This window comes from Anas platyrhynchos, chromosome 3 (assembly GCF_047663525.1).
Source record: "Anas platyrhynchos isolate ZD024472 breed Pekin duck chromosome 3, IASCAAS_PekinDuck_T2T, whole genome shotgun sequence".
Taxonomy (NCBI): domain Eukaryota; kingdom Metazoa; phylum Chordata; class Aves; order Anseriformes; family Anatidae; genus Anas; species Anas platyrhynchos.
Genome location: NC_092589.1, coordinates 78,182,263 through 78,326,441, shown reverse-complemented (window position 1 = coordinate 78,326,441; position 144,179 = coordinate 78,182,263). Strand labels below are relative to the sequence as shown.

At 42.3% G+C, this 144,179-nt stretch overlaps 2 protein-coding genes across 7 annotated transcripts; one reads left to right on the top strand and one right to left on the bottom strand.

The window, feature by feature from the left end:
* Positions 1–25,184: 25,184 nt before the first annotated feature.
* Positions 25,185–30,030, top strand: POU3F2 (POU class 3 homeobox 2). The gene has a single exon (XM_027454816.3). It carries the CDS (start codon positions 25,318–25,320, stop codon positions 26,707–26,709), a length of 1,392 nt encoding a protein of 463 aa, XP_027310617.2. The 5' UTR covers positions 25,185–25,317; the 3' UTR covers positions 26,710–30,030.
* A 14,418-nt stretch (positions 30,031–44,448) lies between these two features.
* On the bottom strand, positions 44,449–100,305 carry FBXL4 (F-box and leucine rich repeat protein 4). 6 transcript variants are annotated; one of them, XR_011808458.1, is made up of 10 exons: positions 100,156–100,305; positions 95,232–95,403; positions 93,833–94,422; positions 85,069–85,414; positions 77,844–78,088; positions 71,250–71,463; positions 58,422–58,493; positions 56,948–57,260; positions 49,082–49,370; positions 44,449–48,589 (listed from the first exon to the last, which is right to left on the bottom strand). XR_011808458.1 is itself a non-coding variant. In XM_072036172.1 (10 exons), exons 4-10 carry the CDS (start codon positions 94,339–94,341, stop codon positions 49,207–49,209), a joined length of 1,863 nt encoding a protein of 620 aa, XP_071892273.1. In that variant the 5' UTR covers positions 94,342–94,422; positions 95,052–95,123; positions 95,232–95,403; positions 100,156–100,305; the 3' UTR covers positions 44,449–49,206. The 6 variants fall into 6 exon arrangements, 4 of the variants coding, with proteins under 4 accessions (XP_071892273.1, XP_038032443.1, XP_071892274.1 ...); XR_011808459.1 differs by having other exon boundaries at positions 49,082–49,281; XM_072036172.1 differs by adding an exon at positions 95,052–95,123 and having other exon boundaries at positions 44,449–49,370.
* Positions 100,306–144,179: the final 43,874 nt, after the last annotated feature.

Sequence of the window (144,179 nt, the reverse complement as noted above, 5' to 3'; positions counted from 1 at the left end):
TCCTTTCCTTTCCGCAAAGGCCACTTTACCCCCTTCTGGCAATAAAATAAGATTGTAAAGAGAGTGCAAATTTAGTGTTTGCCTTTTTAAGGCCCCTGGTGTAAAGTGGCCTCACTGCAAATAAGCATCAGGCCCAGGGAGACTCAGATTATCCACAGTGCCCTGGAACGAAAACCAGAATGGCGTGAGGGTTTATTATTCTCCAGAAGATACACAAAGCCTGCCCTTTGGCTCACACACGCTGCTCTGCTGTTTAGAGATGGCAAGCTGCAGGAATCGAAGCACCTGGAGGTGGCACCGCTGAAGCTGAAGACAACTGTGCACGGCCCTGTGTGCTGAGGCTGGCAGTGGGATCAGATGGAAAATGCCAGGCCCAATTGCCTAAACACAGAGGAATCTGAGAGGCTGTGAAGAAATTTGGTCTCCAACAGTCACTGCCCAAAGGGGCAATGCTCCTCTTTGGGAAGGCAATGAGAGCAACAGGAGGCAGAGGCTGGGCCCGGGCAGGCCTTTGGGAGTGGTGTGGGGCTCCTGGGCTGGCAGGTGGGCAAGGCCTCCCGTCCTTCTCTCTCCTGTCACCCCCACACCCCAAAACTGTAGGTGGAGAAAAAGATGGGATGGGTTGGGAATTTTCAAGCCAGTGACTCTACGGATAAAGAAAAAGGAAAAAAAAAAAAAAAAAAAAAAAAAGAGGCCAAAACACTCAACATAAGCACTCCATTGCAAACCCTTGCAGACATTGCCAGGCCTCAGGCACCATGGGATGTCCTCTCCGATCAGACTGCATCTCTGCTGGCATTTCACAGACTCTAGTCCTGGTCACCATGTGCACCATGCGTCCACAGAGCAGGGAAATAGGGCATACAAAAGGAAATCTAGGATCTACACCCCCAAACTGTGCTTCCCATCAGGCACTAGGATGGCATTTCCAGATCAAATGTGGGGTTTCTTTCAGCCAATTTTTTTCATTTTTGATGAAAATCTTATATATATGCACTTATTATATGTATATATAAGCTCTTCTATTTACACAACAGATTTTTCCAGGAAAAGCATACTTAATTTTGTTTCAAAAAATCTGTTTAGTTAAAAATCCACATTTCTATTGAAAAACAAGTCTCTGAGGACAATCTCTTTGAATTACTCACAGAAAACTGAATAAATCCAAACAGCAAGACATAGTATGAAGAAATATTTAGTTTCTTAGGAAAAAAAAAATATGCCCTTCAACTACTGATGGCTAGAATTTAACAGGACTGGTCCCAGAGAGTGCAAATCAGTTATTGATTTCAATGAATCTATGTCAATTTATCCCAGGTGAAGTTCTGGCCCACTAAGCTCAGGGAAACAAAATGTCACCTCTACTTTCTAAACACTCTTTCTCAAATCACATTCCCTTGTAATAATGTGCAGTGAGTGTTTAGCTCAACATGCCTCTTATAGTTTCTGTTTGGGAGATGATTTTTCTTTTTAATTTCTCTGTCAGGCACACTTACTGAAGCGCACACGCTTCAGACAGATGCAACCTGCAAAAAGGTTTGAAAGACAGTGATTTATTTATGAAATTCCTGGTTGAGAAGATGAGGTAAGCCACACGAAAATCTTAAAGCTGCTCACTACTGTATAGCATACAGGTAATGTATGTAAAACACATGGAGGGAAAGCAGTGAGAATATTGGGCACAGCATCTGTGCATGATAGAAATACAGCAGGAGAAAAGTGTCAGTGGGTGGTGAAAAAAGCTATAAGGACAGTCTCTGCTTTGCCTCTAAACACACTTTGCTGTCTCAGGGCCAGAATCAATGTTTATCACATGGACTTTATAAAATTGCAAGATGATCTGGTTTGGAAAAGATCTTCAAGATCACCTCATCTAACCATCAATCTGACCTACCAAGTTCCATCAGTAAACTATGTCCCTTAGTGCCATGTCCACACATATCTTAAATATGTCCAGGGATGGGGACGTTGGCACTTCCTGGGCAGCCTGATCCAATATTTGACCACCTCCCTGTGAAGAAAGTCTTCCTAGCATCTAATATAAATCTCCCCTGGTGCAGAGACCATTAGACATATGTCTAGTTTTTAATCTTGTGTGTTTCATAGTATGTAGTCAACACAGCAATCAAAACTGAGGATCCATGGTGGGAGCAGAGTATAAATTTACCAAAAGTCCCTGCAATGAAGCATTTTGCCCCTAGGTAAATGCTTGTATATGCCAAACTCATTTGCTCAAAGTAATAGGTGTTTTAACTGAAAGTTTACGCTGAAGGACGATGGCTATCAACATTCCCACTTGAATGCACAGGGGACATGGATATTTGGCTGTGCAGGTTCAAAGGACATTCATGCCACTACCCTCACTCTCTGAGTGGCTCCTGGGCTGGAGAGGCTCCCCATCGGCTCTACCAGGTGGCACTGAATGAGTCAGGGATGTATTTAATAGCATTTGAAAGGCACATCCTAATGAAAGAGATTCATGGATTAGAGTATTCATGGTTCTTGCACCTTGCCATCAGTGGGTGGCAATTTTTGCAGGTTTTTCAGCTGAAATGGCACTAGAATGGATTGTAGAGGCAAGATGGGAACATATGAATGAGCTCATTCAGAAACAAAAGCACAACCACAAGGACAAGACCATGAGACTGCAGATGCTGGCAAAGCAGGAGTTACTGCAGTAAAGGACAACAGTAATCAGCCTGGAGCTGCTCTATATCTTTACAGGGTAGAGAGGAGAGCTGCATTCAACAGGCTGGAGAGCAGGGCTTCAGCAGGTATTCAAGGTGCAAGCAGAAAGGGAGAGACTAGATATGAATGACCAGACAGAAAGATGATCCTAGAAGAGGTATCTGAGCATGTTGCCAAAGGCAGATGCCACCATCATCACACAAGAGGAAAAGCTATTTCCATCTAAAAATGAGGTTCTCCTCCACCATAGTAGCATGGAAAGCAACACCAACACTAAGGGGTACCGGTGCCTGTGAGGGGCCCAGCTCCAGAAATAAACAGAGTTAGGAATGCATTTAAGGAAAAGTAGGGACAAATGACCAAATAAATTGCATAACGCTGGAAGAGATGAGCCCTTGTGACCCTGACCCTCCTCCACTACTGAGGAGCAGAATCCCTTCTGCCCTCCAAAAGAAAGCATAGTGACTTAGGAGGCTGCCATTAGCCCCCCACCAGTGAAATGGGTTAGAAAAGGAATCCTCACCTGCAGTGTAGGAGTTATTCCTGAAAGCTTTCCACTTAGGAAATAAGGTTTTGGGGTAGTTAACCAAATTTGTTTTGTCTTCTCTTTCTTCCTGTGTGGTGGGGATGTTGGGTGGAGAGTAAAGGCAGGAGATGCCAGGAGCTGATAATCACTATGTGGATGTACACAGGAAAAGACAGCATTAGTCGAGATGGGAGATGAGAGGAGTTTTGGCAGTGCTCACAGAGTAAATCTACAGAGGAAGATGTAGCAACCTGTTGGAGAGAGCCCCAAGCTGGGGGGGGGCAGGGGGATGGAAAGAAGCTGAGGGAAGGCATGAAGGGATATCAGGTGTAAGAATAGCATCCCAGTACAGTTTCACTGAGAATAAAGGCTTCAGAGCCATCGCTTTGAACCCACATGTCCACCCTCTACTAGTAAAGCCATTAGATAGACAAGAATTAAGAGGAGAGAAATCACTCGCCTGCAAGCCGCTTGCTGAAGACATGACATTCCTGAAGAAAAACGTACACAAGGGTAAGCAGCTTACAAGAGCAAGCTATCTCGCCCGGCTCACCCCCCACGAACACTATTAAATCCGTGAGAATCAGAACAAGAAAATTGTCAGGGAGAGGCTGCGATTAGCCAGGGTCTCGGCTAGAAAAATAGTTTATGAATTGTCATAAAAATTTAAAGCTCAACTTCATGTTAGCTGCTGCAATGTCTCTGCTCCCACCTACAGTACAGTTCGTTTCCCTCCGTCTTCATCACTGACTGTGCCAGTACAAGGGGGAAATCTTCTGAATGTTTCCCCAAAATTAAATGCTGAAACGGCATATCATTATTTTGATATTCAAATCTATTATTAATAAGCTATACACTACAAAAAGATTCTGAACATGAGTGATATGTCTCGTAATTCTGACCTATTAACAGAAGTACATAAGTCTCTCTGGACCAAAAAAAATAGTTGTTAAAAAAAGATGAATCACTTACTCAAATCAAAATAACATGACAGTTCCGTGAAAGATTTCAAAATAAAAGTTAATAAGTTAATGGATTCATTTTATTGCTCCTAAGACACAAACAGACAATGCAGAACAGTCAGTCATCTTCTTATTAAATAATATGAATCAACTACTCCATCATGTTTGCATTAAGCAAGTGGTAATAATATGCTTCCTGATGGTAGTAGTGCACGAGGAGTGCCAGCAAGCGCTCAGGGCCCTGCTTCAGGGCAAGGCCAGAGCACGTTCTTAATTGGCTTTGGAGTCAATGAGCCCATGCTTACAGTTTGGGATATACTTGAGTATTATTGTGAAGAGAGGGGCAGAAGTATTTCCTCAGCGGAAAGCCACCGTTTAAGCCATCAAAACCTTTCCACTTTACAACTGCTCTCAATCATGGCAGTTTGGGTGGGCCTCATCTCATCACAAGCTGTCATCCAGCACCACAGACCCCACATCACCTCTCCAGAGCCCTTCTCCCAGGAGAGTCTGTGCTGACCTACAGAGATACCAAACAGCTGGTAGGGGAGCCCAGGAGAGCAGCTTAACGCATACCATTTGCTTTTACGTGGTGAAAATGAAGAAAATGAAAGAAACACCACACCTGCCGCGGAGGGAAACGTTCCTGGAAACTTTGATAAAAAAGGCTGGGTTTTGCAGTGTGAGGAGATTAAAAATAAAATGACATTTCCATGATATAAAAATAAGTCTTCTGGCTTCTTTCAAGTTCTGTAGCCCAGGAATTTTCTGGAGGAGAGAGCGGAGACTCAGGAGAAAGATTGCCTTTGGGGAGTGGTGGAGCAGCCTTCCCCAGCCCTGTGGAAATCCCATTCAGTTTGGCTGCATTGTGTGGGCTTGATCATCAAAGCCTTCATGTGCACAGGAGTTTTTAAAAAGAACATGGGGTAACAAAAATCTTCCAGTTGAAAGTGGGCTGCCTTGTACAAGCATGGGTAATTTCCCTACCTACTCAGAATAGATATATGTGTGTTTTTTTAATGTAGAAATCAGGTAGTGAAAGGATAGTAAACAAACTACTTGTGGCTACTGCCATTTAAACATGAAAGAGGCACATGAAAAGGCATTGATTTCAGCCATGCTAGGCTGAAGGGTAAGGACTATTCACACAAGTAAGGGTTTGGAGGACTAAGCTGCCTAAACAAAAGCCTGGGCCACCTTTTTCAAGAGTACCTAAGACTGATTTTCAAAAGGACCTTCCCCTCTTAAGTCACCGGGGATATATCTACCCCTTCCAGCAGGGCAGTCACGCCAGCCTCGGTTACTAGAGGGGCTTTGCCTGTGCTGACAGAGGGAGACATGAGGGAGAAATGTGCTGGTAGGGCTGCAGCCAAAGCAAGACCTCTGCAAACTGCTGGCGCGGATCCGTCTGCACAAGTGTGGGTATATCATCCCACATTTCTCATTCCCTCAGGCTCTTTCAAAACTGTTACCATAAGCCTACAGCAGGCTTTCAGCAGAGGTCTCTGAGGCTTTGAGCAGTTTCTAACTGTATTTATGTGCTTTATCCCTTGAGTAGGATAAACAGGTTAGCAATTAACTCTAGCTTCCTGACCTCTAGCTGGATAACCAGATCTCTAATTATATTTTCAGTGGCAGTGAGTCTCCAGAGTTGTGCGACAGTATCAGAAAGTTTCCACTCCCGAGTAGAACCTGCAGCTCTCTGTGCAAATTGGCAGCTGAGAAGGTATTGGCAAAATGGGAAGCCAATTTTTCCCTAGCCAGGTACTTCTGCCTCCTCAGCACTTCCAGCCATCCTGCTCTGCTGCTTGAAAAATACTTACCCTGATAGGTGGTGGCTGGTACTCCAGCTGGTTCACATTGAGAAGCAAGAGGATTCGGAGAAGCATTTTATTCAAAAATCCCCTTTATTTAATAGGAGACCTGTATCAGGAAATACTCACAGAACTCAAGAAACTGGCTACCAGTGACAAGCCCCATGCCCATCACACATGTAGGTTGTTTTCAAATAGTTTCTCAGTAGAGCATTATGCTGGGAGAAGGCATGGATTTATTTCTTGATATGGTTACAGAATTATTCCTCATGAAAAAGAAAAACAACTTGTAATGTACCACTAGCCATAGGTGCATAACTGACCTTCAGAAAGGTGATATACTTGGAGGGACAACTCTGAAACTGGCAGAACATATCTCAGAACAGAGTATCTGCATGGATGGCCTAATGCCAGAAGCTAACAGTGACAAAGCAGAGCAATTTGGAAAATCAGCTTGCTGTCATCCTGTATGCATGTAACTCTTGAAATAAAACAGTGATCTAATACAAAGGAAGTATATGGATTTAGTCTGACAGCAACACCAAACATCCATTCTAAGTAAGTGCCACACACATCCTCTTTTTAAAAGGCGGGGAAATGCACAGCAAATTATCTGTGTTCACCTATGCAGAATGAGTGGTCTTTGCACTGATTTTTTTGTGTGGTTTCCCACTGTCTGTACAGAAAATGCATGTCTACATTTGACCCCACTTCTTAACTCATTACCCGTATGGATGATGCTTTTTGAAGACAGATGTAGGACTGTTCAAGATTTGCATCAAAGCAGGAGAAAACTAGACTACTTCCTCCTTTCTTCTTCTACGATAAAGATTAGGCTTCTCTGCTTCAAGCAAATTGGTTTGGAGATGGAGAGCTGCACTGAGCATCCCTGCCAGCAGGACAAATGGGTGTTCAGACACTGGTAGACTCCTTCTCAAGAGACCAGAAACTAAAGTGGGATGTGTACACCGTGAGCTAATATCCTACAAAATCAAAGGTCAGGAGAAGAAAATATTGTTCATACTTCACCTAGAAAGTTAATTATACAGGTTTTAGAGAGGACAGTGGCAAAGTAATTTTAGAAGTCTGGCTTTGTTTCCCTCAATGGAAAAGAAATGGTGGCAGAGGTGAGTGGTTTAGTCCTTGCTTAGATCTTTTCTTCTTGGTGGCTTCCTTGCCTCTCACACCTTACCACAAATTCTGTGCATCAGGGGTCAGTGCATTACACACCCAGACAAGTTCTTATTTTACCTGTTGTAATACTGTCACTCCTCCAAACCATGTATAACTAAAAAATTTGTTGTGTTGTTGCAAAGCAGTAAGTGACAGCCCACAGCACATTTCAAATGGCCCATTATGGGCTCCAGATGTCTTTGTATCTCTGGTTATTATACTTTCCAGGTTACCTCTTTGCTGGATGAAGGAGACTACAAAATGCAGCAGCATGTCACGGAGAGAGCAAATATACACCTGAGACTATAAAGGAGCAGGAGACCAAAGAGGAGTGGAAGTGTCATCCCACCTACATAATCATGATATTTCACATTCCCCACTCATTCCTTGCTGGACCTGTTTCATCCACACCATATTAAAGCTGGGAGCCAAGACTCCAAAATTCACAGGTAGCATTTTTCAAAGCAGTCAATCATAACAATATAATTTGTCCACAGAGGCTCCTATCAGGAAGAGTATAAATAAGATTATAGAGAAATCTCATCCAGCTATTATATTTATGAAAAGAAAGGGGAAATAGAAGAGGGAAAAAATGGCTAGCCAAATTTATTAGAAAAGACAAGACAAAAGCCAAACTGAACAGGGCAAAGACAGAACTAAAGCCAAAAGGAAGATACTTATGACAAAGGTTAACCACAAATGGAAGGTAACCTCTGTCCTGGTTAGAGTCCCCACAAAGGTTACTCATGGCTAGGGCTCTGGAGAAGGGATGCCAAGAGAGCCATAGCTGCTAGAAATACAGATTTTCTGTATTCATACAAAAAGATCCCAGTATGATTTAGGTATGGAAAAAAAAAGTGGACCTGTTCAAAGAGAGGTATGCCTGAAGCAATACATAGGAAAAGAGGAAGAGAGAGAAGAAGGTCAGCTGAAATCTTAATTCATCTTATCTTTTAAAGCAGCTGAATAAATTATTTTTCATTGAACATTTTGGGACAATATCTTAAGGAAGGGCCTTAAGGGTCCAAATAAACTGTGTAGAAGATATCCCTGGGAGCCTGCATATGATAGGGCTTAGGAAGGAATGAAATATTCTGGGTGAGGGCAGACTTAGCAGAATGACAAAAGCACTTATGAACTTTATGTCCATTCCTACCTTGAGCATCCAAACAGTGCAATGCCTGCTTGGCTTGCATTGAACAGCTGTAGCCATGCAACTGCACAGCTGGAGCCATGCAATGGCACAGCTGCCATCACATCCATCAAGGAAAAGGGAAACCAGAAAGAGACCATACAGACAGAGACAGTCCATGCAGGGAACAAGAACACAGGAACAAAATTGTTGTAGAGCACTGATTCAGGGCACAAACCACCTTTAAATAAAGGTTTAAAAGAAAAAGTACTATATAAAAGTACTATACTATATAAAAGTATATATAGTATACGGTATAATTTATACCTCAAAGAACAAAAAGATGGGGGTGATTCTGTTCTTCAGATGCCCGAAATGCGCCAGATCAATCAAGAACAAATAAGAAGGTGGGCTATTCTATGCTGAGCTGATGGGTAATGTGCAAAAAGAGCTGTTTTATGATTGAGTCAACCCAGTAAGGGTGTTATCATACTTTCTAACCTACTTCTAGGCTTAAAAAAAAAAAAAAAAAAAGACCAGACGTCTCTCCTGCTTCTGAAATTTCTGCCCCGTTTTCTTGCTTGGCAGGGGTTAGGCAAGCACTTATTCTCCACTGGCTTCTGCCACTCCCCAACCAACAGCAAATACTTTTTCTGTTGTAAAGCGTAGGCAGGGGTTCCAGTGGTTGCCATTGAATAGCCGGCAGTAATAGCATGTGCTCTCTAAGAGGCCTCATCTTTTTCCTGTCCCTAGAAAGGAAAGTAATTGAAAATGGAAGGGTTGGCTTTTTAATGGCAACTGATACATAAAAGCCAATATTCAGATAGTCTGAAAATTAGTACCTACCTGTTGGGCAGTTTTAGAGACTTTTTCTCCCCTTCCAATATGAGCATTAAATGTTTTCACAGTCTCCCCAACAAATCTCCTAGAAAACTAAAAGTGATCTACACCCTGATTAAAGCTAGCAATGAAAAGCAGCACTCGTCTATTGACATGATCCAAAGACACCATCACACATAATCGCACTTTTAATGTATAATAAAACAATACTTCACACATTTATGGAGTGGAATAAAACCAATCTATTACTGGTGCCTTTTAGTTTGGTTTAGTTTTCTCCAGAACTGATGACTTAATAACGGAGCCCTCCTCTCAGAAAGCATGCAGGTCTGAATTAGAAGTGTGAAACTGGATTTATGAAATAACCTTGGCAGTAAATAATAGCACACCTCAAACCAGGATTCATCACACACCTGTGTGGTGGGGAATAGACGTCAGCTTCATCACCCATAGAGTATCAATCACTCCCAGGATGCAAATTCAGTGAGATACAGAAAGATTACTTTGCATAACCTATGGAAAGTAGTTGAATCAATGTAATAAAAGCTTCAGCGCAGCATTGTACAGCCTGTGAGTGTCCTTAAGAACAAGCTTTTTTCATCATTTTACATATGAACAGGAGCATGGCAAGTAGATGGATGTACTAGCTCGTAGCTGTGGACGCGGAAAGCTTTATTCAAAGATTTATTCCAAGGCTTCAGTCATAAGTGTTGACTCTTCTGGTCAGAAGGAGAAGCCTGCCCTTCCTTGAAGTCAGCAGCAACAACCCCAGATCAGCCTCTGCCACTCCTGCATGGCACCTAGGGGTGGCCCAGCCAGCAGGACACCCGTCCTGGCCATGTGTGTCCATGTCCCTGTCTCATGATGATGGTTTAGAAGCAACCCCAAGGGATGGAGAGCCCTTTGTGGTCACTCAGCCTGAACGTCCCCTGCTTTGACATGGTCCATGGGGCTAGCAGAACGATAATCGGGCATTGTGTTGTGTAAGGCAAACCTTGCAGCCAGAGGTAGACAGACTGTATTATTTTTCCTCCACTGGATAATACCACACTTCATTCCTATTTACTGTATGTATAGCCCTCTATTTACTCCTTTATTTACTAAAACTGTGTATCACAGTAAAGACCCCGTATCATGCATATTACAAGTGATTTCTGACACCAGGATGCCTTAGAAAAAGAGATGCATATAAAATGCTTAGGGAAAAAAAAATAAAGATCTCTTTTTCATTCTTATGTATTTTACAGCCATCAAAGAAGTATAAACACATATACATAAAAACATAAATCTTAAAGCTTATTTTATATGCTTTTTATATATTAAACACAACTGTTTACCTTCAGTTTCTTATTTTATTCCTTTTGAAAACAGATTAATGTAAAAAAGTTTTAAAATGAGGCATTTCACTGCCACTTCTTTGCCATTGCACTATTTATTACTGCTCTGAGACTGCAGAAAAGAAAAAGGATGCAAATGGCACTTTATTCCATAAGTCTTTGGGTCAAAGTCAGCTACCTACCATGCTGATCAGATTTCCTTTTTTTAATTTTGGCAAAGGATAGATATAACCCATCCTCATATTAGATTTAGGAATATAATCCTTGTTATCTCAGCACATCTACACCTGTCAGCATACAGCTTTCAATTTTTCTTTTCTTGTCATTTCTTTTTTTTTCTTTTTTTTTTTCAGATTCATGCATACAATCCCCACCCTAACTGATGTATAAAACATCAGGGTAAAAGACTGTAAACTTGTTTTGCCTGCATAAGCATTTTAAAGTGAACTGTTTTTTCTTTCACGGGGTATCTTTTTACTAAAAGAAAAAAAAAATGTCGGGAACAGTTAAAATGTTATGTTTAACACTGACTTACTATTTAGCTTTTTATAGCTCCAAATCCCAAACAGCGTGCTGAGGGATTACTGGAGGGGAACGAGCGCCCTTCCAGTATGCAAGAGAAACCAGAGCCAGGCAGCAGCTCTGCAGAGGGGCGCAAGGCCAGGCAGCCCCGAAGATCTGGGTCCGACAGTCACATCCAGAGCTAATTGAAGTCGCTGCCAGGCACAGTAAAACACACCCCTAGGTCTCAATTCAGCAAAAACTTCCAGGCGTGCTTAATTCAGGGCACATTGGATCACCAGCGTTATGCACCTGCTGGAAATTAAGCACATATCTAAATCTTTACAGGAGCGTCGCTTTCCCTTCTATTACATTTTCATTTGCGCAGGGGGCTGGAGGAGGATGTGCAGGCTGCACTGCAAAGCACAACAGGAACATTCACAAAATTTTTCATTCCTCCACAATAATTCTTTTTTTTTTCTCCTTACATAGAATGGTCATTTAATGTTTGTTTCTAGACAATTCATTTTGGAAGTGCTCTTCATCAAAACTGAAAAGACTGCCACGTGTTCTGTAGGTACTGCAGGAACCCAGGTGGCCTGTGAGTTGTGTTGTGTAAGGATGGAGGTAGAGAGGTTGCAGGTAGTGTGGGCAAAATATGGTTTTGTAAGATTTTTTTTTTAAAGTGAATCCACCAACATACCTAATTTTCCTCAGTGCAGCAATGGCTCATCTCTATTTCAGAGTTAGTAGATGTAGAACAGCCTGATCAATATTCAGTGTGCAACCAGGACTTCTGCCTTTGCTGTGCCCTCACTAGAAATTATTAAGCATATAAGGCAAGGAAAAAAAAGTCTCCATTCCCAAGACTTAGTCTCATTCTAACCACCTCAGATTGTCATTTTGGAGCTTGTTTGAAATGGGATTGAGGAGCAGGAGGGAAAAAACAGTTAAAACTGTTCTGTACCCATGGACTCCTTGGGCCATCAGAAGCTTCTCCAGACTGTTCTGTCAGCCTCATGTCTCGGAGGGCCAGAAAGGTCAGGGTGAGCTCCTGTGGTCATGACAGGGAACAACTGAGCATTAACTGGTGTCTGTGGCTCTCCTATGCTTGGAAGTTTTGGGGCATCCAGTGAGGACAGTTCAACGCTGCATTGCACAGCGCTGTTCTGTCTTCTACTCCAAGAAGAAGTATGAAGGTGATGGTTTCTTTCTCTTCCAGACAAAAAAAAAAATAAAATAAAATTGGACGCTCTATTATTCAACCTTTGTAATGCTCAGACAAATGAAATTCAGGAGAAGGAAAAATTTATTATTTATTTTAAAATAAATGTATTATTGGGTGGGAGAACTAGGTGCTTCACTCACAGTTAGTTATGTTGCACTACTTGCTTGAACTAATGGCACCTAGTGGCAGTAATAGGCTGGTATATTTTAAGTAGTACTTGCCATAGACAAATGGGAGTGCACATGAGGCTAGTGGGTCTATGGTTATTTGCAAGTAAGAACACCAGTGATGAAAGGTGGCACCCGTGGATCCTAGCCTGGATCCTCCACAGGGCCACAAGCCCTTTGGCCTCACTCTATCTCCTTACAGCCTCATACCTGTGTCCTACATCAGGCTTTGATGCTTTTCTTGTCCTCATAACCTCACCCAGTTCCTATTCCACTTTCTCCTCTTTTGCCTCACCTGAAATCTCCCTTCATCTTTCCATATTTTTTGGTAGTTTCCCCCTCCCAATAGAATATGGAGAAAATATCCCATAGAATGAAACATGTAAGACCACAAGAGAGTGATCCTTATGGACAGTTCCCTTCTTAGAAACACAGAAATATAAAGTAAGCACAAACAGTCATTTCGGGGAAAACCTCCCCCAGCCCACTGGCTTGAGATCTCTTTCTCCATCCATGATCTAGTCTTGACCTGCTGAAGGGAGAGGATGAAGCACATTAATTGCATGTCGAGTCTGTGAGGACTGTATCCAAAAAGACTAAACAAGCAACTGTAAACTAACATTTTCAAAAATATTACAATTTTGTTTAGGGAACCTCCCTGCCCTGCAAAATTCTGAGTTTCCAGAAGAGTTCTGAGTTTACCAGAGAATGCAGTGCTAGATCTTCCCTAAGAAATAACCACAGTTTTTAGGACATGCAAATATATCATTTTCCCTTAATTTCATTCACTGAAAGGACTGAACCACCAAACTGAGTCCTTCCATGATAGTTTGCTTTGAGACAGACACTAGCAGAGGAAAAAAAAAAAAAAAAACAAAAAAAACAAAACAAAAACAAAAACAAAACAAAAAAAAAACAACAAAAAAAAAAAACACTGTTTCATTGTTGAAAGTCTGGCACAGCTTTAAACAATACTGCCAGTCCCAATCATTAAGAAACTACAAATCAGTCCATGCACAAAAAGCCTCATAGATTAGCTGTAAAACCATGATTTTTCAAATAACAGTAAAAGCTGGTCCCTGCTTTTGCTTTTTGAGGTGGTTTACATTTCTCATTGCATCTTTCCTTGCAAACTTTGCAAACTTTAGAAGCTTTTCCTTTGAAATGAAAGATGGGCTGCTTATATATTTTTGCTTGTCTCCTGGATCTTGATCTGGATGAAAACATCGAGCACTGAAACAGTCAAATCAAGACAGATGGCAAAACTATATAAGCAGGAGGAAGCAGGATCCTATGATGAAAAACATCAAGGAATTTATCTATAGGTGATAGCGCCAGCGTGTCTTTCATGCTTCTGGTATCTCTTATAATAAAGTTCCAGCCAATGAATCTAGTCTCGGTGGTTAGTTATGTGCACCTTTCCACTGCTTCTGATAAGATTTCATGGCAAGAAGAAGCACGTGATTTAGGAATACCAGTACTCGGGATAGCAAGAATAAAGCTCTGCTTATTACCCTGATCTACCTCCTGCATTGAAGCTTGTCTATTTTCATACCTAAAGCTGCGGTAAGGATCATGGTGGTGGCAGCTGTGGCCGTGGGACACCTGGTGTTATTGCAGCTCAGAAGACGGGAGCTGCAGACAATTCCCCTCCCCATGCCTTCATCCACAGCAAAACTACCCAGGGCAGGAGGGAGCAAGGAGGAACAGAAGAGCGTTTTCCCAGCACCTGCCCATGAAATAATGCTGAATCTGGCTGAGCCTGGATGCTCTTCAGCCAAGCCAGTGCCTGAATTGCCCTCGGTGGAAGAGGGGCTGCAGACAGACGTCTCCTGTGCGCTCCCATCTCTGTTCCCACTCTCCTGCTCGCAGGGGCTGTCACACTAATTGTTACAGGCACTTTTGCCTGCTGACTCTCTCTGCAGAACGCGAACCTCTGCGCAAGATAATATGTGCTGACTTGATATCCAGAGGAGCTGCTGAGAGAAAAAAGAGGCACAAAAGGCAATTAGACGGGCTTGTTCCTTTACCTCTACATTCCAGCAGCTTCCCAAGGAGTTTCCTTAACACTTAGCTTCCAGACCGATTTCTTAATTTCACACCAACTTTGGCAACTGCAATGCAGACATCCTCCTAACAGATCCAAAAGTTCCCAGGGCAAACGTCACGTGGAACTGATAGCACTGCCAGGGAGATACGGGCTGGTGGGCCGATAATAATAAGCCCAGCTATATGGGCAGGGAGATGGAAAGAGAGATGCAAAGCATCCAGGGCAAGAATGCCAAATCTTCTTTTTTAAAAGAGGGGGAAGGTTTCAAAGCAAGTGTCGGGCACCTGTTGTTACGTGCTAAAGGGGAAATCTTTCCACTGGATCCACAGGGCAGGTCTGAGATAAGCAGCTGGAATGATAAGTTATCTCTGTTGCGATTCAGGAAATATAGATGCTTCAGATGCTAATGGTGTGTCAGCAGGGAAACAGACACGCTGCGGACTCGGGTTAAGTAATCCTAGGAAGGTGTTTATTCATGGATAACATTTGCAGAGAAGGTGACTCCCTACCTCGCTTCTGGCTGCCCAGAGGAGCTGCTTATAGCCAAAAATATGCCCAGGGAAGTCAAGCAGCAAGGTGGTGCTGAGTGGGGAGCAAAACCCAGGTGTGACAGCCCCCTGCCCATGCAGGACAGCACCGTGCTCACCCACCTGCACTGACCACAGCACCAGGGCTCAACCTGGCCCCATGCAGCACCCTGCAAATTGGGAGAGAAATTGGGAAGGACGAGGGGTCACCCGTGCACCCCACTGCTCCGGGCTGGGTGGGCTGCAGCTAGAGCATGCCTGGCAGGCACTTGTCCAATCTATTTTCAAAATCCTCCCACTGCCACTCCAGGCAATCTATTCTTGTGCTTTCTAGCTGAAAAGTTAGAAAGCTGTTCTTAATGTCTAATCTAAATCATAAGTCAACTTTAAAAATGACAAGCATGGTTAAAAGTTTCAAGATTTTTCCTAATAATAAATGTGGTTTTCATTTTATTTCTCTGTTGGTTGCTGCACATTTAGGGTACCTTCAAATCACTTTTTAAAGCATCCCTCTAGAATCATGATGTATAGAAACCATATTTTTTATTTCTCACAAGAGCTGAGATTGTCATTTAATTACATAAATCCAGGAGTAGGAGATTTTAGGAGAAAAAAAAATTGTGATAAAGTCCTGTGAGAGATGCCAACACTTAATTTAGCTGTAAAAGGCGCTTTTTTTCTTTCTTTTTTTTTTTTTTTTGATCTGTTTGCCTCACAGACCCATTGCCCAAAAATGTTCTGAAGTGACAGCAATGTCAAGCAGAAAAGACATCTCACCCATAACTAGCAGAGAAAAAATATCTCAGGTGTGGGAGAGACGTATTCCTATGTATATGCATACATATTCCTTCATTTACTTCTCATCAAAACCCACTTTAACTATCCCAGTCGTGTGAACGTTGTCGTTCATTAGACATTTTGCAGGATCCCATTGAAATAAGTTAATGGCAGTGGAGGTAGGTACTTTCTTCCTGCCTCACCAAAGATGAACAGGTAGAAAGCTGCAACTTATTTCTGGTGCTGGGACTCCAAAGTAACCGTGCTCGCTTCTGCTTCCAGCCTTGCAAAGAGCAGAGCATGGGAGAGCCCCTGACGCAAATGCAGAAACACAACGAAAACACAAACAGGAGCTCTGATCTTCTATGCAAACAGAAATAGATACGAAGGAAAACCAACTGCCTCGCATTTCTGCGTACGTGTGGTTAGTGCTGAATTGTCTCTGGAGGGACTGCATTCAAAATTTAGATCCGCAAAGCTTGTTGTTTTTCACAGGCAATGACTGGCTTTTTAACTAGGGCGTCACGTTAATTGAGGGAAGGGAAGGGAAGGGAAGGGAAGGGAAGGGAAGGGAAGGGAAGGGAAGGGAAGGGAAGGGAAGGGAAGGGAAGGGAAGGGAAGGGAAGGGAAGGGAAGGGAAGGGAAGGGAAGGGAAGGGAAGGGAAGGGAAGGGAAGGGAAGGGAAGGGAAGGGAAGGGAAGGGAAGGGAAGGGAAGGGAAGGGAAGGGAAGGGAAGGGAAGGGAAGGGAAGGGAAGGGAAGGGAAGGGAAGGGAAGGGAAGGGAAGGGAAGGGAAGACCTTTGATTAAAATCAAAGAGCACTAGCTACGTTTTTTGTTGGTTTTTTTTTTGTTTTGTAGTCTGGCGAAAGACAATAAGAATGTCCCAATGCAAGGTCCAGGAGAGCTACCTTTCTAGAAGTGGAACAGCCATTCATATTCATTGTGTTGGCAATGTGCTTACAATCCAAAGGCATATAATTTCCAAATTGACTCAATTTACACCCTCGCTGTGTCTACAGGACATACGGTGTCCTGCTGAAGACCCCAGCTATGCCTGGTGAGCTAGTCCTGCTGCTGCACTCAGCCACGCACTGTCACCATGATATCTTCTCAGTCTGAAAGCAGTACCTCTCACTCCATTTTCTACTCCATGGACTCCACCACTCTGCTCTACCATAGATCAAAACTCTGCCCACATCTACTTTCCCACTATTTCCCAGTCCTATCAAATTGGTGTAACAGCTTTTCTTTGAATCAAAGATCTCTGATGCCATGCCCTTTGTTCTCATTGCTGGAATTCTGGTTGGCAGCAGGAAATCTTGGTCTACAATATAACAACATTATAACCAAGATTTTTTAACTGGGAGTATCAGTGTGTATAAGAGGCAGCTCCACCATTCCCACCTAAAATGAACAGGATACATCCAGATAGGAGGCAAGGAAGAGTGATGTCTTCATTTCCTGGCCTTAAAAACCAAAACAAGTGGATTTAAACATTTATTTATTTTTCAGCACCAATGGATATGGACCTCTTACAACATAATATATCAAGAGTGGTTGTTGACCAGTTTTATTTTGTTTTGTTTTTTTTTAATAAATTAATTGGATAAATATGTAAGTTTAGTGTAAGAGATGACTGTAAGAAAAAGGAAGAAATAAAATAACAGGGGAAGAGGACAAGATGCCATGGAGGAAACATCTGGGGGCTGGCAGAACCCAATAAAGCCCTGAGTTACCTCTGAGCAGCCCAGCTTAACTGCAATGCACCAGTCCACAGGGTGAAAACCAGCACTGCCAGGACTCTGGAGCAAACAGCTGGCTCAAGGACCCTCTTGGCTGCATGAAGACCTTCCCATCCTATAGCGAGTTGCTGTGGAGCCAGGGCAGGGAAAGTAGACCAACACAGGGTGCCCTGGGACTGTCTGTACCAAATGCAAAAGCTACTGTCAGCTCAGAAGAGCTGACACGCCGAAGGTAAAAATGGTGCTTTGCCAACCACCCTCACCACACATCCCCAAATGTGCCATATGGCCAAAAGGACTACGAATGAGTCTGCCGCTCCTCGGGTTCTGGTGTGAATTGACAATGAGTCTAACATATAAATTACATCGTCTTTTAACTTTTTGTGATGTATAGCATTGGACAGCTTTGTCTGGGACAATCCATCATGAACTGGTCCTGTTGACATTTTGGATTCTCTCTTATGACCTTGTCCTTTCAGCACAGGCATAATTGCGCTTATGATAATTTTATTCCCAGTTAGGCAGCTATTTTGCACACCTTTGAGTTACAGAATAACTAAGAAGCCAGTCCCCTGCACGGCTGCTGAAGCAAGGCACCTTGAACCAATTTATGCCGAGGCGCAGTCAGTCCAGCGGCGCAGCGGTGAATGGAAGTGGGCAAACTCGCCTCGCGCGGTGCACGTAGGTGGGTTACCTCTGCTTAGCTGTGCTTGCAAATCACTATACCACAGGTGCAATCTCAGCTGGGGGCTCCCTGCTGAGGAAACACCGGCCATATGTTTGCACAGCAGACGACTGGGAGTTCTGCACAACCAAGCCCTCACCATGTGAAGGGGCTAGCAGGCAAAGGAGAGGGGTCCAAGCTTGTTCCCTTGACCCAGCTCACACACAAAGAGCCCCCCATTCCTCTCAGGGAGCTTTAGGTTCAGGAATCATCGCTAATTTGCCCGTACATCGTGGTGTTTAGGGATATTTTTTTTAGATATGTATCACTAGCAATTATCTAGGGTGATGGGCACATCTTTTTTCTTGAAGAATTGACTGTTCAGTGTCACTTTAGCAGGAATATACAATTATTATGGTACATGAATTATTTGAGCTGTTCCCTATGAAGACTGATTGCCTTTCACAGGCTGTGTGTGGGAGAGGCAGAGAAATCCCTGCTATTCCAGAGTCAGCACCCCCAGACAGCCAAGTGCAGCTGCACAAGTGCAACTATCACTTCGTCTGTAGCAGCACTAGAGCCAAAGCCTCTGCCCGTCCTGCTCTCCAAACACGAGAGTGATTTAGCTTATTTAAAACCATTGGGTTAAGAAGAATGGGAGAAAGTGTGCAGGCCTGCAAATATTTAAAGTTACCCTTAAACTCCGAGCTATATATCACAGGAGTGAGGAGAAGAGGGCATCCCGCCACATCCACGTGTGCAATTTCAGGGAAAAAGCAGTTATGTCACCTGTAGCCACCTGTGAATATAAAATTATTAGACTGATTGTTAAGTTATTGTAACAAGTAGGCTATGACACTCACAGTGCAATGACCAGGGGAACGAGACAAGTGCAGGTGTGCTTCAGCTGAGGACCACAGCTTCACAGCATCACTCTGCCCTCATCTATACATTTTCCAGCCCCTTCAGTTTGGCCACTGAAGCCAGTGGGAGGAGATGGCAGAAGGTTTGACCAGGGATGAAAGTGACCTGCTACAGGAGCAGCTACTGCCGACCTGGAAGGAGTGGCAAGCAGGGGGGGAGGCTCCAAAGGCTGAGGGTTTTTTTCTGCTTGCCACAGCACACTTTTGTACTTTTTCTGGCTCTGCTTCCTTTACACGTGTTTTGAAGCTGCTTTCCGGGAGGAGGTGGTTGTTTCTGGAGTGTGGATGCGATGCTGGAGATGCTGCTCAAGCCCACAGACTTCTTGAGTGCTGCTAACTCCTGCTGCCCTCGGCGCTCTTGCCCGCTGTCAGCCAGACTTTATTTGCCATCATATTTAGCATAAAGTGTATCTGCTGTTTACCAGAAAGACTCACTCTCCCAAGAATAGTGCTCGTTTTTAGCCCCGGCCTGGTGAAGGAGGAGGGGTTGGGTGCACGGCCTAGAGCTTCATGCCTGAAGGAGAGAGAGGTGCTTCTGCAGCTCTGGGAACAACACGGGAGCAAGGCCGTGTCCCCTTACCTCCTCCATCACTTCCTCCTCACCTATGTGCTTTCTGGAAGCTGCAACTTAACTTAGCATTGGGTGTTATTTGGTATTTGGTATCAAAACAGTCCAGAGAGTGAGCGAGGGATGCTAACAGACAAGACAGGGGCATTTTAGACAAATGCTGAAGCTCGTGGAGGAGCAGCAACGCAGCGCCAACACCAGCCGAGTTTCAGTTGAGTTGAAAAAGCAACTACCTAGTCCCACAACACGAAGGAGAACGAGGTAACATTTTACAATGCCACGGCTCCCCTTCCTCCCCATTCTCTTCGAGCTGGGGAGGGGGCTGAGGTGCCCCCTGCCTCCACCTGTCACACGGGTGGGCACGGGGAAACCCATGGGCTCCAACAGCCCACCCTTGGCTCTGCCCATCCCCTGCCTCCCCCGGCAGCCCCCCAACAAGGGCTCTCCTCTGTCGGTCACAGAAGCTTTCCTGAAGCCCCCGGTAAAACGCCCCCGGCCCCGGTACAACGCCCTGCTGCCGCCGCCCTCTCCCACGCACCCCCCGCAGCTCCCCCCCCCTCTCTTCTCTCTCTTGCTCTCCCTCCCGTTTATTTATTTATTTCTCTATTTCTCTCCCTGCGGAAGCGGCAGCCACGCCAGGTTAAAGCCCTGAAACCCGAAGCCCTGAAACCGAGCCGCGTGTCCCCGCCGCTCCCACCCGTGTCCGGCCCCGGCCGCCGTCGGGGGGCCCCGACGGACGCCGGCTGCGCTCCGGCCGCCCAGAAGCGACGGTGACGGCCGAGCCCAGGGCGATCAGGAGCAGGGGACGGGGACGAGGAGGGTGTCCCAGGGATTTCCTCCCCTCCCCGGGGAGCCGCTGAGGCTGCCCTTCGCGACAGAGGCACAGAAACGCGGATCCGCCTCGCCCGCGCCGAGGGATGCTCGCCCCGTCCACCCGCGGCAGCTCCGGCGTGGGAGCCTCAACCCGGGTCCGAGCATCCCCTCGGCGCCCCCCCAAATTCCCCTGACCCCCCCCCCCCCCGAGCCCACCCCCCGAGCCCGAGGCAGGGTCGCCCCCAGCCCCGGGGAGCCCCGGGCTCTGGAGCCCAAACGGCCCCGGCCGCCCCGTTCTGCATTTTAATACCGAAATCTGGAAGTGGAAATTGTTTGATGTATGAGGAGACGTTATCTAATTAGGGCGTAAGAAATTTAATCTTTCCAGCAGGCAGGTCATATAATTAATGTTAATTTAACGCTCAAATTCTCAGTCATTAATTTTTATTCTCTTAAATGTAGTTTGGCAGGGCCCCCTGATCCATGGCAATGGATTTTACTGGATGTAAGAGCACACTTGGTCTTTGGAGTGAATTACTGCAGCCCTTCCTATCCCAATAACAAGATCACATCATGTATGCATTATTAAGCCATGTAATTGAATGGTCCATAGTTTGCATATCAGACTATTAAAATAATGTGTTTTGCTTTTCTTCCAACACGTAATGTTAAAGCCTTTGCGAATATTTGGTGATTCTGATAATTATCACCAAATTACTACAAATGTTCTCTTCATTAACGTGATTTCTTTCAAGCATTTTTAAAAATGTGAATAATGCATTAAGTGGTGGCTTGTAAAGTGTTTTTTTTTTTTTTTTAAATAAAACTTGTCAACCGCAATTCGAAAATGAGACCGAAAGAAAAAGGAAAAGAAAAAAAAAAAAAAGAAAAAAGAAACTTAACAATTGAACGGGAAGAGAACAGTTGTGCTATGTGATTGGAAAGGACGACTTTTATTTTTCCCTATTTCAGATAAGTGACTGTACACCTTTAAAGTTTCACTCCATCGGGAGCAAAAGTGCATGCAATCTAAAGAACTGCCGATTGCAGACGATACAGAACAGATGGAGGAACAAAGTTGGAGCTTTTCCTTTTGCAGGGAATAGATGGGGACAGAGGCAGACAGACAGAGAGATTGATTTGAAAAGATACTGACCTCTCTCCTTCAGCTGCAATTTAACTTGTCCTGAAAAAAAAAAAAAAAAAAAAAAAAAAAAAAGGAAAAAAAAACAAGTGAAATCTGCGTCCTCCCCTCCTCCCCGCCCTGCCTGCCTCCTTCCCCCCGCCCCAAGTGCGCGCTGTCAGTTGAACAAACTGCGGCGCCGATCTCGGAAGGTGAATAATTCCCAATTAACTAAGTAACTAACTTTCTTCTTGCCATCTTGAGTCACTCACTTAACTAAATCTTAAGCCTCCGAGAGCCTTCATTATCGCCTTCCCCCCGCCGCACTGTTTTCAAAGTTCAATAGCGAGGCAAAAAAAAAAAAAAAAAAAAAAAAAAAAAACACTGCTGCAAAATAAGAGTCTCTCTCCGAATTTAAGAGCCGTTCATTTGCATCGGGACAAGCCGGCCCCCCTTCTGCAGATTATTTAGGCACCAAAAAAAAAGAAAAAAAAAAAGATAAAAAAAAAAAAAAAGACTGAAAAAAAAAAAAACAAAGCACAAAGGCCCCCCAGCAGCTGGTGGTCAGGAGCGGTGCCACGGATGCTCTGCGGGGCGTGCAGCAGGGCCGGGCTGCGGGAGCCGGGGCGCCCCGCAGCGCTGCGGGACGGCTGCGGGACGGCCGCGGGGCGGGCAGGAGCGGGACCCGCCGGGGCAGCCCCGGCCCCGCTCTTATTTTGGTTGGGAGCGGGCGGCGCGGCCCCGGCTGGAGCGCGGAGGGAGGCGAACTGTGCTCCTCTGTTCGGTTTCGGGTTGGTTGGGCTTTTTTTTTTTTTTCTTCCTTTTTTTTTTTTTTTTTGATTTTTTTTTTCCTCCCCCCCTCCCCGCTCTCTCTCTCTCCTCACTATAGCAACCAACGCCAGGCTGGCAAAAATGCACCCTCTGTGGACAATGGCCCGGCCTTCCTGCTCGCCTCGCTCCTCTTCTTCCTCCCCGAGCCAAAGAAACTTTCCAGACCCCCCCCCGGCCCCTCCTGCATCTCCCCCGGGGCAGGCTCCAAGAGCAGCCCCACCGGCACCGGGCCGGGCCCGGGGAAGGCAGGAGTGGGGTCCCCAGCCGGGCTGCGGGTGCTTTGGGGGGGCTGCCCCCATTGCACCGGGCTGAGGATGCTCTGGGGGGCTGCTGCGGTCCCCGGTCCCCCCAGGGTGTCCCCAGCCATGTCCCGTGCTGGGTGGTGAGGGAAAGCCCGGTGGCACCCCCAGGCTGGGCATCCCCTCGGCCTGGAGGCGAGCAAGGCGCTGGAGAGCCCTGGGGGTGTTTGGGGAGGGAGAGGAGCCACCTTCTTCCTGCCGCCAGCCCAGCTCGACCCCAAAAACTGGAGAGGGCCGGAGGGGGCCAGAGGGCCGTGCCCCCGGGCGCTTCGGCTGAGCCCTTCCCGGGGCGCTGCTCGCCTCCACCGGCCGCGATCGCTGCAGGAAAGAAGAAAACAACCATTAGCTGCATCGCCCAGGGACGGGGAGCTTGCTCTCGCTTTTATTTCTATTTTCTACACGTTGTCCCGCACAGCTCCCCGGTGCGGGCTTTGGGAAGTGCCCGCTGCAATCCCCTTTGCCTGCCGGAGGGGCTCGGCCGCCTCCCCTCGCTCCTCTCCACCTGCTCCTGGGCCAGCCCCAAAAGCCCCGTCGTGGGGCGCTCCTTTAGCGGCCGGGCGCTGGGAAAGTAAAAGGCAAACTCCAATCGCGCCCGGGTCTGGCTCCGAGGATTCAATAAACAAGCCGCATTAACTCCAGCCAGAATTTATCTCGTAGACTGATGGAATTTGTCTTTTTTTTTTTTTCTTTTCCCTCCCCTCCTGCTTCTTCTGCTTCTTTTTCCCCCCAAGGCCTCATATTCTCCACTCAAAATTTCGCAGCCTTCCTTTGATAAATTACTCAAAGTAATCCCTGCACCAGCCAAGTCTGACTGGTTGACGTTGTGTTAGAAGTCTTCATAGCGGTGCCTGTCTATAAAATATTCACTTGCGGACTACAAAGGGTGGATCATTTTTAATGACAAGATTCAGAACTGGAGGATGAAGGGAAAAGATTAATATCCGTGAATTCAAATAATTTAATTTCAAATGCCGAACTTAGAGCATTATACCCTACCAGTTTAAACAGCAATGCAGATAAAATAGAAGAGTCTCGGGTGAATGAAGTGGCCGGAAGAATAGAGTTGCGGGGAATGCTGGAAATGAGCCTTCGTGCAAACTTTGCGGGAACTTTTTTTTTTCTTTTCTTTTTTCTTTTTTTTTTTTTTTTAATTCCACACCTTTCTATCTTCTGGGATAACCGGTATTCTAGCGGGGCAAAAAATACAGCTGATATTCCGTATGTGAGCGTGCAGATACATGTGTGTATATATATATATATATACATTGTACGTGCGGGGAGATTTTCCTCCGTCTCGAGATAGGTGGGGAAATCTATTTGGACGGCGGATTTTAATTTCAATGGGTAATGTGAGCTCGTGCAATCAAAGTTATCAATTTCTGTCCTTTTTGTTTAGATTTCTTAGTTAAATGTGTTTGTTATATCTACCCCGAGGAGAAGCAACTTGAAAGTGTAGCTTTTGAGTCATCTTATAAATACATCCCTGAGGCTGCGGTTCTTGCAGCTTTAAGCAGTTTTCATTAAAGCAGCCAGCTGCCTCTTTGTGTAGATTGGATTTTTTTTTTTTTTTTTAAGAAACAAAAAAAAAAAAAAAAAAAAGCAATCACTTGTGAAGCCCCGGCCTCAGTTTTGTCTCTCCGCAGGCCCTTAAAGTTGAAGTTTCATTCATGCCTCGGGTCTGGCCGCCGAGGCAGCCTTCCTCGGAGGAGCAGCGGGCTGGCGAGAGCCACACGGGGAGTGCGGGCTCGCCTGCTTCACAGGGCAAGGTTAAAAGGGAGGCAGAGATCAAACCGCCCCCGGCTCACAAAAGGTGCATTAAACGCGCCCCGGCGAGGAGCGCGGAGCTGCCGAGCCGCCCCCCGCGGCCAGCGCCGGGAGCCCGGCTCCGGGGGGGCTCGGCCGCTTCCCCCTCACCCCTTTTCCCCTCTCCCGACCCCGGGGGGTGTCCGGGGACCCCCGCGAGGTGCTCGTGGCGGTGGCGGAGGCACCAGGCAGGGCGGGCAGCCCGGAGCGTGCCCGGGGGCCGCAGCGCACCGAGACGCCGCACGGGGATAAAGCCCCGGGGATGGAGCGGGGATGGAGGGGGGCGGCTCACGGCTGCCTCCCTCACACCGCCGGCACCGGGATGGGGACGGGGAGCGGGGCCGGGACCCGCTGCCCCCGCTCCGCCTCGCCAGGCGCTGCCCGCGCAACAGGAGCCGTTACCGGGCGGGCCCGGGGCGGGGCGGGGCGGGGCGGGGGCGCGGAGCTCCTCACCCCTCGCCCCCCCCCCCCCCCTGCCCGCCCGCCCGCCTCTCGCTCCGGGCCCGGCCCCGCCGCCGCCCCCGTTCCCCCTCAGCGCCGGGCGGGCGGGGGGCGGGCGGGGGGCGTGGCGGGGGCGGGCCCCGGCGGCGCGGCGGGGCCAATGGGGCCGCGCGGCGGCGGCGGTTGCCAGGGGCGCCCGCGTCCGTCAGGCGGCGCGCGGCCAATGGGCGGCGGCGGCGGGGCGGGGCGGCCGCGCGTGCCTTCGCAGTGGGCCCCGCCGCCGCGCGGGCCGGGGGGGCGCGGGCGCCGCGCGGCGCCCGAGGCGCAAAAGTAGCTGTCAAATGCGCGGCGCCTGTCCCCGGCGCGCTCAGTGCGGCGCGGCGAGTCATGGCGACCGCAGCCTCCAACCACTACAGCCTGCTCGCCTCCGGCTCGCCCATGGTGCACGCCGAGCCGCCCGGCGGCATGCAGCCCGGCGGCGGCTACCGCGACGCGGGCGCGCTGGTGCAGGCGGACTACGCGCTGCAGAGCAACGGGCACCCGCTGAGCCACGCTCACCAGTGGATCGCCGCGCTGTCCCACGGCGGCCCCGGCGGGCCCGGCGGCGGGGGCGGCGGCGGCGGCGGCCCCGGCGGAGGCGGCGGGGGAGGCGGCGGCGGCGGCGGCGAGGCGCCGTGGGCGGCGGGCGCGCTGGGCCAGCCCGACATCAAGCCGGCCGTGGTGCAGCCGGGCGGGCGCGGCGACGAGCTGCAGCCGCCGCCGCCGCCGCCGCAGCACCCGCCGCCGGGCCGGGCGCCGCACCTGGTGCACCACGGCGGCGGCGGCGGCGGCGGCGCCGGGCACCACGCGGCGGCCGCGGCGGCGGCGGCGGCGGCGGCGGCGGCGGCGGCGTGGCGGGCGGGCGGCGCGGCGCACCTGCCGCCCGGCATGGCCGCGGCCAACGGCGGGCAGGCGGCGGGGCTGCTGTACTCGCAGCCGCCCGGCTTCACCGTCAACGGCATGCTGGGCGCCGCGCAGCCCGCCCTGCACCACCACGGGCTCCGCGACGCGCACGACGAGCCCCCCGGGCCGCCCCCCGGGCCCCCCGGGCCGCCGCACCACGGCGCCGAGCACGGGGGGCCGCCCCCGCCGCCGCCGCCGCCGCCCCACGGCCCGCACCCGGGCGCCGCCGGGCCGCCGCCGCCGCCCGCCGCGCCCCCCGGGGCGCCGCACCACGAGGCGCACTCGGACGAGGACACGCCGACGTCGGACGACCTGGAGCAGTTCGCCAAGCAGTTCAAGCAGCGGCGGATAAAGCTGGGATTTACCCAAGCGGACGTGGGGCTGGCGCTGGGCACGCTGTACGGCAACGTCTTCTCGCAGACCACCATCTGCCGCTTCGAGGCCCTGCAGCTGAGCTTCAAGAACATGTGCAAGCTGAAGCCTTTGTTGAACAAGTGGTTGGAGGAGGCGGACTCCTCCTCGGGCAGCCCCACCAGCATAGACAAGATCGCGGCGCAGGGCCGCAAGCGGAAAAAGCGCACCTCCATCGAGGTGAGCGTCAAGGGCGCGCTGGAGAGCCACTTCCTCAAGTGCCCCAAGCCCTCGGCCCAGGAGATCACCTCGCTGGCGGACAGCCTACAGCTGGAGAAGGAGGTGGTGAGAGTGTGGTTTTGTAACAGGAGACAGAAAGAGAAGCGCATGACGCCCCCGGGAGGGACGCTGCCGGGCGCCGAGGACGTGTACGGGGCCAGCAGGGACACGCCGCCGCACCACGGGGTGCAGACCCCCGTGCAGTGAACTCGCGGCGGGGGCGCCCGGCCCCTCCTGCTCCTCCTCCTCCTCCTCTCCTCCTCCTCGTCCTCCTCCTCCTCTCCTCCTCCTCCTCTTCCTCTCCTCCTCCTCTCCATCCTCCCCCCCAACTTTTGATCGTCCTCCTTATCTTATTATTATTTTTTTTTTAATTTGCTCCCGTCTTTCAAAAAAAAAAAAAAAAACGCGCAAAAAAAAATAAGAAAAAAAAAATAACAAAACGAAACAAAACAAAAAAAAATAAGCGAGAGAGAAAGAGAGAAAGAGAGAGAGAGAGAGAGAGAATCAAAGCAGACAAAGCACCTGCACCGGACTGTCCCTTAGACGGCAGCAGGTGCGGGGCGGTGTTTTGACCTTCCCGTGCGCTGCAGCGCAGTGAGTATCGCGCCCAGGCCGGCAGGGCAGGGGCGAGCAGGGGGCTCCGCTCCACGCCGGCCCAAAATTTGCGCCCTGCCCTGGCCCTGGGGGTGGCCCTGGGGGTGGCGAGGACGGGGGTGGGGGGGGGGGACACGGGGAGGGGGGGTGCGCAGCAACCTCGCGGGTCCCCCGGAGCCCCCCCCCCCCCCCGACACAAAAGGCAGGTGGCATCGCGGACCGTCGCTCGGGGTTGGCACATGCTGCTGTGTTTATTTTCTGTGGATCCCCTGTAGGAATGAGTATGTGAAAAGGAAGAGAAAAGCGAAGCTATCCCTTTTGATGTAGGCAGTATTTAACCGTACCGATTTGCACTGCAAGGAAATCGAAGTTTACATAAACAGATTCATTTTGTTTTCTTCCTTTCCCACCTTAGTTTTGAAAATGACTTGCATTTTCCACGGTGAGCGTTAGTCGACCAGTGACCGGTCCACGATGTGTTACTGTGTTCTAGCCTTTGCTTTATGTGTATAATGTGAACTTTTGTTATAAACCAGTCTTCTTAAATATGTGTAATGCTTATTTTCTCCTTTTGCTGCAGCAGGAAGAGCGCATATATCTGTATGTGTGCCTACGTACGCACGCCTGCCTGTACGTACATGCAGACACATATATGTGCAATATATAATATATATATAAGATGCATATTATATATATATATATCTGCGCACCGCCAGCTCCCTCTCTCCAGGGGCTTGGCTCTCCCAGACGCTCGCTCAGAGGCGACTTGGGAGAAGGGAGAAGGGAGCCGACAAAGTAAACTTCATTTTCAGGCAGTGTTTGCGGGGGTCGAGGCGGGGGGGGAAGAGCTGCTCGGCCCTCCCAGCTTGTTGCGGCAGGGGCGAGCAGGGCCCATTGTGGAGGAGCTCCGGGAGGTGAAACCACACAGTTCATTTCCAGAGTTTTCCCGGAGAAAGTGGCGCTCCCTGGAGAGGGAAGGGGGGGTCCTTTAGGCCTCCCCCGGTGGCAGGGTGCCGCCAGCCCCCCCAGCCTTGCCCCCGCAACGGGGGTGCGGTGCTGGGGGGGCCCACGCAGCGTGTCTGGGTCCCACCCGCGTGGGAACACGGCCCTGTCCCCACGGCCCCTCGCCCGTCTTTTTGCTGCGCTGCCCCTTCTTTATTTTTCTGTTCATCCCCAGCCACCCCCCCCCCCTCCACCTCCACCACCGCCACCTCCTCCGGTCGGGTTGCGGAGTAATTTATTGGACGAAAAGACCAGTTTAACTCGGGCAGCCTCGTGTCTTTCACTGGGGAATGAAGTGAAGTGGAAAGAAATGCCATTTTCAATTCGTCTTCCCCCCCCTCCCTCCCAACCCGCCCCCCTCCCCGATAACAGTTTTAAAGTGCATTTCGTGGCATTACCCTGATGGGAAACGGTTAACTTTCCAGAAAGAAAAAAAAGGAAAAAAGAAAAAAAAAAAAAGAGAGAGAGAGAGGGAGAGAGAGAGAGGGAAACCCACGGGGAAAGCAAAACAAAACAAACAAAACAAAAAGCTCTGAAGAGAAGCATAGGAGTGGGAACTCGGAGCAGCCTATGTATGTGTGCGCGTGTGCCTCTGTGTTTATGTACTTATGCACACGCACAGCCATACATATACATTAGAGGAACTTTAAACTATGATAGTTATAAATTCATAAAGGGATCATTTAGTCAGCACGAATGGGTGCTATATAGGCAAAACATTTTTATAAGCTAAAAGTTTACTTAGGTGAGTGTTGGACAATTATGGAGAAAAAAACACGGAAGCGTTCTCTTGCAGAGAATCATATAAATATTGCATTCAGTAGCTAAGGCTTTAGACTACGTTTCTCATTGTCTTTTAAAGCGCCTGTGACATTTGGTTTTCTTTCTTTCTTTCTTTCTTTCTTTCTTTCTTTCTTTCTTTCTTTCTTTCTTTCTTTCTTTCTTTCTTTCTTTCTTTCTTTCTTTCTTTTCTTCTTGGCAAGACAGATGATGATTTCTAAGAGGCACATGCAGTAGCCTTTTTCCTAGTTTTCCAACAATCGTTACAAAGATACGGGCACCGAGCTTTTCTCTTTTCTTTTTTCTTTCTTTTTTTTTTTTTTTTTTGGGTGTATTGAGCTGCTTGTTATTTAAAGTGTTGAGGACTAGCGCCTAGTGAAGTGAATCAGATCAGGGCAGATCCAGTGGTAAAGGGAGGAAATGAACTTTCAGACGCTTATTAATATGTGTGTAAGGTCAGAAAACGGAGTCTAGAGAAGGTTTGAGAAAAGCCTCAAACTCCAAATAGGTTTACTAAAAAAAAAAAAAAAAAAAAAAAAAAAAAAAAAAAAGTTACCACGCAAACCTTACCACTATGTATATATGTTTAATATTTGTCCTTTGAAATGCAGAAATAGTTTCAATGTTTTCTTTGTCTATTTTTCTTTTCCTTTTTTTTTTCTTTTTTTTTTTTTTTTAAATGCTACCCAGGGAAATATTTTCATATCATTTTTAAGTGGCCTGCCTCAATGTATATTTATTTCTTTCAAAGCAAACAGGTTCTGGAAACTGTTTTTCTGTAGCTTTAAATGAGTAGGTGAACAAAATCTATATGGGATGTAATTTTTTTTGGTTCAGTCTCTTTAAAAAAAATACTTTGTTTTGGTACATTTGGATGTGCTTGTGGGGAAAAATAAAAACGCAGAGATCCTTATATATTTATGTTAAAGTAATATTTTATTATCTACATAAAACAGAAATGCACAATACCTTCATAGTTTGTTCTAATTATTGAAATATCTTTATTTTATTTTTAAAGATAGCACAGATTTGCAAAGCTCTTAAAATTTGGAGGGAGAACGCCCCAGTACTTATACACTGAGCTGAGTTCTGTGTAAAGCGCCGCCGTTCCTTTATATCTCATGGAATTTTGGAATAAATTTTATGCCTATACCGAGAGGTTCCACGTCCCTGACTTGCCGGGCTTTGGCGGAGGGCAGCGGGGGCTGTGCTCGCTGCGTGTCCCCGCGGATGACCGCAGCAGCGGGGCTCCAAGCGTTTGGTTTTTGGGGCGCGCAGGGGGGCCCTGCCCCTGGTGCTGGCACCGAGACCCGCTCCTCGGCTTGGCCGCAGCCCTATGCTCTGCCTGCAGGCTCGGCCCAGGAGAGAGCCGCTCTCCTCTGCTCCTTGCCCTTTGACAATTTAAGATCGGGCTCCTAAAAAATGGAAAAAAAGAAAAAAAAAATTAAAAAGAAGGGAAGAAAAGAGGGGAAAGGCGGAGCTTCCCTACGGGGGAGCACTGTCGAAAGCCGGGGAGCGGGGCCGGCGGCCCAGGCTGCGGCAGGCGGGCGGTGCTGTGGCTGTACCTAGGGATAACTGTGCTGCCGGGCCGAGCCTTGCCGAGCCTTGCAGTGCCTTGCCGAGCCGTGCCGGGCCGGGCCGGGCCGGGCCGTGCAGGGCCGGCTGCGAGCGGCCGGAGCCGGGCGTTGCGCCGCGGGGGTGCCGGCGTCGGGGCGGGCGCGCCGGGGAGCGGAGCGGGGTCCTGAGCGGGGACAGGCGGGGTGCTGAGACCTCCGGGGCTCGCTCGGTGCCAGGAGGACGGAGTCCCGCTGCCCCCACCCCGGCGGTTTCCGCGATAGTTTCGAGGCTTATTAGATTTAATCATCTTTCCTAACTCCTAGTCAATATCACGCTCATCCCGAACAGATTCAGCTAAATGATCTTATCAATAGTTTCGAGGAGAAGTGACAGAAAGAAGAAGTGTTTTGCGACCGCAGACGTGCTGACGGGTAAAATGTTTAAGCTGGCTATGGATTTGAAGCCCTCGGTCAATATCCCGCCGGATTGCCTGCGGAACGCGAGCAGCCTCTGCCCTCTGCAGGACACTTCGGGGGGCCCGGAGGGAGCCTTGCGCCTTTGACAGCAGGGCCCTGCTGGCTGCGAGCAGGGGCTGGCCGGGACGGGAAGAGCCTCTCCCGGCGGGATAGCCCCTTCCAGGAGCCGGGGGCAGGCCCGAGGCCGCGGGGATGGGCGCCGGGGCGGGCTCGGGGCAGCGCCCGCAGGGATGCTCCTGCCCCGGGGAGCGGAGGGCAGCGGCTGGCTCGGGTGTGCTGCCCGGGAGGGTAGGCCGGCCGGGCTGTGTGTGCGGGAGATGCTTTTGTCTCCTCTCTTTGTATTATTTTTTTTTCCCTTCCTTTTTAAGAGAAAGGGGAAAAAAAAAATAAACGGAGCGGCCGCAGGGCGCACTTTCTGCAGGTGGATGTCGGGGTGCGCGGCAGCGAGCTGGGCTCGGGCACGGCCGCTCCTGGCAGAGCCTCCCCTCCCTTCTTGCTGCAGCTCCGCTGCCGACAACAAAAGCCCGGCGCCCTCGGCTCGCTCCCTCCGACGGAGGCCGAAGGCGGGAGGCGGCTGCGTGTCCCCAGGGCCGTGCATCGCGGCTCCGGCTCGGCACAGCAGAGCAGGGACGGGGGGGGCTGTACATAACCAACAACCCCCTCCCACAAGGGCTGCTGCCTCCCCAGGTTAAACTTTGCAGAGCCCCGACGGGGAAAGAAGCGGCCCCGGTCGCCCCCCGCCGCCTTTCCCTCGCCTTCGGGTTTTGCTGGAGGATGCTCGGGGGCTGTGTGACCCCCCCCGGCTCTCGGTCTGGGATGGGGCCTGGCTGCTCCCGCAGCCCCCATCCCCAGCCTGTCGCCGTCCCCATCCCTCCTCCGACCCCCCTGTGGGGCACGAAGCCCCCCGAGGTCTTCCCGAGCCACGTCGGTGGGGCTGCTGCGGCTCTTTGTTCTGGTGCTGGCTGCGCGGGGCTGCTCCTCCTGCGGGAGGGAAGAGAGGAAAGGAGAGGAGGAAGCCCCCCAGGGGGCGAGGAGGTCGGGAGAGGGGTTTTAACCCAGGCTTTTGGTCCCCACGCGTGGGAAAAGGCGGCGGGAGCGAAGGGGGGAAAGTTGTGGGAAAGCTGGGCTTTGCCGTGCCCTCCCCGCCGTCGGGGGCTGCTTGTTTAGCGTGTATTTTAGCGTGTATTTCGGGAGGGGACAGGAGGGTGAGTGCAGGCGTGTTGGTGCCTCTCCGGCCTTAATCCACAAAGGGAATTGGGTTTTGGGGGAGCTGCGGGCGCTCCCCCGGTGCCTTGCGGCGAGGTTTTGCCGTCGGGGCTGCGGTGCTCCGCTGAGGGCGGCTGGAAGCCTGCCCCGGCCGGAGGCTCTCGGCTGCACTGCCAAGGGTACGAACCTTTTGGGGTAAATGCCTTAAAGCCTAAAACAAGCGTGCTTCGGCGGAGCGGCTGAAATAAACCCGAGAACTTCCCCGAGGCGCCTTCCCAGCGGGGTGCGGGACAAGCACCGGGCCGCCCGGCCGTGCGCGGCTTCCCACGCTCCCAGCCTTGTCCCCAGCCCCAAAAAAGGCCCTGTCCGGGGGCAGCCCCGCTCCTCCCCGACACAGTCCCAGCTCGTAGCCGGGCCCGGGTCCCCCGCAGCGCCCCACGGCCGGGGGCCGGATCCTGCCCCCCTGCCCCGCTCTCCGCCGCCCGTCCCAGGGAGCATCTCCCAGCGGGTCGGGGCAGCGTGAACAGGGCCCCGGGCCGCACCGCTCCTCGCCCGGAGTTTCTCTTCCTCCTCCTCCTCTTCCTCCGGGCACGAAGATGCGGGCGGAGGAGCCGCTTCCCCCCCTCTTTACCCCGTCCCGGCCGCCCGGAGCCGTCCCGGGAGCTGTAAGAGGCTCTCGTCTAAAAGTTCGGGGCTGTTTTCAGCCCGCCCGCCTCATTCATTAATTCCCTTTTCCCTCCTTGATTCATTCATGTCTGCAGTCATTCATTGCCAAGTCCATGGAGGCATCAGCTCCTTGGTCAGTAGGGGAGACGCACAAACAAGGATGGTGCTATTTATTTCCCTCTGCCTGTGGATTTCCAAGACATTCAAGCAGGCACAATCATTAAACTAATTTGTATTTGATTGTTTGGGCGGACGGGGGTGAATTTTATTGCACTAAGCATTCAAGCACGCACGCATCGCTGATTACCAGTATACATTAAATAAAGTTGTTTGTACACATTGTCTTACCACATATAGGCAGTCTTATTATTCTAATTACTCTAATTAGTGCATTGAAATGTTTTCTACTTGATTTGAGGAGACAGTGATTAGTTCTATTACTTCTTTTAACTCTTATTTCATGGAAAACTGTTGATGCATGTTCCAATTACCTTATTTTTCTCTTTAATATCGTGCGGGCCAAAAATATGATGAAATAATAGCGTTGGCGGGCAGAAACTTTCATCTATTTTCCCCATTAAAAGAGCTTCCATTTTTTATAGTTTCCCCAGCAGATATGCACATGCATTTTATTTTATTTTATTTTTTATTTTTTTTTCCCAGGCGATGGCGAATAATTATTTCTAGCCAAAGCAGCGCGTTTCTCCTCGCATTTTCTTCTGCTAATGCTCGGACACGTTCTGCTTGGAGCATCCCCTTTTTACTTTCCTTTTTTTTTTTATTTTTTATTTTTTTTTTTTTCCCAAAAAGGGAATCGGAGGTGTATTTCACGCGAGCCCTCTTTGACAAAATTTAAATTAATGCCGCTATTAATTGATAAGATCAGTTCCTCAAACACGTTCCTTCGGTAGGGAATTGTAATTAAAGCCTTAATCCCGTTTGAGACTTCTCCTTTCCCAAACCCTTTCCGGAGGGGTTTTTGTTGCCGTGCCCGGTGCCGGTCCCGGAGCGGCCGGACCCCGGCGGGGCAGGGAGGCCACCCGGTTATCGGGGCAAGCATCGGCACTATTGGGCCAATAGAGGTTTTGTGTCGGGTTTTGGTGTGTGTGTGCGCGCCGTTTTGCCTTTTGTGTCGATGTGCGAGGCACTTAAAACGAGACGGGTACAAAGCCGGCGGTGGGGAGGGAATCTCGCCTCCCTCTCACGTTACAGCCGGGGAGAGCGGCTGCTGCTCGGTCATACAGACACTGCTTTTGTTGTTGCTGCCTCCCCCTCCCCTTCCCGCTGTTTTGTTAAATAAATACGAAGGGGTGGGAAAAAAATACGGAAAAAAAAAAAAAAGGCAAGGGAAAAAAAAAAAAAGTCCCGTAAAATTCTTAGAAGTCCAGGTCTGGAGGGAAATCTATGGAGTTACATAGGTAAATACTCGGCCTAGGCTGCTTATACTTTTAATATTTAACCTGGGATTATCCGGGATCTGAAGACGCGTTCCTAACCTTTGCCAATTGCCTATGCAGAAGAAATCCCGCAAGATGCACAAAGGGGAGAGGCGGCTGCCAATTGCCGCTGCCGAGGGGCTCCGAGCCGTTGCTGCTGCTGCTGCCGGAGCCCCCCCGGCCCTGCGCAGCCCGGCACAGGGACCCAAAACGGGACCGGGACCGATTTTGGGGCCAGGACCGGGGTCGTGCTGGAGCGGCCTCGGGGCCGCCTTTGTCAGGAGCCGGGGCGGGTGGGGGCTCGGCGGGGGCTCCCCCTGCCCCGCAGCTCGCCCCCCCCGGGCCCCGTTTTCCCCGCACTGCCCGGGGGTCCCGGCGGGGGGGTGCCGGTGTTGCGGGGCGGGGGTGCGTGCGGGGTGAAGTCTCCCGGCTCTTCCCCTTGCCGCAGAGCCCCGCCGCACATGGGGCGGGCCGGGCAGGAGCCGTGCATTGCCCCGATCGTGTGCAGCCCCCCGCAGCCCCCCGCAGCCCCCCGCAGCCCCCCGCAGCCCCCCGCAGCCCCCAGCCCCGTCCCGCTCCCGGTCCCGGTCCCCGCGGGGGCAGCGCCCGGAGCCGGGCGTGGAGCTCGGGCTCCCCCCAGCGGCCGCCGGGAGCCCCGGGCCGGGGTCGGGGGTCGGGGGCGGTGGGCGTCCTGTGCCCCCCCCGCTGCCTCTCCCCCTACCCGGCTCGGCCCCGGGTCCCCCCCGTGTGGAGCAGGGGGCAGGGGCCCGCCCGAGGGGTGCTGAGGGCGGGTGAGCGACATGTCGCGACAGCAGAGCGTCCCGATAGCTCGGCAAGCAAACGGAGCTGAGACAAGCCAGACCAACGCCAAGGAAGATTAAGTTTCGGAGGACAGAGGCCGTCACGCCACGGGCAGCAAGCACTGCGGCACCGAGCAGGCGTGGGGAGATCGCCCCTTTCCCTGCTGAGCGCCAGCCGAGGATCCGTCGGGGGGAGAGAAGCAAGGCCCCGTGCCCACGGCTGCTCCAGAGGAGGTAAGAGGCAGCTGCAGCCCCCGACAGCTCGGCCCGAGCCGTCCAGGCCGCAGGGAGCCCAGCTCAGGGCGGGCAGAAAGCCGGAGAAGCTGCCTTTGTTTTGGGGACCCTTCAGAAACTGGAAGATAAGCGAGGCTTGGGTTGCTCGTCCATGGGCTGGGACACTTTGAGTTATGTCCCGTGGCAAGGGGCTGGATCTCACTTCTCTCCCTGCCACGCTTCCCGCCTGCCCCAGCCCCACAACACCTGCACATCTCTGGGGGGTTGTCCCGGGCCAGTACCTGCCAGAAGCCAGAGTCAGAGCACCCAGGGAAAACGTGAAATAATTCTCTTTCACAGAGGTAGTTTGTCAGCTTACACTCCGGCTTAGCAAGGCGTGTATCTGCCTACGTCCTACCAGCTACTTGAGCAATCGCAGTGAGCTAACAAACTGCAAAATTACAGTGAGATTTAGCAAAGCACTTCTCTGCAGCTTCCATGGCTGGAGCCCTGTACAAAGGGCTCGGGCTGCTGTTCCAACAAGTGCCCCCGGTTCGCAGGTGCTCAGCATCAATGTGCGGGTCCCAAACACCCAGCCTGAGCATCCTGCCAGGGACTACCACGTGCAGGGAGAAGTGCTTGCACTGAGGTGTCCCAAATGCTTTCTGTTGGAGATCAGAAGTGTTCAGGTGATGAAGCCGCTTGGTGGAATTGCTAGGAGGCAGTGCAGGCAGCGGCTGGGACAGCAGGGAGCATTGTAAAACACAAGTAACAGTCCCACTCCAGAATCCCAACCTGCCAGCCTATACAGAGTAATATCCCTGGTGGACATGGCCCGTTTTCTCATTTGTGTTAGCAGTTTCAAGACAAAATCTAGCATTTCCCAACTAAAAGGCATGGCCTTTCTGCCTTTGTGATGCATGCTGCTGGGCTGCAAGGGGGAGGCTGCAGCAGGTACTGACCACCTGGGAGACTGAAGGATGCAAGGAGGAGCTGGAGTCCCCTTACTCTCTCACATTTAAATCCACCATGCACAGGAGACCTCTGGGGGGAAAAAAAATGGTTTTTATAAGAGAGTGTTTTTCTGAAGAGAAAAAAATATGCCAAGGAGCGAGGTAGTACACCGGCTTTCTTGCAAAGGGCACAGCGCACATTTTCATTTAGTCTCTTAGAGCGCTTAAGGAAAGAAGTGCTTTTATCAATGACATGTCATTCTGCAATTTTAGATGGTAAATCGGGGTAACACAGGAGGGACAGGATGACATTTGCCACAGGTCAGCATTGTGCTCACGGCCAGGCCGTTACTGGCATGCAGCCCCGCTCTGGAGCCAGGGTTTGATGCTTGCAGCTCCAAGGGCCAGCGCTCAGGCTCAGCTCCTGCCAGCCAAAAGACATAAAAAGTGCCTAAGGGAAACACAAAAAGGTGGGTTGTCATCCCCACCCCCTGCAACCGACCCCTTGTTACCGGTGACAGGCAGCACCTGGTCGTTAGCTGTAGATCATTAATCCTGATCTATGGCTTCTTTCTGAAGATGTGCCATCTTGGGCAGCGGAGATGCAGATGTGAGAGCCTCTGCACCTTCTGGAGAGCAGCAGAACACCAATGGATCAATACCTTAACTTGAAAGCTGCTGTCATTCTCTGAAGAGACTGAATTATTTAGAAGTAAAAAAAAAAATAAAGTAAAATAAAATAATCAGAGCTGCACTGTAGATCTCGAGGTTGGATCAGTACCCACTCTATTTTGCTCTTTGAAATCCCATCTTTTAGCTAATTCAAAGATAAATATTGAGTCTTGCATAGTACTCCAGCTCTAGGTGAATGCCATTAGCATGCAAGGCAGTAAGCGATCACAGAGGTGGAAAGGGAATTGCAAGTTTAGTCACTTGTTCCCAGGTCAGTCGGCAGGCACTGCACGGCCAGCAGCGCAGCCCAGGGCTTCCATCTCACATCTCTGCGTCCACCCACTGGCTTTAACCCTCACCCATTGCCTGGAAATGAGTGCCTCCTGCTCAGCACGAGGTGATGGCTGCAGACCTTAAAGAAAAGGTCTACAGAAAAGAAAAGTTGCTCCGAATCACCCTACCAGGTCCTTTGTATGGGGAAAAAAATACAAATACTGAAATAACGTGCTGTCACCTTCAGAGAACCTCCGTACGGTCAGGTAATTGTGCACGCAAACATCTTGCAATTCCTACACAGAAGTGATTGCAGAAATGCAATGAAAATGTCCAAACAGATATTGTATATATAGGAAGTTCTCCAAAGTTCATCTCAAAACGCTATTGTGTCAGATATTTTCAAAGTGCCCAGTGAAGCCGTTTAGCACTGACTCTTTGCTGCAGTCCCTGCTCAGAAACAGCTGCTTCCAGCAAGAGATCCCCAAGAGCAGGTGTTGGAAAGCGATAGCAGACACCAGACTAAACCATTTTCAACAGCATCTTGAAGCGAGAATGAGAATTGCTTACATCAATCACACCTTCTTAGATGTAACACCACTTTCTTTTTATTCCCATTCCAGTTTTCATTAGCTCAGAGCTGCCTTTGATAATTTTTAGCAACTGTTAATAAGGCTAATTTAGACAAGGTTCCCTCGATTGTTCTATGCAAGGCCTCCCATGTTAAAATAAAGTTATGTTTACTGTTGGGTACAAGTATCAGAAACAAAAATCTAAGTGGTTTAAACCTAAATCACATTTTTCTATTGCATTCAGTGTAATTTTTGGACTATTTAATGTTTATCATCTTTTTTTTTTTTTTTGGTCTGTAGTAGACTTTGGTTGCAGCCAGTGAACGAAGCTAATTCTAAACACGATTTATCCTTCTTACTAAGGAACCATGCAGACCATCAGTGGTCCCAAACAGGTCTCGGAGACCTGGAAGTGTTTAGGTATGCAAGTTCTTCTCCTGGTGGAGAACAACTCCTGATGTCACTTGTGCACACCTAAACACGGGTTCTTCTCTTTCCTCCCAGCACTTCAACACCACGGGTATCTCACACCACATTCCCTCAATATGACTGAAGAAAGGGGTCTGCAAATCCTTGCTATGGCTCCTGAGATTTTTTTAAAGAAAAATAACCTCCCCAGTGAAATATAATAATGTGTGTGAAGGAGAGGGATACGTCCTTGTTGCAAAAATGCGGTTGCACTTTTTTTAGCTCCTACAGAAATCTGGCAGCTCAAAACCGCATGGCCACTGTGTCAGAGCATTTTGATTTCTACCTCTTCAAAGCCACGATGGGAAATGTTACATTAAAATCTGCTTATCATAATAAATGTCTGCCTTGTATGTGACAACACTTGATACTACCAGCAAATAAACATTTGCAGCATGCATGGTATCAGACCTACATTGTTTTACTTATATTCAATTAAGATTGCCAATTGCATCTTAAGGTAACAGAGGCGCAGTGACACTTTTTGAACATTTTCACAGAACATTAAACATTCCTCAGTCCCTGCGGACTGATAACATGTAAAACTATGTAAGTATTGAGAACATGTAATTGCTTTTGCTTCCCCAAATAATAATGCATTTCTGACAAACAACGATGTGATAAAGTGTACTACAGCCTCTCAGGCATTAAAACCTGGAAATCCTGATATATTTTAAAATCTGGATTTACTTTTTTTTTTTTTTAATTTATTTTTTAGCAGTTTTCTTTAACAGAAGTGCCACACAGAGAAATGAAAAGCCACCTGATATCCCCACTTACATGTGTGCGAGCTTTCAAAACTTGCAGAAACAGCACTGAGAAACTGGTATCTGCCAAAAACGGGACAAACAGACACCAGGTCTGAAACTGTGTGTCAGAAGTCAGTTGTGCTTTGTCCATGATGCACAGAACTAGGGTCCAGCCTCATCCTTTCTCTTCTTGGTAATCAGAAGCAACAGCAGCTGAATGCTGGTGCTCAAAGACAGCTTCAGCACGTTTGAGGCGCTGCTGGCCTGAGGCAAAGCTGTGATACAAAAGCACACGAGTGAAGCTGGACGCTTCTGCAGGTGCTGGAGATTAAAAGGAGCCTTAAGTAAAGTTTCCTTAGAGACAAAAGAGCACAACTCAAAGCTACTATTTGTTTTAGCAGTTTTTGCTGGAGAGTTGCCTTGAACAATTAACAGTAGCAGGCAAATTAGCAAATACTCTTAATATAAACTTTGTCTAGAAGAAAATGGTCACTGGTTAGACTAACACCAATTTGGCAGGTAATTCTAGATCAGTAAACAAACTTTCTAGACAAGATGGGGGAAAAAAATCTATCCTAGCAGTTACTTCCAGTTCAGCACTCAGTTGTCCTGGACAAATCAAGTCCAGCTGATAGCCTGTCACCATCTGCTTCCCATTTGAAAACCAACAGAAGTCTGTGAAAGCTTTGCTGAGCTATTATCAACTTTCTGGAGTTCCACAGCACTTATACACAACTATATAACTACCTAACTACCCAACTAAAAGGATTAAAAATACTTTATGGCAACACCATTTGTGTTTGAGTAGGAAATTATTCTTGAAAGAAATTCAACTTTTTTTTCTTGGAGGCTTCTTTTGGTACATTGTAATCTCTTCATTTTGCTTTATATCCCATCTGTCTATATCTGTCTGTTGCCTCTTGCTCTGTACCTAAATCAGAAGCTGTTTCAGGCAGTGAAACATTTGCTGTTTGTTTAATGCACTGAGGTCTATATGCTTTAATAGGGCTACAGTAATCTAAAAATTAAACGATAATACACTTAAAAAAATCTCACAACTTTGTATCTAAACACACTCAGGAATAACATTTCAAAATGAACGGAGATACAAATATGTTCAACCTGTTCTTCTAATACATCATATTTTGTTATTTCGCCATTTTTTCTTTCAAATGAGTGCACAAAAGGACAATGAATGTAGACAAAATTTTATTTTTGTTTTATTTATTCATTATTTTATGTACATTTGGTATTTGGCAACACAGTCAAGGGGATACAAATTAAGTTTGCAAAGCAAGATAAATACTATAGGTTGGCTATATATTCACATTTCTGTCATCTTGGAATTAGCAGACACCGACAACTCAGAGAGGACGTCGATTCCAACTTCTTTACACTGGCAGTAACAGAATAAAGCTGCACAACACTGTTACAACATTTTAAATGATTCAGAGTATCAGAATAAAACAAGCCCAATTTACTAACTAGGACCAATTGGTGTGTAAATATGTAATCTAATTTTTAAAATAAAAATAAAATATATTTGAACAAGTAACATAAGGCATTAGACTTCTCCCTAATAAATCCAATCACAAACACAGAGCTAACTTCTCTGTTTTGTATAGGTGTGTAGGTAAAGTCCCTTCGCCACACGACACCTTATATCACAAATATATGTCAAGTGATATGTGCCAAAGGTATTCAAACAAGGAGGCACCAGGCATCTGTGCCTGCATACGCACAGAGACCCGTGGGTTTTACATAGAGAAGATGCGGTAGTCAAATCTCTACAAAAATTATACATTAATAACATACCTTCAGTTCACCAAGCAGAATACTGAGAAGAGAAAAAACACCATTTTAAAATATAATCAAGTAAAACCAAAAAAGCCTCGGAGGAGAATACGAAGAGGAAATATGGAGATCACTCTGAGGTAAACACCGCTAGTACAAACTAACAGAGGCATAAACCAAAAAATGGGGTGAACGTTGGGTGTGTACAACTTATGGAATGACAGCTCGGAGAACAAATTTGGTATCTAACACCACAAGCAAGTTACTATTTTTTTTTTTCTTTTTTATAAAGAAATATATGGCCGTATAGCAGAACTATTTACAGATACTGTCCAGGACTCTTCCCTATATTGCTGCTCTTCTACCTATTACATAAATTAGTCCCTTTAAAAGATAACATGGTAGCAGGTTGTTGTTTGTCAAAATGCCATTGTGGCAGCAGAAAATGGATAAAAATACTAATAAAAATATTAATAGTATAAGATAAACATATTAAGTCAAACACCATGCAAGTATGTTGTCGCTGGTTACTTGAGGGGCAACGAGGAGAGAGAAATCCTTTTTCAATAAATTCAGGTGTCGTGTTTGGGTATTGAAGTTCGAAGGCCTGGAAATGCCATTCCTTCTCACTCACACAAATAAACGTGGGCAGAAAATGTCCCCAGGCAATTCACACACACCACTTGTGGAGATCAGGCCAGCCTCAACACACCCCAGCTGCACTATAAGCCTGTTGAGAAGACAAACACAAAAAGCCACAAGATGCTAAAGAGCTGTAGTGGTTTTATGCTCACTAGGAAGAGCTAGAATGAGACCATCAAATCAATTTCACTAAGATGGCTCGAGGGACAGGTGGTAATTAGGACTTGTCTGTAAGTGAAAGTTAAATGAGAAAGTGCAAAGTCCCCCTGCAAACACACTAATTCCTGAATATTTAAATTCATTTTTGGTAGCTATTCCAAAATAACTCCAAGCATAGACTAGCCATTAGTTTCCAAACCACAACCAAACAGCTGTTTATTAATTTCCCACTGTTCAATGCAGAGCAGTGTGTATCATGCAGAAGTCTTTGGTACAGCCATGAGGAAAGTAAGTCTGAACAGACCAACGTTCAGTAGAGGGAACCCGTCTCCTGAGAGTGAGCAGATGACCGGACTGACAGTAAAACTGTCCTTAGCCAACAGCTCTTCACCACGGTACAACAATAAATAACCACGCAAGGGATGTTAAGTTCATCACATTATACTCAGTATCTCCCTGAAATATTCTGACAGTTCAGTGTTTCATAAACCGTCCTCTTTTTCATCTGAATTCAAATTTTCACGTTTTGACACTATGAATATTTAACCACCACACTCAGTTTCCAACAGAGTAAGCAGGAAAAAAATGGCACCCAAAGTACAGTAAGCCAAATTTATCCTAAGATCTATGTAAATAAATACTAAAAATAAGAAGACACAAACCAAAGTTCCTAAAGTATTATAGGCTAGCTTCTGTTTAGAAACTAAATTTTGTCAGTACCCCACAACAGAGGCATTTATCTTAGTCCTTGGTGTACCTTCCAGACTTCAGAGTCAGAATAATACTAATAGATAATATACTATAATACTAATAAATACTATAGTAATACTAATAATAAAATACTTGGGTGTGGTTTGTACGTTACAGAACTGTACATTGAAAATGCCACCAAAATTTTTAGTTACATTTTCCCACTAATGTAAACAAAAATAGCACTTCTCTTAAAAAAAAAAAAAAAAAAGGCAAAAGAACGAGATTCTTGTGCCTACTTGTGACATTACATATTTTTTAAGACACTTGTGTGGCCAGCAGGACTAGGGAAGTGATTGTCCCCCTGTACTCAGCTCTGGTGAGGCCACGCCGTGAGTACTGCTTTCAGTTTTCGGCCCTTGTAACAAGAAGGACGTTGAGGTGCTGGAGTGTGTCCAAAGACGGGCAACAAAGCTGGTGAAGGATCTAGAGAACGAGTCTTACAAAGAGCAGCTGAGGGAGCTGGGGTTGTTTAACCTGGAGAAAAGTAGGCTGGGGGTAGGGGGAGCCTTATTGTTCTCTACAACTACATGAAAGGAGGCCGTAGCCTGTAGCAAGGTTAGGATTGGGCTCTTCTCCCAAGCACCGAGGGATAAGAGGAAGCGATCTTGAGTTGCACCAGGGTTGCACTTAGTCTGGATATTAGGAAAAAAATCTTCACTGAAAGGGGTGTGAAACACTAGATCACAGTACTGCCCAGGAAAGTACTGCCCTGCCGCCCAGGGAAGTGGTTGAATCACCATCCCTGGAGGTCTTCAGAAAACGTGTAGATGTAGTGCTTAGTGACACAGTTTAATGGTAGACTTTGCAGTGCTAGATTAAAGGTTGGACTAGATTACTTTAGAGGCCTTTTCCAACCTAAATGAGTCTATGATTCTGTGATTTCTTCCTTTCCCCCCCCTTCCACCACTTTCACCAATCAGTACACTGACAGAAACAGAACAACCATAGTGCAAGTCTCAGATGACAAAGTCACTGAGGGGCTGAGGTAGGAATGGACCTCTGGAGGCCACCAGGTGCAACCCCTGAACCCCTGCTCAAGCAGGGCTATTTACTTGCCCAGGGCCAGGAATCTCAAGATCTTTGAAGAGGGAGACTCCTCAACTGCTTTGTGCCAGCGCTCAGTCAACTGCACGGCAAAGTAGTTCCTGATGCTTCAACAGAACCTCCTGCATGTCAGTTCGTGCCCACTGCCTCTTGTCTTGGCACTGAGAACCCCTGGAAAGAGCCTAGCTCCCTTGACTTATTCCCCTCTATCAGATTCTCCTATCACACAAGCCTTCTCTTCCCCAGAGTCTTCTTTTTATCTTTATTTTTACTTCAAAAGTACAGTTCATGTCCTCAGAAAGGACAAACTGCAAAAAAGTAAACTAAATCTTGCATACATCTGTGTGCACACATACATTTATTTATTCATTTTTAGGAAAAAATGCAGTTGGGCAGTGCTAGGTGAATATTTTTAGGTAGCTAGGTAGACAGTAGGCACTACTGCACAAGCATGTATACAAAACAGTAATATCAGTGTCTTAATGATGAATCTTGACCTAGAAATGTAAGTATGTGAAATTTTAAAGGAAACTAAATTCCTGGGAAAGGTAACTGCTGATCTAGAACAATGAATGCACCTTCTTCATTGTCCATAAATAGGTCTGGTCACGTTTCCACAGATTTCCATACCAACTGCTTCAAAAGTCCCATTTGCTTCTTTTTCTCAACTTTCTTGGCATTTGGCATTTCTTTAGTATCTGAGGAAAAGTGTGGTGGTTTTGTTTGTTTGTTTTTTAATATTTGCACTATTTGCTTGTTTTTCTAAAAACCGAACAAAACACGCAAGAGAAAAACTTCATTCCTCACACAGGATCCTCTCCAACTTAGGATGTTTTATGACAGACATCATTCTTAAATCAAACTAGAGCTACACAAATCAAACAAAAATAATACTTTATCCATTAGCTAAAAAGATAAATACCACCACTGTCTGCTACTACTGAGGCTGAATCTTCTTAAAAAGAGCCACATCTTGCCAAGGCCCTTCTTTGAAGATCATAAGGCCCTTCACACACAAGACTTATGACTCAATCCCTCCTGATGTCAGCTATCACAGCTTGTCCCATGTGTGGTAGTATTTAATTAAAAGCCCTTCTTGGACTTCATTGCCAAGTAAGAAATCTGAAATGACAGAAATTAACATTTCAGTGAAAGCAGTGAAACTTTTATTTTGGAAAAATGTTGACCATGTCTAACATAGCATGTACAAATGCATTAAACCAGGAATCTTTTGCTTAGTAATATCAAAAGCTACAACTTACGGAATCATTGCAAGAGAGTAATAATGAACATGTAAATCAATACATAAAGCCACCCCCAAGCTCCATATAATAAAATGCTACATTTTATCTAGTTTTTGTAAATTTAGTAGTCCTGCAGATGCAATATGGGAAATATATCCCATAAGATGCAATAAGTACACACAGTAAGAACCAGGACCAAACACACAATTTTTTCAAATGCACAGTGGGTGTCATTGCTGATGACAGGAGAACAGTTAAAGTAGTCATAGGTTTAATTATAGCAGTATGAAAGATTATCGAAATAAATGCAATACATTAATTCTGTTTTCCACTTAATTCCATGCATTCATAGAATTATACATATAGCCAGTTAGGTACATGAAATTTTAAAATAGAGAAAGGAGATGCATTTCAATTTAATAAAAATAAAAAAATAAAAAAAAGACACTACAGGCATTGGCAAGGGACTTGGGGCAGAAGCAAATCCTGGAATTAAAAAAGAAAATACTTTTTAAGTTGTCAACATCTGATTTATTTCTTTCTGTATAGATTTTAGAAGGTTTTGACATTCGGGGATGGATGTTGTTCCAGTCTTGTTTTTCACTATTCCAAGGCAGGGAGTACAACACTGGATGGAATTAATCTCCGTTTGGTATTCCAAAGAAAAGTATCTAACCTGAGCTAAAATCACAGCTTCTGCAGTCTCCACTGGGGCTCTCCAGAAAATCACTCATTCTACTTTCCTTAAATATCTATCTTAGAAGAAGATTAATAGCTCTCTTGAGGTGCCCAGATTCCTCCCATAAACCAAACGTCTCTCAGACAGCCAGCACTCAGCGAGATGAATTCCACTCAGTGTACCATGATTGCTGGACATCTTACATTTGGAAAAGTTGGCATGATAGCCGTAAGGAAATGATCAGGCAACAAATAGAATGTTTGTTGTTGTTTGTTTGGTTTTTTCTTTTGTCTGAATTTTGGATATCTAAGTACATGGGTATCATAAGGTTCAAACTCCTATGTGAACTGTTCTTCTAAAGTCAAGCTCAGTAATGTACTTAATTGAGTGCATAATTTAAACAAAAGAAGCCCATCCATATCCAGAGAGATATCTAGACTAGTCAGACAGTTCTGGATTATGTACAATATTGTATTAAATCCTTTAAGAGTTAGGAAGATTCTAACTGCTAAAATTTTTGTATTAACTTTTTAAATGACCAGAATAATGAATGCCGTATCTCCCGATGAGACAGCCCATGCCAACTTCATATATATAGTACAGAAATCCCCCTTAAGTTGAAGAACAGGAGAACTTCAGAACAAGACACTTTTTTTTCCCCAGGCATTTTAGCAATTTTTTATTTTTATTTTTCAACATTCACCAAAGCACATTTTACCATGCTTCAGAAAGATAGATGAGATCAAAGGACAAGATAAGAAAAATGGAATATCCTTAAAAGCAGGATTTAGATAATGTGACAGAGGGATGGTCGACTGTTGGAGAAGATGACCCAATTCCAAAATAATTAAACTCCTCTGACTGATTTGGCATCATTCATTTTGGATTAAGTGAAACTAGAACAAGTTTCCCTCTATATGACAGCTTCACATGGAGAGTCTCCACAGTAGTTATCGGACTTCGCATTCGCACTCCACCATACCCTGTAATATCTTCCATGTGCAGACAAACAAAAGGCACTGTGGCAAAGCAAGACAGGAAATACCGGGTACCTAATGGCCAGGGTTTTCCTGTTGCACAGATGGAGAGGGACTCAGTTTCTGTGTACAGTAAAACAATGTTTTAAAAACACAACTGCTACAAAACACCTTTGCTATTATGATTACTTCACAAAAGTAACTGATACATGAAAACCTTTGAGATTTATACATAGAGTATATATACACACACACAACATGTATATACATACATATATGTATAAATGATATATATGTACATATAAGTATAAAATAACTAAAAATACAGTGACCTATTCTTGCTTCATTGTGACATATAAGGAAGGTCTAAAACTATTTTTTCTTTTATTAGAAATATCAGAAATGTAAAATCTGGTCTTTCCTCACTTTGCTGGAAGACTTTTTGCCAGTATAAAGCCATAGCTAAAAGAGCTTTTAACTCACTGATTGAAGGTTAAGGTGTACAAGTACAGATGAAAGTATTCCCCAATTATTTCTCAACTATATGACTTTATTACATTATCAATAGCTAAGTTTTAAATGGTCCAAATAAAGAACAGACTTCAATTTATCTTTCAAGATAAAATAGAACATTTCTGACAAAACCAACTTCAAAAAGAAGACACAACATAAAGAAAAAAATAGTATGAACAAAATGTCAATTTAAACCTCCTTTATACTACCTAAAAAGCAACAGAGAACAAAATTCTTTACACATACATGATTACAAAAACACTTAACTTGATTCACTGATGCTGAATAGTAGGGACACTCTACTATTTACCTAGTTTACCAGTATGAAGGCACAACGGATATAACTTCATCCACATCCCATTCTATTTACATTGGAAAACAAGGAAGATCTCTAAGAAAAAAGGAGATAAAACAGATGCACCCTGAGAAGTAAAATTTCTCAACAAAAACATTTGTTTTAAAATACTGTTCTTTGTAAACTCCTGTTATCTGAACCTGTGTTTTCCTACAATGCTTAATAATGCTTAATATTCAGTTACAATGAAAAATATTACTTGTAGATAAAAAAAACATCAAAAGTTAAGTTCCCAGAAAAATAAATCAATCCAAACCTGATGGAAACAAATGAAGTCTCAACATAGAATCATGCCAAAGCTGACATATGTCAGTGGGGGAAAAAATATCTGAATTTAAAGATCTCTAATAACGTCCAGTTTAATAAAAATGGAATGGCATAATATATCTGGAAATCCCCTAGTGCCATCTGTATAGAGGAAAAAAATAAAATCAGAAAGCCAACTGTGTATGTCCATCTTCAGATTTGGAATTCCCAAAAGACTCTGTAAAATGAAAAAAAAAATCAGAAGAAAAAGCTCTTCTTATAAAATCAGATAGATGTTTTGTAGCTGTTTCATGACATGGTTTATATAGTATTGGCACCTGCACAAAGAGTTCATAGTGTTCATTCAGGAGTCAGAGATTGTCAAATCTGTAACATTTCGTAGCAGTCCTCTACTAGTGGATGGGTTTTTACCACGTAAATTGAAGTATTCTTTGCCAGGGATCTTCAGTGCAATAACGCATTTCTGCCAGACAAAATATTTTCCCTCTTCTTCCAGTAGGTAATAAGTGCCATCGTGACAGTAATGGTGGAGCCAATATCAAATGACAGGCTGCATGTCATGGTCCATATTCATCAACAATTGCTAGAAAAGGTAAAACACTAAACTCTCTCTGTACATAGCAACATACTCTAGCCATGGTATTAAAGAAGAAAGAGAAAAGCTTCATCCAAGTAAGTACAAAAAGTACAAAAAAATCTTTATGATTTGTCCATCAACACAGTTTTCCTTCTTCAGCAGCTAAACAGCATTAAAGAGAGAGTGCAACAGTACTTGGAGCTATCACCTCTTGGAAAACAAACAAACAAAACAAATACAATACCTTATATTAGTAAGTCACTAAATCACATTTGCCCTTGTTTCAAAACCACTGTATTTTCATTGCTGTTTTACTGAACAAAGATGCTTGTTTTTATACTTGATAGCAGATTTGATTTCAGCGCAAGAGACAGTTGCTAATACATTATCTCAAGTATTAATATATTTTTTAAAATGGTACTTGACATGATAAACAGATGTATCACAAACCAACAGTCTTCACCATGACAGAAATTTGAAAAGAAAATTGCTGTGGAGTTTTCTACACACCATCAGTTATGACACTAAGTACCTGGCTCAAACTTTATATCCAATACCAAGAAGCAGCTCGCAATTTTCTCTCTCGTTTCTGCTATAAGTTCAGGTGGAAGGTTCTTGCTTTTATCTGTTGTGTCGCTTAGGCTGGACTGTAAAACATCACTACATCTATTTCAGATGGAGGAAGGGAGAAAAATGTATCAGATACAGTTCATTGCCAAAAAAAGGAAGAAGACAAAGTGTCTCTTCAATCCATTCTTACAGAAGCTTAAGCAGTTTTTCAAATAAAAAAAATTCTAGGCCTGATCATAAGATCTTATGCTGCAGAACAAACTAAAATGCTACAGTATGTGCGTATGTATACCTGTAAACATTTATATATACATACACACACGTACATATATATACACATAAAAGGAAGCACCCATATTTTTCTTACCGCTAAATATTCAACATTTTCTTTTATCTAGATATTAACACAGTCTACTGTCTATAACGCCCTATAAAGGGATATTTAAGATGTTTTTCATTTTCTTGTCATTAAAACCACACATATGGCAAGTATTTAAAAACATGCAATGCCATAAATTAACAGGATAAACAATTATTAGGTACAATATCAACTCTAAGAAATGCATAATATACTTAAATGTATTTTACCCATTTGTGCAGATATTTAATACTCTCCACTATTTCATAGGGAATTTATACTCTTCTTAAAAAAGTCAGCACAAATTCACAGGAAATAACTGTCAAACGTATTCCATAGCAGCATATGTAGTGAGTCACTGGGTGAAACTCTTTTTTATGAACACGTTAGGAAAGTTGGCATTCAGTTCTAGGACAACTCTATTATCAATCTGTGAACAGAAGGACACATCAAGTAAAGAAAGATCTTTACAAGATTCCAGCAATTTTCTTAAAGATGCAGGGCTTACCATCCTTGTCCCTGTTTGAAAACAGAAAAGAAAGAAAACAAATAGAAAAGTTAATATCTTTTTTTTTTTTTTTTTTAAGGCTGCTAATACTACATCATGAAAAAAAAAAATAAATTAACACTGTGTTACACTAGATTTTTTTTCCAATTAGATTTCAAATTAAAAACTTCTCAGAGCCTGTCTTTGCAAGTTTTTTGTTTGTTTGTTTCATTTGTTTGTTTGTTTTTGTTTTGCTTTTAAAAAGCCTGTTACATTTTCTTAACTCAGCTGCTCAAGTCCACTACTTTCTCCTTAGGAGAGATGTTGCAACTTCAAGAGCAGTTCCTAACTACAGAAGCTGACCAAAAGTATCCAAACCCACAAGATCTAGGATCTAGATGCTAGGCTTTGGCCACAAGCAAAATTGTATGCTACACTCATGTCCTTGATTCATCATCAACCGTTCATGTTCTGGTGACTCCAACGACTGGCACAGTGCACACTATTATGGGCTATTCCCATTATAAATAAATCAGCAAGGCTTTTAGGACTCTGGATTGAGTATTATACCCAGAAGCATGCAAGAGCAATTCAAGTACTATCAGTCTTTCCTGTATATAGGATATGTATAGGATACCTGTAACAGAAAACACACTAAAAACATGATCCCAGTGACTGAACTATTAAGTTTCACATTGGGTCAGGTCAAGCACTGGATTCAGTCAGAAATAAATAAATATATAATAAAGAAAAACACATTCATAAGCCTGGATCCACTGCAGTTGATGGAAATCTAGTCAGTATAGTTAATGCAGCACACAATTCAGTTGACTGGGGTATGACTCAGTTGCCTGTGAAGTGCCTGGTGCCACCTTGGATTCCTTAGACCATGAAGGATGTCCACACACAGCTGGCAGACAGGCCACAGGGCGGACAGGAGATCCATGTCTTACTCAAACAGCTGGCAGCCAGGCAGGTTACTCTGGGCAAGAGAATCTAGTCTAGATGTCTAAAGTGGGCTACATTGCTCATCAAGGTCATCCAACATGACTGTAGACATCTATTGGTAGATAAATCAATCTACACAGCTCTGTCTTGAACTGAATTTCACCCCACAAAGCCGTCCAGTCTAGTATCTTGTCTTTGGCAGGACCAATAATGCTTATAGCAAAACCAACAAAAATAGATGCAACAACAGATTTTTAAAGTAGCTGTTCACTGGTAGATACTCTTAACTGACAAACTATTGATTTAGAGATTTCTGAAGCTACCTTTCATGAATGCTACTACTACTTTTCTGAACTCATGTATATTTATGGCCCCTCCACTAGTTCTACAGTTCAACCGTATTTGGTGTTGGAAAAAAAGGAAATCAGCTTTAAACCCACTGTGTGTGAATTACAATAATTAAGGGGTAATAAAATAAAGAAGCAGAGACAGCATTCACATTTCACTTTTTCTAAATCATTCATAAGCTTGATGGAACTGTTTTCCTCTTCCTTTGTTATTAGTTTACTAAGTATCATAGCCTCATTTTGCAAGCCTTCAGTCTTAAATTCTTCGGCTTTAGATTTTTCTATCCTGTATGCCTGTGTGTTATCAGCAAGCTCTGGTACAGCATTATTCATCCCTTTGCCTGGACTACTCAAACAGATCAGACAGCACCTGTCACAGTACGGACACTGGGTGAACACAGCAGTGACTGAACTTCAATGAGCAAAAAGACAAAGCATTCTTGGCCTCTGCTGTCTCTTCTCTGAAGCACGGACTCTAAGACAAAAGACTGCTAGAGTTATAAAAGCAGAATAAGCTAGGTGAAGGCTTGTGAAAGTCCAGTCCTCTATGGGCTGAATCAGCATTCACCACAACCTCCAAGGAATTCTAGGTTTGAAAGACATAACCATCTTCATATGGATGGAGTTCTCCTTCAAAATACTGTAACATTCCTCATATCCACTGATTCTTTAGTATGGTTGCAACCAGTTTACACAAAAGATAATCCTACTGTTTTGTAGCTTCTAACCTATGCAAAAGATAGTGCCATGTTTGTAAACCTTCACTCCTCTAGTGAAGACTTTAGTGAAGAGGCTGATTAATGTGACAAACCATGCACCATAAGAAAGATCTCAACAGTCTTGTATTTGAGCTCATTTAGAACTGCTGCATAAATACCATCTAGTCCTAACAATTTATTATTGTTCAATGTATTGATTTGTTCAAAAGCCTCCTCTATTGGCATTCCAATTTAAGACGGTTTTCCAGGCTAATCTCCTGGAAGGAAAGAGTTTGATAGCAGCCAACTTGATCCCTCTTGCAGTGACTGGAGGCAACAACAGGAGAAGGCCTTTCCAGGAAAACTATCTAAGTGGCCAGATCAAATCTTGATCATCTACCAGTCTCCGTAATTTTCCCATAAACTTCTTGTAACGCATGTGAAATACATTTTCAGCATTTGCCTTTCGCCATCGGTTCCTTAATATCTCATTTCTGCCTTACTGTGATGTTGTTTTACTTCCTAGAATTCATTTCCCTGTTTTCCTTCTTTGAACAGGTCTCATTTCCAGAAAGATGCCTCATTTTTTAGTGATCTGTACTCCTCTGCATAAGCAAGGGAGTGTCTAATTGTGCTTTTCACTTCTTTTATGATAGGTTCTCAGATTAGAAGTTTTGGGACATCATTTGATGTTATGTGTAAACAGGTTTTGCTATCATGCCCCTGTATTTTACCTTATCTACACAGAGGTATCAAAACTTATCATTATTGTAATTTTTAACTCTCTTGTTATTACACAATCTGCCACCACAATGGTCAACTGTCTGACGTAACAATCCCTATTGCCACACACAAGTTCTGTGATATGCTTCAGTTACATATTTACCTGACCATAATTTTACCATAGTACCACAGCCCTACCAGAAGGGCCAGCTCTACCATTCCAACTGAAACTCTAAGAGCATTATGCTACTCATCTTTCCACCGACCCTTAAAATTGATACTGCAATTATCTGAACTTTGACAGTTGTCCTGTGGTTTCATTTAAGACCAAGACTTTTTAATGTATTTGTAACTGAAATAGGTCATTTAAATTACATGCTTTACTGCACCTCTTCCTTTTCTCCTCCTCAGACTTAAAAAAAAAAAAAAAAAAAAAAAAAAAAAAAAGGAAAATGTGTTAGGAAAGACCTTTTCCAAAGCTAAAAAGGCCAACCCGGTTGGTGTTTGTATATTCACAGCACAGGATTAGCAAACATCATCCACAGTATTACTCTGATTATACAATGTACAATTAGTGATACATACATTTCTCTAAAGCACATCCAAAAGCATGGCAGAAGTGTGAATAATATGACACTTTTTTTTTTTGTCTTTCAGAAATTGACAACATATAATGCTAGTTACCTACATAACACGTTCTGGTTTAGTTTGGAGGCTTTTAGACCTTTGCTATTTACTAAAATATTTCCTACGCGAACTAATTACCTATTTCTCAAAGTAAATACATAATCAGTGTATTAAAATCCACTATTTAATTTTGTTGTTCAGTTTATTCTCAAGAAAAAAGTTCTCTGGTATCCTCTTCATTAAAGGCACCGACTGATGATTTGTTTGCTAGAAGAGTTAAATTATTTAATTTATATCTATCATATATAAAGCTATAGAAGTACCACCTCTGGAAACTGTCAGAGCCCCAGCTTCTAGGGCAAAGGGTACTGCTACACAAATTACAATAAAGATAAATATTTAAGTAAAAAAAGATGTGCCTTGAGTAATTTCATTTAAAAATACACTCATAATAAGCTTTCAACAGGGTACATGTGAAAAAACTTCCAACTGTTATTGAAAAAGAATACATATATGTTTCCTGGCTAAAGAAGTAGAGATCATGGAAATAACTAGCAGTATTCCCCCCCCCAAAAAATCTTATTTTCTCCCCTAGACCAGCCAGATTAGCCTTTTATTCTTTATGTTTTATTCAATTTATTGCACACCCTTTGAATTCTAAACTTCAACATGCCGCACATTTTCATGTTTGAATTGACTAACTATGTGTTGATGCTCTCAAGAGAAAGCTGAAGATTTTGACAGCTGGCAAGGGGGCAGTTGGGTTTTCTGTTGCTCAGGAAGGTGTGGGAGGTGTTGGTATGTAGACAGGAGTACATGAATTCTGCAGTAACAAGGGTGTCTACTTTTTATTACTCTTTTTGTGCAGGACAGACAGTTAAGATTGCTGGGGAGCAAGGTTAGCATGACATTCTCCATCCTTGACAGCAGCCGGTAGCCCCACGGCAACATAACTAACTGAGCAGCTAACACAGCATACAATAAAGGCTTTCAGCATTGCCAGGTCAGGTTGTCTCCTGTCTTGTCATGAGGTTCCCACTTCAAGATCCATAGCACTGGACAACATACTGCATCACTACAAAGCAGTCAGATGATCACAGATGGAACATTCTACTGCTGGGTGGACATCCTCAAGCAAACAAAAAATAGGGGAATAGTTCCTGTATAACCCACTGTGTCAGTCCATGGAAAAGATACGGGCATAGAATATTTGTAAGCAGGCAGCTCAGTACGTAATGGGTAAAAAAAAAAAAGACAACCTCAGAACTTAAAAACTGAAGAAGGCACACCCTCATGTACTTAGTGACACACTTAATATCATACTTGCTCTTCCAAGCTGTACTATAAATACTGCAGATATGGATCTAAACCATGATTTTTAACAGAAGTTTACTTTCTCAAGTATGATTTACACACCATTACACCATTTAAACACAACTACCCATCAAATAACACTTCATACAGGCCAATAACTTTATGCAGCCCTTAGAAACTGGCAATTTCCATCTTCAATGAAGTCCACTGATTTAGGAACAAGAGAATTACCAAGCAATAATGGAAAGACTAAAGACAGATAGTTAGCAAGCTGCAGGACCTGCCACCTGAAAACAGCATCCAGTGCACATGCAACATTGATTTTGTAATACTAAAATGTAAGATATACAATTCAACAAGCTTTCTTTCAGAGCCTTAGATTTCCTTCAGTCCTGAAAATATTGTGGTTGTAAATATTGTGTAACTGAAACAAGAAATTTTCCCTGCCAAGTTTGTAAGTTCTACCAACTGCAGAGAAATACCAACAAAGTATCGTCTGTGATGGTGACTATACTATAAGTAAGGATCAAAATGTCTTACCTTATCTAAGTCCCTGTTTTACACAGTGTTACTGAGAAAAAAAATAAGCTCCCTCACCACATGCACTGCTAACCTAGCAGCAAGAGTTCTATGCCCTTCACAATGCAGGTATAAGCCAGCCATTTCTTTACTTGGGAATGACAAAGGATATAAAAGAGTACCTCACGTTCTTTCACATCACAGAGAAGACCTGCTGTTCAAGGTTAGTCTTGCAAAGTTGAGAACTGACCTCAGGCCTCTAACGGCTTAAGACCTGTTGTCATGCTTCTTTAAAAGGACAAAGTCATATGAAGCATTTATATAGCTTATAATAGAGGGCTTGTCTGACATCAGCAGCCAAAAGTTAGAGTACAGAGATTTATTTTCTCAGTACTCTTGCGCTCTAAGAGGCTAGGTCTTTGGTTCAGACAGAGATTTCTGCATTTGTATTTGAACATCTGGCAATTCTACTTCCAGATGACCCAAGCAAGGTTGTGATTCTACGTGGCAACTCCTTTGAACCACAGACTGTAATGGGTCCCATATTCAAAGACGTAAAGATGGTTTCCTTACTGTTGCCAAAATAGCTGGGTCACTCCACATATACTGTATCACCTTGTAATGACTTATTTATAGCAGAAGAGTCTTTCTTCTCTACTAAGTATTGCTCTAAAGGAAGAAAGTGTTCTGGGAATGGATATTGAGGTTTTTGGTAACATCACAGATGATTCAACTGGATGTCCTTTGCAGAGCACCCTTCTTAACCCAACATGCAGTCTCACCAGGAAAAGTGGATTTGTAGTTAACCTGACTCAGTAAATGCTGGTAAACACTCAGGGAATGGAACAAAATTCCTTTTCCATGTTCACACATTTTTCTACAAAAACATCAACGAGGCATTAAACTGAATTCAAATGTGAATCCAAATGTTAAAGGAGAAGCGTGGCAACAAACCTTCAGTACTGGCAGAGAAGCAGCAGAACCAGCAGACTATCTGCAGGCTTAACACAACTGAGCTATTCATTCGGCAGCCTCTGGTGTAGTGAAAAGGTCAGACCGATTTGTGGGCAGACAACACCATTGTAACAGAAATGCATGTAAGTGGGTGGTCAGGAGAACATACATGTTTATGAAAGACCGTATTCACTATGCCTTCTGGAAACTTTTCATGTCTCACTAGGGAAAGGTACCCTTGATAATCTAGCTACAAACTAGATCCCCTTAAATACAAGCAAAACCACATTGCCACCTGCAAACCTATGCATTAAGCCAGAACAGTATGTAGCACCAGGTGGAGATATATTTTTATCTGTTCATTCTCCTTTGCCTTCTCCTTTTCTGTTGTTCAGAAGGTGAGTCTCATTTAGAGATAAGTAAAATTGCATTTCATAGTAAGTGTTTACTATCTATATTGTGGGGACAATATGAAGCCTTTTTTTTTTTTAAATGAGAAATAGTGATAGCCCTAAACTTGCTTGGAACATTGAGTTGAGGGCTCTGTTTCTCCACAGCATCACCTCAACTTAAACATAATACTTCCACATTACAACTATTATTAAAAATATGCAGTGTGGTTACTTTCTTCCCGTTAATATTTTACATCTTTGTTTTTCAACTAACCCTGTGAAAGTAAGTCAGTAAAAGGATGAATAAATTTTCTACCACTGCTGTCCTACACTACTTTAAAATTCCACCACAGACAGAATAAATTCAGTATCATGAAAAAATATAATTCTCAAAGTCCTTACTCAGGAATCCCAATAATATTTGGATTTACCAGAATATTTTTAGCTATAGAATCTGCAGAAAATTAGAAAATTACGATTCACTGTGTTTTTTGCCCCTCATCACTTCTTTCCCACTTCTTTCTTTACAGAAAAGTCCATTTTAAGTTTTGTTATTAACTATTTCTTTTCCTCTTCAGTAAGACAAACTCCTTCCCTGGTAAAAAAGTGACAAACACTCTTAACGCTGCTCAGTATATCTGTCTTATGCAAAAGCAGAAATCTGTTTATTAGTCACAGACTCCCACTATAAATATACTTTGTCACACTTCACAGGAATCAAATAAAACAACAAAAGCAGAAACAAGAAGAAATTGAATCTTCTGAGAGTCAAAAGTCAAAAGATCTCAGTTAAATATACTGGTGAACGTGAAACTAGAAGTTGTTGAAAGAAGTCCACAGAATTTTCAGTGTAAGCAATTAATGCTAAACAATCAAATTACACAGTTGGTATAAATCTGTTGGATTTTGTGTCAGAAGCTCACTGCAGTAATACTTCCATCCCTTTATTTTCATATGATAAGCCAAATTTTTAAGAAAGATTTATTTTAAAATGTCTAGAAGGCAATTTTATCATATGGACTCCTTTTTAACTCTAAGGCTTTTGAGAGACAGTGAAACGTATACCAATATTCCTACATTTTCTTACCCAATATATCTAGCTGCCGTAAATGAGTACAGTTAGCTGCAAGCTCTTCAATGTCTGTGTCACACACAGACCTGTTGGCCGTAAGAAAGAGCTTTTGTAAGTTCGGGAGTTTACGTGCAAGGTTTGCAAAACAGCCTGTACTGCTCTGTAATGTAGGGCACCAGCCAAGATCAAGTTCTTCCAAAAGCTGGCAGCCTGAAGCCAGTTCTGCTATTCCATTTTCAGTTATGTTTTTACATCTCCACAGATCCAGACTGCGAAGTTTTTTACATTTTGCTCCCATCATGCTTGCTATAAGATCATAGTCTTCAATCTGCAAGGAAAACAAACACTTTGTCATATATACCATCCTTCCAGACATACATAGGTGTTTCAAGACTTGCTTGCTAACACACCTACAGATCTGTCTTAAGCATTTGACATTTCTAAAGAGCTCAGAAAATTATTCATTGTGTAGTGAGGTCTACTTTTATAAAAGACAAAAATAAATTTTCTATCAACCCCCAGACATACATGCTTTTAAATTCACTTGATACTAAGGAACAGTGAAAATGCAGTTACAAGTTCATTTCCTTTGAAGACACCTTTTTTTTTTCCTTCAAAAATGATTAAAATTGTCTTTATGATCATAGGCATTGCAACCATAAGGACACATGCATTAAAGTACTCTATTTCCATTCTAAGTTGATCATTTGCTGCAGCTCCTTATGGAAGCAAAGTTCTACATGCAGAAGGAATGAAATCTACTATCAGAAAACACAGTAAGACTAGGACTGTTGGAAAAATTTAGTCATGCTGCCTTATTCCTCTGTCCACAAGTCAAAGCTTGGAAGGTTTGCCAATTCTGCTTTGTCATTTGCTTTTCAACTACAAGGAAGGTCCACAAAGTTTCCCTGATGAGTTATCAGATGTGCTTATCACAGAGACAGCAGCAAGTTAAATTCCACTGCATACAGTTCTGGCATGCACATGTGATACAGCTCAGATGATTCCCCTACAGTAATTGCTATGTTCTTTCTTAAAAGAAAAACGTGCACCTAGCCAAGTCTATAACTCAAATAACTTCTGTTGAAATCATTTCTTGTGTTTACAACTGTAGTATCACACACCAGAGTTGACCTGTCAGGAATGATGATTTAGTCTGAATGTAAAAGATAACTTAATTATTGTTTTTTGGAAAGGAAAAGTATATGTAAATGTATATAAACATATATAAAAAATGCCCCAAAGTTTATAAAGAGGATAAAGAACAATGGAAAAAAACCTACAAGCTAGACTTTAGGCCTACTAAACTGACACACAATCTTTAGATATACAACTAAGTCATGTTCATCTTGGACCTTTCAAAAGTTTGAAAACTGACATAACATCAGCCCAGCATTTAACCTGTCTTTGTGAGGCATATATCCAGGCCAAGTTTCAAAGCCAGTGTGCACACACACACACACGCCCACAGAGAGGTCTAACTACTCACCATGACGCAGCTGCCCAGGCTGAGGTGCTGAAGCTCCGAGCAGAAGTTCAGGATACTAAGCAGGGCTGTTTGCTGCCACAGGGGAACACATCAGAAGGAAATATGGAAAGCGAAACAAAGAGAAGAGGTCAATTAGGCATTAAAGGCTGTCACTGCATTTCCTGAAATACAGCTCAAAACTCCGTTACAGACACCACAAATGCCACTTAATGAGTCCCTAGGTACTCTACCCATTGATTGGCTTAAAGTAATGGTAATCATTACAAACCTTTACGCGAGTCATTTTGGATGTGGTTTTGCATTGCCCTAAAGATATCTACACACCCCTGACCTATCCATTTATTTCCCACAGGGAAGCTGCTGAAGAAGTGTGGCAAGTTCAAATAACAGGCGAGGCCAGACCCAAACCAGAGAGGGCTGGTGACGTGCCAGCAGAACAGCAGAGCCTCTGACATTCGCTGATGGGCCGCAGCCTGATGGAACTGCCAATAGAGCTGTGCAGCATCAGGACGGAGCTGGTGACATTAATGTCAAAGGAGTCTCCGTGCTGACAAGGATGCTGACAACCATTGAGCACCTGTCACTACCAGCATGCAGGCTGAAACAGATATAATGTGTACTTTATAGTCATGTTTCTGCCATTTAACGTGGCCATTCTTTTCAGAAAGTATTGCACATTACTCAGCCTGAAATTATACTGGAATGCCAGATGCATCTTACAAGATGTTAAATATGTGGCTATTCTGTTCCATGACAAGAGAAACTTCACAGGTTTTTTTATTTGTGTTTCTAAGAGAAAAGATTCCTCTGCGTTGTCTGTAGCCATATTTTGTTTTGTAGTGTGAAACATACTCCAGTGCAAAAAAGAACACAGCCTGGGATTCATACTACAAATAACTGTGCATCATAAGGTTTCGTGAGCTTGAAAACTGCAACAAGTTTCACAACACATCAATGATTAAAGTCTGTGGATACTTTCATGATACGCAGCAGTTCCTCACAGGAAAAAAAAACAGAATACATGGGACAAAATAACTGCTAATAAGCAGAATTCCTACAGGAACACTAGTCAACAATACTTGTACGCATGTGTAGCATAGCTTATATTTATGTTTAAGCTTGCTTGTTTTCAGAAATTTTAAGTAAAATACTTAGTTCTGAGTTATATTCTAACGAAACTCATCAAGAATGGGACCTTTTGTCGTGGCACCATAAGGAGCTATCTGATGTCTTGCACTGAAAGGCTGGCAGACAGGGACACGGTGTGGAGTACTCCTGGAGATCATTTCAGACATCTAATTTAGGCACCTCCAGGGACCAATTAGAAACACCCAACACTTAACTTGTATGGAACCTCAGCTTCCAGCTTGGCCTTCTGAGATTTGATTTCCCAAAGGCAGCCTAAAAGTAGAGGGTATGAATAAGCCTTCCTCACAAACATCTTTGCAGAGGTCTTACAAACCATTATCTGCCTGCTCGCTCAACTTTCATTTGTTTTTTAAAGAAAAAGGTAGACTAGGGAATTAAACATAAAAGCATTTAAAAGTCATTATAAAAGAGATAACACTTTAAAGCTAGAAAATGTGTAAATATCCAAAACACTTTAAGTACTTATTAAGCAAGTGCTTTATTTGGAGCATTAAACCTGAGTAAATGAGTGACTCCAATAGGAGGAGACATACCCTTTACCTCAGTGAAAGCTATCAGCTTCAGAACCGACTCACATGCTCAAATTGAAAATGAAATCCCCACGCCCATCTCTACAGACCTGAAATATCAGAGCTAGATAAATCAGTCCAACTGCACACCCAATTCTAAACAGGACTTCTGCAGGAATTCTGGTGACTCCACAGGAAAACTGAACACCTTGATGGTTTTCCACATTTTCCAGCAATGGTTTCCAGAGTGGAATTTAAACATTGGCCTGAAAGGATAGGAAGCAGCAACACCTTTCCTTAACTGACACAAACAGCTCAGAAGTGAATAGACACTCTGAGTAGTCTGTAGTATGTAAGATCAACTCCATAATTCCTCTCCTTCAGAGAAGGGTGAAAAAAATAGGAAGACTAATATTCATAGTTTTCTTGATCAGACAACTGAGCTAATGTGTTAATTTGAACAGGAATTTGGTGTCTCTTGGAATAGCTTTTTTAGTCCCTCTGAGAGGGTTCTTTTGGTACACACCGAGTTCACATTTGCAAAAGTCTTTTCACAACTTATACCTAAAAGCATTATTTTTTGAACAGTCATTTAAAACAAACAAAGAGACCAGTATTTAAACAAGCACTAGGAATATGGGCAAGAAGAAGAAAGCTTGGTGGAATACCAAGGCATACTGCCACACAGCATGCCAAGTCTAGCCTAAGAGTAAACAACTATTTACTCCACATTAGCTATACTGGGTACATTAATTCCTCTTCTGGGATGCATACATGCCCCCCCACAAGAAATCAGACTTCCTTTAGAAGCCATGTCTATTCTTTTGTAACTGAGGTGTTTTTTTTGCATATGTCAAGAAAAAAAAACACCTTTCTTTGAGTACACCTAGCCGAGATGCAATCGAGAATCCAGATGGTAAAGGACATCAAAACAACAGGAGAGGATGGCAACTCACAGAATCCACATGCACTGCGTATGAGACAACTATACCATGGTAATAACCTGTGCCTGTTTCAAGCCACCTGCCATAAAATTAATCTATCCAATTTTCCTTCAGTACAAGCTGAGTGGTAACACTCGTATGTACGCAAAGGAGAAGAGCAAAGCAATCTGACCTTGAAGCTGCAATGCAGGCCAAACCCCAGATGTCAGAGTGCTTTCTAAGAGGAGCAAGGAGGTACCTAAACTGTAGATCAGCAAGTTTCAACTGGAGAAAATCCAATTTCACTTTCTCAGCCAAGCACTGGCAGTCAAATCAAAGAGTCCCCACGTAACACTTCATACTCAAGCCTAGTAGCCAAGACACGTATAGTTGGGAGACTTAAGTTTTCCCTGGAGATAAGGTAAGGCTTGCCTTTGTGCCTGCTCCACTTCATGCACGCTCAAACTATGGAAAGAAAACCATGGACTTGTACAAAAAGCTAAGAATTACTTTTTATTTTTGGAGTAATTTTCATCCTACCCTCAGCGGTAGGAATTTCTTCTACCTCTTCTACCACACAGGCCAAAGCAGTAACTACTGAATCAATGAGATGACGGTGCAAACAGCAGGAAAAGGGGCTCAAAGCAGATGCAGTACGATGCCCTATCCTATCATCCATTCCCAGGAATGGAGGTGCTTTCAGATGATAGAAACATACACAGCTGAGACTGCACAATTTGCTTTATGAGAGACAACTGACATCAAGCTGCACAGAAGGATATGATACTGCTGCTAAACACAGACTTACAGAACAGATTACAGAAATATTTTAGGGCCTGGCAGTTGGTTCTAAACCCCAGAAAATGGAAGCAGACTGCCTGAAGAGTCTCTAAACTCTTTAAGAACAAACATCTGTCAGAAAGGACATCAACAGAGCTCGTAATGCCTTGGACGGGGAGAGAGGAGATTACCTTTTGAAATCCTAACTTATTCCATGTGAGAAAGGTGAGAGTTCTGCCCAAACATGAAGTCTTCCACTTTGTAATACAGGCTAGCCTGGAAGACGTTTATGTGCTACGTATACATCAATTGGATAGCTGACAATGGATTAACTTGCATCCTACTTGTCTTTGTAAAGACCTCAGACATCACATGTACGTTCTGACCTGCAAGTTGGTTTGAACAAACAACCCATCAATGGAGAAAGTGAATACCGGTGTCAGAGTAATACACTTGGCAAGACTGAATCCTGAGTGAACTTTTTCAGCATTTTCTGCATTCATGAGCCTGCCAGAAGTGAAAATTATTTCTGATGTCAGTATGATAAGGAAAGCATCCAACAGAGAGCTTGAATTTAATATCCTTCCAAACTGAACCCTTCCCCTGTCCCCCCTTCTGTCTGTGGTAGCTTGGCTCAGCTGTGAAAGACACATCAAGTATCGGACCATTTCTTCGTTGCAATTTCATTGACAAGTAGTCCAAGACAAATTACATAAGATTTTTAAAAATACAAGCGATGGGTATCATAGAATGGCCGTACTATAACAAAAAGTCTGAAGACAAGTATAATACAATGTGCTTCTGGAAGGTTAATATAAGAACTATAGAAAAACAACCAACTTTTACTTTTAGTAAAGCCTGCACCTTTTTATAAACTATGGAAAAGAAGTCTTAGGCTACTTTAAAAAAAATATTTTTTTTTGTTATGGGAATAAAAAAAATAGACTTTTTTACCACAGCCTGCTCAAAAGAACTGTGTCTGACATAGGTTGGGAACACTTGCAGTCCAGTCCCTCAATGGAGGGACCCCAACTATTTGAAAGCTTAAATCTTTCACAGGAATTTCATTCTCCTGCCATTTTTTCCTTTTTTTTTTTTTTTCCCTCAGTGAAGTGAATAATGACAGAAATCCCAAGCTCTGATTGAAGACTGCATCCTCCATTCTTTAAACTAGGCTTCCCTTGCTTCCTATGTTTTTAATCACAGAATTACTGATTCTCCAGCTAACTACCTGTCCTAGAAAAACTTCAAATTAGGCAAGACATTTTTAACATTCAAAATGCAGCTTGGGGTAGAAAAAGACTAATTCCACCCCTCCATAATTGCATTGTATGAAAGGACAAAGTTGTATTATTTTTTCCTTATTGTTCCCAAGTGATGATCTCATCTCTAGCACTCCCCAGCCCCATGCCCCCAACCCTGATGCCCTCACTTACGTTCCAGTAGTTATATAACATTAGTTGCAGGCAGGCATCAGATAACATGCCTATATTTGCAAGTTCACCACAACGAGAATATTGCATTTTTCCACAGCAGCATAGAATTAATATAACAGCATTCCTAAAGACCACGATTTCGTCTCTCATATTTCAGTTACTTATCTCTCTTTTAAAAATGGATCTTGAAGAGCCCTTGCAGTGAGTTGCCTTTGCATATAAATTTATGAGGTTGTTATATTTAATAATAGGTTCTATCACGGTGTTTTCCCATGTTTCTAGGTAGCATTTTAACATAGATGAGTAGAGGATGAGGAAAGTACTGTTCAAAACATTTGCTTTTAGGGTAAAATCAGGGTATTTAGGACTGCATTAGCCAGTTGTACCTGCTAACATTTAGACAACTTTATCCCGCAGTCACCTTTCCATAAGGCAAACAGAAAATCATCAAAAGATTTCTTCAGGTAACTAGGAAAGAATTATGGAACCTCAAATACCCAATACCCAAGCAACAGCTGTCACATGCTGTTTGTGTACAGTTCAAATTCACATTTCTCAACACATTTAGCTGAGAAAGTTGATACAGCAATTAGATGTTTTCTATAGGACATCAAACAGACATCATACATGGGATACTAAGCAGTTATATTTTGAAGGCTATTTATCTGAGAACACCTGACAACATTATTCTATTTAATAAGAATTTTAATAACCTGAGTCAAACTATTCAGAGGTGAAGGACAGAAAAACAGAATAAGGAAGATGGCTGTTAGAGCAAAGCATCAGACCTCAAGCAATGGCTAGAAACACGATGCATGGTGCAGCATCTGGAAGGCCTCTCTCCTCCCATGGGACCAGTGCTCTGGCACGTGGCTGGCAGGCAGAGCTTTCCTGCCATCAGGGGCTGTCCTCAGAAAGCCAAAGGCTTCAGGTTTTGGTGCCTGATGTTTTAAAATTTCAAAGTTCTGAGAGTAAAAACCTCAAAGCTAAGGAAATGAAGAAAATCCTTTGTAAGTTCTGCTGGGAGGGCAGTCCTGTCATGCACCCTGTGCAGAGCCCAAAGGCAGAGAAGGAGCACGCTTTACCTGGGGGCAGCCCAAAGGCCAGGCTGGCAGCACATATCTCCTGCATCCAGTGCTGGGGAAATGAACAGCTCCTGCCACTGAGATAACAACCTGACACGGACAGGACTGGTAACTCTCTTCCTAAAAGGAACGTCCTGAACTGTCCTCCTTCATATGGCAGCTTTCTCTCCTTACAACAAGCTGTCATATGTAACTCTTGCCAAAACGTTTCAGAAAATGAACGTAATTACTTCTAACTGCAGTGAAAACTAATCAAGACACTTAATGAAATGTTAACTCAGTTTTGGGACTTCTAGAAACATCTTAGTGAATAGTAACTGCTGTGTGTTCCTGGGTAAAATGGAGAAAAATACTCGATGGCAGCGTATTGCTGAGTTCACATTTTAAACTACTGCTACTACTACAGATGACTACAGTATCTTTGGAATAGCAATTTATTTCTGTATGTGAAACTGGATTAGAGGCAATTCTAATAAGACTCCTCACAAGACAAACAAAAACAAAAGATCCTGCAAGAAGGAATGAAAGGTTTAGAGAGACAGCATGTGTGTGTGTGTGTGTGTGTGTGTGTGTTCATAACCACAGGTCAGGCATTGGTTTAACCTGTTAGGAAAAGAAAAAGAGTAATTAGACAGTTATATAGTGTTAGCTTTGGTTTTCAGGAAGTTTTTACACCTGCTGGATTCCCAGAAAGCACTCGTTTTCAGACTACATCTATGATTTTGTGTTCTATCAATAACCCTCAGCATCTTCTTTTTGACAAAAAGGAAGAATCTTGGGTCAGTACATGAACAGTCAAGAGCACGCTAAAGACAACGTACTGTTTCTCTAAATAAAACTGGATCTAGAAGCCTAGTGAAACTATTCAAGTTGTTCGCTTTCTTTTGGTTTCATTTATTTTCACTTTCCTAAATGTTGCTTTTCAGTTACTCATGCTACAAGCTGAAAACAGCAAGGAGTCATAGCCAAATCAGAATGAAATGATGGCCAGATTTGTTTTAGGGAACTGAATGGCTTAAGCATAAGCTAACTTGTCCCATTTCATAACCAAACAAGTAAAAGAGGTCACCTCCTCCTTTCCAAGGTAGTTCCTCTGGCCTTTGGGAAGAACAAGATTCTTATATGGTCCCAAACAGAGATAGTACACTGAAAATCTCTAGTCATTTAGCTCACAAAAACACTTGAAACTCTTAAACAACCTTTTCTTGGCAATCCTTTTTTCCCAGATAAAAAGGTTGAACTTTATAACTAACTGACCTTCCTGAAGCACAGAAAAGTTTGTATTAAGTTACAGTACTGCAAGTAGACTGCCTGTGTAGAGTGCCCCATGTGTACCATACATACCAGAGAATCTCAGTCTTCAGTATGTGTATCTCCTTACCACAGGCAAAGCACTATTACACAAATTTTAAAGATGGGAATTGTGTGGCATACAGAAACTGTGCATCTTGCAACGGGCCGTTACCTCAGTCACGGATCAGGAGACCAAGCTCACGTATTAAGTCCTCAGCTAGACCCAACAGCACCAAGTCACCAAACCACAGTATGGTGAACACTGGAAGGGATTTCTGGTGACCCAGATCAGATAGCCTCTCCAAACAGACTGAAAGAATTGGCTTCTACACTTGCTGACAGTCCCTTCAGGGCCTTAACTGATGTCTGCAGAAGGAGATAACCATCCAGCCCACCGCTTATTATCACCATCACTGGTGTACTAATATCTTCCGGATAGAAACACCAACAGACAATTTCCATTTACAGATTCTTTCCATTTACAGATTCAAAAACATTTTCCTCTACAATATAAGCTGGCATTAGAACTGAAAGCCTCAAGCATCCATCAGCTATCTTCTTGGAAGATACAGCATGGAGAAGAACATAAGAGTGAGAACAGGAAAACATTTGTTAAAAATCAGCTTAGGGTAGCTGCCCTACCTCCCCCCCATCTTTTTTTTAAGCCTACTCTGTACTTTGAACTACTGGACTGTTTTTGAGATCATGAAGTAACTGATCAGCAATACAACTTGTCTCCAAAATTTTGACGGTTTTATACAGACATAATATGAACACCATATGAGCATCAGTTAAGAGAAGAGAGGGAGTACATGGAAATGAAATTGGAATTAATTTTATTGTTGAGTGCAGATAAAGCCTTTCAAAAGTCAAACCACTTGCCTCCTCAGAAATAGGCATAGTATTATTTGTGAGATAGGATTCAGGATGTACAGGGGCATCTTTCTGTTCTCTGCAGCTATTTGGGAGTGCCAGGGACACAGTAACACTGCAATTACTGAATTAGGTCAGGGAAAGTAATAGTCTCTGTAGCTGATTCAATTACCGTATTTTGATTTTGCTTCATTTGGTCAAATTATGCCTCACTTGTCTGCAGATCTGTTTTACACCTTCATCCTTCCCTCTCGCCCTTCACTTTACAAACTCCAATAAATGAATTCAGCCCTCTGAGTTTGACATGGGATCAGCAGGCATCATTAAGGCCCTGCATTGCCTAACCATTTGTCACTGGCTCAACCTCCTTCTGAGAACTTACTTGTTAGATAAGGGCTTTCACTATTTTTCACCACGTGTTTGTAACTCTTAATCCTAAAGATCTGTCCCCAAGCCAATGAAATTTTATCCATGCTGAAAAGCCTCAAACAATAGCTCTAAGAAGTATATCATTACCCTTAACAGGTTACTTCTGAAAAGTCTGTAGAATGTATTTATGGCAACATGAACTCTCTCATTGCTCATGGCATAAGAAAATAAGGGCTGTTACATCTACCTCTAAGATTCTTACTTATCTTCTTGGTATCTAAAATCCTCCAGTGCTGAGTTTCCAAACAGATGATCAAGTTCCAAATTTTCTCTTGGTCAGAGATATCTGTGATATAACTTGTAAATAAAACACGTGCTTTAAAATGTGTACAAAAAAAGTTTTGTCCAATATAATTTGATTTTAATTCAGTTCATTTCTTACTTCAATTATATTTATAATAAAAACTTTGATTTTTCTTCACACATTATAAAGAATGCACAATAAGATTGTATATTACACATGTATTAGATTAAAATTTACGATCAGCAATAAGGAGACTCAAGTTTTTCTACAGTAATTGTGGTTTTGGTCTCTTAAAACACAATTTTGGGAGCATTGTCTATATGGATGGAATACTTCAAGCATTAAATCAAGATAACAATCATACTTAAACCATGAAGACGTGCATTGCCCATTACTATATACAATAATAGCATCTTTGTTCATTGTGTTTGTTAAATATATCAATGCCAACAAATGCTTAAATTATGCTGTGAGTACGCTCTCAATGAATAAACATTAAGGAGTCATGTATCAGCAAATACCAAAACCACCAGCACAAAAATCTCACAAGGATAATAGCGGTCTTGAGCTAGCAGGACTTGCATTTACAAAGCATTGGGTTTAGTTTCTCAAAGCAAGTTACAAGTTATTTCAAGCAGATACAGAATTGAATTAGAAGCACTGAAAGCATCAGCTGTTTTAGTAGGGAGGAGCACGGTGATGTAAGATTTTTTTTTCTTGTAAGGCCTAAACAAGTTACTGAAAGTCACCGGACACTTGTTGCAACAGAGAGGGTAGAATACTTCAAGGGTGCTGGAAGCTTCACACTTCAGAAGTTTGAAACTAACTTTATACACAGAAGCTTGCACCCGCTAACTCAGGAAATAACGTTGTACATGGGCTTAATCAAGAATCAGCAGGGCTAGGACCAAAGATCATAAACTCTTCAAGACGGTACAGCTGTCTTCCAAAACATTACCAGTATTTTTCAGGCTAGAGAGAGAAGGTAGACCACAATTGACCATTTTGCTGGAAGCATACAGTTAACATTTGGAGCTTTGATTACAGAGACAATGGGAATGTGCTTTTAAAAGACAAAAATCTATTCAAAGGAAACAGCTAAGACCACAAGAAACTGTCATAAGAATTGTTCAGGTGATTATGTAACACTGTCAATATTATATTGTTTTCCTCAAAATCTGCTTTTCTATTCCTGATATGTAAAAATCAATCATTAATTTTTCTGCAGAGTATCTTCTGAGAACTTATACAATAGTGTCACAATCATAAACAGAAAAGTACGACAAATACCTTAAGTATCAATGTTCAAATAAATTACTTTTTTTCCCCTTCATTTAAAAAGTAAAAGGAAAGAGAAAGCAAGATGTAGTTTGATTAAGGAGATCCTAAACCTGGACAGGAACATAGGAGTTTGTCTATATTTGAAAAAAAATACCATTTATGTTAATGTTCATGTTGTACTTTGTATAAAGCATCACACAGGAATACAAACAGCTTTATGACTATACTGACAAGGATGAAATATCCATTCCGTATCTTATGTTACTTAATCACACACCCAAATTCACAACTAGAAGAACAAGTTGTACTATTTATGCAGATGTGCTCTAGCACAGTACTGCATTTTACACCGAGACTGATGACTACAGAGAATGCCCCTTTTTCACTGGCATCACAAATAACATGCAGAAAGGGGTTCTTCATTAAAAATCAATTAAAGCTTTAATTCCTATTTTTCCTTTTCTTTTTCTCTTTATTATTGCCATTTTGGCACACAAAAATACAATCATTTCCATTAAATAATTCAACTTATGTGTTGATCAGCTATGACAATAAATTCATCAGACTGATAACCATAAAAGGTATTCCTCTTCCCATTTCACCTCATTTCACCATGTTTCAATTTCAGTGACTGACTTTTTGTGTATCTTAATGCACAATTAAAGAAAATTATGATCCCTCATTGCACATCTCATTTCAGTCAACCTTTTACCTACTTTTTTCTCTCTCCATATTAATTCCCTCTTCACATTGTCAAACATACCTCAGAATCTCTGGAAACACATCACCCCAATTCTGTATCAAGGAGATTAATTACAAGATTACAATCCCTTCAGATTAACAAGTATCACAAAAGCATCCTATCCAAGTTCTCTACCTATCTCTCTAAAATTTATTTTACATGGTTGGCTTTTTATATTTACATTAAAAAAAATAATCAAAGCACTACCCTGAATAAGTTTCATTATGAATGAGTTTTCTTGTCAACTACAAGAAGATTCGTGTCCATACACACATGAAAGACAAATGAATCTTCACAATTTAAAGTTTTCAAAGTCAGGAAATCATTACCATCTACATCCAATCCAATTTCAAGTTCTGCTCAGCAAAGCAGTACCTGAGAAATGAGAGTTACCAAGCATTTTCAGAATATAGTGCAGCTGTTGCACTATTACAAATGTGATTTTTTTTTTTTAACATTACCTGAGTAAAATCAAGAAGATGGTATAATTTTGTTTCTACTGTTGATTGAATAATCTTTACTTTTAATACAATAATCTCAGATCATTGAAGATGCTCTCTTTTCTCTGATAAAGTACTTCTCAAACTCGCAGATCTGAAAAGGCTGTGTGAATTATCTCTATTACAGAGCTCCCACACAAAGTGCCATAAGGAGATTTACTAAAGATTGACAGAGAGACTAGAGAGTTAGAAACAGAATAGATACCCAGAGTACAGCAATTCAGAGTTTTATTCAAGGCACTTCAAAGTAGGGCTTACCAATTTTTTAGGTTGAATTGAACAATAATTATTAAGTATGTATGATTTCAATACATGGAACAAATATTAAAGTAATGTGTTATTGAGGGACATTGGCTTCATGGTAATCACCTACATACCCCACAGCAAATGTCAACAATTCAAGGTAGCTGACCCTTTAACTACTTTGCTTTAACCATATCACCACTACAGACAGTTATCTAGACTTCGGATGTAGAAGTACATCCGGTTTCCCCAAAAAAGACAACATAAAACAACTAACCTTGTAACTTGTGTTAACTGTTAACCACTTATAAGTGAAGCAAGATGAATTGTAACTTCAGACACCCCCTTAGAGATCCTGAAAATGAGGCATGACCTTTAGTTCAGCTGCTCTAATTTGAACACCCCAACACAATCCACTGTCAAAACCTCACTTTTGTGTAATGAAAACAAACTGAAGTAGTAAACACAAGTTAACCCTTCTGAAAATCTTAAACCTAGAACCTTCAGAGATGTGTTTTGTGTTTTTTTTTCCCTTCATGTTGGAGCTAAGCAGTAGCTTTTGCAGCAAAAAAAAAAAAAAAGCACAATGAGTATGAGAGCTTCCATGTAGTAGTAAGGTTATAGGATATGAGTAATGCTGCTAGTGAGAAGCAACGGAATTGCTTTGGATCCCAATTGCTGAATTTAGTAGGTTACAATGTTCATTGAATTGAGTGAACTACAACAGTGTTTACAATTAACATGTACAACATTCCATCCTAGACAGGAAACGCTGCAAATGAGTATAATGCTGATTTAGGAAGTTAAGTAATTATGTAAGGAAGTAATTTTTAAACTGTACTTGGAAAGTATTTTCCAAGTACAAAAAAGTGTGTTCCATGTCACAAATACTGCTAATACACAAAGAGAGTAGCAATCTAGCAATCCACTACCTGTTCTAAAGCACAGGATGTTGATAATTACCCAAAGTTACATTACAACATAATGTAAGTTACATGACAATTTCCCCGATTACATTGCCAAATACAGTCTGTGTGGAGTACACTTCAAAGAACCAGAAAAAAACTCATAATTATTTTATGATTTTCTTCAGACAGCCAGTGAGAAGTCACTCATGCTGCACGCAAGCTAAAACAGGCTGATTTTTTGGTTTGTTAAATTCAGAAGTTTTTTTAAAAAAAAATACTTAGATCTTTGAGTCTACCTTTTTTTTTTTTTTTTTTTAAATTTACCTGTGAATTCACATACAAAATTCTAATTCACTTCTTCAGCAATGAAAAAGTAATAATTTTATCAGGACTAAAAAGGCTTATCGAAAAGTTAAAAAATACTTGTTCCTACCTCCACTTTTGTTCGGTAAAGAATGAGACGCTTTAGGCTGCCCACTTTGGCTATGTGGTTGAAAGCCTGAGGTGGTATTTTATCACATGATGCAAGATTTAATTCCTGAAGATTTGGACACGTTTCAGTAATGACCTCCAAACATGTTTCATTCAGGAAATGGCCACAAGACAACTCAAGACGAACGAGTTCAGAGCCACAAACTTTTAAGAACCTGCAATAAATCACATTAAGTGAAAAATAAATGTGCTTTCTAATGAAAATCTTTGAATACTGTCACAACTTTAACCATGAAAAACGAGAAATACTTTTTTCAGCAATAAGAATCCTACAGACCACAGTAATTATGCCACATCAATTAATTAACAGAAAACGTGATTAGGTTAAAGTAAATTATTCGTAACCACTCTGAAGAAATTACTTGTGAATCAAATTTGTACAAACTCAGAAGACCAAATTAATGAACTGAGAGATCAATATTCAAAAATGGAAGGTGGTCTGACAGTTAAGGCTGTTTCATCAACGTTTACTTATGCATCCTAGATATTATACTTTTTGACCATAAAAATCTTAAGAAACAGAAAGCTACATAATGCTATGCATGACAGAAGGACACTGATGTCACTAAAGCAGCCTTAAAGAAGCAATTGTACCTTGAAACCAAGTTGCAAAAGCATCATCTCAAGGGGAAAAAATAAAGGTTTGTTTAGGGAGGTATTTGTCAGTGACACTAAAGAATAATGGAGGACTTGATATCTCTTTGAAGATCCAAGCTTTCAAACCTTCCCTTTTCCTTATTTTTCACTACTCACTCAAATCTTACTTGCCATTTGTCATCACCCTTCCTGATTCCTTTCATCTTGCACATTACCCAGCTCCTGGGCCTTACTTTCATTATGCAAATCCTCTGCAACAGGGAAAGGAAAGTAGGTTCCAGGGGGAAACCTCCACCCCGAAGGTTTCCGAGAGTCTCCCGAGACCTCGACTGACCTGACCTAGCACAGGGAACAGCAGCACTTCAAGTGGGAGCTTGGAGAAGACAACCTTCAGAAGCCCCTAATACTCATGAGCTTTCACAAGGAGAAACAAAGACACTGAGGAAAGTCAGAAGCCCCATACCCATAGGGGTTTTCCTAAGCATGGCCTTCAAATCAATTCTTCAGTATTTTTAGTGCAACTCCGCTGTCTTCAGAATCTATTTTAGCTTGTAAGAATCAGAGCTTATCAAACACCAAGCACCTGTTTGTTGTTTTCATACCAGATACAGCGAATTCACCTGTAAGCTAGACTGGTGAGCTCTTACAGGAATGTCACAGCTAAAATGACATGACAGTTCATGACAATTAACACCAGAAATCTAAACATCAGACTGCTATTTTAGACCAGCAACAGAGTTCAACACTGTTGTGGAAAAACACAGGATGGAAATTCCCTGGAAATCAGAGTGCAGACATATGGATTCATTGCTGATTGCCAATTAGCCGATTCCTCTCTTTAATGAGTGCTTTAACAACACATTCACACAGCTTCTTTCATCAACAAATTATCAGGTTTGTTTGAATGGTGATATTTTCCATAAAACCTTGTCAATTGCCATTTATTATACCTCTAGCTTCTAATTTGCTAACAGATAAATATTTTATGAACTATTCCATTGCAATAATAGATGTAAGGTTAACTGCCACATAATTTGACAGGGCTTGGCCATTATAAATATTGGTACAGATCAACACTTCTCCTGTCACTATAAGAAGTTAACATTACCAGGTCAGAGAAACACAATATTAACCTCCTACACTTGGAAAAGAACTCAAAGCTCACCAGCTAGGAGAGTTATTATCCTTGTAACATTTTATTTAATTTCATTACACTTAAAACACACAGACAGCACAAACAGAGCAATAGCAATGAGCACACCACTTGTTCTTCACGGCTTTACTGTCTTCCTGGAAAAGGTTCTTCAGGAGATATTACATAGAAAGAAAGGCAAGGGCGATAAGGGACACACAGCAGGGTACATGAACTGACAGGCACGAAATGAAGAAATGAACAAAAATGGGAGGAGAAATTTGAGGAAGTCACCAACCAGAACAGGGCAGAGCACATTAGTACAAACTGCAGAGTTCTCCCATTGTTTGCACTTCATAGGCTGCTCAGGGCAGAGGTTTTTGCAAACTTCTTTCCATGCAGATCTCCAAAGCCATAAGGCAAGGTAGAACATGGGGTCTCAGGCTTCCCAACAGAAGTGTCATTGCCTTCATACTTCTCAGACTTAACAGATACTGGATGTCTGGCTGTGACTGGGCTCATTTGAAAACAGTCAACCCCTTCCATCCAAAGCAGTATTTCTCTTCTTCACACACCTCTCCCTTTACTCACTGAAGATTGACTGGATCCTATTTACAGTATCTCTTCCTTTCTGCATAGTCATCCATCCCTTTAGTCTTTCTTTTACAAACAGTGCTTTATACGTGTAATTTCCAAAGTGATTTCCCTTTCACTCCCTTCATGATTGTTATGATCAGTTAAACAACCTACTGGAATCTGAACACTTACTTTAGTTTTGCTAGGCACTGGAACAGACCTCTCTACCTTTTAGTTCATCCTCATTCTAGACTACAGTATTTCAGTCTTTTGTTTGTTTTAAATAAGAAATCTCTTTTCATCATTCTGCTTACTCTCAAGAACCGTTGTTTGTCGTCTCCCAAGGCCAAGACTTTTTTGTTTTTCTTTTAAATGAAGTCCCATTGCCTCCCTCTAAACTATTCTAATCGTTAAAATGTTGTTTTCAAATCCAACATGTATTGAACTTTGTCATCAGATCTTAAAGCACTGCATTCAAGTATGGAGCTGAAGTATCTGATCTTGTGCTTTTCTGAACACAAATTAAGCAACTTCAATAAAAACATGCAAAATAAACAGTATTTAGTCTTTGCTTCAGTTACAGCAACCCCAGGGTTTACTAAAACTGTCAAAATTAAAAAACAGGTAGGAGTTTTAAAATGAGAATCCCTGTCAAATTGTACAATACTCATATTTTCCGTGACTATTAAATGCATGTTGCAGTAGCTACCTAACCTTCCTGCTAGTTTGATTCATAGCAAGCCATCACCAAGTCAAATGCTGTCAAAGCACACCTGTAATAAACATCAACTAAAGATTTCAAATTGTAATGACAACAATTGTTAAAGAAATGTTTCTGGATGTGCTTGAAATGTAAACATTGCATCATAACAGGGAAATTCTGCGAATTCATTCTCTCAGTACAAAATGTTAAAAGCAAATAAAAATCCTATCACCTTAGGTTTTTCAAGCAAAACAGCTTAAATAAGCCACATTACAAAAGATAAAGAAACCTGCATGCAGAACTCTGTTTTTAAAGCTGCCATCACCATTTAGGTGTTTAAACGCCTGAGCATCTATTCAGCATCTTGGTATTTACTACCTCCAATTAACTCGCTCCACTTCTCCTATACAGGTCTTATCCTCTCATGCTGATATTCCCATTGCATTGACAAATTCACCACACCTCTACTGCCACGAGAAACAGTGTTGATTATGTAATATGTAATGCTTTCTGTGAAATCTTTGTTTATTCCCCGTCACTTTGCATTCCTGACATTTGATATTGCTCAAATATTTCATTGCATTTGTCTTTTACTTCTCTGCATACTTTTAGTTCACTCTAAATCATAAAGTTCAGGTAATTTATATTATACGTTGATCTGAAAAATTTATGATAGTCATTTTTAGCCCTAAGGAATAGATGTTATCAATAAGTAAAAATACCTTCAGCTTTGCCTCAGGATGTTCATGCGCCTGAAGCATTCTATCTTCTCATGATAACACAGTATTTGCTTCAGTCACTTCTTAAATTACTCTTTAAAAAGTTTCTACTTTAATATATTTTTGCAAGAAAAAAATGATTTTTCTTTTTACAGTTATTTGTGTGTCACTTTAAAAGATGTAAGTACAAGTTACCTCTTTTAGGTGTCAGAAGAAAACAAATATAAACATTTTGGAAGATATTTTCCAAAATAAATCTCAAGCAAGAGTATCATTTAAACAAGCATCTACTAGCAGGAATTATAAGCTAAACAGTATAGTTGTGAGAATTAATCTAACTCCACTGGTTTTCAATTCAACAGTGACAATTTTAACACTAAGTGCTGAGAAAAATGTGCAAAAATATATAAAACAAAATAAAAAGAGGTTCTGCAAAAGTCAAATGCCTGTTATCTATTGAAGATAAGTTGCTCTGGTTTTAGCATTTTCCTGATTTCATACTGCAGCAATTTATAGTGTTTATGAAGTATTTATAAATTTAATTTAGAAAATAACTTTTTCCCCCCGCTTCTCCTCAAATGGAGAAATATAGGCTAGCCTTAAAAATAACATAATGGAGCTCTTCAAAACAACTTCTGCATTTCTATTTAAATGACTTGACAGCCATTCATGGTTGTTTATACAGCAGCTTACCACAAAATGGATCAATCTGAAGTATCGGAACAAGCAATTTAGGCCAGTTTGAACTCAACCTAAAGTCACAAAACAACTTTTTATCAAGTAAATCCAAACTAAAAGACACAGCTTGTTACTCCACAGGACACCTCGCTGCCTTACTGAAAATTTGCTTTGCAGAAAGAGAGATGAACAACAATGCCAGGTTCAATACCAGGTAAGAGCCAAAAAGAAGGATGAAGAGAAACCATCCAACTGATTCAGAAGCATTCATGCAGTAGGCAGCAAGAGAAGATTTTACACTAATAAATGTAGTCATATATGTCCTCTACTATTACACATAGAGAGAGAAATATATAAGTATTTCATATCTTCAAAGGACAATTACAATCTGAAAGTGTAAGCAAGTTTTTTGGAAGATGTAAGCAATTAACTGATAAAACAAGCAATACAATCTCCCCAAACAACCGGTAACTTCTACAATGCTCATATTCTGAAGAGTACGTTAAAAAGAAAATTTAATTGTAAGACAGAATTCCTAGGAAAGTCAAAGTACCCCCAGTCTTTCGAAACTCTTGTTTAGCTAATAACTCTCCAAACTCAGGCCAGATGAGAAATATCTAAAAGTTCAAAAGGAGAAACTGTGGGAAGTCATGACTCACATTTCCTGGATTTTTCAATACCCGCATAATGGTGATATAATTATTTTAGAACAGCTGACTTCAAGTCAGTGCTGCTACTACGTCAGTAGTGAAGTTAAAACACACACACAATTTAGTTAAGAGATAACTGTTTAAACTAACAGGAAGCCAGATATGCCAGAATTGCAAAATTTGTAGTTCTCTGAGCTTAGACATTCGTTTCTTTTAATACTGCACAAAATTTTTAGCAGCACTGCACATTTAAAAAAAGAGTCATGAAAATGAAAAAAGGTCACACTAAGTTTTCAAAAACACATTTAATAGCTACACATCAGAAAACAAACTTCATGACATCAAATTCTCAGTTAAGCTTACATATTAGATACATTATGTGGAAAACAAATAAGAAATCCAGATTTAGGAAAATTAGGAGGAACATTTGTATCCCATTCAATTAATTGATGTTTATCTCCTTTTTCTACCAACAAGCACAAAAGACCACAGCATAGCGCTCTTGGATTATACTGTAAGCTCTGGAAAAAGGAAGTAAAAGTATTTCTTCAAATCATTTTACTACCCCAGGGAAGGCACCCAGGCACCAAAAGAAAGACAACATTTGAATACTTTTCAGCCTTTTCATTCAAAAACAAATGAAAGCTAAGACAATTTATGTTTTAGATATATTAAACATTTCTGTTTTTTTATCAGTCAAGTTCACCTGCCACTGCTGATTATCTTAGTTGGAGCAGCAATTTTTGTATAAATGAAGTGCACTGGTAGATGCTGTTTAACTGATGCAAACAGCCAAAAAAGCAAGAAATTATACGTTAAGGAAGCAGAGAACATGGCTATTATACAGAGAAGAATCTCTGCATATTTGCTGCTTTAATAACCTACAGCATAGTCATATTTTCAACTCAGTGTGAAGATGCACACACAAACCTCCCATTTCCCAATGGGACAAATGTTTTAAATCATTTTTATGAAAATATTTGCATTTACATTGCACTCCAGTGATTACTTAGGACCCATACCTTGTAAGCATACACTGTAATCTGTTTATTACTGTAGTCCTACTGATGACTCAATCCGTGCATGGAACAACTGCAAAGATTTTCTTTGTAAGATGGACTTTCTGCAGCTTAGCTCTCAAGGAGTCTTTCAGAATTCCAGAAGAAAGCAGAGCACCGCTCACCACTGGAAGATGCCTCTCAGTCACTGGCAGTTTGAGGCATGCAAACTATATGCTGAAACAACAACTGCTTCCATATCTAGCTAAAACTTCTTGCTGTGTTAGCTGTTTGGTGTTTTTTGTTTTTTTTTTTGGTTTTGTCTTACTCTACATAAGAACAGTTACAAACTTTACAGTAAATCAAAGACATTTCTTGTCTTTTAATAAGGTTTCAATCACTTTTCAATCACTTAGTGACAAACCTGTGCAGCAACTCCACAAAGAGAGCTTGTCAAAATAGTTTGTACATTTCCCACTGACCTGCTAAATCCAGAAACAGAAATGGCTCCCCTGTTTCCAGTCCAAGATAAATTCAGCCACTGGATGAGAGTGCAGCGAGACTGTAGGTATTCCAGAGACGTGTCATTAATTCTCGCCCAGTAAGGTTGTAAACTGAGATGAATGTACTGCAGAGGATCGCAGCAATGTTGATACAGTAGCTTACAAGTTTGTGCTAGTCTACACAGGTCTGGTACTGTAAGGTGACTCAAAATCAACTGGATGAGCTATATTAAAAACAGAGAAAAAAAAGGTAGATGGTCATACAGCACTTGAAATGCTAAGGCAAAACTGCAACAGAATAAAATGTGTTCTAACTTCAAAGTTGTTTTTTTTTTTTTTTTTAAGTTAAAAGTAACTTCTCAAATAAATCACTGATTAGCTATTAAATAGGATTGCACTGCCTTCTCAATTTGACAACATATTAAACAAGAAAGGAAAAAGCAGATCAGCATATAAAAGTGACAGGAAGCTTTCAAATTAGAAGTTTGTTTTTTTTTTTTTACCCATGCTAATTTAAACAGCGATATATATGTAAACACTATGTTTACATATTTCCCTTCACAATGTCTGCACTTCCATTGATCAGAACACTGAATTGGCATCCTCTTTCTTCTCTGGATTCAGTTAAGATGGTAGCATATCTGCAGAGTACATGAAAATCATACCACGTCCCAGTTTCCCCACAGCTTGAACTAATTTAGGATTTATTCCTCTGCTCTAAAAAAAAAAAAAGTGTTTTGATTTCCACCTTATATTTCCTCCCCATTCGTGCTGGACTATGCAACTAGATAAAAATTTCAACACATTCAGATCTTCCTTTATCAAGTAATCTCTTGCTGTAATATTTTGAGAGCATTTTTGTTCTATGCCAGACTCGAATTTGAAATGCAAAACCCCTTTTTACCTTTATCAAATTGAATCACCTCAGCTTCAGAATAACCACCAGCCCTTCTCACTAGCACCACTATATACATTTTTTAACGAGTTATCTCACACTAAGAAGAAATATCCCGTCTTCTATCATGCTCTGGTTTTCCTTCTAGAGCAAGATTAACAAATACAGAAATACACACAAATACTCACTTTTGAAAATAGCAAAAACCTTCAACAAAAAACCCACCCTGCCCTAACTTAGATACCTGAGAGAAAACACACCTGAAAAATTAAATATGAAAAGTAATGCTTACTTTACTGTGGCTGCCTTTAACAGCTGTAAGCACCTGCACTCAGGTTATGTAATTAGAAGTGAACAATCACTTTCAAGCAGAGTGGGGGAAAAAAACCCTCTACATTGATTAACTGATTTCATTCAAACAAAAAAAAAAAATAGCTTAAACCAGGGAGAGTCCTGTGGCCCTTTCAAAATACCATGTTTCATTTTAATTTAAAGACTCATAAGACAAAACCATCAAAAATTGTAATAAAATGCCTGACATAAAACCAAAGTGAAGCCTTTTTCCAAGCAGACTGTACATCTACAGTAACAATTTATGCAGCTAGCTTCCACCTTCCCTCTTCCCCTCTACTTTTGGGAGAGGAAAAAAAATAAGTAAACAATTCAATTTCCTGAAAAGTGAAAAGTGTTACTTCCTACTCAGCTCCAGATTTAGTATTTGGATATCAAACACTCCACATATCTACATACTTTTCAGAAACTTAACATAAAATCCAATGCCAAAACATTGTGCTTGCATATACTCAAGTTTCTCTCAAGCTTGATTTCATGACTTTCCTCTTCCCTTCTCCTCCATTTTCCTTGCCCCTAAAAATACTCCTGTTTTGTTTTTTTTTACCTCTGCGTCAGCTTGATACTGTGGATCAGAGCAGACATTTCAATGTAATAGCAATGAACTGCATATACACAGCACAGTTAATAAATTATAATCAAAGTCTGCTCCCAGCTGACATTTAGGTTGTTAGCATTTCAGTAGGAGACACATCAAACTAGGAGCTAATGTAGATATGATCCTAAGTTAATATTTTGATTTTTCCTTTGCTCAGACTTCTGTTTTGCCTCATCTTAAAAGACTAACACCATTTTGGCTTTGCAGTAGGATATACCTAAACACATAAACATTTTTCTTAGACCACCTTTAAACAATTTTTCAATATTCTGAAAGACACTTTCCAACTGCTTTGCAACCTTCAGATATCCTGCATTCTGTAAACCAACTAAATATCTTGCATTTTCTCCCTCAGATTTGTCCAATATTTATTAGGTTTTCTAAAACAAACAGCTCAGCAATGAAGGCTGCACAGTTAGCTAGATTTATGCCTACAATTAATGTGGTGTAATAAATGTCTCATAGAAAGCAACACAAATTCTGTTCAGTGGAAAAAAGTTACTTTGTGATTTCTGAGCAGTAAAGATAATGGTGAATGGAACTATAAATGCCTCACCAATGTTCCTTTATGCTAACTGATGACTGCAATGGGTCTTTTGTAACATAGAGGACATTGCAACCCTACTCGACCCAAGATGAAATATCTAGAATGAAAAAAAAAGAAGTATCACTGAAAATAAAGTTTTCTTGATTTTGATTAAACAAATATAACAGGTCCCAAATCTACAGGCTAATAACCAGTAATCACTGTTAGTATGGACTGTCAGAAATTTATGTAGGTGTATCCTAGCATAACTTAAAATTTGATAACATTAAGTATGCGACATGATGTGCTGCACTGCGCTATGCTGTGGTCACAGTGATTCTATGAACATCACAGAATTATGTGCTTTGAAAATAGATCTTATAACACTGCTTCCTGCAAACAACTGCTTTTATTCTGCATTTATGAAAAATTACTGCAACTATTGTTTCACTTTCTTATAAATCAGTCAAAACAATGATCACTGCAAAACAGAGGAAAACAAAATATAGCTAATTCAACACTGATTGATCTATCAACAGCAAAAATCAAATAAAAAGTACTTTCTCCCATTTCCAGGTAAAACACTGCACATACCCAGTTTTAGAGATACGAGGAGATCAATAGATGTTGGAGATAATATCTAAAAACTGGAGGCTTCCAAATCGCCATTTGCTGAGTTGTAGGGAATTACAATATACAAATTCACTGCACTATCTACACACCAAAAGGATCCTGAGTCTTATCTGCCTTTTTTTTTTTTTTATCATCATAGTCTTTCATTGTAGCACCTTAAACATTTCCATATATTTTGAATTATAGATTCAAAAACACAACATCTTTGAAAAACCAAATAAATCTCACCTATTGCATCCAAGTTTGCTTGTAAGCTCAGGCAAAATCCCAATCACACACTTCAATGCACAGGATAAAAATTAACCAGGGGTGCAGCTTCTAGTAGTGCTTACCAACCAAGAAGTTTTTATTAAGAATCGTAGCAAGCAATCACTTATATCCAATAATATTCTTTCTTTGGTTATAGTATGATAATGCAGAACTTGACATGGTCAGAAGACAGCCCTTAAATACTAGTCAAAACTAACACTTCCACACTTCCTAAAAATTTCCTCCATCAATCCTTCTATTTGAGCTCTTCCAATATGAAAACACATTGGCCTAAACTATAATTCAGAAAGACTTAAATTATTTGTAATTTTTTGTTCTGCAACTAGATCTGCCACAGCTTAGGCTCTAAATAATTAGAACTGCTATTATGACATGCTTAGATAAAGGATGAAGGGTACATGTACAAAAAGGAAAAGAAAGAAGGCAGGAGTAGGTAATAAACATTCTGTGGCTTTTGATATTCCTCAGCATGGTTTAAAAAAAATGTAGTCCCTAGTTTCATGATCCCATAGCTTGCACCAGCAAACACATACACACTTAATAGCTTATGTGAATACATGAAAAGTGGACCTTGCAACTATTTTGCAACATTCCTTTTAAGTCTTCCTTTTCTTCATTCTGCCCACATAAAATGCTTCGGTGTTGCATAAAATGCAACACAAAAGCACAGGCTCTGATCTCCTCAGCAATGAAAGGCTGTGAAGGTTTTAACCCCCCTTCTTGATTCCAAGAACAGGAAAGCATCACACTGACAGCCTGCACAAATCATCAAGTCTCCAGAAGACCAGGGCTGTAGAGCTGTCTTCTCCGTGTGCCGTTGCTCAGAGCCTAGTCTGCTACGGCAACTGGCAGTGCATTAACCATTGACTGAAGGGAATCTTGTGCCATATGGTTATCAGCTGTTAAAGCAGCTTTTAAGACCCTTCTGCGATTCTCAATTCAAAGAGAGGCATAAAATCTTACCAATTAGCTGAAAGCCCACAAATATTTGTTCTGGAAAGATGCAAGAATTTTGTGATAAAATGCTCCTTCTTATTGCTTCAGTTCTTTTAAGTATCACTTCAGGGATGTATGTTTTACATTTAAGACCAATTTTCCCGGAATGTAAGTGCCAAATCCATATCTAGTGACAAAATTCACTTCCCAGTAGACAAAAACAGCTCATAAATCTTTTAGGCAGATTCAGGAAAAACTGGCTTCAAGGAATGATGAAAACGTCGTTCATACCTTTTTGTATTGAAAATTTATATCAAAAATGTATTTTGGACTGCAGCATGCAAGATTTCTCCTGCCCTTCCTCCAGAGGAAGGAAGTTCTTGGTACCTGGAGCATCTAAGTGAGTCTCACACTGCACAACAGGTATGCTGTGGCAGGTATTTCTCCAATTTCTTGGAGCCCTGCTTCAGGACTTCAGGTCTCAAGCATGTCTACAAAGATGACTAAGACTAAGGCCTTACTCATTCCACTTTACAAGCAATGCAAGTTGATCAAAGATAATGGGGAGAAAGAGACATGAAGAGGCTCCTAGAAAATCCTTACTCAAATTTAAGCTAATTTTGGAGAACAGATGATGAAAGCACAAGTACTCTACAGCTACTAAGGATCTGTCAACACTGCCCATGAGCAGGGAAGGAATATTCTCTCATCCAGTTCATCACCTTCTTCTAAGGAATTCTACACCCCGGGAGCTGAGCATTATTCTCTTGTTGGCAGAAGCTAACTGTACTATGACAACGTTTTTAGAGCACACACTGCAGCAATCAATCCCGAAGAGCAACATAGATTATGCTTTCATAGACTACAGAAGTTTCAGAAAGACACTGAAGGCAAAACAAAGACTGGAAGAACTGTCGTCTACTTCATGATTAGCATAGAAGACCATTCGGCTTACATATTTTGTGAATTATGTTGGGTAGAATGAAGAAGCCTGAAACAGCTCAAATAAGAAACAGCCATGTATGAAGACTAAAGACAGTTGCACATTCATAATCAGCATGAGCCTACAAGAAGAAAAATTTTTCATGTAACATGTCATAATCAAAATTGGAAGGAGTCGGTGGTTTCCTTACTTCATTGCAGAATTCAAACACTTCCAGAAAAATCTGACACTTGTCATTCTTGAAGACAGCATGCAGAGTACTGCTCCCATATCAGATGGGATAAAACACTGTCATACTACAAAGCACAACATTTTTGTTGCTTCAATACCCAAGCATTCCAGCTGGATCAAGAAAGCAGAAAACTGGTACTGCTGCTGTCACAAAACCAGTCCAGAAATACCTCTTTGTAGTTTTCTGATAACTATTCTAGCCATTCAGGTTCTTTAAATCAAAGCAAAATAAAAAAAAATGTGCTTGTATTGATAGACCATATAAATGCATTCATGAAACCAAACGTTAAAAAATTGATTAAAAAGGTAGCTGGTACACAAAAAGGAAAGCAGAAAAGCACAATAACACACATGGAGGCAGGAGTTCGAAGGAGTAACAGGACTACACATTATAATTACTTACACTATAATCTTGATAATCTGTAGAATTATGCAGAACAAAAATGAGATTAATCTCAGATAGGCAACTATTATAAAGCAGTTTATCCAGTCTTTTCAAACAAGACTGCCCAGATTTAAATCAAGTTTTCCCTACAATTAATATTGTTGGAATGACAAAGATTTCAAACACATTTACACATTTTAAGATGTTCTAGACTCAACTACGCCCTTGCACATGCAGAAAACTACTTTCTTTACTCCAGTACAGATATACAAGCAGCAACAGTGAAATATATTGACTGCTATATGGATTCTGTGGAGGAAGAAAACAGTAGTGCTAACTCACGATGAGGATAGTATCCTCATCTGTTATTCCACTGTAGCAACAACAAATAAGCCCTCAAGAACTGAAATAAGCTTTTAAAAGAAGATAAATACACAGGAGAAAGACAGAGAATCGTCATATTCTTGTCCTGTTTCGTCTTTACAAGCAGAACAGAAGTCCTGAAGATTACTAGAGCACACAGGCATCCAACATGGCCTTCAGCTGCTGAACTAGGGAGCTTAGAAACAAAAGACATAATAAAAACAAAATACTGTTTTGTTAGATCACACATTTCTGAAAATGCCCTGCAATCAGTGACAGTATCTCTCACCACCCTCCTTCACTTTCACAACTGAAACTGATTCAAGACAGAAGCACCCTGAGCATTTGATATGTTACCTCAGAAAACAAAACCTGGCTTCTTTTGCCAGCCTGCAGCAGCCTAAAGGGTAGGAACAGGACCCGAGGTCTGACCAGCAAGTAAAGACTCCTCTCCCCTACATGCAAACCCAGTTTGTTTCTGAGGAGGTGAAGGTGACCATCTCTCTCTTCCTGCTCTATGATACCAGTCTCTGTGAATGGCTACACTCCAGTAAGAGCTTCCAGGTCAGCACACAATATTCAGCAATCATATTTCCAGCAGTTCCAGGTTTTTGTAAGAAATCAGGAAAAGAAACTAAGCCAATAAAATATTTGGAAGCAAAAAAAAATACACATTCTTTTTCCATTTTTTTCCTGTATCATCTTTGTCAAATATAAGGACTAAAAATTATGTGTCTGTACTACTGGAAAACTGGTGGAAGATTCTAAATTCAAGAGCTAGAAGTTTAAGGCTAGAATAACTGGCAAAAAAAGTACATCAGTGGAGGGATTCCTGAGAAATAAGTGTTGCAACAATGTAAGCACCAGCAAACTGACTTGTTAATATCCACCCACTGAAGCAGACAGACTATCATAACTCAGGCGTAACTATTCTATAACTGCAGGAGACTCACAAAAGAATGCAAGGAACTATAACTGGAAAAAACAACAGTCTTGGTCAGTACCTTATATAGAGCACTTTCGCACTCAATTATTAAAACAACTGTATTGGAGCATAAACATGCTTTTCTTACCTCATAAGGCAGTTTGTCAAAATACCCATTAGTCGGCCATTCCCTGAGGGTAACAACGCTGAACTGTTTGTTAAGAGCGTCCATTCCACAGCCATACTTCTCTTCATCCTCATCTTCATCAATATCAGTCATATCAATCATTGAAGTCTTCAGTGAAAGCACGGGTTTCTCTTTCACACCATGTAGTACTACTGCATCTAATTCAGTGTAATAATCTAGAAGAGAACTGTTCACTTCCAGTCGAATTAAGTTCGTGGGGAAGTTTATTTGTTTGATACAAGGTGTGAACTGCCGAGCCTGGGGACCACTCACTTTTGTAGGTGCCTCAGACCAAAGGATTTCCCATCTGTGAAAAAAATAATAATAATGGGCACAAGTAAGGGATTGAGATAAATGTAACTAAACCAATTTCAGAACACAGAAGAGTGATTTTGTCAGAAGCATTCAGAAAGCAAGAAACATGGTTGAAAGGCAAATGAAAATTGTTACATTTTTCCCTAGCCTTGGTAAACATCCAAAGAATGAATTTACCAGGTCACACTAGTTCATAACCGTAGCCTATTTTCTCTGTATTGCTAATTAACAAAATGAATGGTACATTCATTGCCATGCATTTGTGTTAGACTACTGCTATACACGTTCCAACATCTCACAAGTGAGGTTATTGCAACAAATGGACTGAAGATGTCTTGACAATGATCGTATGTTAGTACGCAGGGAACAGTCTCGTCAAGCAACTCAACTACAGTCAGCCAACCTCACAAGGTTTTCACAAAAACACAAAAGGGGAAAAAAAAAAAAACAAACAAACCACACAGCTCTCACTCATTCACATCACGGTGGTCCAAACTGCAGCATTAACAAATCCTTTTTTTTTTAAAAAAAAAAAAAAAACACCTGTACTTTATCTAACCAGGTAAGCAAAATACCATTTTTAGAAGCATTTCATTGTCAAATTATCTCATTAGTACAATGTTATGGTTAAATATCAGAGAAAATAGGATCTTCAGGTCATCTTTAAAAGGGCCTTTTGCAAAGAATATTAAAATTTCAAAACTGATCAACTAAAACATTTTAATGCTCTCTGTTCTGGTGACAGAAGGCGGCTCAGGGCATGCACAGAGCTTCCAAACATACATCCTCACTTGTACACACAGACCTCAAATCTCTTCCAGTAAATGACAGTGAACCCTGCTGCCAACTGAGTAATCTGGAGAATCAAGTCTTATATTCATTAGGTCTTGAGTGCTCCCAAGCTTCTCAAAAGGCCTGAAAACAGAAACACGCTCTTTATATGTGCATGGGTCCTCATCCAGTGAGAGGATTTTGGAGGTCCTTCGGTCACTGATGCCCATCTTCTCCTCCCCTCTTCCTCATCCTTAAGTCTAGCTGATTAGTAAAAAAGGAAGCCTCCAGCAGCCACTCGCCCTTTGACGTTACACTTACATCAATCTCCGTACACTCCCCATGCAAAACCCAGACACTTCCTTATCTCTTCCACCTTTCGTATCAGCCTGGTCCCAGCTTCAAAGACGTGTCTCAGACTGTCTTATCCCACAGGTCTCAGAGACACTGGGTCTGCTTCCTAGTACCTCTGCTCCCCCTAACAGAGACCACTACTCTGAGCTCACAAGTGCTGTTCAACACTGACATGTACTGCAGAACACACAGGAAAAAAATCAAACATGCTTTGCTTTCCAGGTCCAAATGCCTAAACTCTGGCCATCATAAAGTAAAACATGTAAAAGGACTTCCATTAAACATAACACAGTATAAATAAGCCTTAGAAGCTTGATATTTGCTCACATTTCAAGGATAGGAAAATTATTCCATAATGGCTGAAACTTCCATTTCACAATGGACATTTTCAGGTATGCACAGATAAATTTTCCTATCCTACATCATGCCACTCTCCATGAATACCTTAAAGAATAGGAGGCCTGAAGAAGTCTTCTGTCAAAGGAAAAAAAAATAATGAACTAAAACCAAACATGCAGGATTGGAGAACATATGGAACATCAGCAAGTACCAACACACTAGAGTGGACACCTCTGCCATAAAATTAAGAGGTTTGGTGGTTTTTTTGTTTGTTTTTTTCTGAAACTTATACTATGAATGAAAATGTCTTTAGTTTAGGAGATGAATGTCAACTCATGGAAAAATACAACAGACAGTCCCACTGTCACACCCTCTTCCACAGGTCGATGCCCTAAGCAAATACCTAATGTTGGCGTTGCACATGACCTTTCTTGAACATACCCAGATGACCACCTGATATTTTTCTTAGACACTCTCTTATACCCGCTCAAACTATCCTGAGGGAAACTCAAGACTGTATTTTCATTAACACACACTGTACTACCAACTTTTAACTGAACATGTCTTAGTTACTGACTTCTCCTTTGGTGCCCTTAAGAAAGGATTAACTAGCAGTAGCACTGGAAAAAAAAATGCATCTGCAGGCCTACATTCAGATTGCAAAGCAACAACCTCCTTCAGCAAGTACTGCCTTCAGCTCCCAGCCTTTGTAATAAACTAGAGAACAGTAAATGAAAGACACATAGCAGAACTTTTTACAGTCTTGTGAAACTCCACATTACAAACCTGGTGAACAAGGCCAGTGACTATTTTTCCACTGTCCTTATCACACTGCTGTCTTTTTCATCAGCAGCCTACTAACCCATCTTTAAAGGAGTCAGCTGCTGGTTTAACTAGAAAACCTCAAGTCCGCAAGGTTGCTTTTGACATTATTCTCTCCCTTGGTGGCATCACACAGAAAAACAGGCCATAGCAATTGCTCTGAGTCAGGGTTGGTATATTCTTCCCTAGCGTAAGCAATCTCTTAATACATCCGTTGCTGCAACTGGAAGTGGTCTCTTCCTCTAGGATCTATGTATCAATGAACCTTGACACTTCAACAGGCTATGTGCAACAGGCTTCATTAAGAACCGCATTTCTGCTGTTCCGGAGCATTTTTCATTAAAATCATCTGCTTCAAAACCCTTTGGAAGAAAGGCATTTTGACAGTCAAGTTCTGGTCTGAGGATGTATATCTTATTAGCTTCACTAATCAGGCTGCCTGCATTTGTTCTAAACTTAAGATCCTCCAGAATCTATTTAACCCTAGACAAAAAGAAATTGAATCCCAACAAACACCTGAATAGAAGTCAAAGGAAATTTCCTATTTCTCCCTCTTTGAGTTAATTAGGTTCTCTGAGCTCTCAAAACTCAAGCTGAATCAAATGACTGAAGATAGGACATTGTTTGTCCTCAAGTCTTGCAGATGTACAGTAATGGCTGATCAAAAGAAGTTGCAATGAGAGTGCTTTGATAATAAGCTTTTAACCGGCAACGTGCTGAAGACTCAGCCTTTACACTGCCATGCAAAGTCTGAGAGGCAGTCAGATCTGTACTGTTTTCTCTACTGAGTAAAGGAAATGAGGACTTTAGCCAAGTTTTTCCATTCAGCTTTAATGAAGTCCATTATAGGTTTTTCTCTACTTCATGAGAATATGTAGGAACTTGTCCTGCTCAAATTTCTGAAGCCAAAGACTCCATATGCTTCCATGGGGGATGAGACATGACAAAAAAAATCTCTCTCCTTCCTTTCATGAAGGAAAAATACAGCCTAATGATTGTCAAGTTGAGAAACAGACTGGCAAGGTTTGTGTCAAGCGACAGCACACATTTACTGCTGGTTTTTTTTTCCTGTTTGAAAGCTTTTATGCAGAAAGGGAATAGCTATGATTATGTCTGAGTAGACCTGGTTACTTCCTTAGAAAATACATAAGAAAGATCTTTTGGAAAAGTGGCTCCTAGGACAAGTAAATCATGAGACAAGATTAAACTTTGCCTGCAATCTACTGGGAAGATTTCTTGCATAGTAAAATTTAGATTAGGGTAGAAAGTGAAGGAAGCAGTGGGTGACCCTCAAGCACAAAAAGTGCCCTTTCCCAAGAAATTCACAACTCAGAAGGCTACTGACTGTCACTTACCTGTGATGGTCATCTGGACAAGAGAAAGGTCTGTTTTCCCTGAAGATGTCAGAACAAGAATAAGGATTCAAATGGCTAAAAGTTAAGTTGTGTGTTAGACATAGATGAGATACAGCCCTGAAGGTCCCTTACCACCCTCTAATGTGTTCATAGTATTAGTAGTGCTTTGGGTGCATTCCTCCAGGATTCACAAGGAACAAAAGGCAGAGCAGGAAGAAGCATCTGAATGCTGCTGTCTACAAGCAAAACACCCATAAGACAACGCTACATTTCCAGTTTTACTCCCTTTATCAGAATGTGAGACTTATTTATTTGTTAAATCAAAGACATCTGCCAGCAAAGAAACCTGCAACATTCGTATCTGGATTTGGCTTCCAGAGACAGAGCCCATTGCCTATATACAATGAAATTCCTAAAGGATGGAGAGGAAGCCCATCTCTCTTCCTTAGTCTGCTCTTCTGGTTGCAGCAGCTTTACAAGCTTCAGCACCTTCAGAAAGAGACCTCACACACAGCTAACACAGCTAAGCCTGAAAATACTGAGCCAGGCTGTTCATCTACGAAATCAATCTTGAAATTTTGTTCAAAAGAACATCTAGCAATATTCTAAACAACATGAAAAAAAATAAGTCAAAGACGTAAATGGCAAGACTACAGCAGACAAAATGGTGCCACTGGTCGTTCTGGAACTGCTCCCAGCCAGTAAAATAATTACCATCTCACCTTTGAGAAACAACCTATTTCATATCTGTGGAAAACAAGCCGGGGAAGGGGAGGTGGTTCAAAACAAGCAACAACAACAAAAAAATCCCAATCTACTAAAGAAGCAATCATTGCATAACAGTAAAGACATACTGTGAAACATCACCCCAAGTACTGCCACACATCCCAGATGAGTTAAGAAACTGTTTTCGGAGCTTCTATAAAAACACGTGAATGTGGTATCACTATAAAGGTACACAAGATAAGAGAAACTGTCAAATTAAGTTAGAAAGAGACCATGACAAAAGAATGGGGACCATTTTTTCTTTTATATTCCAAATTTAAAAATCAAAGTTATTTTCGTAAAAGGAAAAAGTTGAAAAACTTCAGAAAAAATTACTTCTGACTTGAAAGCTCCTGTTTAAACACACAAAAGCTCTTACTGTTTGACAGCAGCTAACAAAGTATTAGGAGCATCAGAGTGTTTCAAAAGGGTTGATACTGAAGAAGCCGTTAGGGAATTGTCACGAATAAACCTTCTGGGTAGATGAAGAAAAAGGAACAAAAAAAGCAGACACTGCCCTCGTCACAGAAGCTAGTTATATCCTATCCATCAACCTAATACACAATGAGAAACAAAACATGAGGTCTCCTCCTTGCTTGGGCTCGGCTCACACCTCTATCAGCTGCAGTGCCCCCAGTACAGCTGTGTGGAGCTGCCTCTTCTTCAGACTGAAGAGGGAACCACCTTTGTCACCAAGCCCAGACCAAACACTTGCATGTATCACAGGACAAAACCTACATGCTCACCATTGAGCGAGTATAACCATTGCAGTGTCAAAAAAAAAAAAAAAAGGGGGGGGGGTACTTCTTCACTATAATAGTCCCTTAATCTCACTTTGGTAATTTTTGCTTGGATTTTCTGCACTCAGCTAATTCATTTAAGAAATCTGCACATGGATACTACCATATGGTTGTACAGTTTAACAAGTTACCAAAATTAAGAATACTTCTCACCAGCAGAAGTATGAGTAGCACTAATGAAAAGCACAAAAACGTCTCCATGTGTAAAGACGCATGCTTCTCTGACATTTATGATTTTCAGAAGTTGTTTTATGCAGAGGTGAGTGATATAATGTTTTCTGTTTTTAAAGCAGCACAAGATGAGATGACAATACTCAATTCGCTGGAAACTGTGGTTAAACTGAGTTTAAGCATTAGTTAGGCAGAATTACATTCAAACCTGAAAAATAATTCAATGCTTTCTCCTACTCAATGAAGAGTTGATCCTACCCATAAAAAGACTTAAAAAATAAAAAAGCTGTGATTGACAGAAATATCCAATTTACCACCACCACAGGAACACCACTAAAGACCCTTTTCTGAACACATGCATAAGTCATTCTTTGGTGTCACTGAAGTACAGATCAAGCAACAGAGCAACCTATGAGCCAACTATATGGGCTATAGGCATTTTCCTACAAGGATATGTAAACCACCTCTTAAGCAAGAACTGCGGTACACCAAGCCTTCACAGAGCCTCTTGTGGTTTAGGAGCTTTTGCACACAGCAAAGTCTTGCATGTGCTGATGTTTTAAATACTGAGCAAATAAAAAAATATTATCCAGCTGGCTTAGGATAATCCACTAAGCAGAACATTTCCACTAAGCATAACATTTAAACAAGTCTCAGACTTCTTACTCTCACAACAGGTTTGATTCCAGAATTTGGCCTCCTTTCTATTTCAAAGCAGAAGCTGCTGAAAAGAACCTTTTCGAATAACCTGCCCTTTCTGCAGCGGTGTTCAGAAGAAACAAACCAATAGCCAGCAAATAAAAACCTGTAAGTGCTGGTTTGTTTTTAAATCAGGTGATTTAAAAGCATTACAACAGTCAGAAAGAAGAACACAAAGCTCTGAAAGCCCTCTGAGTAACTGAGGCATAGCCTCCTAAGGAAAAAAAACGCTGTGGTAGTTCAAGTTCAACACGTCTGTCAAGCACTGAATCACCTGAGATTATCAACAGCATTCCTACTTCCAGAATGTTATTCTTAGTTGGCATCTCAATTTTTGAAAGGGAAAACAAGGGAAATTAAGCAGAAGACATGTTCTTGTAACTCTTCATATTCCCCTCCCACAGGTGCAGGAAAGGAAGGAGAAAAAATCCTGCATACATCACGTGGAAAAAGGGTTCCTTCACATTATGCATAAGACATTTGTATCTTTCAGAAGTAGGAGACAAACCAAAGGTACTTTTCTGAACAGCCAACTCCTACTGAGGAAAAGTACAAATCCCTCTAGCGCTGCTCTAGCATCAAGACCAGAAGTTACTGAAAACGTAGAACGGACAACTGGTCCCAAGGCTCGCTGAGACTGCTAGTCTTCTAAACAAAAATAACACTAACCTAAGTAAGCAGAACAGGAAATACTTCTGCCTACAAAGAAAGACAGGGTCCTACAAAAATTCCATCCGTTCTTATGAAAAAAGGGTAAGTCCGGACTCGTAGTCTAACCACATTTCAAGGGGATAACGAACATCCCAAAGTTTTTAACGAGTATTTTCTCTTCTATTTTCTTCTAGCTCTCTGAACATTTTTTTAGTGCACCTTACTAACAGCTCCTTCATTTAACATTTCTTAAGCTTTATTTTTTTTTTTTTTAATTTATTGGTCTTTACACAGAATTGGGAAGAGTTGTGTTTTATGAACCAACAACTAGTTAAGCATTTTTAAGACAGCATTTTTCAGAATTATATCCTTGCATTGCACTGCAGCATACTATCTTCTTATATTATGAAGTTAGAGGAATAATTGCTACATTATTAAACACGTAAAATTAAAGTTCACAGAACAACTGACCAGAAGTCATTTCACATTAGGTTCTAAGTTCAAGAGTCTTAAATCTATCCGCCCCCACACAACCCTATAAATAACTTCTGTATTAGTGCCAAACACATTCCTACTTCCTAACATACGCCTGTCCTTACTAGCTTGACCTATCACTGCTCCTCCAATTCAGATGTTTACTTTAGAGCTACACAGTATCTATTCATTAGAGAGCTGGAAAACAAACTTACTAAACAGTAGATGACACAAACACACAGAACAGATTCATTGAGAGTTCTTATTACATATACAACACCTGATTTTCTAAGGTTTACAAAAAAAACATCAGTTGCCTAGTATGCTGAAACATGTTTTAGGTATACTTTTATTGCATATACCAATAGTTTTCCTAGTGTTTTTTCCCCAACTCTGTGCTTTCACGTGTTCTCTTTTTATTTCCATACTTCCTCACCATGAGCTTCCCACCTTGCTTACAGCATTTTTCTTCATCTTTTTACTACTCTCCAGGCCCCCCTCTTCCTGATCCCTCACCCCCTACCCAAAATGTAATCAGGAGTTCTCACTATCAGAAAAAAACAACAGGACCAAGGGGGCTGCTTTTCACACCTGTGGAGCAAATAAAAAAATCAAGTGCTACTTACACTCTTTGATTCAACCAAAAATAAAGATCAGACAAATGGCATCACCTTTTGTCTGACCATTCTATACTTCTGGTTTTGGCCTCATTTCCAAATGAACAGGTATAGTTCCCAATTCTAATATACATATACACATACACAACCTAGGGCATTCAGAGAGAAGTTCATGGCTACTTGAAGCAGGCCAATAGTGCAGCCACAAATCCTCAGTCTTCTGGACAATTTTCCTTTCTTACTACAGAAAGGACTCAGAACTGCCACTTCACAAATGATTTTGGATATACATAATTACTGCTCGTAAGAATTCCAACAACAACAACAAAAAAACCTCTCCTTACTCAAATTAAATCTGATATAAGGATCTGGATTAACTCATGCTACAAAAGAAAAATCCAGATCTCTTCAAGTTGCTACCAAAACATGTCACCAGTCTTAAACTTACACGGAAATAAAGAAAATCTCAGTGGGTCAGAAATGAAATAGAGAAATACTAATAAGCAAAGTTTGCTAAACAGCATTATTTGTAGTATTTAACATTTTAGAGAATAGAGCAGTGCTCTAAAGTACAGAGAAAAGGAAAATTTACCTTACTTCAGCTGGTGGGTTTTGTGAGTAAGGATTTGCAGAGCATGCCAAAATCCGAACTACAGCTCCGGGATGATATGTTTCCAGAATGTGCACTGCGGTAGGATAAACTTGCTCCTCAAAAGCGAGTTCCACATAGTCTTGGCTGCAGAAGGAGGTGGGCGTCCTCTTGAAGGGCAGTCGAGCACTAGGACAGTGATCCCACCAGGTCCCGTAAGTTCGAAACACAGCCGTCTGAGTAAAGTCACCGGAGCTAGGGTACACGTTTGGTATACCTGCTAAATTCCACATGGTATATGACATGCTGTTTTCACTACCATAATGGGAGCTGAAATCCAACACTTCTTTGGCATACTGAACTATTTCAACATTGATAGGTAAGGCCCGGGTGTTCGATTCAATAGCCCTTCGGCTATTCATCTCTCCTCTCGTAGCTGTCCTAGCTCGGCGCCGAAGGCACATATAGTAAAACATGCTCAGCACTGTTAACATGGGAAACACTGGTGACATCTAGATACGACTTACGAAGCTGCAAAAGGTCAGGAGTCCTTTATAAGGTGCATTAACTGCTTGTGGTGTTTTGCAAAACAGCTGACAAAACAGAATGAATAAGCAGAGTGAGCAGATGAAATATATCTTAAAACATGACTTTACTCTTTTGAATATCCTCTTAAACAATGTACTGCTACTAAAACATTAATAAACTATCACATTTTATGACAATTATTTCTTTGTAGGCTACTAAGCATGGCTTCCCATTTATTGCATTTAAAAGAGAACGCTGTGAAGAAACATTAACTAAAACCAACACTCAAGTAACAGTAACACTAATAGTTAAAATAAGTATTGTTTTACCGGGACTTATTGAGAACAAAAAACATCCTGTACTGACTCATGAAAATGAAGTCAAGTATAAAATGACATCTGGCCCTTGCAGTAAACAACTGCTGTAGAGTTTGTGATTAACTATAGATAATTTTAATGATGATAATCTGCAGCATAGTTTTAAAACAATTAAAAGAAAAGTTCTTAAGAAAGTACTCGGGTACATGGGCAGGCTGCAGCCATACACAGCTCAACAAAACCTAATTTACTTCACTGCTTGTATTCTGCAGCAAGACTGCTCCCAGCAACCAAATCATTTCATTTAAAGTTAGCCCAACTATATCTAGATTATAATGTCATCTGGAGAGTAAATACACTCTTCAAAGACAACTTACATAGGAAGTTGGACAGCTACTCCTGTGAACTGTTTCCTCTAATTTGTTCCCATACTTTGAATGGCTTTTAGACTGAAACAAAAGAGCTTTGGGCATTAATCTAAACCAAAAAAAAAAACCCACAGTCTTTCCCATACCAGTGCAATAGCGTGAATGGTTTCACAAAAATATCGTCATTACCCTTTGAAGTTGTCCATGACAGCATTAACCAATGACTGAAGGGTCACCAGCCTCCTGAAGGATGCTCACAGTTCATTAACAGTATCATCTTCCTTTAAGCCACACAACAAAGTAAGTCTTCTGAAGAGTTCTGGTATCGGAAGCAGAAGTCCCCATAGAAAGCATTTTAATTCTGGTAAGAGAAAATGATTTATGTAACAATTCAGTTATACACAAGATGTACTAGATCTGCACAGACATGCACCCTGAAAAAAAGTCAGCACAAAATGTACTAATAATTAAAGACATCAACCTGTTTTACATGGCCTAGACTGAATCACAAGTAAAAGACAAACAAGCAGGTTTAACTACTAGAAAAAGGCTAATTATATATGAGCCTCTTTGGTAAAGTTTTCTGTTTACAGTGGTAAAGAAATATTTATAGCTGAACATTTTTTTCAGGACAGAGAAGTGCTGTATCATATTCCCTACTAATAGAGATCCTCTTACATATGCTTGTCCCATATTTAGCAGCCACTCCATACCTGCATGATGCAAACAGTCGGATTTACCCACGCACAGCAGAACCGGGACCGCGTTCCCCGATTCCTGCTAGCGGTACACAAGGCACCCGGGCAGTAACACAGCCCTCCAGGATCATCCTCTCCAGTACGCAGACTGTTTCTCTGCTGGCCTTCAGATTAGCTTGTTTGCCAGCTCTACCAGGAAAAACAAGGAGCAGCGCCTGTAACCTGTTACAGGCCAGACCAGGGATGACGAAGCATATCTCAGAATAGAATAAACACGTCTCCAGCAGCCCTTATGGAGCTGCCGGTTAGTTTACACTAACCAGCATACACTTACATACCACAGCGCGTATCCTGTGGTAACCGCTGAGCCATCAGCAATGACTCTCTAATAGCAGAAGATGCATCACACAGCAATTAACACGATGCCTCTCATTGCCCGGGAGACAAACCACCTTATTTACCATTCAAAATGGGTACACGTGGGGCTGTACCTTGCAGATATTTTGAAAGGATAAGTTGAAATTATGGTAAATAAATAAGCAAGATGGAGAGGAATCAAAGTGGCATTGGTATGCTTCAATGCAAGTCTACTGTGCATATTTCTTGGGTAACTTGCTTGTCTCCCATAGTCACAAAATGCACATACAAACCGCTCTCGCCGTTTGAACGCTGTCAACACAGCGCATGCAGTAACAGATAAGGCAGGCTGCACTCTGCCGTCCTCTTACGCATGACAGCAAGAAAGTTTCCTAATGAAGTGTTCACTTCTCACTTTCTTGCCTCCTCTATTATTAGCTTTTTGTTTAGTTCCTGCCCTTCATTCAGTTTCACATGTTGACATAGCTGTCAGCAACATGAATTGCTCCTGACATTCAGTGCAGGAGGAAATGCGTAGAGATGGTATTCGGGATTCATTTTAAGCTCTGCTGGAATGCCAAAACCAAATAATGTCACATTTCCCCCAAGCATCCTGTTGAACCATCTTTTAGAAAAAGCACTGGAAAAAATAGCAGCAAACTCTCCAACCTTTTTCCCCTTTTGGCAGAGGGGTCCCAACTCAGATAATTCTATAATGACAAAAACCAGATAGCTTTTCAGCACGGAACTGCCATAAGATGTACGTGAAGATTACAAATACCTTCCTCTTCTGGCTTTTTCCCCTCTTAAATGAAATCTCTTTATCAAGTGTGCCAGCAGACATCAAGCTTCCTGTCATCAAGCCCTGGCATCACGCGTAGCCCAGCGCAGCCACAAGCCCCAAACTCAAACTTGCACCGATTCAGACAGCTTGGAGCCCACTCCACACGACTCGGGGCTTCACAGAGCTCAGCTTGCAGAGCCACTTGGCTGGGCTGCATGAGTGGGCATGAATCGCCGACCTCATACCACATGTGCCCTGCATAACTTCACACCTGCACTGAAGACTCAGAACTTGCTCCAACCCCTGCCCAGCGCCCTCAGAGCCCAGCTTACAATTAAGCCACATTCCCATCACCCCAGCTCAGAGCAGGGTCACCTCCTACTGCTTCAAGCCAACTGAGGAGCCAGATGCCAGGTCTGACACAATGGGTAAATGGCAACCACGCACCAAGTTCTCCATGATCAGGAGCACCACTTCGGTTGGGTTATTCTTCCCCACCAACCTGAATGATTTCCATCAAGCTCTTATCGGACTTACAACCTTGAGATGGACATGGCTTTGTCAATCTTGGCTGTCATCAGCCAACAGGCTCGAGTTGAGAAGTGGGAACTAACAGGGAAGAGCATACAGCTGTCATAAAACCATGTTAGTCTGAACAATACAAGCGGAGGAAAATTATTTTTAAAGAGTTAAAAGTAACATAGGATTTAGTAGCTTATAAAAGCAGGAAAGAAGGATAAACATTAGGACTGCAATACAAATAGAACCCCTTTTTTCTAGCATTTTGAAAGAAAAATTAACACTTGTATGGAGTTAAAAGACCAATGAAAAAACACTGAAGAGTTTGAAAGACAACAAGCTGGTGAAAGAATTACACTAAATATAGATCAGTAGGGCCAGGTGATGGAGAGATTTGTTCAAATCTGCCACAGGTAAATGTGACTTCCAGTTAAAGGGACCCACCTTTGCAAATGTAAAGATGCAGGCTCAGGCCTATGCAAAGCATCAAGATAAACACCTCCAGAGCAGTGCAAAGCTTACATAGAAAACTTTTTCTTTCTTCCTTCAAACTGATTGATTATTTTTAAGAAACCCATTTGGGCCTATGCAGCTATACCTTCCAATCTGTAGCACTCCTGTTGCATATTGTTCTTTTCTATGGGCATAATTATGCCAAACTGAAGCTTAATAAAGGTTTCTTTTAAATGCACCTTTTTATCCTTCTCCCAGACAGCAGCATTCTACTTTTATTTGCTCTTTTTCACATCATATTCTTTTTCAAGATACCATTAAACAGGCTGGCACGGTGCTACTGCGTACCAGGACCACCAGCAGCCACCGCAGAAGCCACTGCAGCCAGATGAGCAGCTCAGCGCCCTGAACCAGCTCAGCTTGGCTCGGCTCGCTGCCGCTTTGGGTGAGGCCAGAGCTGGCTCAGAGCTACCTTCTTTCAAAACACATCACAATCCACATGTTTTATTGGCACTTACAGCCTCTCTTACCCAATCGTTACTTAATTGACAACCATTTCAACGATGTGAGGAAATTCCCTTCTTCTACATGATGAACTCTTCCTCCCTTCTTGCTACACATGCAGAAAGCCTTCTGAGACTGTAATTCATTACTTCCTTTCTTCAAACACTCCTTGATAAAGGAACATATCTTATGGCTTCTCTACGTATTTAATTGGAACAGGAAGTAACTAAACAAAAGTATTCAAGGGCACTAGATCTCTTTGTACCACTTTGCTCCTTTTTACAGGGTGTTTATGTACACAAATCCATTGTCCAGCTTCCAAGTAACCCATCCTGCTCATGATTATTGTACCCATTCAGTTTGGTTATTTTTGCAAATTCAAGTCCCCAGCATTCAGTTTTCTCCCATAAGTGCAGAAACATGAGCAATACGTAGTTACTCGCCAATCAGAATGCTACAAAGATGTGGGAAATACACAGAAAAATAGTGGGGGGGTCAAGGGGCTGTTGAGTGAAGGATGTGTGTAAGAGACATAAGTAACATATTATACATAGGAAAAAAAATGAAAGACGGCATATTTCATCCCTGAGCCATCCCTGACAATACATGTGTTAGAGAAAAGTTCGTACTATTTCAAGAGAAGTAAATGCTGTATCTAAAAGTCACTCATGCAACAGGTTTGAGTTTTAAAGCCAGAGGGGTAGCAGTTCCTCTTTACAGCAGTTTTGCTAATCCCATGCTTGGGAGTACCACGTAGAGTTCCCTTTCATTTGACTGTAGAAGAAACAGCAACATTGATAAGTTGCAAAAAGCAAAACTAATAGATCATATTACCTCTGAAGAAAGATTAATGCAATTAATAACTACGTCTCATGTAAAAGATGGTCAAGGGGAAATGTTGATTATCTTTGCACGTCAATGCACAGAGGGAATATTGGAATCTTACATTAGAGGCTAAAACAGTATTTTTACCACGTGTTAGCATCTCTCGCTGTTAATTTTGTACATTGTGCCAATGCCTACATTCAGCTTGTTGAAGTGAGGAGCTAACGTCAGGTAAAAGTGAATAAGCTCTTGCAACACTTAGGCCCTGCTTGTCGTGCTGCTTTGTGGAAGATGTCCTGGCTGTGACACTGAGACATTTTACACAGGGGGAACTTCTAAACTCACACCTTGGGACACAACTGGATGCTAAGCAATCTGAACTATTTAAAGCCTTGTTTGCCTTGTTGTCATGAGCATCAGAACATCCCAAATCCATGCTTTCCAAATTGCTCCAGTGACCGCCTCCGCCTTCTGGCAAGGACCAGACCTCAGGTTGCAGCTTGGCACCCCGGTGCCCGTGAGCCAAACCCCACCTGTGCGGGCAGCTCAGGGCGACCACCGAGGCACCGTGCCCCGCGGGGTGCCGCCCACCAGGCAGCCCCTCATCAGCACAGCCCCCACACACGGCGCAGAGCCGCTTCCTTACCGACTGCCCTCCCAGCCACGCCGCAGAAATAAGCAATAAAAACAACCCTGGGCCAGCCCCGTGGCCTCCCTCAGGTGTAACCGGGCACAAGCCCGGCACAAGCCCGGGCAGCGCCCCGCGGGCAGGCGCTCAGGGAGCGCCCCGTGGAGCCCCCCTCCTGCCCCTGCCTCCCTCCAGCCACCCCCCGGAGCCCCGCGGGACCCCAGCGGGACCCCAGCCCACCCCTCCCGGCCCTGCCGGCCGCAGACGCGAGGCGCCCGCCCGGAGCCCACGGAGCCCCCGAGCCCCGGCAGCCGCCCCCGGCCCAGCCCGGCCCCTGCCCCGTACCGATCGCAGGGCGAAGCCGCCGCCGCCGCCGGAAGCCCCGCACGGCCGCGGAGGGCGGGCCGGAGGGAGGGGCGGGGCCGCCGGCTGCGCCTGCCCGCGCCGCTATGGCCGCTAACGGGAGGGGCGCTGAGGGGAGCGGTGTGAGCACCCCCCCCCCCGCCATAAGGGTGTGCTGAGGCAGCCTGAGAGCACAGGTCCGGCTCGGTCGGACGCCCCGGCTTTAATTGATAATTGTTAACTGTTAATGAGCGTCACGGTCGGCTTCCGCGCTGCCTCGCCCGGCACGCATGCCCGGCTGCTCGTGCCTCCTGCCCCAAAAGCTGCTTCCTCTCCAGGTCCTGTGGCGGTCGCCCAAGCCGCTGTCAGTCCCTCCAGGCTCCTCAGTCCCCAGCGCCACTCCGCTTCAAGTGGTACCGGGGAAAACGTGGCGAGCTGTGGTAAGGGTGTGCCTCGCCACAAGGCACCCCTTGTTTAATCTTTGACAAACAGTGACTAACAGAAACCTGCAAAACCCTGGAAGCACGTTTTCTTCATTTACTACTACTCCTTCAGCAGCACTACTTTAAACTACAGAAGCATTAACAGTATGACATCAAACTTACACAAATATCACCCGAAGTCATGTCAGTGTACGCGCTGCCCTGATCCATTTCACTTACGACAGAAAATATTGATGCTGACTTTGACCAGGTGTTCAGAAACCTCTAAATATACAAAAATAAATAAATAAATAAATGTTTGCTATCTAGGGTACTTTATATATAATGCTTTAACACAAATTCTATAACCTTACAAAAATTTCCACATCTAGAAATTTAGGATAGGAAGCTTCCCTACTGCTAAGTGGCAAACAGGCCACCACATAACCCTGCTTTCCACAGACAGACCTGCCAGGGTGACTTGTGTATAGGCCTCTCATATACCCTCATATATGTGTGCACTTGCAGATACATAAAAGGTGTTTAGATTTAGAGCTTAGTGATACGGTTTAATGGAGGACTTGTTAGTGTTAGGCCAGAGGTTGTATTAGATGATCTTGGAGGTCTCTTCCAACCTGGATGATTCTGTATCCTGTATTCTGCATAAATATGTTGTATGCATAAGATGCTGCTGTACCGTATACGGTCATTTTAAAATAACATCTTAACTTTTAGGGCATTTCTTCTATGAAAGAGACGGGCACGCTGTTCAGGTTCAAGGGCGCAATTTATCTGATCCATTCGAGACTTCTACTTTGGCACTAAATGTATCACCAAGGAACAGGAACCTAAAAGTCTCAATTCCTGGCTATAATGAAAAAGCACACAACTAGTTTGAATATCTGGTCAAAGGTCTGTGTTTGACCAAATTGTTCATATCCAGTTATTATTTTAAGGCTGTATTGATACCGAGCTTTCTGTTACTGCAGAAGATAGAAGAATATGAAAAGTTTTTTTCTCTCAGTCCACTCATCATCCTCCAGCTCACATCCTCACAACTGAAAGATTCATCTTGTTTATCCTAAATAAGATACATCTTATTTAAATTTAGCTTTCTAAAAGTCACGTGTTTGATCTGGTCTGCTAGGCACATTTTCTGTGATCCATGGGGAGACAGCGAAACCTCCAAGTGTTTCAGCCTGTTCATTCACTCCTACAATAGATGCCTAGGAGGTAGGGAAGATACCACCACTGCTGGGAGCTGCATGCACTTAGCACAGACCATCCCCAGGCTTTCCAACAGCAAATATGATGTGCTGTTTGTGAACACACACTTACCAGGAAAGACCGATTACAGAACCAACTTCACTGATTCACAAAGGTTGCCCAAGGGCAGGTGATGTTTTGAAACTAAAGAGAGGCTGGTGTTTTTTAGAGGGAACAAGCAACATTGGGTGACAGGGTCCTTTTTGTCTATGTTGCTGTCTCAAATTCTAGCTATCACCCAAGACAAGCGACTAGGTCTTGGATCACAGTCGGATACTTCAACTAAGTTGTCACTGCAAGCCACCATTGTGATGACTGCTGAATATCCAGGGTAAAAATCTCCGTAGGACAGTAGGTGGAGATCCCATGAGGTCAGCAGCGTGCGGCAGTTGAAGCTACAAGGTTACAGCTTCACCCACAGAAGATGTGCAGATCCACTCTTATAGGTTATCAAGCAATGAAGCTTACCTAAGTGTGGGGTAAAGAGTCACAATACAGGTCTTCCTGAAAGCAGGCTAACACAGGTAACACTGAGGTTTGCCAAAAAGGAGGCCTGTGTTGCGATTTCTAACACGCCAGTTGAGAAAACATTTGTAAACAAATTGTGAAAAAAATACTTGACTCATAAATCACCAGTTTCTGCTTTCAGCTGGAAACTGATCTGAATTTTATTATCCCATTTTAAAGCTTGTATTTTAAGTGTTAAACTGAACCCTGAAAATAATGAAATCATTTTAATCAGTGGGTTATTTTTAATAGAACAGACTTAGCCAAGCGTTAACTGCTAAGCTGCACTGAGCGCATACGCACAGCACTGTTACCATTGGTGTGAGTTGTTCTCTCTGGCTTCCTCTGCATCCCAGGATATTAACCCACCATGGGAAACAACTTGCTGTCTCTTGGGCCAGCATTACTGCTTTTTGATTTGTGAAATTACATATATTCTCTGAAGTGGAAGAGAAAGTACGCTAAGTCAATGAGACTTTTCACTCAGTAAATTTAAACATTTGTAGGTGTTCTCATGAACCAGGACTAACAAGGCCTTGCTTTCAGTGTCAGTTTAAACTGAAGAAAGAAAATATTCTCTTCAATTCCTCTGGAAATTTTTTATTCCCTGTGTTTTGCTTTTTCCCATGTCACAATATTTTGCATAGCATCCTCTGCTATGCTCTCTGACAACAGCAAATTGTATAGTTAATCATATTGGCTGCATTTTATCTTCCTTTTTTTCATGTATTTTTATTAAATGATAAAGAGAAGAAAATGCCACAGTACAAGTATGTGCTTAATTGTTATGCACAATTAAACTGCTGCAGTATTTCATCTAACTGTGTCTCTGCTGCTTGGCACTGGTTCCTGGTAGATCACAGACTGTAGACTATGTACTCACTGGGGCAAGGGCAATGCCTTGCTATGTCTTCTGTGAAGTATGTGAATACATATTGTCAAATTATTTAATAAAAACAGTTTTAGCTTTTGAATAGCTAAAGACTGCAGTTCTTATGGAAGCACTCTGCATGCTATGTAATTAAACTTTAAGGGAAAAGCAAAAAGAATGAGAAGAAAATAATTTATCAAAATACAGTATTACTTGGGCTTATCATGGTTAAAAATCTTTCCTTTTTATCTTTTTGCAGAAATACACTCGTGAGCAGTAATCCTAAAGCTTGGAAACGATGTGTTAACTAAAATCTTCATGAGGTTTTTAATGAGGATTAGGGAATCTGAGATGATAAAAACTACTGTGTACAAGGAGGTTGTTGTGTGAGAATCTTCAGACAAGTTTTAAATCAGAATCCTTTGTCAGCAGCAGTGGGATCCAGTAAGGATAATATGCTAATTTTTAACCAGCAATAGGCTTCATATAGGGATCTAAAGAGACAGAGATAGATACAATCTTATTAAGCTTTTGTGTTGACACTGCACAGCTTGTTACTGCATTCAACTGAAATTTAAGAGTGGGAATGGAAAACCTGTATAACATTTTAGTAAGATATACAGTAACACTGAAACCTGCATAACAATTGGAAGAATAAGTAGGAAATTCCCTTAGCCCTTGGGCTACCTCCGTTTTTCTGTTCCAGCAGACAAGTAAATGCTCTAGGTGTCTATGCCATAAAAACTTTCCCAGAGGCAATTCTGGCAAAGCACCTACATTCTTCAAACCGGACCCGTTGCTTTAACCTTCTGAATGTCACATTTCTAAAGCAAAGTGCCTCTGCTGCACCGCCGGCTGCTTCTAGTCTCCAGGCTTTCCTTACAGCCTGCTAGGAGTGCAGGAGAGTATCACAGAAATGTATGCTCAAGGAACAGGGACAATTGATTCTCTCTTCATTACAACTGGAGAGCTGCAAGGTACATATGAACAAGGTCTTGCTGTAATTTCATGATGAAAGGAATGTTCTTATAATTAGCGGGACTCTGTATTTTATCGAGCTTATGATATTGATCGGTAGTGATTGTTAATCAGCTCAAGTCTCCTTTGTCACTCCAGTACTTTTTCTTTGTAAATACATGTATATCAGCCATTTCATATTTTCTTGCATAATGGCTGCATGAGCCTGACTGGCATCAAGGAGCAGATGACTGGTAGTTTTGAAATAGAAGTACGTAATGGCCATACTGTGCGTGTTTTTAGAACAAAAGCCAAGGGAATATATATACAGCTGCAGTGCAGTACTTCAGTGCTTGCAGATCTGAGCCATATTGATTTCAGTAGAGATATGTCATTTAGCTTCACAAAAAGACATTGTTAGCCTCTCACCAAGCATCACATAACTATTTTAAACCCTTTTAAATATGTTCATGTGACCAGAGACATTTTTATAGGTCAGTTGTGTTCCATAGCTACAGAGCTGTCTGTGGCTCATCCAACTGCTGCCACATTTCACAATGGCATGATCAGTCAAAGCAGAACTCAGCAGAGATGAAGACTTACAGAAGCTAAACAGTAAGCTGATTCCACCCAAGGGTTAGAAACCTGGAAAACTATGAAAAGTACTGTGAAGTTCATATCACTGCTCCAGCCCGATCAATGGGAGCATTGTTACCAATGTCAATGAATGGAGAATTGTTGGTGCTTTGCAACCAATGTCTTAGGCTTCCAAGACGAAGGATCAGATGTGCTAAAGTTTTCTTTCAGAAATAATGTGTGCATCCACTACATGCAGAAAAGCTGCTTTCAGCCATGTAAATACACTAATAGTAAAGCCATATGCTTATCTAGGACCATTCTCCACGGCTAAAGATGTCACACAAGTATAAAACCAAAAGTAATATATTAAAAGACAGTATAAGAAAATTTATTCACAAAAATTTAAGGAAGCTTTACTGATTGCTCAGTTATAATAATAGCAATAAAAAAAGGAGGGGAAATATACAAAACATATTGCAAAGCTTATTTTGTGATGGAACTGCTCAGAATATGTAATAGAATTCAGCATCTTATTATATTGCCTTGTTCTAAAGCAAAATGATTCCTAAGTTTCAGCAAAGGAAAGTCTGGGAGCTCTAGTCTAAACATGGTTTACCAGCCTTGAGAAGTTATGGGAAATCTACCACAATGTGGGCAGTTAATGACCTAATGACCTCGTGGTTAATCTAATGAGTCCTCTAATGAGTCCTCTTCAGTAAGCAAGGGCACAAAAAAAAAAAAAAAAAAAAAAAAGAAAAAAAAAAAAGGAACATATCTTCTCAAAGAGATAAGGTCTATTCATCAGCAGAAGTTCAGTCCTCCCAGAATTGAGGATAAATGGCTTCAGGTCATCCGGCCCAGTCAGAATATAGAGCAAACTAGAGGAATGAATTGAGAAAGAGGACTCATATTGCTAGGGTGTGTGCGTATAACTGGCAAGAAGTCACTAGTTTTGTTCTTTCTGCTTTTTGTTTCCAGCAGATAACGTGTAAGAAAAGAGGCTGACACTTCCCTAAATATATAAGCTTGTAGCAGACAATTTCAGGAAAGATTTAATGAGCTTCTGCTTCTAACGAGAAGCTTGTAGCCACATCCCCTTTCCTTCAGTGGCAACAGCTACAAGTCGCACTGTGCAAGCATGCTTGTAATGTGCATATGCACACGCACACACGGTTGCAGGAAATACTTTTGATTTGTTTAATTTGTGAATGCCACACAAGTTACTGATGTGGTGCAAATACAAAATAATACAGCTAGTTGTCTGACCCAAACACTCTCTGTTTAGGAATGAATTTACTACAGCAATAGAAACAACTGGACTGTCATTTGTGCGTTAAGCATGGATACCGCTTCGGTATTCAAACAGGCAGAACACAGAAGGCAATAATTTGATTTTTTCATTCTTATCTACTGATTACATGGGAATTTTCTACCTTAATGAACTAAATTCTCTATTTCCATCTTACGGCTAGTCATAAACAAGGTAGCTGATGGTTAAAAGTAGTTCTCCAGCCCTTGTGTCTTAGTTTATTTAGCTAGCTGCCTTCTATTATGTATATTTAGAGCTTTTTAAATCATCACATTTTCTTGCAGGAATTTGGCTAGTTTCCATAGCTGATGAAGTAGGTTTGTCATCCAGGTAATATTTATAGAGAGAGGGTGAATAAGCAGCAATATCGAGCAACATAATGTCCTATTTGTACATCGGGAAATCATATAGGCCAGGACATCTACGTGTAAGTTCTTTGTGCAGCATTGCTAGGGAGAAATTCAGGGAAGTGGAAGGAAATGTTAGCTGATCCCAAACAAGAAAAAATAGGCATCATTTTAAATTAATTCCTTTTCCAGCTCCGCACATCATTGTCACTTTGGAAAGAGGGCTCATAGCATAATGGGTGGCAGCAGTTCCAAGCTATAATGTTATCGGTGCTGTGAAACTTTAAACACGCAGATGTGTTCAGAGTTAAGTATGACAGAGTCGCACACTGCTAAGCCAGCATGGTCTGTGATTTTATCAGCTGTGGATTGATTCCTGGTATGTTAATGAAGACCTACGTATAGTTTTCTTGATTAATTTAAGGCTTAGAACTTGTTACTTTAGTACTAAACAAGATTTAGGCTTTTGAGCTGTTGCATCCGATACCTCAATTATTCATCCTGGGAATTAATGTACAATTAGCATGAATTCCTGCTCACATGGAAATAGATGGTTATGTTAATTTGGATGCAGTTGCAGAAAGAGTTCTGAATAATGAAAAGATGCATTAATATCTTTGTATTGGATACAGATCAGGCTGAGCAAGAAACCATTTTTTTTCATGTAAAACTGTCTTCACAGCTTGTTTTATTTGTTCCTTTCTCCCTTTGGGCTCAGGCTATTCAGCACATCTGCAATGATTTCCCATAATTATGACAGTTAAATATTTTTTGACTACAAATGTATATAAATGTTTGGCCTACTTCCGTACTGATTTATACACTTCTGACTGAGGGTAAGTCCTTTGAAGTGACTGGAATTACCCCATTATGAAGTCACTTAAGGACGATTGTAGGTAGGTCAGTTCTTACTGGAGCTTTTTCCTCCAACATGTCATGCCTGAGATTTGCCAGTGAGTAACTGGTGCTGTAATTAATTAGTTCATCCAAAAACAAGGTAACAAGGTGCAGTTGCTAAGAGCACTGGAATGCCTTTTCATGGCAGAGCTGTTTCGTTCTTAGCTTTTAAATGCAGCAAATTCACCAAAAGTGCAGGCTTTGGTTCAGTTCTGTTTGTTTTTTTTTGTCTATTGATTTCTCTGCTTCCTGGCACCAAACACTTTTCTTGATGTTTGGAGGACATAGCTAGGGATCATCAGTCCAAGCCTGAAGCTGCAGTGACATCTGCAGTTCCTGTGTGAGTTAGGGAGGCTTGGGATGCACAGAAAGATGCTTCTGTCTGTGCAGCCCTCTCACCTCCACACAGGGGACACCGAGTTACTGAGAATAACTGCTGAAACGAACCAGTGTTTTGCTGCCTGCTGATAGCTTCCAGCGTGCATTCATGAAAGATATTCAGCATTGCTAGTGACATTTTTCCCTCTCCTCATATAATCCTTTGGACTGCTGTCCCGTCCCTGGCTTTCTGACAATCACTTATTCTGGGCACATACTTAGTCCTGAAGGTGGCATTGTTATTGACTGAATGTACTAACTGCTTGAGAAAATGTTGATTACTTCACATTCTTGAAAATTAATCCTGAAACCTTCCTGAACTATATTAGTCAACTCCTTTAACTTGTCCTGCACCGGAGAAGGTGGAGGCCAGCAATGTCACCGAAGAGCAGGTGCTCCTCCCTGCCTCATTAGCACCTTGCCTTTCTTCTTCGGTAGCAAAATCACAGAACCAAGAACACTATTTATAGCTTTTACAGGGCTGCAGTGGCCTGTCCCATCTCTGCAGCTAACCATTTGTCTGCTCACCATGGTGAATCAGCCCGTGGTGACAGCACCTTCAAGACGTGCAGAGGCGACAGCTCTGGAATGAGGCAGCAGGTCTGAAGGAGGTTGGTGGCCACCAGAGTGGTGGAAGAGCTTAAACACGCCAGCTTCTGGGAGACAGAGGAAGGAGTTAGGAGCGTGAGGGTGATAAAAGGGGAATTCAGGGGTGACAGAGGGAGGAGAAGCCAGAACTCCCATAAATAAAGAGCTGGCTGGATCCCAGGCCAGAAGGGTAATCTCAAAATGCCTATAAAGAGGATGCTGGTAACAAATGACTTTTTATAGGTGTATTCAGACTACATTAGGAACAGAATGCAAGGGGGTGATTAAATGCAATAATAGAAGCTAAGCTAGAAAAAAAATGGGATATTTTCTGCCCTGTATTTGCAATAATTACCTTTTGACAGTCACCTTTGGGTGAAGTAACAAAATCAAATACTAGTGTTGCATTATTTTGTGATCATCAAGGATGTCTGTAGTCTTCTGTCTTAATGTATATTTCACCAGATGTCTTTGTGATTCTGGGATATCTGTAGAGATTTTTCCTTCCATATACAAGGCAGAACAGCACAGCTGGCTGAGGATATTGCTCTGAAGTGCTATGCCGGCCTGCCTCCACATACTGAATACTGGAATTAGGAATCATTAATTCAGGTTGAAATGGAAAATCCTGTACTTCTAATGACAATAGCAATAGTTACAATGACGAGAAGTGCTTTTCTTATTACATTAACAGGTAGGGATCTGTAAGTGCTGCTAGCAGAGGTGTGCAGTGCAAGTGCTGTGGTGATCCATTTTCAGCACGTAGGAAATGTCTCTGTAGAGAGTTCTAGCATGCTGTAGTGGCCATACACACAAGTGGCAATCAGATGCTCTAGGTAGTAACACCTGGCTCTGCTGCAGCCAGCTAAGTGACCTTAAGTATCTATCACTTATATATGTATGCAGATGTTCTCCCATCACAAAGGAGGATTAATAGTGCTACTTCACAGAGCTAATGAGAAAATGGATCAGTTAATGTTTGATTCACAAGAGCCATAAAGCATTATATAGACAGTGTTTGCTTTTAATTTGTTGCTCTATCATGCTAGCTAATAAGCAGTATTATTCATATTCATACCATTATTAAAATCACATTATATTTCTGAGCTAACCCAAAGCATCTTTCTGGTATGTTTTTTCATGCTTCTTTTCCACTTAGTATTTCTCTGCCAGGCTACCTGATGTGCAGAATCTCAGTTCTGCAGTATGCTTGTGTTAGAAGATATGGGCAGGTAGGATCTGGTTTTGTTTGTTTGTTTGTCTGTTTCCTCCAGAAAGTCACGATCAAAGAGGTTTATTCTCCTCTTACAATATCTAATGATCTCTAATTTTTTCCTCAGCTTTAGGATTTCATTGTTGAGAATGTTTACTGTTCTGGATGAAAAAGTCTTAAAGGACCTGACTCAAAGTTTGTCCTCCCACTGCTATAAAGCTGAAAGAGATAATTCCCAAATAATAAAACCGTACACTCAGATTTCAATAGAGCACGCATGCTTTTTCCATCTGGTCCTTGTACCAACTAACAGGGGTGAAAAGCCATCATCAGCAAATGATGTGAAACACATCATTTAGTCACACATAATTTCTTTTCTGTTTAATACCAGAGGACATATGATTTTGTAAATATTTCTATGGGGTCTTAGAGCCACCTATATAAAAATAGAATCATATTCAATAATGGCAGATCACCAACACAAAAGCGTGTTCATGTTAAAATGGAATGTAGCAACAAATGTACACTACTAATGCAAATAAACATTCTGTTTTGTGTACTTATTTGCTTCTTCTTGTTGTTTTTACTTTTGTCACTAAGATTTCTATTCATCAAAGCTCACACATTCCTCAAACAAGGTGGGCTATAGCCTGTCCTGGTACAAGCATAAACGTCCTGGCAATGTAGTTTGAGGATGAGACAGATCCTCTTTAGAGCTCTTCAAACTCTAAACTCTATTTCCTTTAGGAAAAAAAAAAAAAAAAAAAAAGCCACTCTTTTATTTCCTTCTGTTGTATGCCACTTAGCCTTCCCGATGTGAGCTACTTTCTTATGACAGCAGTTCATCTGAAGCCTCCATTAAAAGCATCTTTCTACAGCACTGTGTGAGTCTTCCCAGTCCACCCAGTCAGAGAGTTTCTTTTCACTTGTAACTTCCCATCTGGAAGTGGAGCCTTCTGAAAAATCAGTTCTCACTCTTTCAAGGGTTAAATTTCTGCTAACAAATATGGACTATTTGATATGAAAACCATTATTGTTTGATATGTCAAATAAAACATTTGTCAATCAAAAGTCTTTAAGCACTGGGCTATGTGACATTTACTCTTTTATAAACCGACAAAGTCCCTGGCGGCATGCCTTTCTTCCTCTCATTTAAATAGTGGTAGGAGAACAAATCACACTTCAGGGCAAGTTGATAACTGCCAGTCACGATTTCTGCCTTGTTTACTATAATGAGGAGGGTAATAAATGCATCTGACCATTTCAGCTGGCATTTGCATAGATGAATGATTTGTCCAGTCAGTCGCTCTCCAGTGATTTGGGCCTTTTTGTCAGCACAAAGAGCATTCAGTCTCCCTGGAATTTACAGCAGCCAAGCTCTCATTAGCAAACATCCTTTACCATGAATGATTCAAATAATTACCACTGAAATAATAAACTGTTTCACAAAAACATTTTATTTGATGGCTCCAAACATCAACTTTTCTGAATTGTTGACATTCAAATAAGCCAGAGAGCTTTATTGTTAGGCAACAATGATCCCCTTGTAAAAGGGTGGGCATTGTTTTACCTCCAGTAGACCTTTAAACTTGGCCAGATATCAAATGTGTCCCTCAAGCAGCTAGCCAACGTGCTGGGTAATCGGAGGGCACGTACCAGATGGAGCTATAGTAAAACTGTATGTTCAGACTTCCAACTAATTTTCACTACATTTACTTACGATATTGCAAGCATAAAACTCCAGACTAATTAGCAGCAAGATATCTATTTGCATCTACAGGAGTTGTATAATTATTAAATGCTTCTGCTTACACTGAACTCTCAGTTCTGAGTTCTCTTCTGTAATGATATTCTATGTGTATAATTAAGTGTTATTTGATATAGTTTTGGAGTTCAATCAAATGAGCAAGCAACAATTATATCCTATTATGATCTCCTCTAGTGCCTGGCAGTAGGAATGATGTCACTGTGTTTCCAAACCCATAGCACGAGGCAAAAGGTATTTCCTGCCATCACTCTCCTTTAGCCTTTCTACCATGCCTAATTAGAAAAGTTTTATTATTTAATTTAGAGCAGGGCTATTTACTCTGAGTGTTCATAGGCTGCAGGAATGTATTCAGTTTTCATTGCAGCATTGTTTGTATGGGTATGTGTGTGAAATTATTATCTTAATATCAACCGAACAGGATTCAATGGCACATTTTATGCTGCTTTTAACTGCAAGGAGACAAAACACAACCACAGAAAGGGGAAATATTTCACTCATCCTAGCACATCCTTCACTGCATGATTTCACTTTCATATTGAGGTAGGGTAGGTAACAATAATCTCGAACAGCCTAATACCTAAACAACCTAATACCGAAAACCTTGATGTCTGGAAATAGAATAACTGAGCCCTGATTTTCATTTATAGACCCTTTATACCCCTCTGGCAAGATGAATTCCTTACGCTGCCAATGCAAGGTAGAGAGCTCTTAAAATATATGAAAGGCAAGCCAGTGAAATTAAATACATTAAAACACATGACTGTTGTTTACAAGCTATAAAGTATACTCCTTAAAATATAATGCCTGATAATTGTTCTGAGCCAGGAAAGCAAATATTTAGAACTCAGCTTTTCATACCTAGGTATTGGCAATAGGAGGCACAAATTCTGCCTCATTTTTATTCAACCAGAGATAATTGCCCATTACAACACCCAAATTTGGGACTATATATCCTATTTAAGTGCCAAGCTTTGTGAACTGAGTCCAAGTGAACAAAGTTCCTTAGATAAATTCCACACTTTCTTTCAGCTTTCCAAGTTTGTCCACTGGCATTTCTTCCTCACCCAGCTAACACTTTTCAAGTCTGGCCTAGTCCAATGTTATTTTTATTTCCTCCTGCTGTTTCTTTAAAGTGTAGTCAGTACCTAGATGAAATAGACTATTTCTCATTTTTATTTTTGCCTTCTCAAGGAAGGAAATTAAGAAATCCATTGTTATTCATTTTTGGCAGATACATTTTGAAATTTTCTAATCTGATTTGGTGCTGACAGAGCTAAGGAACAAACAGAATTATTTGGATCCATGTACAGCTGACCAGGTGCAAAGAACTTTTTCTACATGGTAGCCCCATGTTCTGGCAGACTGAAAGAAGCTGGTTATCTTGCAAAGAAGAGCAATAAAAGCTCAGTTAAAAGAAATACTGCTTCCCAGAGCAGACCATTTTATGTGTCAGCAGGTGAACCTGTACACCAACACTAAATTCACAGTTTCTCTCTGTAGTCTTCTGCACTAAGTAGATCATACTGTTGCCATGTAGCCAGCATGCTACAGATGAATGTGCTGTTTCTGCCACCAGCAAGATAGATTTTAGAGCTGACTTCCTTAACAAATTATTGAATCTCAAACTGTATGCAACTTATACATCACCTCGATTTCGACAAAGTTTAAAAATGGCCTGTTACAATGGAAACAAAACAAATCAGCATATAAACCAGGATTTGGAATGGTATTTGGCTCCAGATACAGATGCATGTGTTTAGATGTCTCCACAGCAGGCACGTAAGCTCTTGTCTCAGTAAATAAACACCCTGTCAATGCTGTTGGTGGACCATGGAGAAGGAACTCGGGTCCCCACTAGAGAGTAGATCTCCACAGGTTACAAAGGAAGCTTATATAAATTGATCACCTGAAGACATCTCCAGAGACTCAGTTTTGTTATCTAAATATAGACACTTGGTGTTATTTGGGATGTTCTGTGGTACATAAGATGTTATCACTTGTGGCAGATGTGTCCTGGCACCTATGAGCAACTTACATTCCTCCGGTCCAGCAGATGGAGGCTTAGTGCAAGCAAGATGCCACTTAGCTTTGTGAGCTGAGTGCCAAACCTAAATGAAGGTATTTTGCTATGGATCTAGATCCTTCCTCAGGTGTCCAAACCCAAACATGTTGAAAATCCCAGCTCCACCAAAACCTGAGGCCCCTGGGCAGAGCTGGCTTTAGATGTAGGCAGAGTAGGTGTCTGCCTAATGCAGCTCACTGCTTGTTGGCTAGAACAGAGCGTGATAATGACCTTGCACATATAGCTCAGCCTCTTGGGCATCTAGCACCTTCCTTGCATCTCCCCACTCATCCTTTTCTCCTGCTGGGGCAAGGAGCAGGAAAACAGTAGCATTTTTGTGTGCTGATCAGGATGACATTGCTGACACTCCCTTTCCTACCCAGCTGTAGTGGCTGTGAAGATGAGGGCTCCAACCAAGGAGACAGGATCCCTGGAGGACCCATCATTCAGGAAAGAGGAAACCCATGGTGTTTTGGAGGGAGGAATTTGCAGAGCCCCATGTTGGGATCCACCCAGCTGGGCACCACACCACTGCAGTCCTTCCGCTTGTTCCTTTCCTAGCAGCAAACACAGCCAACAGTTTCAGATCACATTTTGTTTGTGATCAGCTGCTGAACACCAGGATGAAACCTTAAAAATATTTTTATTTTCCTGGATGTGTTTTCCAGAAGTAGGGAGATAAAACTTCTTACTCATATAGCAATTTTGCTTTCTTTTGATCTGACTGGGTAGGTGCAAAAAGGCAGGTATTTGTGATACTACCTCTACCTTGCAACAGAATGTGAGTTGTGGTCCCAGAACAAGAGCTAGTTACAGAAAGAAGTTTTATTCTATTCATCCATCTCATTTTGTTGTGCTTAGTCAAACTACATTATTTAGTTCATCAAACCATTATATTTTCTTGTGATTTTAAAATACAGCAGTAGTCCATTTATTAATATTTTTTAAATTCCTTAGGTATGTTTTTCTTTATAGTTAGAAGACTTCAAGCATTATTTGTGACTGTTCTTCACTACTACAACAGATAAATTTGGAAATACTATGTAAACCTCGTCAAATGAGTAAATCGGGCCAGTGGTAGTAGTAAAAGTGCCATCTGCAAGTACTAGTATGTTGGATAAGAAGTTACTTCAGATCACCTTCTGCTCCTTACTCTTCATAGTGACAAGAAAAGCCCAATTAACACTCATAGAACAGAAAACTGCAACTTTTTTTTTTCCTTAGCCAATGCCCTGGCAAGGTTTTTACAGTAGATTTAAAATTCTAAACTCGGATGTTTTGTTTTCAGTTATAGTATCTATAACAAAACAGTTAATTAAAAATAGACTTGCAAAGTACCCCAAAACTGCCATGCTGGAACTGCTGTTTTCAGAGTTTAATTCAGACTCTTTCAAGTCACATTGCAGTGAAGCAGCAATGATGTGCAGCCTGTAATTTTATCACAAGCAGATATCAAATCAGTCTCTGTCCCATGTGGAAGGGGTTTTGGGGAAGCTGTGACATGTTATAGAACAAACTACCCCAAAATTCTTTTGTATGACTTCCTGAAGGGAAGAAATATCAATATATGTTAAGCAATTTTCAATCCTCTTAATTCAGTGGGGTGGTTTTTCCTGAAGACCATATAATATAATTACTTCTGGTTTTTATGACAAAAGTAAACACTTGAGGATTACCACATAGGTTAATATCCCTGATTTCTGGCCAACACCCCATTTAATTTTCAGTGATATCCAGAGTAAGTTGTGGATTTATTCTGACATATGTAGTTTATACTGCAGCAAACACTTGAAGGACTTAAGGTATAAGCTGTTGCAGAGAATGTGAAGAATTTTTAGGTAATGCAACTCGAATTATGCTTAAAGTAATCCGTTGTATTACATCTTGTTATGTGATGGTTGGACTTGATGATCTTACAGGTCTTTTCCAACCTAAATGATTCTGTAATTCTGTGACCTTACTTTGTGTCTAGCTATTTCTAATGAATGTTCAAATTAGTTTAGCCTCTTCCTGACCACTCTGGTTTTACTCTAGCAATATATTTAGTAACAGTCAGAGTTATGAGTACATGAGGTGACTCTCAGTTTTGTGAGGCCACTGTCTCCATGACCTCTTTGGAAAACCTTCAGCTGAAGAACAGAGGGAAAAGAAACACAAATGACTTCACAAATGATGTGTTCACAACCAGAGGCAAATGCTGAGTTTGCCATCTTCAGAGAAGCAAAAATCAGGATTTTAAGGTCTGGGAAACAATATGATTTTAAAAACTTGCTTTTTCTTCTACCATGAGTACATCACAAGTGACCATTTATGAAGTCTCTCTTAAAATGACGAGTCTGAAGTCTATGTTCTTTCTGTATGCTGATTTACTGTTTCAGAACTAAAAAAAAAAAAAAAAAAAAAAAAAAAAGCAGAAAAAAAAGCTCAACAAGCCCTGAAAAATAAATAAATCCCAGCTATTGAATTCTCTTGTAAGTCATGTCCTCTGAAGAGCTCTGTCTGACTCCTCCAGAAGTGAGTCATTTGGCTTGAAACCTTTTTGTCGGTGAGCCAGATACTGGTTCCTGCCTCCTCTTCTTTTATATTCCTCTCACAGAGTGAAAAAGCCTGTAACGATCTCTGGCAATTCCCCAGGTACAGAGGGTCGATCAGCCCCGTGCCACGGGGCAGGTGCCCTCAGGGGCCCCGTACAGCATGCTGTATCTCCCTGCCTCCTTGCAGCCCACTCCTGGGACTGATGCTAAGCCAGGTCAGGAGCTGGCGAGCACCCTTCAGTGCTGCAGTCTCGACATTTCCTACGTTTACACTGCTCTTATGCCTATTCCATACAGCCTCATTTACACCAATGTAGCCAAGGGAGGGAGATGGTGGATCATGGGTGGGAGAAAAGGTATTTGATGTGCAAAGTGTGCACAGTGGTATAGACCAGAAACGGTGTGCGAGGTTGTCAAAGCAGAACAGCAGGGAGTGGAGGAGCCCTGGTGAGCCACAGATCATCCAGAATTAAGAAGGTGACAAAATCAAAATGCTGTTTATTTTCTTTCCAGTTTCCACTTGATAGTTTCTGATCAACTTCCACAACTTTTAACCTGACTCTGGAGTCAGAACTGCACTGGAAATCAAGAGATATTATGCCTGATCCTTAACAAAAACAAGCTTTCTCTTGAAGCCTTTTCTTCTCCTCCCTCTGAGCACCTACACTGCAACATCCATAAGCCTGGCCTCATTGTACAGGAGACAGCAAGGAGTTAAACTGTGCTAGATGAAACTGCACAGAAAGGATACAACTCCTACATATCCCAAACTTTCAGATGCCGGGCATATTTTCTCGAATGAAAGGCCTTTTGGTTACTTCTCACTGGAGGGAAAAATGCTTTTCAGGAGAATCAAAATCAACAAAGAGATTACAGATAGCAAATGTAACACAGCACATATTATAAGGGACAAGTACAGTAAACATGGATGGCTAATTAAGGAAATCATTGAGAATGCCTTGAAACAGGATTCCTATACACATTTCCAACGAGTCCTCCATTGCATCTTTCAAAAGCATCACATTCAGGATGGGTACAGGAAAATCTTATTTCCTACTAAAACTGGCTACATTTTTGTTATTTAGTAAGCTTGGAGCAGTGCTTAGAGTTTCTAGCTGGGATCATGTCATTGTTAATCTAGATGCTTAAAAGCTGTTGTTAAAGACAGCTCCTGACTCAGATCTCAGAGAGGACAGCAGAAGGAGCTATTTCTTCCATTTTGCAGACATTAAGAAGACACAGCTGTGCCAGGAATGGGTCCAAGTAGCACTGCTCAGCTCAGGGTCTGCAGTGGCCAGGGCCAGTGCTCTCCAGTTCATCCACACTACACCAGCCTCAGTCCTGGGTCTCTTCTAGGCCAAGTGGTGCCTTTGGAGACTTTAAATGTAGTTATGAATCCCTCCTTCAGTCTGATCTGCTGGTATAATAGGAAACACGTGCTGCGACATCCCAGAGCAGTGTTTTTATGAAACTCGTGGCTGCACGTTGCATGTTGTGGGAGGTGAGAAGTGGGTGAGATAGTGCTGGGGAGTGGTGCAGGGCAGAGGAAGCCAACCTAATGCCATCTCTTCCACACTGCCCTTCAGGGAATGAGATCAACGTGGAAGGTACCTGTGTCTTGTCTTTGAATGAGCTGTCTGCTGGGATCCAAACCCAAGCCAGCAGTGAAAAAGCAACTGCAAGGATGATAACTGGGATCCAGAGTGGAAGCTTCTTCTTTGGTCTTTGTTCCTTTAGTAATATAAATGTGCATGAGTTGCTGGGGTAAGGCAGAAACTTGAATCCATTATATATAATACATAAATATTATTTTTATATTAATTATAAATATATTTATATATTTAATATATAAATACATTATATTTATGTATCATATAAATATACTGGCTGTATTGACTGTTTCAATTTCTTGTTTAGTGTTTAATGCTCACAGAGGAGTAAACTTTTCCCTCCTTGCTGCTCTCACCACTTTCAACTGCCCATTTCTGTCTTCCAGAGTTTCAGTAGAAAGTCCATGCATGGAACATCAAATCCCATTTGCCATATGCCAGGTGTGATTTAACCACAAAAAAAGCAACATGCTAGGCCTTTCCCAGACAAAAGAGACAGGAACAAGGGGCCTTGTGAGGATATTCCAAGTAGATGACTGATTATTCATCATAAATTCTGAGAAATGCAAACATATGCTCCTGAGGAGTATGTGCTGTAGAAAAGAGCAAAATGCTATTATCAGAATCTAATGCACTCTGAGTATCAGTTAACATTTCTACTTACAGAATAACTTTGAGAATGGAAACTGGTGTGGGCTTACACCTGCTCCTAGCTTTTTTGATTCTAAAGAATGTAAGGGCCATCTAGCCCAATACCTTGTTTTCAGCAGCATCCAAGGGCAGATGTCTACAGAAAAGTAAGAGAATAGGGAAAGCACATAGTGATATTTCCCCCAAACACTCTCCTAGCAACCACAGATTTGCATCTCGGGGTCTTTCTGAACCAGAGATGGTGTTTTGTTTTTAACAGCCCTTGGTGGATTTCTCCTCCATGGGTGACTCCAAAGTAGAAGCAAGACACAGTCACAGACACCACGTGTACCTGTCTGAATGCTGGATGGAAGCAATAGTGTGAAAATGTCAAGAAAAAAAGCAAAGCTGTTTTTTTTTCTTGTGTATGTATAATGCACTTTTTTCATGCTGACAGTTTCACAGTTCATACTCACCTGAAATGTTAAGTGCATGTTTTGTTGATCTCCATAATCTGGACACCCCAGAGAAGTCAGACTCTACTGGTCTGAATTGCCAGAGCCTTCATGAGGTCAACGAGCTTCCCCACTTACACCACCAGAAGATTTGGCTCACCCAGCTTCCTCTGCTTGAGAGTCTCTTGATAAACAAGGCTGTAAAGAAATATTGCATGTATTCTTGGGTTGCAGATATAGATGATGGAGGTTTCTGAAGAGAACTTGATCAAAAAAATGTCAAAGGAAAAGAACTACATGCTCAGTGTTGCATTTAAAGTTAAAGAGTATCTTGGATAGCCTTGGATGATATTAGTACAATTTCATCCTGTTTAAAAGTTTGCTATCCAGCTTTATCAGTCTACATGAAATTTCAGTATGGTATTTTAAAATCTATCTAAACCAGCAAAAGCACAGATATGTACAGCACCATGAATATAAATAAAAGCCATTTAAAATATATCTAAGTGAGCCATCCAGGAACAGTCTGATCATGGGGGAGAAAAACAGATAATCTGAATTTGTCTATATTCGTGTCCCTCTGTGCAAATATCTATCTGTGCATACTCATAAATATTTCATCTGTATCTAGTTTGAATTTGGATTCAGCTCCTAACCTAGATAGGCAGGGTTCACAAATTGCCTGTTCAGTGATCTTGCTTTGTTTTGTAAGTATGTAAGGGTATGACTATCACAACCAATACAGGAGCAAAAAAATCTCAAAGAAAAAGAAAAACAAAACCAAAAACTGAATGACAATAATTTCAGTTGTGAATAGTCAAACACCCAAGCTTCTTGCTGCAAGGTACATTACGAAAGGTAGTCAATTCACTGCTCAATTTTATATTAGAAGGACTGAAGTGAGGGCCTGGTTTCTAAATAGCTATTTCTATTGACATTTGCAGAAGACCATTTAGGGCATTTGGTTATAATGCTGCCAAGCACCTCCCATAGCATGTTTGTTCTGTGCTTGGGAAGACTTTTCCTAAATCAGGAGCAGTATTCACAAGGTATTTTTACCCCAAATAAGTGTGCTACTTTAAATACCTACAAATTAAGGACACCACTGATGCTTTTATATTTGGTTATCTAAAACAAGTTTTCATCAGTGTGAAATAAGAGAGAAAGAACTCTGATCACATATCCTTAGCTCATCTTTTCTGTAAGTTTTCTCTTTAGAAGATTACCTGGTTCAACATGCGTGTTCAAGGACCAGGATCCAGGAAATGCGAAGTTTTTGCACATGAAAATAATTCTATGTAGATTCCTTTTTGTTAACTTAAAGGGAAATCCTGATAATTTTGATCCTCATTGAACAGCTTTTCCTGAAGACTTCAACAGATGTTTTATTTATGTATCACCTGGAAGTATAACAGTAAGGAAAAATATCCATATCTGAAAAAAACACTTAATTTTGTCCTCTTAGAGCTTCACTCAGAAAAGTACTCCAAAAAATTAAGCAGCTGTCTTTTTTATAGAACAATTTTTAATGAACTTTTTTTTTTCCCACCCCTTACACTTCAAAAGAGTCAAAAACAGACTGTGTGAAATATACCTCGTGTTACACAGTACTACCAAACCCTGAGTAGATGGAACAGCAGCATGCATGGGTAGCCTCAGCACAGAGAAAGCCAGGCAAATGTACCTACAACACAAATTTCACATTTAGGTCCCGAATCGGCAAAGTCCCTAAAACATGAGCATAATATTAGGGATATGAATGGTCCCACTGAAGCCAGCGGAATTATGTTCTCTCCAGTTACGCGCCTTATTCCGAGGCACATGTGCACAAACAAAGCTATATAACCCCCCATCGATCTTCCAAATAGCTCCAGATGACAGATGCTGAATGTGGCCAAGCACGCCCGATGCCGTTCTGGCTTCTGCTGGTGTTATTGCCCCTGTCACCCCCGCACAAGGCCAGGGGAGCACTGGCAGCTGCTCTGAGGGGCCAAAGGAGACGATAATGAACAGGATGGAAGCAGGCAGAGGGGCCATGTGGAGCTGTAAGGAGCAAGGGAGGGAGATGTGTTGGCTGCAATAAATCCCTCACTGGAGCCATAAAACTTGAATTTTCCCTTTAATAGGGCTCTCAGTTCCTCTGTAATGTGATCTGGAAAAAAAAAATATATGTAGCATTAGAGATGAAGGATAAACAGCTTCTTGAAAATCTAAGCTGATTAAAACTAATTTGACTAGACTGTTTCTTCATTAAGACAAAGCTCTCTTAAACCCACGAGAGAATATTGACTCCAGTATTCTGTTCCTTTTAAACATCTATGCTCTCTGCTTGAGCTCACATGTGTACACCAGGAGAGGAGGACTGGAACAAAGATCTATCATGTTAATCTGTGAGGAGATTCTTGCTGTAGGGTTGTAATTCACCACAGCATGGAGCGCTTATGCAGGTACCTCTAGCATCCCTGTCCCCTTAGGGAAGAGTTAGATAGGGCTGCCAGGGCCTCTGTACTCTGACTAAATTTACTTTAAGCTAATATATGTATCTCTTGAAAGTATGGAGTAAAGAAACTCTAGCTTTGCCATATTAGCCTTGTTTTCAAGGAAATTAGGTCTATGCTGTTATGCTCTGTTGTTATGTGTGCATCCACATCCTCTCCCCAACCTGCAGCATCATCTTAAGTTCTTAAACCTTAGTCCAATTTCAACCAAATTTGACAGAGGTGTTATAGGCCCAAAGTTCCTACAAGTTTTGCGAAAACAGGCCCTGAGAGGAGAAATTTCAGGTTAATATCCACCTGAAATAAAAGCAAGCATGTGTGTTCACCCCTTCCTCGACACGGGAGAATCCACATAACAAAGGAAGGTGCAGGGTGCCCAGCTGCAGCCGAGGCTCACTTGGAGCAGGCCCCTTAGCAGATGGTGGAGAGTCCAGCCAGGAGACACCAACCTGTCCGTGGGAAGCCAGGATGCCTTGTGACACCCATCACAGAGCATCGTGCTTCCAAAAAGAAGAGCAGATCACCAGTCAGGAGGTAATTATACTTGTTAATTGTTTATTTTCATGCTCAGACTGTAGAGTCTTAGCACTCGTTACAGCTGTAATTCTCTAATGTAGGTCCTGGGATCCAGTGCTTGTTGCAAAGAGCCTGACGGTGTTATTCCGCCTGCCCACCGCACATCCAGGGGGAAGATAAAAGCAAGCACATTCTGCAAATCAGGCTGGTTCAGTTCCAGTGCCGAATGTGGACCTGCCTGAGTGCAAGTGGAGCTGTCAGCTTGTACAGGCTTCACTGTCAAGGGCTGTGTCATCTGTCAGTGTCGGTTCCAGCTCAGTGTACCACATAGAGGCGATGCACTGGTGCCTCCCAATTGATAACACGCTGCCAGAAGCATGTTACTTTCTCATCTGTCTTCTTGTAGCTGTCAAAACTGGAATCCATTAATTAGTTTGTTCTTGTGAATTTTAGTTGTTCTGAAGACATGTAAATTTCTAAGACAAAAAAAAAAAAAACACACACACAACAACAACAACAAAAAACACCATGAAAGTGCCAATAGGGGTTCACAAATCCTAAGTGGCAGTTATTACGAGCAGTAAGTGCTGCCTACAAGAGCTCAGTCTAAGTGAGTATAATGATGTGGCTAGTTTCACCACATTGCTTTTAATGAGACTGAGCTGCTTACAGGAGGCGAGATGCGGTGACAGCTAAGGAAAGGGGAGAAAACACGGCACCAACTAGCGAAGTCAGCTGGGTCAAGAGGGCTGTGCTTCTTGTTGTTTGGCTGTGCTTATTGTTTGTTTGTTTGTTTTCTACTTTACATTTTACTTACCAAGAGTGGAAAAAAAGTTCAGCTGGGCTTTATTTCCCTATGTTTTGCATCTCATGAAAGAAATATTATGATTTCAAAATGAGTTTTTGTCATCTTTGTGGGTTTAAGGTGAGATTCTTCTCACTCTAGCACTTGAATGGACTGTGCTATCTTTAAGCAGAACAGTAGTTCCATTGAAATTTCAAATATTAAATAGGGATATTTATTTCATATCACATCCACTCCCTCACTTTCTGAGGGTGCCAGCAAGAAGACTTAGGGTAAAAGTTTCAGAAGCATCCCAAGTGATCCTTCAAAAGTGAGTAAGGGATTTAAGAGGCTGGACTGAATTGAGAATCAGTGGGACCTTGGTACAAATAAGTTAGTGCAGAAATCCCTGAAATGACACATCCTGTGCACTGTCTTGAAAACAATACCAGGAATCAGGTATCGCATGTGATTTTTAGCTCCTCTACAGCCCTGCAGTCAGAACAAGGAACAGGCAGCCTGATGTGGATCATGGAATCATAGATCTGTAGAATCATAGAATCATGGAATGGTTTGGGTCGGAAGGGACGTTACAGACCATCCAGTCCCAACCCCCTGCCATGGGCAGGGACACCTCCCACCAGCCCAGGTTGCTCACAGCCCCGTCTAGCCTGGCCTTGAACACCTCCAGGGATGGAGTATCCACAGCTTCTCTGGGCAACTTCTCTGTGCCAGTGCCTCACCACCTCTGAGTGAAGACTTTCTTCCGAATATCTATTCTAAATCTCCCCTCTTTTAGTTTAAAATTGTTACCCCTTGTCCTATACCTAACAAAGAGTCCCTCCCCAGCTTTCCTGTAGCCCTCTTTAGGTACTGGAAGGCCACTATAAGGTCTCCCTGGAGCCTTCTCTTCTTCAGGCTGAACAATCCCAGCTCCCTCAGCCTATGCCCACCCCACAGGTGCTCCAATCCTCTGATCATTCTTGTGGTTTTCCTCTGGACTCAATCCAACTGGTCCATGTCCATATATCAGGAGACCCAGAGCTGAACGCAGTGCTCTAGGAGAGGGCAGCCACATCAGAACTGGTTCAGCTGTCAGGATCCTCAGCGCCATCACCAGCCTGTGCTCTTGTGCACTCTAAGCTCAGCCTTGGCCCAAGTTCCTCATTCACTTTCAAAAACAGAAATTAAGCTCATGTATCACTCACTATGTCTGAAATTCCCATCCTAAGGAATCTGATACACAATTTTAACTAACTTGAACATGGCTGCCTCACTTCCTACAAAACCTTATACGACAGTATATATTCCCCTGTAGGAAGCCGTGTACTAAAAGCTTTGGTACAGTAATTCTGTCTACTGGAAGGGCAATTTCCTAATGCCCTGGCTAGACATGATTTGTTTACACATTTTCTTTAAAGAAATGTTAGAATATTTCCCTAGAATTCATTCTTGTAATAGCTGCTTCTGACTGGAAAATCAAGATATCTCCTCCTTTTTGTCCTGAGTTATGCCAAGCAAGGACATATAAATATATTAATCCAATGTAAAAGGTGGGACTATATATTAACAGATAAGACAAACCTGCTTCCAGGAAATCAGATCCTTTCTTTGCTTTTGCACTGGCTACAGAAAAGGAAATGAAGCCAAAATTTGCAATTCAACAAGGTGACTTCAGTGTCAATAATGTACCTTTCATCAACGTTTTACGGCCATTGTGCTTGGATATCTTCATTTGCATGCATTTACCTCATGTGGCAATGCACAGTTTTGTAGGTATGCCTTTTTTTTTTTTTTAATATCCATTGAAAATTTGGCTCAGAATCAGCTGTTTAGTCATTTAAGTTCATTCACTCACATGGGTAATCCATGGAAGAACAAGCATTTTAAATGTTCCTCAGAGAAATAAATAGCTGTTTTATGTGTGTTTTGGGTATTTTAGGCACTCACATAAAGTAAAATAAATAAATTTTATGATCACTGGTTATATGCTTGTAATAACCCATTCCTAAAGTCCTGAAATCTCTAAGCCCAGCTTCAGTATTTCAATGCAGGAGTGGAACTCAATGCTTTTACACTGTTTGAGCCTTCTCAGCTCAAACCATCTGCTTTCTGGGGTTTCAAAACCACCCAAATCCTGCCAGAACAGCAGTTTACACACACAGTCAGAGCTGGGGATCAAAGAAGGGTGCTAAAATACAAATATTCACACAAAACAGTACCAGGAGGGAAAGATTGGCCAGCTGCAACCTCTCCTTGGTCCAGACCTTGGGTTGTGCACTCAGGCTGTCACTGCTGGTCTTCTCCTCACCAGTAGCCCAGGAAGACAAGGGAAATGCCCACCTGCCTGTTCCCAGCATCTCAGCCCTTCCCCAGGCTATTCATATGCTTAACATGGGACCCTTAGAGGCAGCAGGCACCAGGCAGTGGGCAGAAGACCCTTAAATGGAGCTTCATCTACATTTTTATGCACTGCAGTGAAGATGTGAGGCCTCCATGTTGTATATGCTTGTAAAAATATGCAACATGATATCCTTGATATCCTTGACATCCTTGACATCCCATGATAGCCTTGCCTTTAAATTGGCAAGACATGGATTTGATGGATGGGCCACTCATTGGGTAAGGAATTGTCTGGATGGTTGCACTCAAAGAGTTGTGGTCAATGGCTTAAAGTCCAAGTGGAGATGAGTAACGACTGGTGTTCCTCAGGGATTGGTATTGGGACTGGTGCTGTTCAACATCTTTGTCAGTGACATGGACTGTGGGATCAAGTGCATTCTTAGCACGTTTGCTGATGACACCAAGCTGCATGGTATAGTCGACACTTCTGGATGCCATCCAGAAGGACATGCTTGAGAGGTGGGGCTGTGTGAACCTCATGACATTCAACGAGGCCAAGTGCAAGGTTCTGTATCTGGGCCAGAGGAATCCCAAGCATAAATACAGGCTGGGTGGAGAATGGATTGAGAACATCCCTGAGGAGAAGGACTTTGGGGTGCTGGTTAATGAGAAGCTCAACATGAGCTGGCAATGTGTGCCTGCAGCTCAGAAAGCAAACCATGTCCTGGGCTGCACCAAAAGAAGTGTGGCTGGCGGGGTGAGTCAGGTGATTCTCCCCCTATGCTCTGCTCTTGTGAGACCCCACCTGGAGCACTGCGTTCACCTCTGGGTCCCCCAGCACTAAAAGGACATGGACACATTAAAGCAAGTCCAGGGGAGGGCCATGAGGATGATCAGAAGGCTGGAGCACCTCTCCTATGAAGACAGGCTGAGGGAGTTGGGGATGTTCAGCCTGGAGAAGAGAAGGCTCCGGGGAGACCTTACAGTGGCTGTCCAGTGCCTAAAGGGGGCCTACAGGAAAGCTGGAGAGGGACTCTGTCAGGGAGTGTAGGGATAGGACAAGGGAGAATGGCTTTAAACAAAAAGAGTGGAGGTTTAGACTAGATATAACCCTCAGAGAGTGGTGAGGCCCTGGCATAGGCTGCCCAGAGGAACTGTGGATACCCCATCCCTGGAGGTGTTCAAGGCCAGGTTGGATGGGGCCTTGGGAAACCTGGTCTGGTGGGAGGTGTCCCTGCCCATGGTAGGGGAGCTGGAATTAGATGGTCTTTAAGGTCCTTTTCTAACCCAACCCATTCTATGATTCTATGAACATTTACTGTGTATACTTGCCTTATTTTGGCAATCTTCTCTCTCAATTAGTAGCAAACAAAGCCATGTGAATACATTTGCTGATGGTGATGCACTTTAAATCAGAAGTGATTCATGGACAGGCTTTTCCTAATGTTAATAGCACAACAGGATATTCTGGAGAGGGAAGGGGCACAGGTGCTCATGAGGAGTGGCTGGATGGCCTTTGGTGAGCAGCAGCTATCTAACTGGTCACTCCAGTGAGAGCCCCTGGTGCCAGCAGGGACTGAGCCATGAGGTTGTCTTCGCATCCCTCAAGCACAAGGTGGTTATGAGAACAGGCTGTCCTACCATGCCCCTGAAGGGTGAGTCATATTTGGAGTGACTTTGGTTCTCATCTAGACATCATTCTCTTGATATCTAGAATTTTCTTGATGTCTCTTGGATTTTGTGGGCTGGGCAGGCATTATTTACAACATAAAGCATCATTTCATCCCATTAGTGGCCACTCACATCTTCACCTATATCAGTCTGTGGGAAGAGAGGAGGACCAAGTAGCACACCCCCAGCATGGAGAGCAAACATTTGGGTTTGGTTTTCTTTTCCAAGGTGTCTTGTTTTAGCTCAAGATACTTAGGCAATGCAACTTTACTGACCATGCTGACCTAGCACTAGGCTACAGGCTGCCACAGCCAAAAAAGTGACACAAAAGCTGTGTCCCCATGGACATCCTAGAGCTCCCAATAGGTGTTGTGAGCATCCTGGAGTCTTCTTTGTCCAGAGTGAGTGTCAAATTTTACCTCCCTGTGCAGTGGCAGATTGTAGAGAAAAACATGCTGGAAAAGTTCTCCTCAGCTGGATTTGTCCCCAGGCCAGTCCACGCTGAAAGGGCAATGCATACAGAAAGATTAGAGATGATCCCTTCATGGTCAAGTAGTGTTGCATAGGACAATAACATAACAATGTGTTTTATTGTAGGAGAAAACTTGATAGCTCTAAAACAGCTCACTTTGCTCCCCCAAGGATATTCTGTTAGTTGCTAGTTTATAATAAAGTCCTTCAGGAGAAGATTTGCCTATGAATACGTAAAGAAAGCTTTTGCTTTCTTCAGTGGATGGAATTCATACTTTTATTCATGCTTTTTTCTTAATGACCTTCTGCCATAAGAGCAATTTGCTTAGTCCACTCCAGGTGATTTTGCATGATTTGCAAATCTAATTTTTATCTCCATGTCTCACATTTGAAAATCTTTTGCCACCATATTAATTTAACATTTTTATCTTTTACCCACCAAGACAGCTCATTGTGACCTTTAAATTCACTTACAAAGGATAACCCATTGGTTAATCTGGACCAATTGGCCTCAGCTACACACTTGGTGACAAACCATTATTTCTACCCCAGTTCTTTAATTGGCCAAAATGCTTTTTTATCAGATATATTAGCTGTCAGAAGTGCCGGCTAGCCTTTGCATACTTCCTGGATACTGTCCAGGTCATTAAAGCAACATCTTCTGTTGAAGTCTGGAATATTTATCCTGCGCCAAAACCCTAACTTTCTCCCTGCTTTTATTTAATTAAAGCCTGAAGAATGCTGGGTGGGTCACTCTACAGGTGAGTCTGTTTGAATGGAAAAACTGATATGAAATCTTTCATGCTTCTTTTTCTTTTACTCATTCAGCAGTTTTGCTTCACAAATCACAATTTTGTACTCTAACTATACTATTTACAACTTCATGGGCAGGGAGGAAGAGCAGTAGCTGAAAGGGCTGTAACTCCAGCATACGATGGAGGGAACAGCCAGACCTCTCTCTCCCTCAGCCTCACCAGGACTGCACCCTCTGAGGATCAGGACCAGCTTTAGAGAAAAATAACCTCTCACAACTGTGGCTAGAGCTCCCATGAACTTCTGCAGATCTGTCTGCAGAGAACATCCAGATAGTTAAATCCCACCTCACTTGCTGTGGTGTAACAACTGGTACACATCTTCAGGGTGCTTACACAGCACCTGTACTATTGCATGTATGACCCACATCCCTTTCTGTATTTAATATCTGACAGAAATGCTGGTAACATCAACAGCCCTTCATCCCTTGCACTTGCAGAGTAGTAACATCAAGATTTTGACTGCCTTGGTGCATAAATATTCTATTCACCAGCCAAGACCTGGCTAAATATGTTTTTACAATGAAAAATGTATTTATTATTTTACATCACTGTGTTTATTGCCATTCATACCCTGTATTCTCCATCAGTGACGCAGAACATAATCAAAAGGGATTTCTTGAAAGGGTACGTGGTAAGAGTGTTGATTTCTTTATATCTATGTAGTAAAGTATTGTTCATTAAAGGCATGTTTGTGTAATATCTCTTGATATCTCCTTTATGCCACTCTTCAGCATAAAATTCCAAAGTCATCCTACGGTAAAAATAGATTGACAGTCTTTGAAATGTATCTTCAATTTACTACAGCTTTGTCGGTATTATGTGAATTTGAAAACAGGCTTATCTCAGTGAAAATATACAACGTTACAAATATTTTTTGCAGCTTTATGTTTTCCAGCTTTAATATTGAGTCTATGAAGTTTAAGACTAATGTGTAAAGGTATGCCAAATTATGTTACTTGAATGGCAAACAATGCAAAATTAAAGTAACACTTCTGTCCTTGTTACTTTTTTTTTTTGGGGGGGGGGGGCGGAGCTATGAAGCAGAATCAACATATTTTTAAAGTAACTCTTTGTTGGATTTCTGTTACCTGCATGTTCCTTTTCATATATGGTCTATTTGCTATCTAGGAGATTTGAAGGATCTTTGAATAGTTTAAGAACTTTTCTGGGAAAGCAATGTTCCTGCTTTATTGAGATCAGGGATCAAAATTCATTATTGTCTGGATTTTACCCACAAAAAAAAAATACATCTGTTTTTCATACATCCAAACACTACCCTGTATCTCTTTGTGATCTGAGCGAATTGAAATGCAAACCAAAAACTCTTAGGAGAAGTCATAGGAGCGGCATGACCTGAATGAGGCAGCAGGGCTCTGCTGAACGTGCTCCCTGTCGAAGCCTCTAGTATCACCTCTCAGCAAGCCCTTAAATCTTCAGTATACGGTATGTTTAAAAGCTGTGTAAATATGGCTTTCACACCTCCATTTATCTTTGTCATGATGCTGCCAAACGGCACTGGGAGCCGCGGCAGGACTGAGCAGGCAGCACGCACGCGAGCACATCTGCCAGCAGCCTGATTGAAACGTTCACAAGGTGAGCATCAGCCTCCCCAATGAAAAGCCACTCCTTTGGCTTAAAAATTCAGTTTCAGCCCAATTACCATGGGCTGCTCAAACTTTTAAGCCTGATGTATTTTCACAGACCAAGGTGTCACGTTTGCAAGAGGTCAGAAGTCGGATAGATCCCATTTGGGACGGGGCCCTTTACTTGCGTTTGTTCCCAGAGAACAATTTTGCAGCAGCTCCAAAGACACCATAGCCTAGCCATGTGTGTTTTATTTTTCTTTCCCATATGCTATGGCAATTATAAGTCTCTCAAAATTGCCTTCCATTTTGGCAGCTCCTTGTCCAAAGCTGGTGCAGACATTTTTTCCTGAAGATGTGGATTATGATGTCTGTTATATTTTCTTATTTTTTTTTTGATGGATAGACAAACTATTTGTTACATAGCCATTGAATAAGAATATTGCAAAAGTGGGGAAATCAGACCTTAAAAAATAGTCTGTGGAACAGCTGAGCTGGTATGAAAAACCTTAACGTTGAACTCCTTGTAATTATCTGCATTAGGCATTACTTACATACCTGTATTTTTTACTACAAGAATGAGGCCTGCAACCAGTGAGAAGATTTTGGGAAAAAAAGAAAAAAAGTGTTCAGCAACCTGTGGACAGCAACCTCCAGTCTCTGGAGGCCTCTTCTGCCATAGGGGTAGTAGGTAATGATGAGTCAATGAATCTCCAGAAGAAAGGAGATGGTTTTCAGGCTGTGGTAGTCAGTCCTCTCTGGTGTCAATAGTGTTTCAGAACATAAGACTGTGTTTAGAACATTAAGATATTCCCATAGGGAGCACCTTGCAAGCCATGAGAAAATCTGAAAATCTGCTTTTGGACCAGAATTTGGACAACATATAAAAAAAAAGAGCATACAAAACAAGGAAAATAAAACTGCACATAGTTGATGAAATAGTTGTTCTTCTCACAATTTGGTATGTACACTGAGTGGGCAAGGGAAAATCAAGTTTGTCTGGGTATTAGCTAAGATTTAAATTTGTAACTTAATGTTCCCTCATATATTCTCTATGGAAGTAAAATACGTACAACACACTAGCTCAGTGGCACATATGATCCAAATAGGGAATGAATAAAAAAGATAATGAAGAAGTCACAAAAAGAAATTCCCAATGTACTTCAACATACTTAATCATTCAGTTTAAGAAAACCACCTCTTACATCAGAGGCCACGTATTAATTGCAGCTTTAACAAACTGATACATAAGAATATTCAGAATAGCTGAAAAAAATAAAACTAAAAATCTCATAGGGAAGTCATGCATCCTGCCAAGTACGAAGGCACTACTCCAGAGCATCTCTGTGAGAGAGCTCCTCAGATAGATGAATTTTTTAACATAGGAAAACATCCATTCTATTAACCTTCTCTCAGAATTAGCCGAGCCATTTCTAACTGGATTCCTTCAAGTCACCCATCCTGAAATAAGCTGCCGAATGAAAAATTTCAGCTCACACCCTCTGTCAGCTGAACCCCCTGGGGATCAGCCTTCCCCACGTACAGCCGGAGGTGCTCCTACAGCCGGGGGTGCTCTGCTCAGGGCTGGCCTCGGCAGCAGCAGCACGCACACCCCAGGTCAGTGCCGGGGGGAACGCTCAAAATGACAATTTTAGCCCCAAATATGGAATTCAAGTTTTGGCTCAGAACTCATTATTCATTATTTCCACTACAGACGCTGATCAGAAATTGAATTGAGGAGACTCTCATAGGCAATTATAAACTATCTTCTAAATTATCTGCTTGCAAAGGAGGGGAATAAATCTCCTTCAGTGAAAGCGAGATAAAACCAGGGTTAATTTTATGCCAGCTGGGTCCACAATCGTTTACTCTTCCTCTTGTCAGCTGAACAGCCGTGCTATTTGTAATGCCCATACCTCAGGACGTGGATGTGAGGTATGGGTGCTCTAGCACCGTGATTGATACAGAACTGGCTCTGGTGAAACCAGCATCAGGGGCAGGAGTGACGGCAGTGTCCATCAGTCCACAGTCTCCCCTTGGCTTGTTTGCATGCTTTTGGAACTCTTTTGGACATCGGACTGCAGCCAATCATCTGCCACTTGGACCTGGGAACAGTCGGTGGGATTTTACTGATACCTGCCATAAGTACCACAGAAATCAGGTGCAAAACATTGGCTTTGCCAAGAAAACAGCTTTAAAAGCTAGCGTGAGGTTTGGGGGGATGCAACTTGGGGACAATCTTTGTCCATTCCTCTGTTTGTCATTTCTGATCTTTATTAATATTCATTCTAACCCAGCCCAGGGGGAAATTACTATGCGTTTGCTCTAAATCGGTCAAAACTCCCGAACCAGCCATATGGTGCAAATCCCTGTTTGTCTGGTAGCACGGAGTACATCTTTCGCAGCCCTGATGCACACACAAAACTGTCTGCTTTCACTGATTCATAGCAGTGTTGTAAATATAACTGAACTTGTGAACGAAACAAGGTGTTAATTGATGGTGTACATATTCGCCCTCATAAACGTCTGCTCCTAAACTACATTCCCCGGTTTCTAAGGAAACCCTTATTCCTCAAAACTGCAGGGATCCTTACTCACAAAGCAGTTTAAGTTCTTAATCATCTAAAGCACTTTTTGCTGCGAGGGGAAAGGTGTAGATACAGCCCATCTGCATGTTCAACAGTTGCCTTGAACTCGGAGGACGGAAAGATTTCTGTCAGCGCTGACTGTAGGAAACCATCAATTCGCACATTACGTGCAATGTGATACTGCAGTTCCAACTCCAGCTCCCGACTTCCTTAATTAAGGCTGTGCTAGACGTGCCAGGAGAATGGGTCTGTGTGTCTGATCACGTGCAGGGAGTCAGAAACGTTTCCCTGTGACTGCCTCTGTCGTCATGCCGGTTTGTTTGATCGTGCTACCCAGGAAGGAGAGGCCATCACCTTGTGCCTTGTCTCCAGCTTTGCTCCCCCATCACATCTCATCAGCCAGGCCCCAGCAGAGCTACCAAACCATGGCCAAGGAGCCAAGGGATGTGCGTCAATGGACAGCGGGTCTTCATAGGATCGCTGACTGCTTGTGGTTGGAAAGCACTGCATCAAAAAGGCCTGACCTGGACAAATTTTGTGGGATACCTCAGCTGATAAGCATGCAAGCCGTGTGCCTGCTGCCTTGTGCTCCTGCAGCATGGTTATCTACCCCTCCCTGTGCTCTTCATGTCCTTCCAGCTGCTTGCATATGTGCTGATCCCTTCCTGTAGCAGGAATTTTCTTTCATTACTGAAACGGCAGACTTACGGGGCCAAATTCTGGGCTTGTCAATGCCCTTACCCTTAAGCCCCCACAATGTGAGCAGAGCCCGCTGGCCCTTGCAGTGCTCTGAAGCTCCATGGCCTGAACCCCTGGGCCCCGTGTTTCCAAACCTCAGACTCCAGCTGGCATTGCTTCATCATTCACATCCATTGCTACTCCTGCCCAGTGCACTTTTAGATTAAGAAGGCAATAGGTGGCACGCTATTTTTTCTGGGATTATGTTTTTTCCCCCCTGAGGGAAAAGAGAATTGCCCAGACTCTATCATAAAGTCTGAGTCACTGCCGAGAGGGCTGCAATGCCTTGTGGATAAACCTGCCCGATTGCAGGTGGCCAACTTGTTGTTGCTGCTATCGAATAACTCTCCATCAACCCTGTCTTTCAGCCTCCCCACTCAACAACTGCCTTGGTAGAAATTACTGAACACATTTTCGCTGCCATAAAAATTGGCCAGAGCTATATTTCTGGATTCCAAGAAAGCTTTTGACAGCCAACCATGATACTTTATGTAATAAGTTGTCAGCATACTGTGTATCACCTAACGCTGTCACTTGGCTTAGGTCAAAGCTGTCAAATTGCCAACAAAATATTGTTACTAGGAGCACTAAATCTTCTTTTCAGACTAGTTCTGTTGGGGTCCGTCAGACATAGTCCTTGGTCTGTTATTGTTTATGCTGTGTATAAATGACCTACCACGTGAATATGCATGAAAAACAGAACTTACATATATGTTCACAATATTGCCAGCAGATGCTGCAGTCGGATTTAAGAAAGATCTGTAAGCTGGTAGTGGAGGACTGCTCACAGTCTGCTCATGGTTTTAAAAGTACGTATAAAAAATGTTTCAGATCCAAGTCCAAACTTTTGAACCTCTCTTTGTACATTAAATTCACATCTGCATTATAGGTTTGACCCTGATGTTCAGGCTGTAGAAGTCCCAGGTGCACCATCAAACACTGATGTGGCCCCAGGGTGGGGGCCACAAAATAAGAGGTGAGAGAGATGCCTGAGTGTGGGAGGTGGGAGCTCCCCTACCCAGGGGCAAGCTACCGGTGGAGCCCGTCTCTGGGGACTTCTTCCCCTTCCCTTCCTTCTTTCTCAGCTGTGGTGTAACTCTTGCTCAGATCACCCTAGATCTGGGAATGGAGGAGAGGAGAAGGGAGACCCCATCAAGAGGAAGAGATCACAGTGGACGGGGTGAGACCACAAAGCCTGAGCCATGGGTGCCATGCTCACAGTGCAAAACTGGCCTTGGTATGCAGAAACAACATTGTCCCCGTTGTATAAAAAGACTAAAAGGAACAAAAGCAATGCGTCCTGTTCTCTTTTTGCAAATATCTCTAACCAGCCTTTTAAAAACAGAGCCTTCCTGCAGCACTCCACACAAACAAGTAGCCTCAGAAGCACTGAGGTGTTTTAAGGATGCACACACGTCCATCATAGCCAGTACACCCCGCAAGGAGTGCAAAACAGCACGGCGCTGCCATGTCATCAGCCTGACAGCTGGTGCAGGGAGGTTACTACTGGCACCCATGTGATTTCTGCTTGACCTCTGAAACTCTGACTGTCCGCTTCTCATCTCATGTGCACTGGCACTGAAGCTTTATATTGATCAAACTTATTTACTCTTAATTCATGTAATTCTCCTCTAAACCGGAGCGAGCTGAGTCAGGCTGTTGGATAAAGTCCAGCAGTGAGAAATTCTTACGTATGATAATGATGTGTCCTACAGGAACAGGAGACAGCAAGCCAGACAGGAATTCAGGCTGGGAGTTTCCAAAGTGACCAATGAGTTGAGGCTCCTTAGGTTCTGGATGCCTGGCATAAGGTTCTAAAAAGGCTCTCAGTTTTCATAAAGCTGAGCATTAACACTGTCTGAAAATAGTATTCAAGACACCGACGTTCAGGCTGATCTGAAAAAAAAAAAAAAAAAAAAAAGCTCATGTCCCTCTTTGCCCTTTAGAATAAAGCAACTATTAGGGCCATTTACAGGGCTGTGCATTTAGGCTTTTGTTGCTTTCTTTGATGACTTGGTTGAGCTAGCAGCAAAGGCTCTACCAATTCTGCACTATTGATTACGTGGTCAATAAGTGGATACAATTATTATGCCAAAATACACTTTTGTATTAACACTGATGTAAATGCGTTTCAAAATATGAAAAAGCAGTGGATGCGTTGTGACTCAGAGCAGAGAATCAAAGTCACAGCATGGGACGGCAATAAAGAAAAGAACACAGTAATGAGGAGAAAAGCCTAAGAGAGAAAAAGAGGCAGCACTTGACAGACTCCTTGCAAGTTGGAAAACAAGCAGTTCTGAGAGCCGCATCATTAGCGAAGCCTAGTTTACTATGAAACTGTGTCCTATATTCCCATTCCCCTCCTCCTCTGCCTGCCTGCGACAACCCCAGATCCTCACTGTGTTCCCTACAGCCTCAGTACCCTCCCACAGCAACCTCTGGCCCCTTCATCCCCTCGCCCTCCACCCCGGTGCTGTCACCTCCCTGCCATTCGGGGGTAGCTGTGTCCCCAGCGTGGTCAGCAAGCAGCCCCAGCTGGGCCAGCTGGTGACCAGATACCACATGCAATGGCTGCTGCTGGGCAATCTTCATTGGATTAAAAATACATATATTAGGGATGGGGTGGGTGAAAGCTCAGATAGTGCAGGTTTGAGTCTTTTTTTCTGGGAAAACTAGAGATCTGACTCCTGTCCTATACCTCCTTTCCAAAGAAGAGCTGCAACAAACAGCTCTGACAAAAGGTCTGAGCTACAGCCTCTTTCAGATGCCTGTTTTCCCTTGAAAGAAGTTTTCAGGTTAGCCCATTCTGGCACAAATAGGTTGCTTTTGCCTGTGCATAAATCAACTTCAACTGAAGCCCATCCTCAGTTTCCTTCAGGCGTTGATAATGCAGTGGAAGAAGTAATGCTGCCCTCTGTGAAAACTTCAGTGTTGTGCATCGCTCTGCCCAAGCCCTGGGTAGCAGCAGGACTCCCTGCTTCAGCTGTGACCTGTGGAGCCCTGCGGGGTTTGAGGACAGCAGACACCTTGCAATAACCCATCAGCACAGTTCAGAGCAACCCGGGATTGCTCTGAACTGCTTCACGCTGGAATGAAAAGCCTAGTTTGGGGACCAGAATTAAATTTCATCTGCCTTCCTTACCCCTTTTGCTCAACCTTTGAACCTTTGATTTTGCAACATTAATAATCTAAGAGAATTCCTATGGATTATTTTTTATTATTTTTATTCCTTTAAAATGGCAGAAATAGACCTATTCTGCCACGTGAGTACAAGGACATCTTGGGGTGTTCAAGAGGTACAACCCGCGATTGAAATTTCTGCTTCGTTTTGTGTAAAATTTCCTGAGTTATGCGGATCAGACTTTGACACTGGCAGTGACAAGCTTCCTTCTGGCAGCGTAGTGGAAAGCTTTCCATACAACTCCAGTGATCACTGAGAAAGGCATAGTATGATTTACACGCTTCTACACTAGACATTCCCTCAGGACCACTAGGCTGTGATCACATCCTGTTACTATTAAACACAGTGAGCATGCAAAAAAAAAGGACATTTTTTAAAAAAGCCTTATCCTTTTTTTTTTTCAAATCATAGCTCATTTACACCAGCTCACAGGTAGCACATTTTGTTCTCCTGCACATTCCCTTTCTCAAAAATGTCCGGCTACTAGGATTTACAAGTTTGCTCTCATTTTACAAAGTAGAAGTTTTATTTTCTTAATCTTAAAGAATACCTAAGCCAACTCATTTTCTGAATAAATAGATAAAATAATTGCTTAGCAACTTGTCAAAATACTGAAAAAAAGGAGGAGGCAAAGTGTAATGAAATTAGAAGCATCTGAAAAGGTGGACATGGCTGTATAGCTTTAACTACTGACATCACATGGAGTTTTATTTATGAACACCTCCAAGACATATGTGTACTGCACATTTGGGGTAATGGCAGCCATATGGTGGAAGGTGGAAATGCAAGGAAAGTCCTGGAACAATGACAACGTGACTGAACTGTGGATGTGTAGTTGACCACCTCATTGACTTCCTGACCATCCATCCACCTCTGCTGGAGCTCTTGAGGTGTTCCAAATCCCTAAACAGATTAAAGAGCACACACTATTTTCTTCCAAACTAACCTACTAGAGCATTTCTTTTCTCCTTCTCTCTGTTGTATTTCCTGCTCAAGAATCAGGACAGATGCTTTATATCACTGGGAAGGAAATCTCCCCATCCCAAAGATGCACAGGTTTCCAGACTTGGAGAGGAGGCTAGGGGTCCCTCTGAGCCCAGAAGGAATGTAAGAGGATGGACTTTCAACACAGCAGAATTTCATGTGCTGAAAATCTGTTGTAGGCCATTTTAAGCGGCTTTTATGGTTTCTTCTGAATTGTGCAGCCATAGTATTTCCTTCTCAGCTAAAATATGGTTCAAACTTATGGATCCAAGTTGCAGTTTAATAGTTCCTTCAACATCAGAAATATTTATCTGACTTCTATCTCCCAATGTCATGAAAGTTCAAATACTGCTGCAGCAATATTTTAAGGCAGAAAACTGAGTTAAAATTTTGAGGCCAACAGGTCAAATATTCTACCATTAAGAGAGAGAGAGAGAGAGAAAGTTGAGCATCTATTCCTCAAAAGATATTCAGAAGACCACCAGATCTCATGAAGGAGCTTGCTCTTCAGAAAATGTGTGTTTTAAAAATGCAAAAGAAGAATATTAATCAAAGTAAACTCAATTCATTTCCTTCCTCCCCTCCCCACTTTTAAGGAAAATAAAATATGGAAATAGGAACTGAAGAGTATGTCTGTGAGACACTGGAAGATGTCTCTACTACCCAAGGGTGTTCACTGTAGAGAGGAGGATAGCTGTATTAAAATGAATAATTTTGTGGGGAAAGGATAGAGAGTTGTTGCTGTAAGAAAAAAAAAAAAAATCCTTTTGATTGACATGAGAAATTGCTGCCACATGAAACAGTTCATCTTCTTTGAAGGGCCCTTTTGTCAGTGAGGTCAGGTCAAAGAGGTTTGAAAGGTCCTCATCAAAGGAAGTTGCCTTCCTAGGCCCGGTGCGCTCCCTCGCTGGAGAAGTCCTCGCTTCAGGAACCGCACGGAGGTGTGGGGAGCAGGGGGACGGCGGCTGCATAGCTAAGCAACCGTGGCTGGCTGAGCTGTGAATCAACACTGGCACCTGCTGTGGGCAGGATAAAGAGAAAAAAAAAAAAAAAAAAAAAAAAAGAAAATCCTTTCCACCCTTTTCCTGTCCCAGTGCTGTTCCTTGTCCGTCAGGCACCTCTGCTCACCTGGGAGTGGGAAGTGTGGATTTCCCTTTGGTAGAGGAGTGCTGTCCCCAGGAGAGCACGGCACCTCCTTGTGATGGGAAGGAGCCCAAAACACATTGCCACCCCCTCACCCCACTGTCACAGGCCAGCTTTGTAGGTGTCCCCCACCACCCCACGTGGTGATGGAGATACTGGGATGGCCGCATCAAGCACCTGGGCATGGCTTTGTGCCCTGCTAGCAGGCGTGCTTCCAGCTGGAATAGCCCAGGGAGCACCGGGGCCAGGAAAGGAGCTCACAATTTGGAGGACAACTGGCCTTTGTGGCAGCAGCATCCTCCTCCCTTCTCCCACCACACGGGTACCCTGCATGCTGCAGGAGCATCCTGCTCCCTGCCCGCTCCATTTCCACAGCCAGCCACTCTGTTGGGACCCAGCATTTCCTCTGGGAAATGGGAAACTGGAATTAACATCTTATTGAGATGAAAGAAGCAGCTCACACCTCTCTCTCAGCTGTGTGCAAAGCCCCACACCAGTAAAGGTCAGTTCATCTTTTGCAGGGTAATTTTCTAGGAAGGCTAGAAAATTTGGGGGTTTCTGTTTGTTCTGCAAAAGAGAGCTGACCTTCTGATATAATCGTGTGACTCGAGGCTCTGCTTCCTCAGGCATAAATTTCTGACACTTAGTGTCTTAAACCCTCCCTCAGCTGATTGCAGACGGGTTTAACCATCCCTCACTCAGCCACTTCGCGAGCTATGTGAAAAATCACCACTGCTGATTAGGGCAGGGCTTTCCTTCCTGATTGCATTGCCCTGTTTACTGTCATTGAATTTTTGAATCAGGAGGACGTTTTGTTTGTTTCTCAGATTTTAATTATTGTATGACTTGCCCCTTCTTTATTAAACTGCTTTTCCAGAGGTAATTGCAGAATTTATATATTCATGGAAACCCAGCACACATGTACGATAATAGCACAATTTGGTATTTATGAAGCGCCACTTTTCTATAAAGGTAGGATTTCAGTTAATTATCACCGGGCTGTTTATTAACACTTGGAAATGGAAAGATAATGAATGGGCACATCGCTTATTCATTAAAATTCTGCTGATGAGTTGCCCCATTCATAAATTAGCCTTGCATTTAGCTTCGGCAGAGCACTGTGAATGCTGGCGGGGTTTGAAGGTCAGCTATACTTTAACCCACGGCTTTCTGCAAACAGCAAGCGCGTCACCTCGTGCTGCTGCGATCACACTAACTCTTGTCAGCTGAACAGAGCAAGGGATGTAGCTGCAGAGAGAGCTGCTGTTCAGCAGGTAACTCTTCCACTCTGAAGCAGTGCATCCGTCTCTATCAGAAGGTGAAGATCGATGCACCAGGCTGTGATGGTGATCCTGTGGCTGTCCCCGTGTGCCTGCTGAAAGCAATGCTGTTCCCTCCCATGGCCAAAGCACAAGCCCCTCTCAGGGAAGGTGCTGCCTTAATGCTGTACCTCCTCCTGCAAAAGGCTCCTGGGCTGGGTGGGGCAGGCTGGTCAGAGGGCACCTTTTCACAGGCATTTGCTATTTGGTGCAGTCTTGAGAATATGCTAAATTGGAATGAGATCTATCAGGGGCTTTTTCCTAAATTGTTACAGTCATTAAAATTATCAAGAACTTACTCACAAGACAATGTTAGCCACAAGATCTACTCAAAAATGTATAGATCGTCCTGCCCTTCCTGCAGCTCAGGCTGGGCGAGAGGCACCATGGAGGGACAGATAGGGTCATCTGAACATGAAGCCAAGGGCAAGACAGATTTTCTGAAAAATGGATCTATGGTGACCTTGGAGACAACCAATATCATCCAAGTGTTCATGCTGCATGAATAAAAGTCATTCAGAGATCACTCTGGATTGCTGATCTCAGTTTGCTAAGACTACACATTGGCATGTTTTTTTCCAGTGGCATGTCTGAAAACAGGGATGCAAGAATCAAATTTAATTTTTTTTAGCTGTCTTTAAAATTGCATAAAGTTTTGCTTCAAGTGTCACTGTCGGAGCTGTACTATTATGCTAACAATCCAGGCTACCTGCTGAATGCAACGGGCTAAAGGCTCCATTTGGGGATTTTGCCTACTGTGAGCAGTTTTTAGCTTCTTTTAAAATAAAATACTGTTCTCAAGTGCCCACCTTGCAGAGTCCCTTTCATATATTTTAAATAAAATGTGTTTAGAGAAATTATCTCTGCGTCCATGTATGTTGCTTATAAAGTTACAGTATTTCTGCTTTTTTTTTCCTTTAATTTAAAACTAAAATGCAAACCCCACCACACTTTTACCCTGTTTAAAATGTGCTAGATTCTTATAAGTATAGTGATATCTTCACAATATAACTATGTTTTAAGATATGTGGCAGATAAAATGGCTGGCAAGGACAAATTAAGGTTAGCATTCAACTCTTTCTTTTGAAGTACAACTTCTTTTTTTTTTTTTTTGCAAAAGTACAGCATCAGTTCCTGCAAAGCACTTCTTTTGTTATTGATTTGAGAGATATAATATATAAAGCTGCTGCTTGTACCACTCTACAATAATTAAAAGTACTTCATCATGCAGCTTTGAGATTTATTTTAAATGCACAAAATATGTTCCTTATTGTGATTCACAGGAATTTACTGGTCTAATTTCTTTAGAGACCAGCAGGAATATATATTGACTCTGGTTTATTTATAAACCCGCTATTTAAATTACCAAGTTATTTACATTGTTATTGTCTCCATCATTTAGTCACTATTTGCAAAGATTTCACATTGCTCTTAATTTGGCACTCCTGAGTGCTAATAGTACTTATAGAGGAGGGTTATTTAGAACAGACTCACGCATGCCATGCTCATATGAGCACTCCCTGTGCTGGTACAGATAGCCTTGTTCTCCCAGACACCTCTCTTGCAAGGGGAGAACTTGCAGGACTGGGCCCTGCTGTTAATTACCATCACCATACAGGCAAGAAATAAGGCACGATGGTGAGGATTTGGATTTATGAATCTCTAGGGTGTATATTTATAAAGTTACATGGTTGTAAGTCAGTCTGTTGAGGAGAGGAAGAAGAGGGAGCACCAGCAGAGGGACGTGGGGGCCCAGAAGTCCTCTGAGAACCCGACACTTCCAGGGTTATGTGGGAGAGGGAACGGGCACTTGACTGGCCCTGTTTTGCCCTAGTCCACCAGCGATGAGTAGAAAATCACAGGACTCTGAAACTGCTGAAAGAGTAGCAGAGGAAAACAGTTATTAAAGGAATATTTCATTCCCGAGGCTAAGGACATTACCTATTCCTTATTTTCCTTTTTTTCCAAGCGTCGAGCACGCAGCACACTACTGACTGTCACAGCACTCCCTCTTCCTTTCTTCTTTTCTTTTCTGCCTCGAACCCCGTGTGTGGAGAGCCGAGAACAACAGCAGCTCCTTGCCACGTGGTCTCCCCACCGCAGCCAAGCCTCCCTTGGAGGGCCTCCCCGAGTGCCTCCAGCCGAGCACAGCACGATGGAGAGCAATGGGGACAGGGGACAGGGGATGGGGACATGCCCCCAGCAGTCAGTCAGCCCGGTGCAGCAGCAGACCCGGCTGACACAGCACTGAGAGCCTGATAAAAGGGGCTGCAGCTCGAGTGTTTGCACGGCCCTTCGCTTTCGGCTGGGTGCTGGGGAATTGATTGTGTGCTGGGGTCGTGCTTCAGCTCAGGCTGACCTCTGCACTGAGCAAGTCGGAGATGTATACAGCTACACGCTCACTCTTCTTCTCCTACAACAAAAAAAATGAACAGATTCAAAGCACCCAAGAGAAAAAAAAATAATCAGAGGGGTTTGCTGACACTGAGATTTTCTTTCTTCAAGACACTTTCCTGCAAGTCCAGTAGTCTGGCTGCAGGACAAGAACAGAGGACGCTCTGCCAGCCACATGCCTGTGGGCTGAAGGCACGAGCGATGTTGTCCACGTGTCACCTTAAAAACAGGGCTTGTGTGGTGGCCAACCAAGAGTGCGTGCCCAGTATGGGGCCTGCCACAGTGTCTTGAGCTACAACGGCAGTGAAAAATGCAACATTAAAACCCCCAAAGAGTGAGGTCCTTATTCAAAAGAGATGTTTGTTTCTTTCTGGAGAAGCAGATCACTGAAATGGATGCTGCTGCACTGCCTTACATTTCTACAAGGCCCACTCAACATGAGGAATGGATCCCTTCTGTTGAACAGTGCAGGCAGATTCGGATGACATTTTGGAATAAGTGGAATGGTTTTTCAGTGGGCTTTGGATCATAGCACTGGAGTGTTATATTCATAATAGTTTTAAGGGAACTGAAAAAGTTTCAGAGGTATGGGTATATTCCCAAGCCAAAATATGCTGATCCAGAAATTTTACACCAATCTACTTTCTCTCAAGACATCAGAAATGCCATGAATTATGTATCCAACCTTGAAATGTTGTTAGATATATAATAGAAAGTCACATATTGTGCATATTTAAGTGTTTTCAATGCTCATACTTCACTAGTTTTGAGCCAGATTTCTCCTCCTCCATGACATTTGTCCACAGTGAGAACCAAGTCCAAAATATGCTTAAAAGCAATTGAAAGTTGTTTGGAAATCTCTGATTTATAGCACTGACTTACTGTGTAAGCTGCCAAAAAATCTGAACAGTTTAAAAACTCCGGGCACCTCATTTACAGTTCTTCTCAGGAGTCATTCCTTTTATTTCTTGGGAGCTTTAATGTTCTTACAGGTTTTATTTAATTTTCACATAATGTATTTCAAGATCATTTTCATGGAGTGCCCTTAATAGATACTGTTTTAATTCCCAGCATACAGATCTACATAGTTATTTATTGTTAATGTTTCCTCTTGGACTGAAACCAAGAAACTGAAGAACTTGGCTCCAGAACATGGCAGACACATAGAGGGAATGCTCTGACAAGTGAATTTGGGATTTAATTGGCTTGTACCACTAGATGCTGGGTTTTAAATGTATTGACAGCAAAGGACTGAAAGAGAAGGCTTCAGCAGTACAAGCATTAATATGATATATGTGATAAAACTGAGTGAAATGGGTAAGAACCTTTTCTTTTTCCCATTGTTATCAAACATCCAGCCTGCCCAAAAGCAGAGAAGCAGTTCTTCAGAAAATCTTCATATGGTGTAAAGGAACTAGATGAAGTATTTTCAAGTCAGGACAGGTATGCCATTTTAAATCATCTCCACATGCTTACCACCACCTTTACAGAGGAAAAACAGCCAGTACAGTAAGTATTAGGACTGCATCTGACAACAAAAAAGAGTCTGCAAACCATAACAACTTATCTTTGCTTTAACACACACAGCCAGTAGATATTGGCATTCATTCACAGGTGGAACAGAGAACAATCTCTCCCCATTTCCTGAACCACAGCATTCTGGAAAGAGTAAAACAAAACAAAATAAAACAAAACAAAAACAAAACAAAACAAAACAAAACAAAACAACAAAAAAAAAAAAAAGCTCTGACATTTTAGGGGAAATTCCAGAAAATCTGTGTTTGACATACCAGTAGCAGTCAAAGATCCCTGCATTCTTACACGTTCCTTTTAAAGGAAGGAAGAGAAATTAAATATATATATATATTCCGATTTTTAAAACTATAAGAAAAAAAGAGACCTTGTGCCTTGTGTCATATTTCAACAGAGTTCATTGACACAGGTATCGAAATCCTAACCTTTTCTGCTCCAAGGCATATTCCTCAAATGGGAGGATGGAGGAAGCAGGAGAAGGGCTGGAGACTGGGGGAACAGGCTGCCTTATGTAATCAATTTATGCACTGTAGATGAAATTAAAATATACACTTTTCTGACATTAAGTGCTAATTCTTCAGGTCTTAATTGAGGCAGGGGTGGATTTGCTTGATTAAAGACAGTAAAGCCCAAATCAGTGGAGACTTCTGCTTAAAAGAAGCATACATGTTATGGTCTGGAAAGGAACCTGAGGACTGGGAAATTAAATGTACTGCTTATTTCTTGGAGGAGATAAGCTTATTCCTACTCGGATGTATTTAATTATCATCAAACACATTTTCTCAGAAACTCCAAGTTTCAGTAACCTTTCACAGTGAAACAATATCTACCTGAAGAGTTCGAAGACATTGAATTTGTGTTATTGTGCAGCAGAAGGAAATGCCACAAAGCTCTCCCACATTCAGCAGATGAGTTAGTTGCTCTCCCCATTCTAAATAAAATTGATGTGCAACACTTCTGAGAAGAATGTTTCATGTCACTGGGATTAGTATGGGTATACACAGCAGATTTTCTTTATCAGAGATGAGGCATCTCAAAAAACAGCTTTTATTTCTGCTGCAGGGAATGCTTAC

Bases quoted from the DNA above. Each gene is read 5' to 3' on its own strand.
- POU3F2 (XM_027454816.3), top strand. From the start codon at position 25,318: ATGGCGACCGCAGCCTCCAACCACTACAGCCTGCTCGCCTCCGGCTCG.
- FBXL4 (XM_072036172.1), bottom strand. From the start codon at position 94,341: ATGTCACCAGTGTTTCCCATGTTAACAGTGCTGAGCATGTTTTACTAT. The intron at 58,494-71,249 runs GTAGGAACAAGT...CCCCTGTGGCAG, and splicing joins TTTACCGAACAAAAGTGGAG to CAAACAGCCCTGCTTAGTAT. The intron at 49,371-56,947 runs GTAAGAAAATGT...GTTTTCAAACAG, and splicing joins ACGGCAGCTAGATATATTGG to GGACAAGGATGGTAAGCCCT.